The 144179-nt window shown below is 32.4% G+C and overlaps 1 protein-coding gene and 1 long non-coding RNA gene across 3 annotated transcripts; one reads left to right on the forward strand and one right to left on the reverse strand.

The window, feature by feature from the left end:
• The first annotated feature begins 2757 nt into the window (after positions 1–2757).
• LOC143254694 (uncharacterized) lies at positions 2758–28189 on the forward strand. Of its 2 annotated transcripts, none has more exons than XR_013030346.1 (6): positions 2758–3077; positions 8349–10475; positions 10950–11084; positions 25313–25492; positions 26681–27439; positions 27622–28189. It is a non-coding gene; the product is annotated as an uncharacterized LOC143254694 (long non-coding RNA). The 2 variants fall into 2 exon arrangements; XR_013030352.1 differs by lacking the exon at positions 8349–10475 and adding an exon at positions 8208–8296 and having other exon boundaries at positions 27622–28187.
• Positions 28190–30010: 1821 nt separating this feature from the next.
• On the reverse strand, positions 30011–76504 carry LOC143254710 (amino acid transporter heavy chain SLC3A1-like). The gene is made up of 5 exons (XM_076509796.1): positions 76299–76504; positions 69481–69583; positions 38768–39826; positions 32855–33469; positions 30011–31424 (listed from the first exon to the last, which is right to left on the reverse strand). The coding sequence occupies exons 3-4, from the start codon at positions 39824–39826 to the stop codon at positions 32894–32896; spliced, it is 1635 nt and encodes a 544-aa protein (XP_076365911.1). The 5' UTR covers positions 69481–69583; positions 76299–76504; the 3' UTR covers positions 30011–31424; positions 32855–32893.
• Positions 76505–144179: the final 67675 nt, after the last annotated feature.

A 144179-nucleotide genomic window follows, 5' to 3' on the forward strand; every position in this document is an offset into this window, starting at 1 on the left:
GAGGAAAGAAATAAAAAAAAATAATTTATTAATTAGTTCAATAGTTAGTTAATTAGTTTGTTTAAGTATTAATCAGTTAGTTTAATAATAGTTTATTTTAAATGGTTAGTTTAATAGTTTTACTTTGTAACTTCATTTTTTTAATATATCAAAATAAGACATCCCCCGAAAATAAGCCCTAGTGTCATATTTTGGAGTGAAAATTAATATAAGCCCTGTCTTATTTTCGGAGAAACACAGTAGTAAGAGGGCGTTAGAGCAAGTGAGGTGCAACAGTATCAACTTAGAATTAATTTGTTCGACGTGGAGTTGGATCATCCATCACATATATAGATTGGATATAAAACTTAATATTGTCTGTATGTTTGTACAATTGTTGTATATAAACCATGATTTGTAATAACAATTAGTAATGACCGTTATTATGAATAAAATTGTTGTTATGTTTTTGTATTAAAATATATTTATGTTTACAGAAAAGAAATTGTGTACATCAATCTTGTTGGCAAATAGCATAAATTTAATACATTCCAACATTTAATTAACTTCTAGGCTCAAATCCGAACTTCCAGTTAGTTGAGACACTAGTACGAAAAAAATATAATATGTCGGAGACTTATACGAAATAAAATTAAAATAAGTAACTGAAAACTATGGAATTGCTCTATTCTCTGATATATCTACGCTACATTCTCCTTTCATATATTGTTTCATTTCAAAACGTTCCTAAGGAATTGTCAACAGAAATGTTTTTGTGATGAAAAAGAACGGTTATTCGAAGCGTTGCCAAGTGATAGAAAGAGTAATACAATTTTTTAAAAATATAAAATAATATTTACATATTAATGAAGGTAATAATAAAAACATTTGAATGTCATAAGTTAAAGGTATTTTAAAATTCTTACAAAATCTAAACTTCTAGTTCAACAACCAACGCACGTGCAACGTGCGAGGCCTGGCATGACCAAGCGCGTAAGGCGTGCGACTCGTAATCTGAGGGTCGCGGGTTCGCGCCCGCGTCGCGCAAAACATGCTCGCCCTCCCAGCCGTGGGGGCGTATAATGTTACGGTTAATCCCACTATTCGTTGGTAAAAGAGTAGCCCAAGAGTTGGCGGTGGGTGGTGATGACTAGCTGCCTTCCCTCTAGTCTTACACTGCTAAATTAGGGACGGCTAGCACAGATAGCCCTCGAGTAGCTTTGTGCGAAATTCCAAAACAAACAAACAAACAAGCAACGTGCGATAACTGATAGTCTGAAAACTATTGTTAAACGTCACTGTATCATAGCAACGTAATGGAAATTCGGAAAAGAACACTAATTCGATTGGTGAGAAAAGTTTGAACTTCAAAAATTTTAGCACAAGAAATTATCGATATTAAATTAAGTGGAAGTAAACACAAAACAAACAAATCTTATTCAGAGCTCTTAATAAAAAAAAGGTAAAACAAACTGATTTATATTTCACATAATTCTTTAGCAGGAATTAGCCGGTAAAAATATACCTTAGATTTTGTAAGCAGTTGCTGACTTGAATTCGAGTAAAAAGCCCTAAAACAAAGTCAATAAATTAATGTAATGTAACCATCTCATCGTAATCTTCCCATAATATCGACAAACTTTTTACATTTTTCCATTAATTACAAAATGGTTGTTATTTAAAGAACGAATAATTAAAGGTCTAAGTTGTTATTTAAATAAGCCACGAACAAGAGACTCCCATTGAAAGAGTTTTTGCAATCCGATTTAATCCGATTGAATGCTTATGAATAAAAAAATACTTGTATCAAAATGACCCACTAAACATTCACTACTAGGATGTAGTCTTTTAACTCTTTTAACAAATGAAAATGAGACAAGAACAGTAAATTCATTAAATGTTAATGGATTACGAATAGGTATAAGGAACTTGGCTGTTTTATAACTGTGCATTCTGATTGCAGAAGGTATAGAGCGTAATGGTTTGTTTGTTTGTTTTGAATTTTGTACAGAGATACACGAAGGCTATCTGCTCTAGCCATCCATAATTTAGTAATTTAAGACTGGAGGGAAGGCAGCGAACCATCACTACCCACCGCCAACTCTTGGGCTACTCTTTTACCAACAAATTGTGGGAGTGACCGTCACATTGTAACGCCCCCACGGCTGGAAGTGCGAGCTTGTTTGGCACGACCGGGATGCGAACCCGCGACCCTCAGATTACGAGTCGCATGCCTTAACACGCTTGGCTATGCCGGGCCCAACCGAGATGAGCCAATAGGTCCATTGTTGTTTCTGAACATTATGTAATGCTGTTTTGTTTTTAACAGTACTGTACCATAATAAAAATGAAATTGTTTGTTTATTTTAAACAGCCTTCAGGAAATGATGGTGTTGCTCTTAACTACTGACATCCATCATATTACTGATATTCTTTAAATGCAAATTAATATATTTATAACAGAATCCAGATAAATTTCTGAACCGCGCTTCTGGTATTAAGTTCAGAAAGTGCTCTTAAAAGTTTAATTGTATTATCTTTCTTATAATGAAGCAGAATATGAAGGAAGTTTTGCTACTGTTTTGTATTTTGCGTTTTTTATCCATGACAAAACTGTTTGCCACTTTCCATAATTTTCAGCCAGAGTATAGATAGTCAGTCAGCAACAACCTACTTACTATCCATAATCAGTACGAACGACTGACTGTCAATCTTATAACGTTCCCAGAGCTTGAAAATTTTCCACTGGGTCAACTCGCGTCATTATCATGACGTAAAACAGATGTTGACAATAAGTACTTTTAAAATAGGGTTTGCTTTTAAAATACATGAAATAGTAATTCCAATACAACTGTAACACGAATATCAGATATTAATGCAGAAAAAAGCGATAGAAGCACAGACATCTGATTTTAAAATAATGAAAGTGAAATAGTAATATAATTCTAATAACATATGCTGATAACTGTTAAATTGAATTAGAGTAGCATATTAGCGTTTCGTGATAACATACATATATATCTCGACATAAGCCATCGAAAATTCTTTGCTGTCAGCTGGCGCATCCTTAACCCCTGACTTTATATTATTATACATAGGTACAGTACTAATAAGTTTATTATTTGTTTAATTGCTTTTTAGAGTGTTTTTCGTATGTTTTCTAAATTGTTCCTGAAGTATAATTAATTTCTACAAAACTTCATCATTTGACTCAAAGTTATATATTGTTACAGCATATAAAGTTGATTTTCTCTCAGTCATTATTTGTTTGTTTGTTTTTGAATTTCGCACAAAGCTACTTGAGGGCTATTTGTGCTAGCCGCCCCTAATTTAGCAGTGTAAGACTAGAGGGAAGAGCACTTAATGTTTGGGGAAAATATTGATGTAAAAGATATTTTAAGTTCTTAAATTGTAAGAGAAAGTTTGGGAAACCTAAAAATTGATAAATCCCCTGGACCACACAACTCTTATCCTAGAAGTTCAAAGAAACTAAAGTTAAAGTACTACTAGTTAACATTTGTTTATAGGTCATTGACTCATGGAAGAGTATTAGATAAGAATTTGGCTAACAGTAGTCCAATATTTAAAGGATGCGATGAACATTGTCCAGACAGTTATAGGCCATTTAATCTCACATCAGTAGTTGGAAAGGTTTTAAAAAATGTATGATTAAAGATGTATTACAGAATCAGTTAAAGTAATCTGATATAGTATCAAAGAGTCAGCATGATTTCAATGAGGGAAAATCTTTCATTATGATGAGAAATCTACTTGAAGAAAAATGTATTAAGATGGTTGATATGGGTGTTAAAACTAATTGAAATAAAGTGCAGATAATCTAAGAAGGGTGAAATGTTGTTCTGTACTTTATTTTAATTAAAGGGAAAGCCTTGTTTAACCAATCTTCTGATCTTTGAGGATGTTACTGTAAGAGTTGATAAAAGAAGAATTTTGAATTTAGTTTACCTTGATTTTCAGAAAACATTTGAGAAGGTACCTCAAAAGATTTATGACAAAAATTAAATCTGTGGGTGTGAGGGAAATGTTATTAAATTGGATAGAAAACTATTATGAGTGTAGAAAGCAGAGAATAGTAATAAACAGAGTTAGGTCTGACAGTGTGATAGTTACAAGTGATATGCTTCTAGGCTACGTGCTGGGTCCTCTGTTGTTTATGAGTGGTATTAATGATATTGATTCTGGAAAGACTAATAATTGTTTACAAATTATTAATATTTTTGGGTTGGCTACCTTTATGAAAGATGCTGCAGATTTAGATAATTTTATAAATTGAGTCAGTACATTACAGATAATGTTTAACTACTCAAAATTAAGGTGATACATGTAGATTTTCATAATTCAAATTTAAATACTGTGGTTGAAGAAAAAGATCTTGGTGTTGTGATCACAAAATCACTAAAGTCATTTAAATAGTGTATTATAGCTAGCAGTATGGCCAATAGGATTTTGGGTAACATCTATAGAAATATTGAATATATGACAAGAGATATTGTTATTTCACTGTATAAATCATTCATAAGGCCTAATTTAGAATAATGTGCAGAGTTTTGGGCTCCATTCCTCAACAAGGATATTGAATTGTTGGGGAAGGCTCAGAGAAGAGCTGTGAGGATAATATGTTGGCTGGGGTACTGTCTCAATATTTTTTGGATGTGACATTTGACGAAAGTGTTTAACATTATTAGGGGTAGGAGTTTAATATAAAATGTTGCTTCATCAATGTCAGTTAAGAATTATGGTAGTAAATGTGATGATCAGTGTTGTGAGATCTGGTAATTTGTCTAGTCATACTTTTAAAATAAGTTTCAAACAATAAAAATGGATTGAATTGTTAAATTGTTGTCTTCAAAGAGCTCTTTGTTTATCAGTATGGAGATTCAGTGTCAAAAAGTGGACATGTTCAGGTACACTCTGAGTATCACAAGGAGTTGAAAGACTGTTTCCACTACAAGAACATTTTCCACACAATTACACCACTTTTAATACATGCACTGCCAGAAAAACACATTCAAGACCAATATACCTTCATGTTTTTCATAATTTTATTCTAACATTAATATAAGACAGATAAAATGTTATACATCAGACCATGTTATCTGTTTTCAGTCATTCGTTGCACAGAATTGTGTTTTAAGCATGAATTTTTTATATTTTTTTAATTACATAAACAGTTTTTGATGGGCTGCTGTTTGTTGTAATGTCATTGGCATAGTATGGTTGGACAAAATGTTCTGGTTGTTGTTGACAATTTATCTGCTTCTTCATTTGTCTTTTCTTGCAGCCATTGGTGGAAATTTTTGTCTCTTTTTTTTCTACTCTGCATAAACTCAGATGATATGTTTTTGTGAAAACCCAGGGAAATAAATGGTTCCTGGGAATCATGCAATGTTGGGAGTCAAATAAGAAAGGTTCTTGTTGCTATCTGTTTTCTTCAATACTGACATTTATAGGGACAAGTAATTACCTGCAATTCACGTCTTTTTTACAGTTGTGGATAAATAGTGTTTCTTAAATGTATGTGTATATGTTTGTGGAGATCTTTATGAAGTGTGACTTGTATGTAAAGTTATCACAATTACATAAAATTAATATTTTCCAACACACTTGAACTATATATATTCTCCATTTTTAATGTATTTGTTAAAGAAGAATATACAAGATACTTAGAAGCTGATTAATAGCTGTCTTGATACTTTTTACCCTGAAACAAATTCGAATATGTATGTTGCTTTTGACATGTGACTGTTTTTATCACAGACTTAACTATTCATTTACTTTTTTGTTTTTCGTTTCCACATTTTTTTTCTTATTGAACTGAATCAACTTTAAATTTGTAATTATAGTGCTTATAACATTTAGAAGTTTCTCTAAATATTAAAATGAAATAAAGTTATGATTATAAAACCATCCTGGTCTTAACAGTGTACTTTTGTATTTAGAAACATGTGTCTTCAAAATTATAGCCATTTGTATGTTGATTTAAAGCTTCTAAAATTGTAAAAAAGGATTTTATTATACCTATTGTAATAGGTTGTCTTAGCATTTAGTTCTGTTGACAGGAATTCAAATGTATCATAATTTGGCTGTTATTAGTTCCATAGATTGGATCTGTGTCAAGATTTTAAAGTATATTCATGAATCAAATTATGTTTTCCAAACTAACATTAGATACATGACATTTGAAATGTGTACTACATGATTTAAAACTAGGCTTTTGGATAGTATGGCAAGTTTAAGATCAGTTACAAGTTAGTTTTGATACATGACTAAAGATACAGGTGTGTAGGAACATATGTAAGATGTATGTTCAAGTTTGTCTTTTAGCTGAGTTTCAGGATCAGTCAAATCTAAATAATGAAAGATTATGACTAAAATATTCATACTTAATACTTCAGATTAAGACAGTTTTTGTTTTCAATAGCAGTAGGAAACATATAGATGTATTGTAATCAGTTGAACCTCCAATTTTGCATGTGTTTTGAATATCTTTTTATCTTGTAAGGTGGTACCCCTGAGAGTACACCATAAATATTGTGAACAGTATTTGTCTTCAACATAGATGCAACTCTGAAGAAACAATTAGTGCCCTGGTGTTTTAGGTTTTTTGCAACATAGTACATTATTTTGGGACCAACTATTAAGTATATAGGAATCCATAGACCCACCATACTTCCAGTGCTTTATGGTCACTTGACACTGATGTATTTCAGTGCCTTTCTACATGTCCTTTGATATTTTTCTCTTCTCCCATTAGGTCATAAGAGAGTTCTAGCTCAAAAGCTATAATATAGAGCAATTCTTATATATATGATTAAAATTTTTATTACAAAATGAATTCAGATAAATTCTTACCTCTATCACAGTCTTCTCCTGTATGAAAGATTTGTACCACACTCCTTTTACACAGGAAATGTCTGTCATACTCTTCTCTCTTGGAACTCTGTTATCTCATACATTCTTTCTCGCTAGAGCTGAGTGATTGCAATTATTTGATAATTGATCAGTTGAGAGATACATTAATCAAATACATTAAAAACCAGTTGTCTTTGTTCTAGTAAGTAGTTGCACAGAAAAAAAGTTTTGGTTGTGGGATCTAGTCAGTTGTTCAAAATTAATGATATTGGCTGATGGCCTGAGTGGCTTTGACATAACAAAGAGTGAGCAAGTTTTGTGACAATAGTTTGTTTATCTGGATAGGTGAAATAATTGGAAATGGTAATTTTGATTAGTTTCCTGATAACTGATATAACTCAAATTTCTATTAATTGAGTGTTGGAATAATGAAAATACAGTAATAATTGGAAACACTAATTTTGAGTTTCACTTGCTAATCAGTGTAGGAACATGAGAGAAAGATCAACAAACACAAATAGGTCAGTAACTTTGTAATTCATCAGGAAACTAGTTAAAATGTTTTTGTATAAGACTATTTTCATATTTTGTTAACTTTATAAATTTTGTTGTAATTTGTTTTGTTAAATGTTAATTATTTATACATTTTTGAGAAAACAACCCTCAAATTTTATCATTATTCTCACTACATGAAAATGGAGACGTAAGATTGTTAGTAGAAATAGTTGCTCATTGACAGTTTAGTTATATATTGTTTTTATTGTGATTTCTATTAGGATAAAGTTTGACATCTGCCTATATTACTTTAGTTCTTAATGGCACATTTTAAATTAATTCATTCTATTAAAATGTTTGAAGTTATTTTTATCAGAATTATTTAACCTATTTTCGTACCTCTAGTGTCATAATAAATTATAAATTTAAATTAAGCACATAATATGAAGAAAGTAGTACATGAATGTGTAACATTTCAATTTTTACAGCTTGGATGTTCTGAACCTGTTAAGATTGCTTTGTCATAATACATTGCAAAACAGTTATTTTATCATTATTCTCACTACATGAAAATGGAGACGTAAGATTGTTAGTAGAAATAGTTGCTCATTGACAGTTTAGTTATATATTGTTTTTATTGTGATTTCTATTAGGATAAAGTTTGACATCTGCCTATATTACTTTAGTTCTTAATGGCACATTTTAAATTAATTCATTCTATTAAAATGTTTGAAGTTATTTTTATCAGAATTATTTAACCTATTTTCGTACCTCTAGTGTCATAATAAATTATAAATTTAAATTAAGCACATAATATGAAGAAAGTAGTACATGAATGTGTAACATTTCAATTTTTACAGCTTGGATGTTCTGAACCTGTTAAGATTGCTTTGTCATAATACATTGCAAAACAGTTATGTGGATGAAGCAGAAAAATCTTGGTTAACATGTATGTTAATTTTTTATATATCTGTGTATCAGTTGTGTGTTTTAATTTACAGTTGCTGAAGATCTGGAAAAGTTAGCTGCAGCATCTCCAACTCTATTAACATGTTAATAATTGTAGAGAAGAATCCCCTCACATTTTAGTCATGGAGAGACTGAGTAGTAAAGGCCAGGAATGTATGGAAACTGATGTTGGAGATATTATGAACCTGAATGTGATAGTGATGTCTTGTGATAATCAAAGTATTGTGGCTTTAGGCAGGTTGTTTAATTGGAAAACACTCTTGAGATATGGTTTAGAAATTATTCTTTGATTGTATATATATTGAAGTAACTCAGTAGTTTCAGTGCAGTTAGTTTTCCTGGAGAATCTCTCCTTTTTTTACTGATATTTCCTGAATTTTCATTATTAATCCTGTCCATCCCTGAATATCTTATATTTTAAAAATTTCTGTGATAATTAATCCAAAATTGCATATAAAATAAAATTATAAATGTCATTATATGGTTTCAGGTTTATTTGTCTGGATAGAATAACTCATAAAATTCCAAATTACTAACTGTAAGTTTTTATTTGGCTTCCTCCATCAAATTTGTAATATTTTATTATATTTCCTGCATTCACTGATACAATTTGTCAGTATACTAAAGAAAGCTACAAACCTGTAAACTATTATCTATTTATATTTGTATAATATCTACCTTTGACCTTGTATTAAGAAACCTGTAAACTTTGTTGCTTCTTTTTAGGTATTAACTCAAATAGTTCAAAAACTGTATTTTTAAAGTTCATTGCAAAAAAAGTGCAAAATTTTTTTTTGTCATTGATTTGTAATGAAGAGTTCTTTCTCCTTTATATGAAAAGTTTTAAAAATTTACTGCTGCATTTTGAGGTTTTGCAGGTTTAGTTCCTTGAAATAATGGAAGTTTTTAGTAGTTTTGTATAAGATGGAAAAAGTATATGGACTTCTCTGCATTATTATTTATTTTGTTAAAGTAATTGTTTTTGCAGTTTGTTTTGTATACAAGAACTCATTCTGTTGGTCCAGATCTTGATGGAGTGTATTCATGTTAAACACCATTTCATATTCATTTCCATAAATAAAGGAAGGGAGAGATAAGTTTTATTTATAAAATAAACTACTATTTATTTACATTTGTATAGTATCTACCTCTGACCTTGTATTTTAAAAGGTTTATAACTCATAAAAGTCAAAGTATTTAAAACAAATGCTTTATACATTAGATAATGATAGGGTGTACTGAAATATAAATTTCATTTCATTGGTCAGTTTATGATTTACATTACAATAATGACCACATTTAAATATGTTATTTTACTGAATGGGTCTTTTTTTTAACATAAATATGAAAGATAAATATTTAGGTGAAAAGTATCTAATGCTAGTAAACTTGTATGGAAATAATTTTTTATTTCTAGTTATATTGACTGATGCATATGGAGGCAATATATTTTGGCTTAATTTTCATGTACGTGTTAAAATTACATGATTGCTAATTTGCTCAGTGTTTTTATTTGGAATCATAACTGAAGCATTTTTAATCTCCAATGGTGAAAATGTGGAGATGAAAAGTTTCTGGTCATTTAATACTATGAACCAAATTTTTTTTCTTTGCACTTTGGGTCTGTTAGCTGTATACCTTTGGATAAACAAAAGTAAGATTTTATAATTTTTTTACATTATTAAACAATATTACTTTAGCATGCTTTTTAGTTTTTCAAATTTTAACAGCTAAGTCAAAACGCTTTGTTTGTCTGCTCTTGAAGCCCAAGGCTACAGAATGGGCTATTTGTGCTCTAACAACTATGGGTATCAAAATCTTATATTTGACACTGAGCCATCTGTGGGCATCAAGACAGTGATTGAGTGATATTTACTAGAGTAATGGTCATTTATCTTTTGGCTGTCACAGATTTTATAAAAATTGAGTGACAGGCAATAACATAAGCTACAACTTTATTTTTTCATATGTAAAAGTGAATTTGGTATATTGGAAATACAGTCCTAAGGTGCAGAAAAGTCTTAATAAATAAAATCAAAGAATGACTTCAATATTGTTTTAATATTTAATGTGCTTGTGGTCTTAAAACAACAATAATTTTTTGTTACAGAAAATAAACCTTCTTTTCACATTACATCCTGTACTGGGTAAATAGAAAGGTAAAATCTTTGTAAAATAATAAGTTACTGTATTTTAAAAACTCTGATGTTCTTTCCATAAAAGTAATAAAATATAGTTTCAATGTACAATATTCTTGTAGGTTTTGGATTATAGAAATATATATGAAAAACTTAGCAACACAATCTAATTTATCATGATTTCAAAGAACAAGCTTAAGTGAACAGTGTACTGTTAGGCACTCCTTATCATTCATATTAAAGTGCTATTACAGCTAAAATGTTTGTTTATGATACAATGTTTTCCAGTTTATGATGATTTTCATTCAAATTGCAGTTCATTAACATTGACAGGGTTCTGACATCTTTACGAATCATGGTTAACATTCCTTGAAATTATACATGAAACTAAGAAATGTTATCTAAAACATTGACAGGGTTCTGACATCTTTACGAATCATGTCTAATATTCCTTGAAATTATACATGAAACTAAGAAATGTTATCTAAAACCTAGATTACAGGAAAGAAAACAGAAGAAGATAAAACTTCATTCTTTCAAGATTAAGCCTTTTTTGACTATGAAGAACTCCCAAGAATTTGTGGAGGAATCTGGAAAAGATATTTTGGTTTACTTGACAAAAGATAACTGGTTGGTATCTAATCATATTTTTGTAATTCATGTGCATTATAAGTTGTATGCAAAGCATCATATCACAATTTTAAGATGCAAGTTTGATCAAAGGACTACAAATAATCATGATATAACAGTGAAATTACATGATTCATGCAACAAGTGTTTGTGAACAATATTTAATTTTTAGTGTTTATTAGTTTATTATGGTAGAGATATACAATGAGTTTCAAGCACTATCTACTGCAAGAAATGAAACCCCAGATTTTAGCATTACAAGTCAGTAAACATCACTAAGCAGTGGTGCAGTGTTAAATAAAGAAGTTGGGGAACATGTTTTAAAAGTGTTAATATTGTTTATATTTATCACATTTCGTATATATATTAGAACACAAATTTCAGAAATATTAGCTATAAATTGTAATGACAAGACATTGTATACATAATTGTCTGGTTTTTAGTTTTCATTTGTAGACTGTGAAGTTTAAAGAACATGAGATTTAACACATGGTTGATTAACAGCCTAGAATTTGTTTCCATTTTTTTGAGGTTCATGATGCTGAAGCCTTTCACATGCAAAAGACATCCATGTGATGATTTTTGAACAACCAGTTAAATGGTTCAGATCTGATGTAATATTGTGCCCAATGTTGTTCAAAAATTCTCTATATGCAGCAATTCAGTTTGAAAATGACAATCTGAAACATTTTCCAAGGAATTCTATGTCCTTTTCTTCAAAGCCTGGATTTTTCTCTGCTGACCACTCATTGAATTCTAATGTACTTATCTCAGAAATTATGTTTGGAATGGAATTAGAAATGCCTGACCTTCCAGTTGGTTCATGAAAAGAATCTGTGAAACACTGTTGTCTCATATTGTTTATAATACTAGTATGGTGCAGCAAATTAACTTGTCTACATAAACTGTAGTAATATTTTCTGTACATGGTTTTGGAAAGAAGAGGTAGTTGTAATACATTATACAAACACTGGTCAAATTTTGATCAGTCTTTATCAATGTTACTACTAATAGACTTGAAATGGTAACACTGAGACATTTAACATTTCTCAACAGCTGAAACAGTTATGAACTAACTTACCAGTCATTTAGTTCTCTACACATGTAGAGAACATTTAGTTCTCTTCATCCCATTTTTATATTACTGGAAACTAAATTTGTTACTGTGTAAGTATGGTAAAATAGGAAACACAATGGTCATAAGTTCTTACACACTTTGACATCTATACTGCTAAACCCCAACGAATCAGGGAGGATAAGTAACAAGTTTATTGAATCAGATCACACTTTCTATAGAGAAATGTCATGACTATTTTCTCCCATTTCTATATAATACTTTAGACAATCACTATATCACATTCAATATATTTGTTGTCTTCAGAGCTGGGAAAATAACTATCAATGACATCAAAGTAGGGTTACTAAACAGTTATGTCATCAGTGGCAATTCATTGTTTTATTTTTGGAAGGTTTCTACTTGAGCTGCTAACAGTAAAATAAACATAGGAAATAGGTGTGAAAAGATTAGAAGTGGAATATCTTGGGAGATTTACTGTGGAGTTTCATGGTCCATGATGAAAAAAAGTGCTGAGCATTCTCTTAAGTTTTCAACTCAGTTCCTTATAACATGATAACTACAGCAAATAAGTATGAAAAGTATAAACTCTATCCATAAGTTATTTGGAATTAATACTAACAGAACTACACAATTTTATTTTCCAGTCTTTCCTTTTACTCTATTTTAATAACTTAACTACAACTTGAATGAAAGGGTTAATGAATCATTCTTCTAAAGTTAGGCAGAATTTCATGAAGTTAGAAATTTCTAAGGTCTGATTTGTTCGAAATTGTGAGGGTTGCAAGGGAATGGCATTCTGCTTAAACAGAAATGTAGTGGAAAGCTGTTCCCTCACTATTACATCACTGCTGTTAACTTATGAAGAGAACAGTTTTTAATTTAAAGGTGGGGGACATTATTTAAATTTGGGGGTAGTATTTAAATTAAAGTAACGTTTTTGTTATTCAATAAACTTGAATATTACTTAATCTAATAAATTGTGGCATAAGCTAAACAAAGGTTTAATAATTAATAATTTGAAACTGATTAGTCACGTAAATTAGGACTTAATTTAGAAAAAAACAATACATTAGTGGATTGCAATCTTTCTGGCTACACTGTTTAGGCCTATCTGACTAGCCTGTTGCTTTAGGCCTCACATTATACTTGCAGCAGTGCTTCTTGAAATCAGTTACAAAACCAAAGTTTATTTATTACTTGTATAAGAAAGTTTTATAGACACAAGTGAAATAACACAAAATCACATTGATGATGAAAATGTATAGCACATCAAGGCAGTAAACTAAACCTGATTATTTTGTTGCTCTAAATTGACACTACAGTCTCTATTAGTTGGTGGGTCAGCTGAAAGCTTACAAACATACAACTTCAAAGTTTGGGATTCAGTTCTTCACAGTGGATGCAGTAAAATCAATGAACACATTTTATATTAATTTTACAGGGAGACAAAAATCAAAGGAATGAAACACCTAGTAAACCTGGCTAGAAAGACACACTACATATCCCTGTCTTTTGTTAAAAAATGACTTCAGTGAATAACTTTGTAAATTGGCTGACCTTGTTCTAAAGATGCTCCTACTAAAATCAGGAGAAATTATGCAGTTTCTTTAACGGAATTAAAAACCTTAAATAACATGGTGGCCAATATTCCCCTTAAAAACTTTGTGTCAGCCCTTCTAAAAGTCGGAATAGGGTAACTGTCAAAACTGAAAATGCATATCAGTTTACTTTTCCGTAATATTTTAAACTGTTAAAGTAAAACACAAGCTTACCTATTTAATATAATGGATAAGAAAACAAAACACAGAACCATAACAATAGTATACAACTTAGGGTAAATATTATTCCTTCCTTATCACAAAAGTCTTATATCAAAGATAAAAGCACAAAGCTTAAACTTAAAATGTAATTATATTAATAACTAATATTTCTTTTCATTAAATACAGGAAAATATCTATTTTTGTTGTTGTTCTTCCTGTTAACTTTCTATAGTACATTTGAAATTAAGTTGAACAAGGCCTAAAGAAAATATTCTCGTTACTTCTGTACACAAAGATATTTTAGGATATATTTATTTAGAAAGAAACTTCTGTTACCTTGAATAAGACTAGTTGAGTTCCATGTTCATGAAAAGTATATTAAATAAATGATTGGTCCATGTATGACAGAAACTGCAATAGTGCCATCCAGAGGATCACAGAACAATTTGTTCTGGAAACAATTTCTAAGATACCCATACAACAATTGGAGGAGAAGAACCAATTTGTCACAGATTTAGTGACAGCTAAGTTTATCAATGCTGCTAAATCAGAAGTCAAGTATTTGTATTTCTTCATTTGTATATTTGCAGCAGCAACATTTGTTTTCAACACACAGGAAATAAGACATCTTTTATGAGCTAAAAGAACTTCAACATGTAGAACTGATGCTGTAACTTGCTTTGTGGAACTTACAAACAAATGATTAAAACCACTTGCATATTGTTGATAAGTATAAGTTTAGAAAATATGAGCAGAACATGATAGAAGGTTTTTGTTATTTTGAATCCACTGTTGTTATTTGGGTAATGCACCACAAGTCAATATTCATCACAAATTAAGGTTGCATGTCCTGCAGCTGTAATCAGAATATTAAAATCATAGATAAATTATGTTTTTTTAAAAAATAAAACAGCAGTGGAGTTTATATATTACCACTGCTCAGAAATCACTATGATCGCACTATCGTGTATAAAAGCAATAAAAGTTTCAAAGCTCAAACATTTTCTATCTTGCATATTAAAGAATATTTGGTAGTGTTTTCAGATCTAGTGGCATAGTGATAAGTCTTGAAGGAGAAAACTAAGCTTCAATACATGTGGTGGCTGCAGCTATAGTATAGCTTCCTGCTTAATGTAAAATGGAAGCTATTTCTTTTTATTTCAAATAGACATGATTTTTATTAAAAAAAAAACATGAGGGCTATCAGCACGAGCTCTTCCCAGTTCAGTGCTAAAAGACTAGTGGGAAGGGAACTAGTCATCACAACCACCCCCACCAACTCTTGAGTTATTCTTTTTTGTAACAATATCATATAGAAGAAATGATTTTAAAATCATACACACTGTAAATAATGTTAAAGGAAATTAAATAAAATATTTAATAATACACCAAGGAAATTACTAATATATTTTATATTTATTCTTATGATAAATTCCAGAACCCTAATGTATCAAATGTTTTAAATCAGATGTCTTTATTTCAATATTCTTATTCCAATAAGACCACACTGCAGGATGAAACTTTTTACTGTCTTTTTAATTAAGATACTTTCCTATCTTTATGATATTGTATTTTGCATTTCAACTTCTGTTTATTGAACTCATTCAGTTAAAATACCAAAAATGAACAGTACCTGAATAAGGATCAAACATGAGGATTTGGAAGGTACATGTAGTGTGTTTTTACAAATTTTGATGGTTAATGATTATCACAACAAATGGTTCTTAAAAGTACTAATTATCAAAATTTTCAATCAGAGAACTGTAAAATTGGTTTTAATGTGTTGCAATAAATTAATAAAAATATAATATGTTAGAATAATTTAAATTCAATATGAAACTACTTTCTTAATGGTGACATACAGAAATTGAGAACACAAACCTGTGGTTTTGTTTGTTAACAGTGCTATTTCATGACATGAGTAAGAGTGTAATACAATCTAAATCACATTAAAATATCTACAAGGCCTAAAGTTTAAAAACAAAACAGTAACATGGAGTCCTCTGGAGCCCAGGTTATTATTAAACCAGTGTCAACCTTTATTTTCAGCAGTAAGAAAAATAAAAAAAAATTCGTGCTCGCTTATTGACAATGTTACAAAAGTTTTGTAGTAAATGGCATCACATTTGGTTATTGAACTAACGTTAACGGGTTTAATGTTGATCTAAAAGTAATGAGTATTTTATTTCAAAACTAAGCACCCTTTGTATTAAATGTATTTGGACTGTCTATGTTTTCTTAGTATTTTCAAATTAATGCACAAGGTTTCAGCTAAATCACTTAAATCTTTTATAAGTGCGAGACATTTGATAAAGAACAGGATATAAGGTAACAATTCAAATCACAAGATGCATAGCAACAACAAAAAACAAAACTCATCTAATACTTAAAAATAATGTTTCAAGGTCAAGAAACATAGCAAGCAATATTATAATTGTGATTTGTTATGCTAGAAAATAAAATCAACAACACAAATAAAGTAAGATAGATAAGAAAATGAAACTAGGTTATTTTAATAACATCTTTACAGTTAATGCATGAATTGATACAAATGGTTATAAGGGTAGGTTTAATTGTTACTACTGTAGTGCTAGATACAAAATAAATGATGACAATAGTAAGAGGAATGGACAATTTTGATGTAATGGTAATAACTTGCACATAGATTATGTTGATGACAGAAATGTCTTTAAAATACAGGTTAACAGGTTGTTGATAAAGTACAAAAGAAAAGTGGGTTTATTTGCCCTTTTAGTTGTGGGGGCATTATAATATGATGGTCAATCTCACTAGTTGTTTGTAAAAGAGTAGCCCAAGAGTTGGTGGTTGGTAGTGATGATTAGTGTTACATTGCTAAATTATGGATGGGTAGCACAGATAGCCTTAGTGTAGCTTTGCACAAATTCAAAATCAAACAAACATACTAAGTGAGCCCTGAGAATATGCACCTGAGTATTATTACTTATTCACACATGTGCATCTCTGTTTGTCAGGGAAATTAGGGTAAAAACACCTTGAAGAGAATATTTGACCACACAATCCGCAAAAGGTAAGAGCTTAGAAACCTGAAATTTTGTGTGCATACTAAGTGGGCCCTTAAAGATGTGCACCTGGATATTATTACTGATACACATGTGAGCGTATTATTATAATACGGCTAGCTAACTTAAAAACAAATAGAAAAAGTGTGACTGCTGTAGTTTGAAAGAGAAATAACTTCTAATACTAAAGGTGTAAACTGAGTATTACTTATCTTATCCACGTGCATGTGCATCTTCTTAATGAAGTCAGTTAGCGAAAACCACCATAAAGAAGAAATGGTTCCTGATACTACAAGTAAAAATCACAAGGAGAGAAAGAAACTTGTGTGCGCATGCGTGTCTGTTTATATTTTACTGCTATAGCTTCACGACAAAAGAATCTGTGAACTTGAAATTTTGCTTCCATACTAAGTGAACCCTAAGGGTTTGTATCAGTATATTATTACTTGTCTTCTTGAGTGTGCATATATTTTTGTTAAAAACTATATACACAAGAATTATGACCGTCATATCTCTTAGAGGAAAGAATCTAGAAACCTGAAAGTTTGCACTTATTCTAAGCAACCCCTGAGGGTCTGTATTTGAGTATTGTCATTTATCAACAAGAATTCACACATGCGTGTGCATAACTTTCTAATGATGCAAGCTTGTGAAAACGTACTTACAAAAGAAGTGATATTTTATATTAGAAATTATAGATATACATCACAGACAAATAGATGTGTGCACATCTTTTAAATAGTAAACTCTAGCAAAAATAAAGAAGCACATAGCAATGAAATAGTTCCTTACACAACAACTTCTAATATGTGAAAAAGTGAATCCATTTTGATAACAATGCATTCCAACATAATATTTATATTACACTGCTTAGCAATAATTTTATAATCTAATATTGTTATTAAGAGGTTCTGAAAGTATCAAATAAAATGTATGAACGAAAAAATGAGAAAAAATAAACTTGTTGATATCTAGGTCAGAAGCTCTGGTATGGGTAGAGAAAGCTTCACGTTGAGGATTAGAGAACATTTCAATCTTTTATGTCTTTGTGAACTTGACAATGACCGAAGAAGGTCGAAACGTTGTTCACTCCTGTACATAGAACTTTTTTTACCCATACTAGTCGTTTTTATGTATATACTTTTCTCTACAAGTGGGTTTTCTCATCATCACGTAAACTTCTTGATTTCTAAATCAGAGGCTCTGTTAATTGAATAAATTCGTTTTTATTATTTGAAATTAAAATTGGGAGACAAATATGTTGTTTTTTGAATTTTGCACGAAGCTACTCAAAGGCAATCTGTGATAGCCGACCCGAATTTTCCAGTGTATGATTAGAGAGAATGCAGCTAGTCATCACCACTCAATGCCAACTCTTTTACCAACAAATAGTAGGAGTGACTGCACATTATAATGCCACCTTGGCTGAAAGAGCGAGCATATTTGGTGTGACTGGGATTCAAACCCGCAACCCTTGGATTACAAGTTCAATGCCTCAACAATCTGGCTATGCCGGGCCATAAAGAAAACAGAAAAAAATTACTCGTTTTACAGAGACCATACCATCAGATGCTTATTTTAGGACATGCGCACAGGTGTTTATTTTCTAGAAGTGCAGGTGCGTAAATTTGCATATGTGTGCAGAAGTGCTCATTTTCATACATAGTACATGCACGTGCGTAAATTGTTACAATCGCGAGCAGGTGGTGATTTTGTAGTTGGACACACAAGTACTTATTCTCGTACATGCATGCACAGGTGCATAAATTGGTAAATACCCTCGCAGGTGCGTAAATTAGTACATATACACACTCAGGTGCATGTTTTCATACATGTGCATGCAAGTGTATCTTTCGTAGTTGTTCAAGCTGGTGCTCATTTTTGTACATGCACACATAGGTGAGAAAACTGATGTATGCTCTCGCAGGTGTTGATTTTATAGTTGATCACACAGGTGCTTATTTCCATACATGTGCACTGTACTACCTCTATGCTTATCCTGGGTACAGTAATCAATGTTCATCTGCACTATCACTGTATGCTATATCTGTATTACTGTATACAGTAATCAATGTTCATCTGTTTTTACCTCTGTATGATATAGCTTGGGTACAATAATAAAGGTTCATCTGTACTAACTCTGTATATTTTATACTGGGTTATGTAATCAATGTTCATATATACTCCTGTATGTCACATCCTGGGTACAGTAATGAATGTTTGTGTTTTCTCTATATATATTATATCCTGGGTAAAAAAATCAATGTTTATCTGTACTACCTCTTTATGTTATATCTTGGGTAAAATAATCAATAATCATATGTTTTGCCCCTGTGTTTTATTTCATGGGTCAATAATCAAATTTATCTGTTTTAAACTCTATTTTAAATCCAGGGTACAATAATCAGTATTCATCTGTACAATCTCTGTATGTTATATCCTGGGTACAGTATTCAATCTTTATCTGTTGAACCTCTGAATGTTTTATCCTGGGTACAATATTCTGTGTTTATTTACTTTACCTGTATGTCATATCCAGGGTACAGTAATCAATGTTCATCTGCTATACCTCTATATGTTATATCATTTGTACAAGAATCAATGTTTAACTGTTCTAACTATTTATGTTATATCCTGGGTATATTAATGAATATTCATCTGTTTTACCTCTGAAAATTATATCCTGAGTACAATGTTTTCTGTTTCAGATCAGTATTTTATATCCTGGGTACAATAATCAATGTTCATCTGCTTTACCTCTATATGTTACATCATTTGTACAAGAATCAATGTTTAACTGTTCTAACTATTTATGTTATATCCTGGGTATATTAATGAATATTCATCTGTTTTACCTCTGAAAATTATATCCTGAGTACAATGTTTTCTGTTTCAGATTAGTATTTTATAACTGTTCCTATTTATGTTACATCCTGGGTATATTAATGAATATTCATCTGTTTTACCTTTTATATCCTGAGTACAATGTTTTCTGTTTCAGATTAGTATTTTATATCCTGGGTACAATAATCAATGTTCATCTGCTTTACCCCTGTGTGTTATATCCAGGGTACAGCAATCAATGTTAAAAATGTTCTAACTCTGTTTGTTATATTGTGGGTAGAGGAATAAATGTTTATCTGTTTTAACTCTGTATGTTATATCACGAGAACAGTAATCAATGTTCATCTGCACTACTTCTGTATCTTATATCCTGGCTACAGCTATCAACAATCATCTGTTTTACCAGTGTATGTTATATCCAGGGTACCGAATTCAATTTTCATTTGTTCTACCTCTGTATGCTGTATCCTTGATAGAGAAATTAATGTTCATCTGTTTTACTTCTCTATGTTATAGCCTGGGTACATTAATTAATGTTCATCTGTTTTATCTCTGTGTGTTAGGTTCTGGGTACAATAATCAAGTTTCATTTGTTCTAGTTCTGTATGTTATATCCTAGGTAGAGTAATCAGTGTTCATCTGTTTTACATTTGTACGTTATATCCTTGATTCAGTAATCATTGTTCATCTGTTTCACCTATGTATGTCATATCCCGGGTAAGGAAATAAATGTCTGTCTGTTTTTCAACCTCTGTATGTTATATCCTGGGTAATCAATGCTCATCTGATCTACCTCTCTATGTTATATTCTGGGTGCAGTAATCAAGTTTCATCTGTTATACCTGTATATGTTATTTCCCCTGTACAATAATCAATGTTCATCTGCTCTACTTTTATGTGTTATATTCTGGGAACAGGAATCATTGTTTACCTGCTTTGTCTCTGTATATTATATCCTGGGTACAGTAATCAATGTTCATTTGTGCTAGCTGTGTATTGTTATATTTTGCATACAATAATCAATGTTCATCTGTTTCAGCTCTATGTTATATCCTGGGAAGAGGAATCAATGTTTATCTCTTTTAACTCTGTATGTTATATTCTGGGAACAGTATTTAATGTTCGTATGTACTACCTCTGTATCTTATATGCTGGGTAGAATAATCAGTATTCATCTGTTCCACCACTTTATGTTATATCCTGCGTACAGATATCAATGTTCATCTGTTTTAACTTTGTATGTTATATACTGGGTACAAAAATATGCATTCATCCATTCTACCTCTGTATGTTATATGCTGGGTAAAATAATCAGTGATCATCTGTATTCCTTCTGTATGTTACATCCTGGGTAAATATTTAATGTACAGTAGTAAGTGCTTATCTGTAAAACCTTTGTATTGTTATATCCTGGGTACAATAATCAAAGTTCATAGGTTCTACCTCTGTATGTTATATCCATGGTAGAGTAATCAATGCTCATCTGTACTACCTCTGTATGTTATATTTTGGGTATGATACTCACTGTTCACCTGTTCTACCTCGCTATGTTATTTCCTGGGTAAAATAATCAATGATCATCTGTAATCCTTCTGTATGTTATATCCTTGTTACAGTTATCAATGTTTATCTATTTTACCTCTGTATGTTATATCCTAGGTATGTTATATCTTGGGTATAATAATCAATATACAGTGGTACCTTGGTTCTCGAACTTAATCTGTTCCAGAAAACTGTTCAAAAACCAAATCAATTTTTCCCATAAGAAATACTGTAAATTAAATTAATCCATCACAGACATCCAAAAATTATGCATTATGAAGCATTTTAAGTAAAAATATTGCTTATTTATACCTGTATAACAATACTTACATGCCTAAAGTCAACCACAAAAAATATAAACACAATAAAAAAACAATAAATGAAAATTTAACTGCACTTTACCTGTGCTGAAGAGAGCTGATGGCATAAGTGAAAGGTGGTGAGGAACATGGAGAGTAGGAGAGTTATTATTGATTAGAAGGGGAGTCACCTTCCATAAAAACGTTAGGTAACTCTCCTTCTGGGGTTCTTTCTCTTTTCTGTCTCTTTGCACCGCTACAACCTGCTTGAGACTCACTGGACCTATTTCTCACAAAAAACTTGTCTAATGAGGTTTGTTTCTGCCTGCATTTTAAAATGTTTCTGAAGTAAGACATGGCATTGTCATTGAAAAGGTTTATGGTGCAGTTTGCTACAGCTTTGTCAGGGTGAAATTTTTCCATAAAACTTTGTAACTCTCCCCATTTTCCATACATTTCCTTGATTAGTGAACTAGGAACATCCTTCCTTCTCTCCTCCTCATCTGAAGACACTTCCTCAGTTGCTGCTCCTTCTGAAGGTCTTGGAGTTTTTCTGTGGTGAGCTCAGTGTTGTGGTCTTCCACCAACTCCTCCACATCATCACCACTCACATTTAAGCCCACACACTTGCCAAGTGAGACAATATCCTCGACAACAGGCTCAGCCTCAAAGCCTTTAAAGTCTCTATCTGCTACTGAGTCTGGCCACAATTTTTTTCAGGCTGAGTTCATGGTCCTCAAAGACACTTCCCTCCAGGCTTTGTCTATGATCCTCAAGCAATGGAAGATATTAAAGTGATTTTTTCAGAACTCTCTGAGGGTTAACTCTGTGTCAGAGGTCACTTCAAAGCACCTTTGAAACAGTGCTTTTGTGTCGAGTTTCTTAAAGTTCGATATGACCTGCTGGTCCATGGGCTGAATGAGAGGAGTTGTGTTAGGAGGCAAGAGCTTCAAAGTAATGAAACTGTACTCCTCTACCAACCCTGGTGGGTGAGCAGGTGCATTGTGCATCACAAGAAGGGCCTTGAGTGGCAACTGTTTTTCCGTGAGGTAATTCAACACTTGAGACAAACACTTCATGGACCTACTCCATAAAAAATTGCCTGGTTACCTACGCTTTACTCTCAGCGCTCCACATGACATTTAGTTTACTTTTTAGGATATTATTGTTCTTAAAAACCCTCAGGTTCTCAGAATGGTACACAAGCAAAGGCTTAAGTTTTATATCCCCACTTGCATTACTACATAACAATAGAGTTAGCTTGTTCTTCATTGGCTTTTGTCCTAGCAGTGACTTCTCCTCCTTGGTGATGTAGGTCCTCTTTGGCATTTTCTTCCAAAAGAGGCCTGTCTCATCACAGTTGAACACTTTTTGGGGAATAAAACCCTCAACTTCTACATAGCCCTTAAATTCCCTAACAAATTTATCAACAGCATTTTTGTTAGAATTGGCACTCTCCCCATGTCTCACCACACTATGTATGCCACTTCTCTTCCTAAATTTTTCAAACCACCTCTACTAGTCTTAAAGGCAACACTTGTATCAGCACTCGTTCCAGGGGTGTTTTTCAGGAGGTCAGCATGCAACTGCTCTGCTTTCTCACAAATGATGGTCTCAGAAATGCTATCACCAGCTAACTGTTTTTCGTTTACCCAAATCAACAACAGTTTTTCTACCTCTTCCATTGTTTGTGATCTTTGTTTCCTAAGCACTGTCACTCCTTTTCAACATCAGCTCCTTTGATGACCTCTTTATTTTTCAGTATGGTGCAGACTGTAGACTTCGCCATACCAAACTGTGTAACAAGGTCAGACACGTGAACACCACTCTCATACTTCACTATGAGGCCTTTTTCACCTCTATTGTAGCTCTAACAACTTTTCTTTTTGGTTTGCTGCTTTCATCATCCTTCTTTGATCCCATGGTGGCTTATTTAATCAGAATATTTAGAAAAACAACAACAACAAAACAACAACAACAAGAAAAACGAGAACGTTCACAGCAGATTTTAGTGGGGTTGTGGACTGAGCAACAGGTGCGGGTAAAATGTTTTGGGCAAGCTTGGCGTCGGCCTAAAAATGGTCAAAGAGTCGTTTGAGTCATCAGTCTGGTTATTTCGGGGGTTCGGGCCACGACAGCTTGGTTCGGGAACTGAGTTTATGTTCGATAACTGAGACATTTTTTCTCAAACAACATATTAGAAAACTGAATTGTTCGAGAAGGAAGTCGTTCGAGAACTGAGGTACCACTGTATTTGTAAAACTCGTCATTTAAATTTATCCATTCTTTCAAATGTCTTTACAATTCAAGTTACAAAAATTTATTACTTTGGAACGAGAACGTTATTGGTTTGTTTTCAATTTCGCGCCAAGGTACTCGTGGGCTATCTGTGCTCGAGAACGTATTATTTTGATATAACTACATTTCAGTATTATTTTTATTTCAATTTTAGCCATTTCTGATGCATATTGTTATACATCAGTATTCTTTATTTTTCACTAATAACTGTTTCTGTTGTATTATAAATGAATTTGGGAGAAATAAAATATGAAAGGAAATAAAACTCGAAAAATATTTTGTTAATAGTGACCTGCAAAAGACAAGTGGTAAAATTCTTCAGTGGAACAACTGTAATACTTTGGATGCACAATGCTAAAGTCAGAGTTCAACTTCTGTCGGTAGACAATGTGGCTTTACTACAAAAACACATATAAGTGGTAAAGACGCTAATAATGTGTGCTTATTTGTGAATTTCTTTTCCTGAATAAAATGTACATTTCATTTTCAGTAAAGAAAATATATAACCAAGCAATTTGTTTTACTACTCAGAGAAATATTTAGTTGTGTTTTGTTATACTAAAGACAGATCAGAATATCTGCTTTGTCTACCAAGTTGAATAGAGCCCCCTGATATTAACGTTGTGAATCAGACTTTCTGGTATCCCACCAGGGCACACTCAAATACGTTTTTGGCAAGTGAAGAGTGATGAGTCTACCATTTTTAATGTGAATTTGTTATTAACTGGCTATAGTACAATGATATTTTTATAAAAATGTTCCTAAGTAAATTAATAAAACAGGGATTTTTTTCAATTAGACTTTAAAGAAAAAAATCAGATATTCAAGCAAAAATAACAAAGCTTCAATTGTTCCGTAAATTGTTGATATTGTGATTTGCACTTGTCACGAGCCATTAATACTAGGCCTATTGCATTTTGAACACTACATTTTCTATGAAGCCCTTTAGGAACTTTCAAGAATAAGAATAGTTTATAATAATAGTATTTTGATTACACAATATTTGTTATATCCACTGTCGACGAAGTGTTCAGGCTATAAAAATTATTGTTGTAAAAATAGCTTATATAAATACTTCACTAATCATCACTGTGTCTTGTATTCTGGTTGGCTTGAAGACTTCTGGAATGAGTGAAACTCGTTGACAATTGACAGTGGTGACATAATGTAGTTGTAGCACAAATTTTCAACTTTCTAATTCTTAAAGATTTCTAAGGGACTTCATAAAAAGTACACCATTAAAATGCCTTATGATAAGAATAACCACCTATAATCATGCTTTGACACTTAAAAAGTCATTTACATCATAAGTTTTATGATTTGTTGTTACTTCTCTAATGACACTTGTTTTTTTTTTTTTTTTAGTTACAAGCAAAAGTTGCTTACCATGGTAACGGGAAAGTTTTAGGTTAATCTATCAATGAAATCCTGAACAAAAAAAAATATGTTGCAGTCTTGGTTACACTCAAAGTCAAAGCTTTCATCTAGTTACAACGTTTATCGTAAAAAGTGATCGTCGATTATAGCTATTCAACAAAAACATAGGTAAGTCTATATTTTTATTGTTTAAGTTTTGTCATATTTTAAAATGTGAATGATTTATTCCCAACAATTCAGCATGAAATATCTAGCTTGCAAAATAAAATTTGTCATCAATATTATTAAAGGAATAATAAAGAAGTAATCAGACATATTAGGCAGGAATTGGTTGTACTTTTGGAGCAAAGTTCAACTGTGAACACCCTATCTACCTCAAAGGAGACAAGAAACAAATAAGTGAAACCGTCTACAAGTTCATAGGTGTATGGATAGATGTTGCAGCGTATTTTATAGCTATAATTGCTCATCCCTGTTTTGTAATAATATATGGAAAGTAACCTCTTAGGGATATGATACTAAGAGCGGGTAAACATAAATTTCCAACAAAAGGAAAGTTGAAAATTACTCTTACTCTTGTAGGCTATTCTACATCTCATGATATGTAGGTAATTGACATCAAAGAATAGTTCACATTAGTAAATGACTTCATGTAGAGATGTAGATGCAGTATTAGGCTAAGTTCAGTTGGCTTTACAGTTAGTGACCAGGATACTCCTGTGACAACAAAGAGGGTGATTATTGTACCAGAATAAGTGAAATACTCATACCAGACGGTATTAGTAATAAATCAACATGTAGGGATTGGGGTGTAGTGGAAACAAATACACTGTTGTTGAAAAAGGCATTGTGTATCTGAAGAAAAGCAGTCATACATGATTTTATCCAAGAAAGACTTACATCAGCTTGTGATAAAATGAAAATTCACTATGTTTTTTGTACTGATGAGACTGGGTTGCATCTAAGTGACATGGTAAGGAAAGGACTGCATTTTGTATTGAAAATAACCCATTAATTTAATCAATTGATTAGCATGGAAATTCCATAAGTAACTGTTTTTATAAGTTAGTGTATGTAACATTAGATTTGCAGTAATTATAGCTTGTATCAGTGCGAATTTATCCCGTAATAAGTGTTATTGAATAAGTAAATGAATTCATTGTTTTAAATGGAATGGACTTGCCTTTATTTCTAACAAATATTCTACTAGAACCAGCCCAATGACGGAATATGTTACAACAGTTTTATTCAAGTACGTGCAGTTTTACAAAGCACATGGGTAATAAGTCATTAAGTTTTGCTTCAGATACCTTTTGTTCTGTCGTTAATCTAATAGATTTTTTTTTATTTCTTTAGGAAAGATTTCTGCAGAGTTGCATATAATATACATAAAAGTAGCCAGCAGTCTCTCCTACTGGCAGGATAGGTAACATCTCAAGGCTACTATCTCTCCTATGTTTCAACAGAAACACAGAATAACACTACATAACAAAATTTTCACTTTTTCTTGTTCCTGGGCAGAAAGTGTTATTTCCCAATTGCTTATGCCTGAAGTAAATGGAAAGGACCTAGTTTTCTCTTCAAACCTTGCTTTTGTGACCTGGGTAATGAAATTTTCAAATTTACTCATTTTCCAGAATATTCTAGGTAGATTCAGTGCTGAATAGCTGATAGAGAATTTTCTTGAACTTACAAGAACTTACAATAATTTTCTAAAGTGTTATAGAACTTACAATAATTTTCTAGAGTGTTGTAGAACTTGCAAGAATTTTCTAGAACTTTTCATAGTAATATATATACAGAGGCTCACCACTGACCTCTTCAGTTTAGTTCTAGCTGCCTAAGGGAACACCTAGACCAATCTGATTTTATCAGAGATGGCATCAAGACGCTGCAAGCATTATCCAGACGCATTCTGCTATGTATGTGTTCAATTTATCAAGAGAAGAGCGAAAAAGTACTCTGTGACAGCATCTGCTAAAATGTGTAAAGCCTACAAAATATATTTCGGCATGCCTGTTGGGGATCAAGACAAACCCTGGGCATCTCATTTTATCTGCAGCACTTCAAAAAAACTGTAGGAGATAAGACGGACAATTTTTCCTTGCTTGAATAGTAAGATTTTATATTACACAAATTTTAGACCTTTTAAAATTTAAATTTTTAAATTAATTTTTTTAAATTTCCAATAATATAGACACAATACCACATAAAATATTTTGCATGAACCTCTTACACATTAGTTGTGGATGAAATAAATTTATTCTTCACAATAATTTTATTTTGCTCTTTCGCAGGATGGTACAGAGGGGAAAAGAGAACCATGAAGTTCGCTATTCCAAGAATTTGGCGTGAGCCCAGTGACCAGCAATTGCTACTTGTGCATGGTGTATCCTTCCGAACGTCGGGCTAGCAAGAATGCATCTGCTATCATGTATCCGCACCTTCCATCATCCATCGCCTCAGTGTCATACTGCCCTGAGCTCCCTGTATCCACTCCGCCATAGAGAAAGCAGCCATCCTCAGAAGAGAGCAGCAAATCAGAAGAGTAAGTAGACGTTGAAGATCCAGAGTACAATTTCAGAGGTGCTGCTGGTGAGAGAAATCCATACTACTCCAACGAAAGTTGGACTGGTGTTTGCTTGTGTCTGTCTTGTGACTGTTCAGTTTTAGAACCATTTGGATATTTACTAGGAAACAGTAGATAACCTGTTTTGATCAAGGAACCTGTGTGTGCAGTTTTGTTTCTTTCGTAGCTCTTTTGTAATTAAAAAGTACAAGGAAATGTTTTACGCTTCATTTTCTTCTTACCCTTAAATTGACACAAACATTTGCATTTTGCTGTCTCTCCTGCCGTGCTCTCTCTCTCTCTCTCTATATATATATATATATATATATATATATGTATATCTTCTATATATTTCTCACAAATGCTACAAGTTTCCGAAGCCTTTTTAAAACAATGTAACATTTATATCGTGTTACTGATATACTCGAGAAGTTAACAAAATTATTATGATATTTTATTAAAATCTTATTAAGCTTATTTTTGTTTAGTTTTTTGTAGAATACGCTTCTTTATCTATTTATTTATTTCAGAAATTTGCTCAACTGTATACCAGGATTGTCTGCGCACAATGTCAGTTATATTGAATAGGTAAGACAGAAGGAAAACGTTTAATAAATAACGTATACAGCCAATTCTGAATAGAAGAGGTTAACCGTTAATCTTATAGGGCATACACAGGCCGAAAGTGTGCAACGAGAATTTACAACAATAGGATGCGAACCATAAACCTTCGGATTTACAGTCAGAGCATACTAACCCCTTCAGATGCCCAAGCCATTCGTAAAAGCCGATTCAACAATGATAATTTTCAATAAATTTACAAATTCGAGGGAGATAATTTTATGCATGATATTCATCCTTTTCAGCTACAATATCTTTTCCGACGGACAGGTTTTTGCTGTTTTTTCTCTGTTGAACCATGGAATAATTTTTAATTATCGGAGAACATTCATGAATATTTTCCTTTTATTTATTTGAAGTTGGTTCATTTTATCATTTACTTAACAAAACAGTTTGTTTGTTTTAAATTTCGCTCAAAACTACTCGAGGGCTATCTGTGCTAGCCGTCCATAATTTAGCAGTTGTAAAACTAGAAGGAAGGCAGCTAGTCATCACCACCCACTGCTAACTCTTGGGCTACTCTTTTACCAAAGAATAGTGGGATTGACCGTCACATTATAACGCCCACATGGCTGAGAGGGTAAGCATGTTTAGTGCGACGGGGATTCGAACCAGCGACCCTCAGATTATGTGTCGTGTGCATTAACCATCTGGCCATGCCGGGCACTATCTCTTATAAAACATTTTAAACACAAACTGTTGTCAAGATATAAAAGCCCATAAACGCTAAAAAAGATATTGCGAGTGCCACTAATTTTCATTATAAAAACATTTACTCAGTTGTCTGTGAAAATTCATATGCAAAGAAACTATATATGTCTCTAATTTTGAACTGATAAACTAGAAAGTAGTAAGTTTTCAGGACCATTTGCCAACCTTATGTATACGTGAACTAAATAGCCATCACTCTTTTTGAAACTAACCGGATGGAATGCAGTCACTTGGCAGTATCTGCTGACGTAAGAACTTTGTTTGGTTCTTTAAACTAAACAACTGGTTCAGTAGTCATTTTTATAACATGCTTATAGCTTAAGTTGTGGAACTGTATTCGGGAGTATCATACCTATAACTCTGGACATTAGAAGAGCAGTTTTCACTTGAGCCACCTTATTATTAAAAATATTTAAATGTTATACAGGGTGTTCGGAAAGTCTTTCTGCACTTATATATTTATTAATATACAAAACTGCACAGTGACTTTCTAAACACCCTGTATTATTTACAATGAGATATTGCAAAAAGTACTTGGACACGAGAACGGTAACTCAAGAAATTTCGAGCGCTCACCTCGTCCTTGTTTTCCCATATCCAGCTCAGTGACCGTAACTTTATTCTACTCTAAACAAAATAGTGTAAAAACAGTCTTCTATAAATTCAAGTCAATAGAAAAATATTTGTTTTTTTTTAACTTTTCAAGTTAGTATAAAACTTCAATTTAGGTTTAGGAATAATACACGAGGATCTATTCGGTTAAAATGTTTATTTACTGCTCTTTTTCCATATTATATGTTATTGGACTAAATTACATGTCTTAATAACCAAAATTTTTATCAGTAGCCATACACACTGATACAATTTGGATTACTTAAAAATGATACATGAATAGTTAGATTTACATGTATTTATTAATAGAAGAGATAAACAAAATGACGAATGAAAGACACACACACAAAAAACATCCACCTTATTGTTTCACAGTGGTATCTTAATGAATGTATCTGAATTTGGTGAATATAAAATAGCATACCAACGAAGGAACTGGATTGATGTTGAAAAAATGAATGATTACAAAAAGTGTTTATGTTTAACAGAATTAACACTAACAATGTAAAATTCCCAAGCAGTTGATGCCATAGATACAATTTCAAAATGTACTTACAATTGTTTAAAAACAAAATATAGCTACACCATTTTCCTCCAAGATAAAAAATAACGAATATATTCTTATTCAACAACAAGGAAGCTAACTGCCAAACTTAGAAGGACATTTCTTTCTATCTCATAGTGTAAGTTGCAATATCGTTTTTCGATCTCCGCGGGAAATACTAAATTTTCTTTTATGAAAATTCCAAACAAATAATACTTCAACTATAATAAAAATCAAAATATCAAGTATTAATTCATGCAACTTTTATAAAGAACTGAAAAAAGAAATACAAATTTATTTTTTCAAGAAACGAAAAATAGAGTTGGAAACGCAACACGTTTTTCTGTAATAATTTATGAAAAATGTTTGTGCGGAATGAAATTTACGAAAGGAAAGCTGACACCGAACTACACGTCATATGATTATGTATAAAATGGTTCAAAAGACTTGAATACCAATATATTTATTAAATTTTTATGTTTATGCCATATTTTAATGCAAATAGTGAACCTTATTAAAAGTTTAATTTTTCGATAGTAATGTTAAATCCTTCCTTGGTGTGTTTTTTTTCATTTAACAATTTCTCCAATAAGGACTGTACCTGGATATACTGACAATTTATCTAAATTAAAACTGTTCCTGGATGTCGAAAACAATACTTTTACATCAGGAAAGTAGCTCGAGACGTTTTGTGTCCTCCTACCTTCCCCAAATTCAGCGATAACTGCATACTTTTTATAATCTGAAAAGTGTCTTTCAAAAACGATCACGTTTTCGTCAATATAATGGAATATAAACGTCGACATTTGTTTTTCACTGCTGTAACTGTCGTTTGTATGAAACGCTTTCATCCATAAAGAGGGAGATGTTTGTTTGGCTAAGATTATATGACTCAACAAGGTAATATTCTCAGAGTGTTTTGCTACATTATTTACCAGATAATCGGGACGAATGGGTAACCATGGTAACGACTCGTTCCAAGTAAAGTTAGCTTCGAATGTTGGTTCCCACTGCATTGGACAAAGTTGTCCTTCACTATATGTCTATAAAAGTATTAGAAATAAGAGTTAGTGGTAAAAATACTTCTGTCTTAGGTGAAAAGATAAATATTTTTTATATACATTTTATTATTACTCAATATATAAAAAGCTATTTCTTGTATTTGCGTAAACAGGGATGCGAACCATTACGATTTTGGTGTATACATTATGACTATACGCTCATACAGACAAATATTATGACTTGTTGCAACTCCCAAATTATTGTATATTATATAGGCCTATAAAATAAAGTGATAAATTGTTACCCCAGGGCTTGAAAGAGGTGAAAAGAAAATTTTTAGTGAGATACAAATAAATTTTGATAATAAATAAAAGACAGGCCAAATGGCTACTTGCGATAATCGTGTTTGTGCTTGAAACAATAAAAAATTTGTATCTCCGACGTCTACCAATAGTTTGAGTGCGGTGCTTTTCCATGCTGGGTATGTGGGGGAATCCATAGATACGTCATCAGTGCTTGTCAGCCAATCAGCGCTCGCGTAGATGGGTATTTCTCGTTTTCTGAGCGGCATAGAAACACCAATGCGATCGTTCACAAGTTGGAAAAAAGAGGCCTCGTTCACCATATTGTCTTGTTTTTGGCAAATCTAAAAGGACTAAAACTGTGAAAGGGCTCTCTACAGTCATTACGCTCAGTCGTATGAAATAGTTGGCATCTCTGCGTAAGTAGTAACGATTTAAGTATTCGATATAATTAGTATTTTTTTAAATTAAAATATGCTGATATTTATCAGGTAGATATAGTTAATATTGCTCATAAGGAATGAAAAACAAAATAGAAAATCTTATATTATTCTAAAAATAATACTTCAATAAATAAAAATGAGCGCCTGAAACCATCCTGCTTTAATTCTCTCGCAAGATATGAACTAGTTACGAATAGTTAATTTTATAAGATTTTATTAATTATTTTGTTTACCAAAATTACTCAAATCGCGAATGATAAGTTTAACCATATAATTTTAATGTAAGAGTTTACAAGAATGTAATAAGACATTATATGTTCATGGCTCTGCATTCTATACATGTTCACGTAATATAATTTACTGTTTTATTCATCAGTTCACTACTTCTATAAATTCTATCTCATTTCTCTTCGTTAGAGTTTACAATAGTTTATATTCAACATGTTTTAAAAAAGCTAAATATTTTTCTTAATCATCTAACTCACATTTAGAATAATATTTGAATTTGTTTGAAATGTTCGATGTGACTGACTTATAAATACAAAATTCAAAATTACTATAAAATCAATATTTTGTTCTCATCTAATCATAAAAAGTGCAAAAAAGATAATAACTCCCAATGCACATTGTTTTAAATAAAACTCGAGCTAGTTAGAACTTCAAGAATAGCAGATAGCCCAATATGGCTTTGCTATAAGAAAAGAAACTTAAAAAAATATTTCTCACCTTCCCAGTCGTGACATCTATTGAGTCCTGCAGATTAATTTAGTCCCCATAAAACAGCGATATCGAGCCAGGCAACGTAAGTAAAAACACCATGGTACCAAGAGTATAGTCTGTATGTAGCCTTGATGCTAATCGCGACGTTGCTACACTGCCAATATGCCAATTCGTCCATGGTGATGTTGAAACATTACTCCATTCAACTATACTAAGAATCTGAGTCTTTACAGTTGATACATGGTTCAAGGAGAGATGCAACTGGACGTCTATAAGATCACACAGGTCAAAAATCAAGTCAAAGGTCGATGACTGTTCATCTTTTAGTTTCTTCACAAAACTCTCAGATATCATCATGATCTTTTTATTTTCATTAACACTATAAATATCCAATAAGTAACGCCATTTTTTCATCACCGAATACAGATCAGTTTGATTATCTCTACGAAAATGATTCAAGCCCTTCACGTAAAACCCATCTACGCCTTTCTGAAGCCAGAAATCTAGGACTTCTTCTATTTCTTTTTGAACTGCTGGGTGAGACCAGTTGAGAAAGAGTTGGCTGCCAAAGGGACGACTAGGGTTTTCTTTCTCATCTTCTTCGTATTCTGAGAAGTTAGCCTGTATAAATTTTCATGTTACTAAAACTTACAAAGGAAACAACTATTCAGGTGGAAACAACCAGGTTATATGCCACTTAATAAATCGCCTTTCTGGCGCAACCGAAAAGTAATTACAGAGAAACTTATTTATTACAAAGTACTGATCCATAAAGCAAATGTTTATTTGGAGACATGTCACACCAAAATCATGCTCCAGACCATACTGAAATGCATAACTCTTGCGTATTTAGTGGCATAGAAGTAAATCCCACCATCTTTTTTATGCATAGAAGGGGCTTGGGCTGATCATGTGGTACAGCTATAGATTTTGGAGTTAGTGAACCTGGCTCAAATTCGTACGGTACCACAAAATATTTCCCGCACTTTGATGTGAGTGCCTTATAAGGGATACAGTTAATCATTTAGCATGGATGGTGAGCGGTAGGGTGTTGTTTACTAGCTAGCTGTCTTTCTTCTGGTAAGTATTCAAAATTAGGGATATGGACATCAAAACAAAACCAAAGTACAAATTTTATATAGAAAATTATTCATTTATTTAGTTCTTGAAAAAAAGCTTGTTTGAAGTTAAGCACAAAGCTACGCAATGGACTATTCGCGCTCTGTCCACCACCATATAGAAACCCGGTTTCGAGCATTGTAAATCCACAGACATGCCGCTGTGCTACCGGGGGCCCTAAAATAAATTGGTAGGCTATAAGATGTTAAGAAACGGGAAATGCGGTGCGACGTTTCAACAAGCAAAGGCCTCATCAGATAGTCTTTAAATGAGACAGTTTGTTTCCTATATATATATATATATTTAACTTCTAAATTAATGTTATGTATCTCTCTAATTAATAACTCATAAATATAACTGAAACAATATATAAGATATACGAATTTTCTGTTCGGTTTCTAGATTCTTGCTTCTACCTGATAAGTATCATACTTTAAATTGTCTGAATGCAGTCGAATTATCGCAATATAAAGTCTACAAAATGCTTACCCTTTTTGCTTCTCTACATTCTCTCTGAACTTGAAAAACGTATGTGTATAAATATTGAACTTAAACATAAAACTACATAAAGTGCTATCGATGCTCTGTCTATGACAGGTTTCGAAACCAAATTTTTAACGTTGTAAGTCCGCCGACATACCATCGTGCTACTGGAGTACTACATGTGAATTAAAATACTGTGAAGAATCATTACATCACTTAATAAAATAAAATTAGGAAGTTTGAAGATTTATTTGACGAGTTGGAGAAATTGAATAGATGGAACCAGTCTTGAGTGACTTTACAAATCAGAAAAGTACTACGAAAATAGTGAATAGGGCGGCAAAAAGAACCAATCAGTCTATTTCAATAACGTTAATTCCCCATAAATTCCTCTATCGAGTTAATTGGTTGGTTTTAATAATTAAAAGTTAAATAAGAAAGCATTTGGAGGTATTCTAATTGTTCAAGATTTGAAATTACATAAAAGTACTTTTAAAAGAACTCAAAACTTTGTCATGTTTCTGTATGATCATTACGTATGTAATTTTATTTTAATTGTACAAATAGAAGTGTTATCTAGAAATTATTTCCATATGTATACAGAATTACTAAGCAACATTACTAAACAGGTTTCGAAAAGCGAAATTTAACGCTAGTTGTCGAACACTAACATGGTGAAGCAAAAAAGATACTCAAATATTAAAATTACTGAGAGCAGTTTTAATCATAAATAGTGACAACTGAGTAATAGTATTTGTCAGTGTAGTAGAGCGAATGAGCATCTTGTAACAGTCATGAAACTTTTAAATGATTGAGTTGCAATATTTGTGAAATATTGATGTGATTGATTAGTATTATGTCTCAAATATTGAAACAACTGAGATCGCATTCATTCAGCTTGGAAATGATTAGGCGGTAATGTTTGTAAATATTTTAAGTGTCTGATCAATAGTGTATAACTACGGATACTATTAGGACTTGTCACAGCCTGGTATTTAAGATGCCTCTCGCAAGCTAAAGGTTGTGGATTCAAACCTCCATCACCAAATATGCTCGTCCTTTCAGCTGTGGTGGCGTTATAAAGTGTAGGACAATCCCAAGCCAAAGCTAAATTAGGGGCAGCTAGCGCAGATAGCCATAGAGTAACTATGAACGAAATTCAAGTCAAATATAACTAATAATATCATCAAGCATTGAAGCGGTTGAACGAAAACTTATTTCAATAGTGATTCCTGTGATCACTACTACCTATAAAAATGAAACAATTGAACAGTAACATTTATCCTAGAGATACTAATGTGACTTAATAGTTAAATACTGATTTGATTCTACAGTAGTGCAAAGGGCGTTGAGTACGTGATATTGAAACGATTTTAAAGACTCATCTTATCGTTACAGTCTATGTTCTATCATACTAAATGGTATAAAGTACAGACTTTTAGCCTTACTTGGAGATTGTTTTTTAAGGATTTGATTTATTAATAGCTTGGGTAAGTTGAATTTATCTCGAATCCATGAATTAATTTAGAAAAAAAAATGTTTACATTGGTACTTGCGTCAGACATAACTATTTCACGAGTATCACTTGGATGCCCCCCCCCCCCCCACAATGGCTCAGCGGTATGTCTGCGAACTTAAAACACTAAAATCCGGGGCAGAGCACAGATAGTCCATTGTGCAACTTTGTGCTTAATTAAAAAAACAACAACAACATCACATGGATGGTGGAAAGGCGAGAGTGTGCGCTTTATTTGTGACACTAAACAAGTAGAAAAGGATTTTTCTAAATAGCTGCGAAACTTACAAATATAAGAAAATGAATGAAATAAGAGACTTCAGAATTTATTTGGTTAGGTTTTACCCAAGAACTCCTGAGAATTTCATATTTATGAGAGGTCGAAAAGCTGGAATATTTTTGTTATGGAGAAACAAACATATACCCAAACACAACCTGTTTTATAGTATTAATTCCAAAGTTTAACATAGTATTGTTTGAGTTTTTAAAAGCAGCTGTAGTGTATTTTATCTTATTGTATATATATATGTATATTTTAGAGAAAATTAATGGTGATAAAGTTCAGTAAACACAATCAAAAGGAAGGACTACGTTAAAAACAGCAAATACAAACCTCTGACTAATTATATTAATTTATTATAACCCAAAAACAAGCTGAAACAAAATAAATTAAAAATAATAAATAAAAATTCTGCACTAATTAAAAAGATCTCAGGGCACAAACTATAACGTGTGAAATAAAATGTACCCTATGTCTTGGAGGTGACTTAGGAAGTAGGACTCACATTGCGGTGGGGATACACTGTTTGTCAGTCTTAACCTATATTCACCAGTTTCACATAAAGAAATAAAATAAAGGAGTAGCAACAGACATAGAAAAAGAAATTATGAAAGGAAGATGTGGGTGCTCAAGCCCACAACATCCCACATCTATACACCCTTCACTGTCTGCAAACAGTTGTGGGAAGGTGACTGCTCTTCAAAGTAAAGAAGAAAAATAATTGAAAAATAAAAACAAGAATAACAGAAACAAGGTAATTAGCTCTCTAACTTCTATTTCCGTATGTATTGCTACTCGTTTATTTTCATTCTTTATATGTGACTGGCAAATGGAGGTTAAGACTGATAGATGGTGTATCCCCACCGTGATGTGGGTCCTACTTCCGCAGTCACCTCCAAAACTTAGGGTTCATTTTATATCCCACATTATAGCTTGTACTCTAGGATATTTTTAATTAGTGCAGTGTTTTTTGTTTATTATTTTTTAATTTATTTTTCATTCAGCTTTATTTTAGGTTATAACAAACTAATATAATTAGTCGGAGGTTTGGATTTGCTATTGTTAACCCAGTTTTTCCTATTAATTTTCTCTCTCTATAGAAAATATATGTAGTAGCTTATGTTTCAAATATTGATAGGAAGTAAATATTTTGAATTTAAACTAGAACCGATTACTGCTAACATACAGTGGAAGTGAATTTCATAACAATAAGAAAAAAAAATTAAGAAGAAACCTGATTTATCGCTCTATTTATTTTTGGACATTAAGTTGCAGTAAATAATTAAACCTCAACTGATACTTCAAGCTCAGGTTGGAATAAATTTAACACACCTGGCAGGCTTTTCATCAAGCATCCAGTGGCATAGCGAGATATATGCAGACTTACGCAAACTTGAAATAAACAAACTTTTAAATACAATTTTGTCATGTTTTTAATAATTTGGGCAAGATCAGAGTTTTACGACGAGAGACCTGTTCGCTGCTGCCCTAAACTATCGCTAATCACTAAAATGCAAGTTAAAAATACACCACGATTTACTTATAAATATTATTCAGTTTTTATTTGTTTGATTTCGTTAAATCCCACAAAGTGGCGATCTGTTGCCAGTGGTTGAAAAACGCTGGATTAACCTATCTTATAATGAGAAATCACGGATAAATAAATAAAGAATTACAAAGAAACAAAAAAATAATTAAATAGGTTAAATAAGCTAAACAGTATGGTAATTGGTACAGAGATAGTGTATGTATATATAGATTATATAGTGAAGAACATAAAAAATATGGTACATGTGAAACGTGAAATAATAACTTACTTTGGAATATCTAAATAAATTCTTTAGCTCTTTATTTGATAGAAAAGTTTTCGTTTAGATATTAATAATAGCTCTAAATTTCACGTCACAGGTGGAATTATAAAGAAAAAATAAAATTAAAGATGAAACCTAAGAGGAAAAATATACAAGTTTTATAAGTTTAGTAATTTAATGATGGCTGAAATATGTTATGAAATATTTTCTTTTGCTCACTTTCCTGTTGCATTGTCTGAGAACAGTGTTCATGTATATATATATATATATATATATATATATATGTACACTAACATATATGTCTGCTAAACTAAAACATCTTCTGGTAACTTCAGTTAATAACTTTATGAGACCGTATAACTTTTACAATACATACAATGTACCAGTAAGGCTATTGAAGCAAAATGTTGATACTAAGTTTTGCAGCTTATAATGGATATTTGTTCCGGCGTATCTTATAATGTGCAGTTTCTCTTTCAATTCTTGTATTTTGGTCGTTTGTTCCAATACAATTTATGACAAAACAAACGTTTCTAAATATAAATTAGAAATAAATAAAAAAATCTGTCTCTTATTGTTTTTTGTAAACGTCAAGATATACGACGAAATCCTTGTATACCAACTTTTTCATAACAAAGAGGATTCTACGACATAGCCTTAAGTCTGTTTCTTTTTACATATTACGAGAACAGAAAGGTTTTAAAACTTACCAACGATTCATTGTTGACATAGTAATATTTGAATATTCCACTTCTGTTCTGTAGCCAGTGGGCAGCCCAAGTATGCTGATCGCTAGTCAATGAAGGATTAATGTCCAGTATGAGACGCATATCTCGTGCGTGCAACTCCTCAACGAGTTGTTGGAAGTCCTCCATTCTACCAAGATGAGGGTCCACACTAAGAAAGTCGATGATATGACCATATTCTAGAGGATAATCTAACGCACTAAAAATTGAATTAAGCCTAACAGACGCAACATTGAGGCTTTGGACATAATCCAATCTTTGGATCAGACCTCTGAAATCTCCATAGCCGTCATTGTCTGAATCTTGAAAAGAAGCTGGGAAAATTTCATATGACACAGTACCCTGCCACCAACCTCTCCGTACTTCGTTGGTCCTGTTACCAGGAGTGACTAACCTAATAACTATACAAGAAATGCTAACGATAATAAACACGAGTATCACGAAACACCCCAGGCGGATAGCAGCCCAATTCCAACGCAGAAGAGATATGAACGGAGATTTGGTCATCATCATCCGTTCGATTCTTTCAGAGAAATTCTGATTTCGTCTACTAGCCCGATAAGCTTGACGAACAGTGTATGGTACGTTGCACGCAGTACTTAACAGGTGGGTAAGCAACCCAGGTTTAAAACTCGCCTGATTACTCGTGAAAGAATATTTAGGTATTAGGCATGTAGAGGGGTCGTCATCGGTGTCTGGTATTTTTTGCCCATTCTCGTTGATTATATAATTTGGATTTTCGCGTACTTCATTGTCAGAATTAGCATTAGGAGCTTCTGTCGTGCAATCACTGGCCATTTTCGCTTCATCAGAACCCAAGAAGCTAGTATCTTCTAGTTCAGAGGTGAAAGTTCCATTCAAGTCGGAATGACCAAAGTCCACTAGGATTTGTGAACATAATTCTGATTTTAATGATTGTTTCATGAATGGCCACATTGCAGAGATGCGATGATCATCAATCGAATTAGCACCATGTTGTGTAGAAAGTTTCCATGGTGATCGATTTATGCGTTCAGCGTCCATCTGTTTGATATGAGTAATAAAAAAAAAGAAAATTTAGGAACTGTAAAACTTTCAGCAATGTCACAAAATACATCTGTCTTTTTGCAGTTACAAAAGCGAATATCTTGCGTTTATTTCATATCAAATGACTTTCAGGTTGATTTATTTTGTGATAGTACATCTTAGACATGGTTTAGAACGATTAAGTGTATAAGTTCCCCGATTTTTTAAATATTGTACCTCATTCCTAGCAAAAATATGCAATTGTGAAAATTCTAAATGCCTTTGATTTAACTTAACACAGGCAGTAAAAAATAAAAAAATAACGTTCATATCGTTTTATCAGAGAGAAAACTCTCTTTTTGCCAACGTTTTCACATTTAGCAACAACTCCGAGACGGAAGATATTCATGTTAAATAAAGAATAATTTTAAACTGTTTATTATATTTTCTCACTTCTCTTATATTATGTTTTTATAAAGTTTATATTTGTTGAAAACTGTTGTTAACACGATTTTACAACATCAGAAGCAGTAAGTTTATTAAAGATGAACACACTTCAGAGGCTAGCGGGAAGTTTGACGTCTTGTAATGCTAACATTAAGGGTTTGATCACTGTAATAGGCTTAGTTAAAATAGCTCATTGTGCAATTTTATACTACACAGCAAATAAAAGATGTGAATCTTAAGATTTAAGCAGATGTGAAAATTGAAATATCAGGAGTTTTGTTTCCTCTTATCTTGAACCACCTTAATTGATACTTGATATATCTCCTTCTGTTGCATTTTTAATTTTTTTATATTTTTAAAGTAAAACTTTTTTGTTTACCTGCTTAATTTTGAAAGAACTGAAGCAGTGCCTGTGTACTAACGTAGTTTGGTTTTACTTGTATAGATGTGGATTGTCAAACGATTTTATATCTTAAAAATACTTTCATAAAACAAGTAAACGCTAAAGTAATTCAATGGTATCCATTTTAATACCATATGGACCTTCCACATGAGTTCTCTGAATTGTTCCTTGTTCTTTTTAAGGAAATCTCGAAACTCAAAGTTTGAAAGTAAGTTAGAATTGTTCTCCAATTCATTAGTTGTTGAATTCTTAGAATATTCGGCCCAGAAAACCCAAACAGAAGAGCCGTGAATATATATATTCTAATTTACAATTTTTACCTTTGTTTTAAGGAAGGAGAACAGTACCTTGAAATCAGTTTCATGTTATTGTTGCTTTATTGAAGTTATATAACATATATGCATTTAATGTCACTTACTTTAAAGGTGAATTTTTAACTAATTTAATAATTGCCTTAGAAATTGTACTTTGGTTAAGTATAATTCCTGTGTGGTTGCCATATTTTTAAACGCTTTAGTTTTTGAGTAAAAAATGAAACAAAGTATGCGGGTCCTCGAACTCAAGTTTTTTTTCGGTCGTTCGGCTGTTTCCGTGACGTTTAACAACTATGACGTAATAGTTGCCAAACACACTTCGTCGCGCTCCGACCAGTTTGTTTCTTTCAGTGCTGGTGTTTTATGTACATCTATCGGTTCTTTTTTCGGATTACATACTTTGTGAGACTATTTTTTGTTTTGATACTGCTACTTTATGTTTGTTTTATGATAACATGGTTTACTGTGTTGCTTATGGTTGTAAAAACGGTTCGGCATCGAACAAAAGCTTCTTTTCGTTTCCATGCAAGGAGAAGGAACCGGCAAGGTGGCGACAGTGGGTGCGGATGGTCAATAGGAAGAACTGGACTCCTTCACACCATGCGACAACAAACGCACTCTCTCCTGGTTGGCATCTGCTCGCATAAAACACACCTACACCTTGCACAAACATTCGGAATATGTCATATAAATTATACATTTATGGTAAATATTAAATTAACTATTCAGACTGCTACATCTAGTTTGATTTTATAGATAGAATTATGACGTATAATTGAAATTCATTTTGTTACGAGTCATAAATATCTGGTACAATGATTGTGGAAGGGCCGAGTATTAGTTACCATAGTCGACAAAGTATAAACAAATAAAACACAGTCTGTAATACCAATAATTTATAAACACCAGACAGGTTTCGAGATGTTTAAAATTGCACGTGAAATAATACAGACCATATTTGTTGTCATGACTTAGGCTTACCATTCTTCCACTGGAGGTACGACCGACTTGTAACCAGCCTGGGCACTGTCAGTATCACTCACAGTTCCGCTACTCTCGCTCGTGGAACTGTCCTCATCACTAGAACTTGTCAGATCTGTATCAAAAGTAACTGTTCTAGGTTCGTTCAGAGTAGGTTCGAATTGATATGGCGCTACTCGACACTGTTCAGAACACAAAGTCAAAACAGACTCCGCCTCTGTTTCTCCGTATGCACTGGCCATGTTTATTTACATTCAACGCGCTGGTGTTGGCGGTTTGTTTGGCAACTATTACGTTACAGTACTTTTCCTAGCGGCAAACGTAAAAACTAAAACGTTCGGATTGCCGCTCGAAAAGGACACTTTCTGCATCAAGTTCTAGGTTTCATTTATTAGCACATATTTTGTATAAAAAATGTGAACCTGCAAAATTAATCAGTATGAGTAGTTCTTTTGACTGCAAAGTTTTCTTTTTTCTGTAAAATTCACCTTTAAAGGATTTTATTTGAGAAAACCACATAAAAAGGAAAATTAATTAAAAGCTACTGACTACAAAATAAGAGCATATAATTTTATTTTATTGGGAAAAAAACGTTATTTGTAAAAATCATTTGGTTCATAGTGTGCGAACTTGTGCGTAAAATGTATAATCATTACCCTAACCTTGTTTATGTTCATGAATAATATTGAGTGAGAAATAATTATGTTAATTTTGTTTATATCTATGTGTATGGTGTTGACGTTTTTTATAAATTATAAAAAACAGAGATACATCTTTTAACAGACATTTGCCTTTGTGATTTTACAACTTTAAAACCATGCTGAAGCTCAGATATAAATCTGTTGAAAACTAAACTTCAAACTTATTGTATCTGTTGTTAAGGAAAACGTGATTTACAAATGTTTGTGTGACTTAATATCAGATAGTTCATATGATTTATAAGAATTAATACGCTTTAATTCTGGTAATGTGATGTGATTCCTAAATGTTATTTTACTTCACTCCAGAAGTAAAAATTGAACTGGAAAAAAGAAGAAACGTGTGCATTTTTAGTCTTCGGCGCTGTTTGTATTATCATTTTGTAAAACAAATATGCTTAATACAGATGAAAATTATTAATCATTTCCTCATTATATAACTATGTAAAAATCTAATTAAACAATTTCTCTTAAAAGCTCATACACTATGCGTATGAATTACACTAAATAAACATTTAAAGAATAAATAAAAGCTATACATCTTTAGCTAAGCCTAAACTCACTGTTACGAAATAATGTCAGTTGTCCCTTTGAGCCAATTACCATGCAAATATTGAACATTGTTTCAACCTACGCTCCTGAATGGCTATCTGATAGAGGCTACTTTACATTTTAAAACGTAATGACACTTACCTTCATTATGGAATATAAACATTACGAACAGTAAAGTGTTGCATGCTTCTTGACCAGAATTATGAGAGGTTTATTCCGTCTCTAGGGGATCTTTAATGTATGGAATAACTTGATAAAATGCGATGCGTCTCCCAAAAACGTCTTACATACATTGAATTGGGTCGAAGTCCGTTTCGTCAAATCCAGCTTTTTCAAGGAACATATCGATTAGTTTTACATGATGTCGAAAGTTCATCTTTTTCCATTAGGTCGAAGCCAATGCTACATTCATCAGCATATAGCAACAAAGTCACATGATGTACAACATTAATGGTACCATTTCTTAAAGCGTAGAAATATAGTATATTTTATTTCTTCTCACATCTTACAAACACTGTCAAAATGTCCATTAAGATCCTCTACAGAAATGATGCTGGAGCTGTTTTCAGATGCTTTCCAAGTGACTTTATGCTGATACCTCAATGAAGCATGAACTACTTGTTAAAATAACATTGCTCAACAGGTCGTTGGGTCAGTAATGTGATTTTACCATCATTGCTGGCAGGCTATTTTGCATCTTGTTATCCATAAAATGCACCTTATTTGGTGTGTGGCAAACAGACTAATCTCGTGATGTCTATTTTTAACATCTGTTAGCTTACGCTACGTCCGATTACGGCAGTAAACATTTGATTCAGTCTCGAAACAGGTATTCTACTATTGCATCAAGCCAAAATCAACAATTAGTAACTGCCATCTTGTGTTGTAAGAGATAACTGTCCTTGCTAAGATTTTCAAGTAACTATATCATTGGTTTTAAAGCATTTTCTAATTCTGCTAACAAGACCACGAAGCATTTGAAGTTAATTTAATAATAACAACAATATGTTATGATTGGTCAACTTCTATTTGTTTCATGGCTCTTCACGTGAGTGAAACATCAAGATGAATTCAATGATATTTAGGCATCGCCATAAGAAATTTAAAGCACTCTAATTCTGCGATACGCTTCAAACTGATTACTGAAACATACATTGAAAGCCCGATCATAATTCTGATTTCCGTAACAATGAAACGATGAACTAATTCACATTGTTTTATAGTCATAGTTGTAACTATAAATTCTTGTAATGCTTTTAATGCTTTATGCTATATAAAGTTTTCGAGTACCTTATAGGATTATTGTGTTACGGAATGAAACGCAAACAAACAGCCACTAAACCACGTTTGAAACATTAGAAACGAATATGTTAAATTTTGACCATCAAAGAAGTCAAAAATGAAACTAGCGAAAAATTAGAATACAAAATTTATATTTTCACAAATCATAGTTAGTACATATGTGCTTGGCCAGGACTTGATACCAACGTTAATGAACAATACAACAAATATATCAGGATTAATAATTATTCCAATAAATAAAGGAAAAGTGAACCAGACAAAGAAACACCAACTTTAAAATAACAATGTTCCATGCTTACAAAATCATTAACAACATCAATTAAAAAACAATAATAATACCTTTCAGCTATCATTCGTGTACTTAGTTGTTGAAGCTCATGACATGGCTTTTATTTAGTGTTTAGATCACAAAATTACATCTCATGCGTCCATAAATCTACATAATCTTTAGCAACTTTAACAGTTTCTTTATGTCACCGCTAGGGGAATTATTGTAAATATCATTATCAACTCGATTCTGCAAATTTACAGGAGTACCTCTTTTCTTTTAAAATGATTGAAATGCTTAGATAATATAACTTTTTTCTTTTAATATGATAAAAATACTTGAAATACAGGTCACATGTCTTTACCCAAAAATTAGAAGTTCTCCCTTAGAAAATGTTTTAGAAAAGAAAACTCAACATTGATGGTACATGGATAGATAGAGCTATAATTACTGAAAAAAAAAACATTTTCAACGTCGTTTAGGAGTTTCCTAAGTTTCTGGAGTGATGAAGTGAGAAGATGAGTTATATTAGCTGGTGACAAAAACATTTCGGTAAACAGTAAAGTTGATTTGTTACAGTTCGAACAAGAACATTTATTATCCTCTAAATACTTCCTGTTTCAGATCTTCTCAAGATACAGCAGACCGTGTAAGAATGTAAAATTACCAAGTAAAAACAACAGCTATAAAACAAAAAAATATATAAAAGACCAACACCTAGAGCGAACTAATATGCCTTATTTTTTTGTTTTTTTAATTTCGCGCAAAGCTACGCGAGGGCTGTCTGCTCCAGTCGTTCCTAACTTAGCAGTGTAGGACTAAAGAGAAGGCAACTACTCATCACCACCCACTGTTAAGTCTGAGGCTACTCTTTTATCAGCACATAGTGAACCGACCGTCACATTATAGCGCTCACACGGCTTAAAAGGCGAGCATGTTTAGTGCAACGGGGATTCAAAACCGCGACACTCAGATTAGGAGTCGAGTACCTTAACCATCTGGCCAATATCTCTTATAAAACATTTTAAACATAAATTGATGTCAAAGCCCATAAACGTTCAAAAAGATATTGCGAAACTCTATATGTCTCTAATTTTGAACTGATAAACTAGAAAGCAGTTAGTTTTCAGAACCCTTTGCCAACTTTTGATTACCTTAGTCAAACCAAGTAGTAGGATTTCACTGTCACTTTTACAGCATGCTTTTGGCCCACTAGGAGACAAACCATGAACTTGTGGATTTATAATACAAGTATTTTAAGCATTACTCTAAACCTAAAACCCCCTCCATCTTTGTAAACATATTCTTGATAGTATATTCTACCTTTCTCCATCTTTATCTCTTAGCGTTTCTTCCAAGAAAATACTTATATATCCAACCTTTCATGGATTGTTTAGTTTTTCAACCATTTAGCGAATTTCGTTCGCTAAAAAAACATTTCGTTTTTGTACACACATACACATCTACACAGTTTTTAACTTTTCTGGTATGAGTCAGTTGTGTTTATTCATCCATTCTTCTGTCTGTCATTATTTAAAACTTCCATAGGCCAAATAAAATTTATAAATTGCTTAATATTCATCTGCATCTTACATAAGTGGTGAATATTACATCGTAAGCGTTCTCTATGTTAGTATGTTAAATTAATTTCTAAGAATTTTGTGTTGATGTAAGTGTCCTTTCTTTTTGTTTAAAGGAATGATAGAGTCTTGTGCTAACACTAATGTCCATATATTGTGGTAGCAGGAATGTTTATGTTGACAATGATTTTTATGCCATGTAAAATAAGAATATACTCGTATGCCATAACAGACATACGCTTACCTTGTGTTGACAGAAATGTTTGTGTCCTGTGTTAAAACAAGTATTTGTATTTCTGTTTACGGGAATATTCGTGTCATGTGTTAGTAGAAATGCTCGAGTCCTATTTGGATAACAATATAGCTGTTCTCTGTTGACATAAATGTTTATATGCTGCGTTGTCAAAAAGGTTTATGTCGTTTGTGAACAGAAACGTTTGTATTATGTGTTGAAATAAATATTTGTTTTCAATGTTGACAAAAATTTGTGTTTTGCAATCCTGTATTGACATCTACGAGACATTCGAAGACAGAAACATCCATATCTTATCGTGTGTGAACAAGGATGTTAATATCCTTTTCCCACATGAATATTCGTGTTTTGCAATCTCTTGGATTTTTTGATAACCGAAGTGTTTGTATCCTACATCGACAAGAATGCTTATGTTCTGTGTTAACAGAAATGTTCGTGACTTAATATTTGGAGAATACTCATATCTTACGCTGACAAAATCACAGGTATTCTGTGTTTACGGAATACACACTTTTCTATTTTTGTAGAGTCATTAAGATAAAAGAACACATAAAAATTGGGTGTTTAGCCTTTTGTTTTATTTTTAATGAAAAATCTAACGTATTATGTAACATTTTGGAAAGATGTTTCTAAAATGTATAACATAATTCTCGTGATAAATTTTATGCAATAGTAAATTAAGACTTAAACGTCTTAATTCAGATAAAAAACAAGATTACAGTCATACAAGCATTTAATTTTCTAGTATGCTTAATTTCTCTGTTAGACTATGTGCTTAACATAGCTCTCTTTTAGAGAAAATATAGCTCCTCGTGGCCTTTTAATCACATTAAGACTCTTTTAACTCATACCTTCCCAAATGTATAATCAAAACGCCTAAAATTAATTTAATTGCAGAAACAATGCACATGCAAGCAAGTTAGTCTTATCAAAACGTGTTAAAAATCGGACTATTACATTAAATGTTGTATTTCCGAAGGTAGGGGAGAACTATTCTACGCTTTTTCTTGAAAAAAAGTTCCTGTAAGTATTTCAAGCATTAAAAGTAACTTACCATAAAATAAAACTGTATTTTTTGTTTTTTTAGCCTTGCGCATGATATGTGTACATGAAATGACAAACAAACTATTATCCTTCTGTTTGTTCAAAGAGATACACATATATCTCCCTCACTAATATTCAAACTTAATTTTTAGATGGTTAAACAAAATCTGAGAGCTTAAGTTGAAAAGTAGTTTATGCTTTTTGTGAGCCATGTTTCATGTTTACATATACAAACTTTCATGTTTGCAAATATCGAAAGAACTCTTATTTTTTGAATGATCAATTGTAACATTCTATTGTGTGCTGTTCAACTAAAAATAAATCATAAATAGTGATAGAGTATCCATTTCAATCCACTAACATTGTTTCTCTGACTGGGTTTTTAAATATGTATGCTTATATACATGTATATGAGGCGTGGAATTCTATCCGAAAAAGTATCAACAAATGTATTGATTTAAGTGATTGCATTATTTTAGTTTCCTCACTCTGTCCTTGCAAAAGCTGTTTTGTTTTTTTACATAGTGTATTGGCAGGGAATATGTAAACTATACTTATCATACTTTCTTAAAGCACATCATTATAAGGCCTAAAAACTGCCGTTAGTGGCAGCATGCTTTATCGGACGAAATAAATCTTGTAAGAAAGAGTTGATATTAACAACTTAAATGTTACTTAAGAAACTATAGGGTTAAGGGTAAACAACTGAGTCAGATATTTCTTTTAATCTCATTGTTGTACTCTATGTTTAACTAAGTCAACCTTTCACTTAGTTTAGTTCGAACAACCTTTCTTCCTTTCTGATATATTTAATAAAATGCATTGACTTAAAATTAGCAAGATTATATTTTCAAGAAAGAAATACCTAACATAATCCTTCATTATTTTCCAAAATATAATAATAAATATAAATGTTCAACATGATTTGAAATGATAAAGTTACTCGTGTATACAACAGTTGTAAAATTCTTCTTCCAACGAAGACATTGCTGAATTTTTGCAAAAAAACGTGCATTATGTATTAGAAAGTTATAGTATAGTTTGAAAATGAAAAAGTTGATTCAAGCTTAAGTTAAAGAACTTAAAAAATATAAAACTGAAATTTTATCTGCTCCTTCATTACTATAGGTTTTCGTCCTTATAGAATGTTAGATACCGTTTATTAATAAGTAAGGTGAAAGGATAAATACACATACTTTGTATTCCGTGTTATTTTATCTTAATAAACTTATAAACAGAACTTGGCTTTAGGTGAACGCAGTACATGAACACTTATATCAACAATGTGCATAAACATTTCTCTCAACCAGATACATTTTTGTTGAGGTAGCCACGAATATATTTGACTATACAGAATATGAATATTCATGCCAATTCAAAACGCATGTGTTTCTGTCATAGGACAGGGAAATTCCTGTTAACAAAGGAACACAAAGGTTTCTGTTAATACAGCCACAAACATTTTTGTAAACAAGGAACACAAACATCCCTATCAACAAGACACGGACATTGACAGAACTCTTGGTGTTTATTATAATATAACTTTAAAATGAAACAAGTAACGTGTGTAAACGCTAAAGTGAAATATTGAGTTGCGACGAGCGGTATCATTTGAAGCTCTTTACATTGTTTGGTGTTGGAAAGATTAATATAGATTGAAGTGTGGATAACACTAAAAAGAAACTAAAGGATAGACGGTTAAAAACTGTATAGGTATGTGGAAAGAAGAAAGAACAGTATGAAATGTTGGCTAAATGGCTGAAAAACTACTGGACGAACCACAGGAATGGATGTTTGAATGAATTTATGGAATAAAAACCGAGAATACGCGCCTTGCGCGATTGGTCAGGGTTGTATTGTAAAAGTATCGCCCTCTAGTTTTATAAGAAATTGAGAAAAAGTTGAATTATTATTACTGGGATTAATCTGATATTATTCAACTGTAGGCTGAAAAAATATACAATTAATGAAACAAACATTTTTTTTCAGGTCCGTACATCACACTTACCTTTCAGTTATTTTCTTTCAAGATTGCAAAGCAAAGTAAGCCACGAACTGTTAATACAAGGCTTAATTATTTTTTATTTTTTCATTAAGGTCTATGAAGAATTTCTGTTTTTCACCATCTGTTGGAAGACAAAGAGTTCGTTCCGTTAAAACACTTTGTTCATAAGTTAGGTCTTGCGTTCAAACGAAAATATACTGAAATCACGAGCTGTATAAGCCAGAACTGTAGAAGCTAAGAAGCAGGTGATCGAGGCCAGATAAAATGATTTCTTTCTCTTTCAAACTCTCTCTATCGCTGTGTTCTGGCGGTCTGTGTGCCAACAAACAGCGGAGACCCTTCTCTTGTGATCTATTCAGAAGTTATTTGTTCCACGTGGTTAACTTCATGGAACTGACGTTAAAGAGGTTAATTGAATGCCGTGAAGCGAGCTTCTAACAGCGTCCAAATTTATTTGTTTTAACAAGGAAAGGTTTTTCCCTTGGGTGTTTGTTGGGTTACGAAGTATAAGGTATTCAAAAACGTAATTTTTATATACATTATGCCTTGTTATAAGAAAATAAACAACACCTATAGATTTAAATGTAAAACTTTAAAAAGTATGTTATTATTAGCATTTGAAAATTTGGAAATTCGAAAGGTTTTCCTAGTTTAACAGTAATTTTAGTTGAATATTTGCTGTCCTACCTTACCTTAGTCTTACTAGTCAAACAGGTAGCATTTTAATAGCTGAAGCCCAATAGGTTATATTGCAGCCTAAAGTGGTAATAAACTATTCGAAAATTACCTTTTGCTGAATATTGTCAGAAAACAGGTACACTCTTTAGTGAATAATTAAAAAATAAACTTTAAATATTTTGTCTCTTTCGTCTCCCAATTTTTTAAAATGATTAACATGTTTGTAGTTTAAGATTATCAAAATTGAACTTCTTATGTGAAAAAGAACCATAAGGTACAATCTGTTATTGGTTACATATCACTGGCTTCTGAGAGAACCAACCCTCATCAACAACGTTGGAAAAAAACACTATGTGTACGTTAGTTGGTGAGTTTATTTGTAATTAAGCTACACAACGAGCCGTGTCCTACCCATGAAGGGTATCGAACCTGGATTCTAGTGTTATTTCTTCGCAAACATATCGCTGTGCCACTGGCATGAAAACACTATTTTAACAGAAAATAATCATTTAGTGAGAATCAGGAAACAGAGTGATATTTGGCAAATCTGAGAGTATATTTCTCACATGAAGGCCTAAAACATCAAGAAAAGTTTCATTAGAATCATATAGTGTCAAAGCAATAGTGTTAAAATTTTCAGAGTTCGTATGGAAACTGAATAAATCGATATATTTAATTTGGTTCCATATTTTCATTGTTTTAATAACAATTTGTCTTATTTGTTCGCTTATTTTATTTGTCTTATTTGGATGGCTGTATTAAAATAAGGTTTAGAAGTGACAAGCAGAATGAATGTTTTAAAAATAAAATAAAATTGAGAATAGGAGAACAAAAACAATACAAACTTTGGTCATTTCATTTATAGAATTAATCTGGTTTTAGAGATAGGTCTACAGAGCACGATGTTCACTATAATAGTAGGCAAGTTTTATATTTATTAGGCCAACATTCTTTTAAAATTATGTATACCTTATTTGAAAAGAGAAAAAGTAAAACTTGGGAAAGTGTAGCACAAATAATACAGATATAATTGTGTATGACATACATACGTTTGATCTAAAGATAGTAAAAACAACAAATATAGCGTAACAGAACAAAAACGACATGTAATTCACGAGTAGGGATGCGCAATTTAAGTGAAGTACACGCTTAATTGTTTCTATTTATAAGCAATAAAAACAAACTCTTATTTTATCAATATTGTATACGTATCTATGGTGAATCTAAGAGTTGTTGGAAGAGCTGGACTACTTTCAATATTTTACATGCTTTAACTTGAAAAGATGTGTAAAAGTCATATAACATGTTTTACCTTGAGCTTATTGCTTTTTGTATTTTTTTTTGAAATGAAAATATTTTTACATGTGCTGAAATGCTACAAGTTGTTGAAAAGTGGTAATATGTCGCAAAACCACGAGTAGTTAAAAGTTTCAGCAATTTGTGTATGTTTCTTTACTTTAAAGAATTTTGAGTTATACAATAGAAGTGCAGTTACGTGTTTTTTACTTGGTGTCGAATGATGAAGAGTGTTGCTGTGTTTTCCAAAAGGTGTATAGCTCTCAGTACTGAAGGTCACAAACAAAAAGTTCATCTGCTAAAAACTGTTTATGATATTATACTCCCAGAATACATTTCAAAAATGTTGGGTTCACAAAATAGATCGTTTTGATTATGAGAAGACAATATTTCCAGCATAATCCTAAAATCAATGATACATAATAAAAGAATCTGATATTATTAAGAAATCACATTTCTGTAACAGTAACATTCTTATAATTATACATTTATCTCTAATTAATGGTTTTATGATGACATACTCTTGACTGAGTAAGGCTCTTACAATAAAACATGTTTCGCAATGGTTTCAAAGATGAAACACTCCTGTCTATGCAATGTTCTTGTGATGATACATTTACGTCTGTTAATGGTCTTATAATGTCACAACTCTGTCTCTTGTGGTGATATAAGTCAGTCTGAGTAATGCTCTTAAAATGACACATTTCTGTCTCACTAACGTTCTTGTGCTAATATATCGTTGTAGAGTAGTGATTTTACAATGTCACACTCCTGTCTCTGTAACTCTCTTGTGATAATAATTTTCTAATGAAATACTCTTATATCTATAACAGTATTATGAATTTTATAAATTCGTTTTATTTCTCTGTAATGATTTGTAATGACGTATTTCTGTATCAGTAACATTTCACAAATTCAAACGCTCATCTCGCACATGTTCTTGTGACGACACAGATCTGGTTCAGTAACGGTTCTGTGACGATACTTTGTTTGTTTGTTTTGGAATTTCGCACAAAGCTAATCGAGGGCTATTTGTGCTAGCCTGAAGACAAATTTTTTTTCTATTCAAAATATCAAAACACCAGCAATAATATTCTGACTTGTATTTCTAAAATAAAAATTTTCTGGAACACAGATTTTCTAATTTTCCACAAGAAGAACAAACGTTCTATTCCTTTTGTAAGTTCAGGGGAGTACCACAGAACATCTTTATAAACTCAGTTGCATAATGTGACGTCAGTAATTATGATGCATCCAATAAAATTAAACAAACAAACAAACGGGCGTTACATTACTTTGCTATGCCACAAAAAAATACCTCGCAAAAGCAAATGTCAACCTATTCACCCTCCTAAACTTTGCTTAGAAAAAATGCTTACTTACCAGTAGAATCGACTTCCGAAAAGTTAAAGAAGGCATTCTATAAAACATTTTAATAAAAACTTACCATTTTTTCTAATGTATTTCAATTTTGCTGAAACAACGTGCTTTCTTTCGTCCTTGCTCGCTTCAAGTGACGTCTTTGCAGTGAATACAGATTTACTGTTTCGATCATGATAGAATGCGCCGCCTCAATGCTCACCAAATCTTCCTAGCCAATGAACTTCAAAAAATCAAGGAATCAGCGGGTGCATTCTCACTTAAGAAATGAGGTCTAGTTTCATGTCACACCACATTTATTTGTCGGATTCGGCTCTTCTCTGCTACGTCTGGATTGCGGTAAACTTACATACTTTTCGGAAAGCTGCGAATGTGGCACCTTCTTCAAACAAAGACTCAAGAAAAGCGTTGTTCTTCACTGAGTGACACTTATGAAACACTACAATATCTGCCCTTTAGAACTCAAGATTTTATACACATTTGGCATATAAAATGCAAAATGATGGTTTCTTTGTATTTTGTTCTAACTAGAGAACAAACAAACAAACCTTACCATATGTCAGAACAGGAAATTGACCCTAAATACATTAAAATAAAGCCTCTTTTCCTCAAGCGATTTGAAAATACGAATTTCAATTTCCCATTTCTTTCTCTTTTTTGTTCTTCTTTCATCTCTTCCATATTCTTAAGAAATCCTGACTAACAGAATATTTATATACAATATTCACTATTAACGTCAGGTTACAGATCCGTCCACACTTTATGGTGTTTCTTAACACTAGTCATATATTAAGCCCGATATTACATCTTTATTTTCCCGTTGGTCATTTACCACTATTAACACTTTTGTCTCACTTCTCTCCACGTTTCTTGTTTTATTTTCTATATTTTATTCAATTCAATTTCTAATTCCTTGTCATACTTTACTTTATTTTCTGTTTATTTATAGTTGTCGAGCGCAAAGCTGCACAATGGCTTAACTGTGCTGTGTGTTACTACACTTGCTGAGCCCCAGATTATTAGCATTATCAATTCACACGTTAAGTCTGAGACTCACGAAGCTTTAAATAAGCTCTTAGTTTCACGGGATCAACCTTTCCATTTCTGCCTCTTTGCTTTTCAAGAAATTTAAATTTCTCTTTCTCCTCACAGTTTTTGACTTAAGCATGTGTATTCTCTATTTATTTTTACTCTAAATCATCTGAACAGATAACATTGTTCAATACTGTTCACAATAGATATTAAAAAGACAATAACAATTCATAACTCTTGGATTTAAAATGAAAACGATCTTATCTTCCACCGTTCCTTACGCGTGTATGTGTTTTTTCTTATATCAAAACTCCATCGGGCTATCTGCTGTGTTCACTGACGGAAATCGAACCCTTGATTTTAGCATTGTAAATCCGTTCCATACGCATGTTATAAAACTCGTCATTACGCATCTTTATGTCTCGTCAAATAGTAACTCTCGTATATTACAAACGTAAAAGCTCTTTCAGAGGATGGTCATATGACCCCTCAAAATATTTTCAACAGGTAATATATTGCATTTTAAGAAAGAAACAAAAGTCAAGTTAAAATGATACGTATAATTCAGCAAAAAAGTTATTTCTTTTCAAATTAAATCATTATGTTACAAAGTGTTGTGTTTAGAGGCACCATAATAGGCCTGGCATGGCCTAGCGCGTTAAGGCGTGCGCTTCGTAATCTGAGGGTCGCGCGTTCGCGCCCGAGCCAAACATGCTCGCCCTCCCAGCCGTGGGGGCGTTATAATATGAGGGTCAATCCCACTATTCGTTGGTAAAAGAGTAGCCCAAGAGTTGTCGGTGGGTGGTGATGACTAGCTGCCTTCCCTCTAGTCTTACACTGCTAAATTAGGGACGGCTAGCACAGATAGCCCTCAAGTAGCTTTGTGCGAAATTTCAAAACAAACAAACAAGAGGCACCATAAAATAGTTTTTTTTTAAGATTCTTTTTCGATATCTTATTAAGAGCAATTGTATGTTTGAGAGTAATATATCTATCACATGATAGCTTCCTGGTAAGCTCAGATGTAGTATTTGTATAGGTATTGGAATTGTGTTCGATTTTTTCTAAATGGTCAGGTCGGGGTCAGAGCTTATAACTTATGTTCGACGTACGTTAACATACACTCAGAAATTTCTTTCATACAGGATACCCTAAAACACAATGGCTACTCACAACATTTATTAGTAAAAAATACCAATACCTTTCTAACTAAAAACTCTAAAGTTCATCTAGATTACCAACCGAATCCAAACGCATTATATACTCTTGTCTTTTATACAATGTTAAACAAAACTCAACTTTAAAAAAGTGAAATTAAACTCATACTTTATTGTTTGTACCGCCAAGTTTAATTTAGACTAGTTTTCATACTAAATCTATCTCAATTCGCCTTTGTTCATAGCTTGTATATCTTTATATATTAATATGAACAAACGACGTCTATTAGCTACAGCTAACGAACATATGAGAATTTTCATGAGAACATAAAAAAAGTTGAATAACGCGGAGTAACACCTATACAGGACAAGAACTAAACTTATTAACTTTATATATACTTTGAAATACCAACATTAATCTGCAATTACTGATTAATGAAATCTCAAACAGCATTCTCCAACTCTGGATAACAAAAGGTCTTCTTTTTAAACTGCGTATTCTTTAATATGTACAGTAGCTTTATTCTTACTCCTCTACTTTCTACGTATTTTAGTTTTGATTAAAGTATCGTTAATTTAGCAATGCCTTTTAATTACTTATTTAGAAATAACGTAATTCTTTATATTTTTTATTTAGATACTGAAGATAAAATCTGTAGAGTTCCAAACAGTTTATTTGCATTACTTTGTTATAAATAAAAATATTGTTCAACCTAATTATAATTATTCTTTATATTGTTTCCCTTCGAACATATCGATTATCAATGACACTTAAGATGCAGTTATAGTTTTCCCTATATTTGAAATACTGAGCAATAAAAAAAACAGAGAGTCAGTAGCAGCATCTGCCTTTAACTGGTTCTTTGAACTAAATAACGCACCCATAATATGAAGTGCCGAATATGTTGATAGATATCACGCCTCCAATCCAACATCTTACAATCAGTAGCCCGATTCACTAATCATTAGGCCTTGCCCGTTAAAATGCAGAACATTTATATAAAAAAATTAATTTTCTAGAAGTTGTTTTTGAGGGTTATAATTTAATTCCATGATAAGAAAAATAACATTAAATGACTATTGTATAAAACTACGTTATTTAAAAAAATATGCTAATCTTATGTTATGGGTGAAGGAAAGAATTTTAATTATTGCCAAGATTTTACTTAAGTTTTCAGTTGTTCATGATAGAGATGCTTTTGTTTTGTATGTGTCAAATAATATCTTTGATGTTTTTTCCTAACGCTTCTTGCGTTTAGAATAAGTCTAGGGCGATGAGTACCGTATTCTTAAGCTAATAATTTTATGCACTCAAAATCTAAAAAATCTAGTTTTTATTTCTTTTAAACAGGTGGTTAGGAGATTCGACTAGCAGTCTGAGGGTCGCAGATTCGAATCTACCTTACACCAAACATGCTCGCCCTTTTAGTCGTGGGGGTGTTATAACGTAACCCGACAATCCCACTATTCGTTGATAAAAGAGTAGCCCAAGGATTGACGGTGGGCGATGATGACTAACTGTATTTACTCTAGTTTTACACTGTTAAATTAGGGATGGATAGTGCGGATAGCCTTCGCGTAACTTTGCGCGAAATTCAAAACAAACAAAAGAACTTTTTTTCTAAAAAGCTACGGTAAAAAGTGTGAAGGAGTCTAGGGCTTGGTTAATAATGCCAATAACTTTGGTATGCTGAAGTTGCTAGTACTTTGTTGCAGATTCATCGTGATAGGAATATTTTGCCGAGTGAAAGAGTAAAAATGTACCTTTCACATACGAAACTAAATAGTTATTACTGCAAATATTTTCTTATATCATGCTGTTGTTGTTTTTAATTAAGCACAAAGCTACATATTGGGTCATCTGTGCTCTGCCCACCACGGATATCGAAACCCAGTTTTCAACGTTGTAAGTCCGCATTCATACCGCTGAGCCACTGGAGTGCTCGTATATAATATCTTGGCAAGAAAATTTAAGTGGCATTGTATTTGAAAGTGCATTTATTCGACATTATATTGGTCCGAAAGTTTGTTTGATAACAGTGACTGTGATGGCACACACAAGTAATTTCTCGCAAAGTAGCGGTTTGGGGCACATTGACATATAACACTTGGAGCAGATTGACAAGTGTGTCAACCAAGTCCACACTCCACAATGAGGAATTTGCATGTGTTTTTTATACTCTTCAAATAAAGATCTATACAATAAAAAACAAGTTAAATACATTTTGATTAATTTCAGTAAATGTTACATGATGAAAAACTTAAAATTAATTAAATGTTTTCAAATTTCCAATTGCTCTGCTCCCTTTTCATTATTTTATTGTAATTTTTTTCTAAACTTTGACTTTCAAAATGTTTCATAGACATTATGGTGAGCTATAGACAATGTGTTTTTATTTTATGTACAATACATATATTAATCTAAATAAAGTGTTTTTGATTTAATTTCATCGGTATTAATGTACTCCAGAGTGTATATACATTTGTCCATCCCTCAGGGTAGATTGGCACACAGCATACATTCTTCTATTATATTCATTTCTGAGATCATTAGCAAAGAGGTTAGCAATTTGTTTATGCTATGTAATAGAGGGAGGTATCTAGTTTATGTAGATATCAAAATTTCTTATTTTCAAGTTATAACAAGTGACTTTAATACAAAAATTTAAAAAAGCAAGCCAACCAATCAAGTCTCCCCTACACTGGACCAAGTATTTGATCAGTTTTTTTTTTTTTGTAGTAAATAATATACTTTATATATATTTATTTATTTTATATGTATTGTATATGTTGTTAATTTCCAATTTATTCTCATCGTTCTGGTTAAATAATTTCAAAATATATAGAAATGTAATGAAACTGTTGAGTTAGGTTTATTTATAGCAATATTAACTACTATTCATAACTTCCTAATTCTGAGAACAGAAAGAAAAAATTTGCTTCAGTTTAATGAACCATAGCTGCATTCTGTAAATATCTCACTCTGTAATGAAAAATAGGAAAAGAGGTTTCCAACTGACCTGAGTTCGCGCGATATTTCACTAATTATACAGTTGCATTGAAACAATAGAGTTGGGTTTAGTTGACATTTCACAAGGAATTCAAATCAAACGCCATTAGAAAATTCTCTTTTGATTCCAGTCTATTGATATCTGTTTTAAAGTTATTACTGCTTTAGCTATAAGCATATCAGAAGAAATAAACACGGCTAATTTCGAGGAAATAGCGACTGCTTCTTGTTCACATCACAGACAGTAATGGACTGTGGATTCTTATCGTTTGTTACACTGAGTAAGCGGGAGTTCATTATCTGAACGAACACTCGAGTTCAAGTCGTTACAACAGTTCCTCTATGCTGTTCCTGTGCACATCACTCTACACGTTTAATCGGCGTTTCTCGCCAATGCAGACAATCCTGTAGGTAGTAGTGATAACCTTAACTGGTTATAATTCATTTTCCGTTGATTTATTAAAGGGTGTTGAAAGCTCTGTTATATCAAATATCCAGAAAAGTAGCATCTCTTAAATGTGGCCAATGTCAGATTCTGACTTTGTTTTGATCTGATTAATTATGTACTATATCACTCTACCATAATAATTGAAGTTAATTACATGAATAAAATATTAAAAGATTGTACATGAGCTTTACTGCTTTACGAATTGTTAAGCTTCATCGTTATATTTTATTCATTCAAGAAATAAAATATTTATTCTTATTTTGAACAAAAATATTGTACTATTAAATATTTTGTAAATTAGAAATTCCTGAAAGTTTGGAGTCATTATTTACTTCATAGTTTTTGTAATACAACAGTACTGAGCGTGTAGTCTTTATTTATTCCATAAAGCCAATAACAATGATAGTCATTCAGAGTTATGAAACTCAACAACAGTGTAGATCTATTTTTTCTGTCCTATTTCCAATAATCAATGAGGGAGCATAATATGTATTGTAATTTTGCAATTTAAAAGTTTTGAAAGCAATTCAAAATATCATAATATTTATCACATAGATTTCAAAATTGCTGTAAACAACAACATATATACATAAGATCTATAGTATTAAATATTACTCTACGTTAGATAGATAAATCAGCGTGAAAAATAACCATGTAAACCGAAAATCTTATGTAGTTAAAAACTACATATTCACGTAATATGACATTTCTTAAGCCCCTAGTGGCACAGGAGCATGTCTGCGGACTCACACCGCTAGAAACCGGGTTTAGATACCCGTGGTGAGCAGAGCACTGTGTAGCTTTGTGCTTAATTCCAAACAAGCAAGACATTTTTTAAATAGTACCTTGAGCAATACAATAAAATATCGTATAACTCAATATCTAAAAACATTTAACTATCTTAGCAAACAAAAGTTAAATGAAAATTGAGTTTGTAAAGGGATTGTTTATTATATTTTCTGGTAATGATTTAATAGATCACTTGTATCCTAGCCAGTCCATAATTCTATAGCATTTTTAACTATCATAATCCGAAATTTGGCGAAAATACTTTTATGCTTCAAGACAAAAAAAGCACAATTTACTAAATTGTCATTTGATAGTTTCAAATTCAGTTTAAATATTTTTTTCTATTTTTAAGGAAGTGTTTACTTTGTATCACGGGTGTTCTGGATACATAAAAAACAACAGCTGTTTCCTATTTATACCTTAGAAAGTATTTATAAAATTTTCGTTTACTGCTCCAAATGTGGATTGTTCAGTTTGTCTATGATAATCATATGTTATGTGAAAGAACAATGAATCGAGCTTTCATTGTAATAACAAATCACTTCTACTTTGTTACTAAAGGCTGAGATAAGATATCAAATGCAAATAAAAATATCAAAGCATTGGGTAATTTATTGTTTATATATTAAGAACAAAATTAACAACCTATAAGATAGTTCTTAACCCTCAAAACTTTTATTTTCTAAAACAAATTCCGCATTTACAACGACAACAATTTCCACCTCTTCAGATGTTTATATGCACAAAATAAAATAAATAAAATAGAGAGTGTATTGGGAAAACTGTGATAAAAATTATTTTTTATCAATTTTACAAATATGATATTTCGATAGTTATATTGGAACGTCAGTATAACATGATTTACACGTTTAAAATATTAAATAGACATTGATCTCTTGAACAGGAAACAACATTTACGAATGAGTAACATTGAAGGAAACTGCTTTAAAGCAGAGATCTTTTGATGAATAATTCAAAAATGGAAAGATCTTGTTGAGCCAGTATATAACACAATAGTAACTTTTAAGTAGCAACAGCCAAAGCACTGTGCTATGTGAAACATTGCTGTAGTGATAAGGATGGATTTACATAGTATCTTCTCATTCATTTATACAAGTGTTGTATGCAATTAATATAAAATTATAGCCATTATATACTTCTGTAGTATATGAAAAATATAATATCAAGTTGTATAACATAATTCTATGGTTTGTAAATAATAGAATATCGTGTTGTGTAATATATTTCTCCAGTATCTAAATAAGAGAATGTCGTTTTTATAACATACTAATATTCAAAGGATAGAATATTGTGTTCTATATTTTGTTCTGTAGTGGGCAAAGAGAATATGGTTTCTATAACATACTTCTGTAACATGTAAAGAACAGGTTATCGAATTTAATTACACTGCTGTAAAATGTATATAACATCTTATTGTGTTCTAATTATACACAACTGTAGTATGTAAATTGCGTTATATACTGTTCTATTATATATTATTGAAGTTACTTTGGAGTACTGGGAAAGCCGTTTGATTTTTGCTATTGCATGGTTTTATAACACCATTCAAGTATAGTGGACATTATCTCGCATTATATCCCGTCTGCCTGAAAGAGGCAGCTAAGGAAGATGAGAATAAAAAGATTTGGGGGAAAATATATCTTTACTGAGTTGACGAAAACGTTTCATATTTGTGTCCAGAATAAGGCTATCACTTCAGAAAATCTTCAGCTGCACACTTGGTCGATATAACGAAATAGTTGTTTGGAAAGGTACATTGGAAATAGAAAAAAAATATACAAGACCTAAGATCAACGTCTTGTGACAAACGTAACTGTAATCATTCTTCACCGGTTTGTAGAAAACAAACACTCCATAATGGTGTTAATGGTGTATGTGGCTCATCTGAAACTGTTGTAAACACGTTATCGAGTATCAGTAAGGGGTTCGTTCTAAAATGTTTACTGTAAAGTTTGGGTGAAAGGCAGATATGAGGAAAAACTGAGACATCGCTATGTAAAACCGAAAAATCGCTACAGAATTTGCCAAGACTCTTGACTTTCACTCAAGGAAACCCGTTGAGACAGTATGGCTTACTGCCAATCTTTTTACTTTTATTTGCTAGTTTGTTAATTGGAATAACTCTTTGAGCATTCTAGAATATGTGAGTAATGTTTGTGTTGTTTGTTGCCTTAACTGGTTTTAATCTACGTTTATATTTAATTTTGTTTTTTTTTTCTTGAGCTACACATTATAACCGACATAGCTGTTATTAATTACGAACTTCAGATAAGAGATAAATGAACATGTAGGTAACACTCGCTGCCTAAAGCTATTCTTTATAGAATAGCGAGATTAACTATGTATCTACAGCTGAAAGAATGAAGCTTTTTGATAGACTGTGTCTTGAACCTAAGAAAATTGGATCCCCATACAGTTACGTCAAACACGTAAGTAGTTCCCTCTGCACTTGCTGCCAGAGGGTGCTACACGTATGTCAACCTCAGATTACAGGAAGGGGAATGAAGGGGTAGTGATAACGAAATCGTTAGAGAGGGTCCGTTGCTACACCACCATGGCAGAGACGATTACATAATGGTTTCACGACGTAGAATTGCGTATTGCTAGGATGGTGCTGGTGGTTTACCAAAACAGTTAACCATGACCCCATACGCATGAAGTTCATAAAGTAATCTATTTATTTATAATTAAAGAGTCAAACTAGTGAATGATATTTAAATAAGTGTTTTTTTTTTCAGGACGATTTACATATAAATAGCTCGGAAATGTAATTACGTATAGAACGAAATAACACTGCACAACAACTTTTTTGAAAAGTTTTGCTTCCTGAAAAGTTTTTGCTGATTGTGACAGGTACCTGGTGGGTATGCACAGATGGTGGGTATAGTTTTGGTTTTGCTTCATCACGTAAAAACTCTGAGAAATTTACAGATAACTGTTTACCGGCAATAACGTATTTAATTGCGTTTATGTTTCTAATACGCTATTAAGTATAACATAATTAAAAGTGTTTTCTTCCTGATTTTCGTTTGTATTCAATGGCCGGTGCATCACATTGCAGTGTTCAACAGTAGTCAGCAAGCATTGACGGATTCCAGTTGCCCTGATATCGTTTTTCCATTGTAGCAATGTCTTGGTGAAATCTTTCACCATGTTCGTCACTGACAGCACCGAGATTTGTGGGGAAGAAGTCCAAGTGTGAGTGGAAGAAATGAATCTTGAGTGACATGTTGCACATCATTGTTTTATATGCTTTGAGAAGTTTGTCTACCAGCTGAATGTAATGGAGCTCTGTAATTGCCAATTGTCAACAACGTCTTTGAAGGCTTTCCAGGCAAGCTTTTCCAGCCCAGCTAACAGATCTTCAAATCGCTTGTCACTCATAACATGTCTGATCTAAGGGCCAACAAAAATTCTCTCTTTGATCTTGGCCTCAGTTATTCTTGAGAACATCTGTCTTAAATAACGAAAACCTTCGCCTTCTTTGTTTATTGCCTTCACGAAATTCTTCATAAGTCTCAGTTTTATGTGAAGAAAATGCAAAACAAATCTTTGCCGGGTCGACAAGCGGTTCATGCGCCACATTTTTCTGTCCTGGAACTAACTTTTTATGGAGTGGCCAGCTCTGTCTAGAATAATGTGACTCTTTGGCGCGACTGTCCCATTCACAGATGAATGAACAGTACTTTGTACAGCCGAGCTGCAGTCCCAGTAACACAGCAACGACTTTCAGATCTCCACAGATATTCCAGTTATACTTCAGCAACATTCCCATGTTCTCGTAGGTTTCTTTCATGTGTGCTGCATTTCCAACAGGTATTGAAGGGTGAACGTTGTCATTGTGTAACAGAACAGCTTTGAGGCTTAACATTGATGAATCAACAAAGAGACGCCACTCTTGCGGGTCATGGTCACAACCCAAAGCAGAGAACAATCCTTCGATGCCAACACAGAAACAGAGACTGTCAACTTTGCAAAGAATTTGGTTATATCATCTTGACGGCTTCGAAAAACAGACATTTTTGTACCTGGTGACAGCAAACACCATTCCTGCAGTCTCGAACCCAGCAATTCGGCTTTTGCTTTTGACAGACCCAAATTTCTGACCAGGTTTTTTAATTCTGAGTTTGTTATGAGATGTGAATCACCTAAGGAGCACGGTTCAAAATCCGGATCAATGTCACCGCCAGTTCCCTGCATTGCAGTTTCTTCATCTGATTCGTCTAAGGTCCATTCCTCTGGTGGTTTTGGAATTGGAAGACTGTCGTCATGTGGCACGGGTTTCATTGCTGAAGACAGATTAGAGTATTTAATTGACTTCTTGTTCTTGGCAGAGAAACCAGACACATTAGTCAAACAGAAGTAACAGTCCGTCACATGGTCTTTCTGTTCTCGCCATATCATCGGGACAGCAAATGGCAATGTCTTTCGAGTGCCTTTGAGCCAAGCTCTCAGACAAACAGCACAAGTCGCACAACAAATGTGAGGTGCCCATTCCTGGTCTTGATCACCAATTTTACAGCCGAAGTACAGATGATATGCTTTCTTCACAAGAGCATTCATTGATAGTCTCTGATGAACAAATGTATACTCGCCACAAATACAGCAAAATGTATCACGGCTGTTTCGATATTGACGAGACATATTGACCGACACCAATCGTCCTGTAAAACGTCTATAACATCTAACTTACTTGTTACGGTGTTACTGAGCTAATGCTGTATTCTTAAACAATACGTTACACACAGTAAGGCCTGTATTAATCCAATGAGCAGCATCTGTGTATGCAAGCCACTTTTATAGCTTGCTGAGACAGTGTCAAATTGGCTCCGGCCTGCCCAGACATGCCCGGTCTGCATATTTCCACAGAACAGCTTCCAACCTGGCCTGATTTCATGTCTGGACATGCCCAGACTGCACAAAACATTGTTCATTGGTCTCTTACAGAAACGAAAATTTGTGTACACAAATATAAGAAAAAACATGACAAACCTGAAGATTTTGATGAAACGGTATGTGATTAGCAAATTTAAATGTGATTTTCGTGATCAGCAGCCAAAAATGTATAAGGAGCACCCAACAGTGTTTAAGAAGCAAAAACTTTGTTGTGCAGTGTAATTAGTGTTTTAAACCAATTATGTTAAATCTAGTCATGTTTTTTTTTTTATTTTGTATTTCGCGCAAAGCTACTCAAGGGATATCTGCGCTAGCAGTCACTCATTTTCCAGTGTAAGACTAGAGAGAAGGCAGCTAGTCATCACCACCCACCGCCAACTCTTGAGCTACTCTTTTACCAACGAATAGTGGGTTTGACCGTCACATTCTAACGCCCCCACGGCTGAAAGAGCGAGCATGTATGGTGCGAAGGGGATTTGAACCCGCAACCCTCAGATTACTAGTCGAACGCCTCAACCAACCTGGCCATGCCGGGCTCTAGTCATGTTGAGACATGTTGTGGACGTTATGGCCACTTGTTATGGTGATCTAGTAACGCCTTACTGAAACGTGACCTTTGGTTCAATTTCGTGGAATTGTTATGTAATCATCTCTGATATTATTTCTGCCTCTCATAGCGACCTAACAACGCACCCCCTCAGACAACATCATTGTCTCTACCTCTCTCCCGATTGCCTGAGGTCGACACACGGGTAGCACCCTCTGGCGGCAGACAACTTTCACCTATCAGTTATTAACTTTCCTTGATATTTCAGTGGTGGCTACATGTCTATTTAAGAAGAAGAGTATTTGCCCAGTACCTCATAACAAGTTGCCGATCTTTCAATAAGTCATATTACAGATGAAGACAAATTTTATTTCATGACAGATGATTGTATATTTCACCCGTCTTTCTTGTGTATCTTTTAAGTTATCTTTATTTTCGAAAGTATACATACAATTTATTACGCATACAATCGGTTGTGACGAGCTCAAATTCTCATTTGCCATGGCTCTCAGCCAGACTAGTAAACAGAAATTTCATCTCTTGAAGAAATTGTACCTTATACATTAAGTGTATGCTCAGAAACTCCTTTAAAACACCCATTTCATTGTTTAAAGTCAGTCATGAAACGATGATTTAATTTAATTATGTAACGGTGATTCAATTTAATTATGAAACGGCGATTCAATTTTTTTTAACAGCTAACGAATGAGAGTAAGGTCTTGAAATTATATTTTATGGATTAGAATGAGAAGATGAAGAAAGAATTTAACAAACTAAACTCAATTAGGAAAGTGTTAACTAAATGTCATTCACACTTGCTAAAATATTCGTTTTATTTTTACAGTGAAACTCAACTCTTCTACCGAAAGAAATACACATGAATGGAGTTGTCAGTTTCGAGAAAATGTAGACTATTATACAGATAACACCATGTTCAAAGCTACGAGTAGCGAATGATGGTAACGCTTTTCACAATTATAATTAGAACTTGTTAATTTCTACATTTATAGTGATACTCTCTAAGGAAACCTTTATACAGAGAGAGAAAACTTTGCAAGGTTGGAGGACTGCCCATAGAAAAGTTCCAAATGAATTTTATGAAAGGTAGGTTTTGAAAAAAAAAAACATTCAAGTTAAATGAAGAAGTCAAAATTAATGATCGCCAAAATGAACTATACCTTGTGAATCACTGAGATAAAGTTCCGGATCATTTAGAAAATTGCTCAATTTAAGGTAGGATGTCTAGCATTGTTTTTATTTTTGGGCATGGAATTGTTAGAAAGTACGTGGTTTACTTAACGTTCTGACTGAGGTGATAAGCCACGATTAATGCTGCGTAAACCTTGTATCTTGTCAGTATAAGTACAGGAATGTTCCGAACAGGAGAAATGTGCTAAAACGACAATCTAGTTAGACACTTTGAACTCGTGGTTTGGCTTCACAAATTCATTAGTGGTACATGAGTTAAATGATACAAACAAAACATGAGACTAATAAGTGACTATCCTTCAAATGTCTTGTATTGAGGTCGTGTCATACACATTTTTTTTTGTAACAACTTTTCAAAAAATGTGCCACACCATGCACTTGATATAACGATAGTAATAACGCTACTGATAAGTAGTGGTGAAGTAGTGATGACTTAGAGGAGAGCACGTGTGCCATATTATGCAGTTGACATAAAGGTAGTACTAACACTAATTATGAAGAGTAGTAAAGCACTAATGTAAACAGCAGTAAAGTAGTAATGTTTTAGAGGGAAGTAGTTAAGCTTTAAGACGTGTCCCGAACTATGCACTTAATGTAACTGTAGTAACAACGCTAATGATGAAAAGTAGTAAAGCATTATTACGAAATACTGACAAAAGTCTTGTCATTTCAATACAGGGTATCGTTCAGTTAGATTAAATTTGTAGACTAAAGTGATTCTATTAGGATATTTTTGTCAAGCGTTTAGTGACAGAAGGGTATGTCTATAATATATTAAGATTTGCAAACTCTAAAGCTTATTTTGAATATTCAACTTACTCAAAGGCTGCAAGCTATTAATAACATTAAACAAGAAATCAATATTCTATAAATATTAAAGCGCAATTATTAAAACTGACATAGCCCATATCTTTAATATGATGCTCACTGACACCAGTTATTCTTAATGGGATATTAATCGAAATAACCGCCATTTCTACAACGACACTCGTTGACGTAACTGATATGACCGCTAAAATGCTAAGTGACAAAACAGATATCCTTACTTTGATATCACGAAATCATTACACACAATGGTACTGAGTCACCTAACTGACAACTCTTTTATGTTGCTACTAAATAAAATAACCGATATCTTTATAATGATACTAAATGAAGTAACCGACAATTCTGTCATGATACTACAGACATAACCTTTATCTCTACAGTGATGCTAAGTGACTTAACTGATAACTTTATTATGATACTAGTAATTTACGTAATCAATGTCCATATTATGATAGATCTAGCTGAAACATCCGATGTTCCAGCTGTAGTACTAATTGACATAATTGATATTTCTACAATTTTATCTGGTTTGTGAGTTTGCATGAATAATTTGAACTTATAGCAAAATTTTAAATATTCCAAGTTACTTTACCTACACAGTAGCTATTTATTTAATTTGGTACAATGTTTAATTTATGAATACGTTTCTGCGTTCTAATTATAAAGAGCTTTTTGTAAGCGATAACTCAGAGAAAATAAACTCTCATCATTTAAACGAACTATAAATCGTGGCATCGTAATAATAAATAATACGTAATCTCCTTTACTTGGCTGTTGCTAACTCGGTAGTTTTGATTCTCATCTTGCAATCTCAGGTTCGTGGATTCGAATCCTTGTTACTCAACAAGCTTGCCCTTTCAGCCGTGGGGAGTTGCAATGTAACAGTGGATACCACTATTCGTTGGTAAGATTACTCCAAAGGTTGGTGGTGGGTGATGTTGACTAACTGTTTTCCCTCTGACATATCACTGTTAAATTAGTGACAACAAGCGCAGATAGTCCTCGTGTAGCTTTTCACGAAATTCAAAACAAACAAAATATTTGTAGCTATCACTTATCGTAAGTTAGGAAAAAAGGTTCGTCAAATAATAGTTTTAATATAGTATTTTATTAATACAAAGTTCCTAGAAGTTCTGATCTGGTTTTTGATATATCTTTCTTCTGTCTTTTTTTTTTTTTTCGCTATATGTAAAGTGTTATCAGTCGTAAATGAATATATTATGCTTTTGATAATTATAAAGAAATACACGTTTTAAACATTTATCTTATTATACAATAATTTATACGTATTGCACCTTTTTATGATAACAAGATAGGAAAGCAAGCGTGGCTTGATATTGAAGTTTGTTTTAGAACAAAGCCACGTTAAGCTATTTGTTGTGCTCACCTAGAGGAACCAAACTCCGCATTTTAGAGTTGTTACTCAGTAAACTTAGCGCTGATCTATTAGTGGGCCAAACGTTAAAGAAACAACAAATTAAGCATACTTAGCCTCTACATTGGTAAAAGCGTTTGATAATGTATTCGTTTGTTTGTTTAGAGATTTCACTAAGAGCAATAAAAGGGCTTTGTGCGCATATCCATCTCTGGTTCTGAATTTGTAAGCAATAGAGGAGGCATCGAATCTACTATACTATTCGTCAATGTTTGTGCTATTTTTATCTGATCGAATTGTAGGACTTATTCCTTGTTGTCTGGTGCATGGGTTTCTCGCAGAATTATGCTACTTGGAAATATTAAGGCGTCACGAGTATTCATATTTGGGCTTTACTAATAGGACTCTAGGATTTTGGAGCTAAATGTAGTGCTATTTTGTTAAATCTGGAAAAAAAGCAAATCCAGTTATAAAATGACTAAAAATGAACAAATTATCCATAACTACAACTTTTGCAGACAGTGAAGTTGTTGGGTATATTTTTGACAGTTATTATAGCACAATTAATTGATGTTACGACATCTAACTAGATATTAAACTGTTTTCTTAAGTTTCCTTTATTGTTTAGGATAGAAATGTGATAAAGGTGCTGAAACATTGTTTTTTTTTTAAATAGAAAATAACCTCGCGGAGTGCATTTTATGATGCATATTTTCCTTTATTCATGATTGAATATGACCTTTACTTTATGAACTGACACTTCGCTACTTCTTGGCATTCGGACTTTCTCTTTTGTAATTGTTTAGAATATACCAGCACTAACACTTTAGTAAATGAATTACACTGTACTCCGGTTGTTGGTAAGAAGGGAGTTGAAGTTGTGCCTTCAAAGCTCCTGTAAGAATGTGACAGTAATAACTCCCTGTAGACAAACTGATGCAGAGGCATTTGTAGAATTTTTTCTTCAAATTTTACTTAAGAAAAATGAGGTTTTGTTGTAACAGTAGGCAACAAGCACTGTCGAAATCTCCAAACGTTAAATTTAACCTACATTTCTATAACGTACGCATTGTTCCAAAGTGCTAAGCAAATTTTTGAAGCAATTTCACGCGAAAAATAAACTCTTAGATTCGCAGCTCCAGGCAAACTAGTCACTTACCTGGATTCAAAACTGTCTACTCCAGCCATGCTCTTCCATGTTTTAATGCTGTTTTATACATTTGGGCGAGGGATGTTTGTTTTTAGTTCTTCAGGAATTCGACCTTCACAAATAAATGCATCACATTAATAATAAATTGTAAATTACTTGAACTAAAAACATATTACAAAAAATGGAATAGTAAAATATCAAAGATAAATTTCTGTGTAAATGAAAAATTAATGCAAAATAAACATCAAATTAACAAATAAAAATATAAAAAAGTAAAACTATAAATAGCAAAATTACATTTAAAACACAGAAACACAAGGTTGCAATAACTAGTAAGATTAATAGTACAATAATGTTTAAACCGCTACTCGCGACATTAATTTTGGTCTTAGCTGATTTTAGCTTTGTAAATATGTTTGCTGAAACCGGTTTCACCACCCATTGTACTTCGAACTACAAACAAACACAACTTATCCCATTGAACATGATAAAACTGCGAACTCTCAATTAAGATCAATATTCTATGGTATGTTTGGGTTAGGCGTTAACTAGTATATGAATGTTGTAGTGTAATAATTGACTAGAGTATCATGACGTGTTAGTATCACAATATTATGTCAGCAATAAGATACTACTGTCGACTGTTAAATCAGTGTTACAGTTTAAGAGTTGAATAAAATATCATTGTGTAAACAACACACAGAAAAATGTGATTTTAGTATTTGCAAATAATGTATGGGAAGACAATGCATTAGATATTCTTATTACTTGTCCTCTCAATGGACCAAAAAACGTTTAGTTTAAACAGACAAAGACAGAAAATCGGACAGTTCCAACGTATATCTTCTTACAATGATCTTTTTGCTTTTTTAGTTTCTGTATGAAAGTCAATAGGGTGAGCGAACGAGGCCTGACCTCAATTTTTTTATCAGACGAAAAGAATGCCAACTTGTGGTGAAAAAATGAAAGAAAATAATTCTTGGATTTGGTTGATTGTATAGAATTTATTGTATTTACCGTTGTTTTTTCGTTACTTATTTCTTTATTCTTTTATTATTAATTTACTGTCGGTTCAAACTATAGACAAATATGGCACTTTTCTAGAAGTATATCACTTGATGGAAGCTTTATAGCTAAGAATGTAACACTAAGAGATGTGAAACTAGTCACGCCATTTCTTCTAGTCGCTGATTATTAACTTTACTTTGCTGCAAAAAAATTACCACGATTCTCAATGTAAATATTTCAGATTTTACGAAAAGGTGTTGAAGAAAATAAAAACATTTGAAGATTAAATTATTATATGTTGGAAAATAAATATCAATATACGTTTCTTGACGTTGTAGAAATTTTGAAAAAATGCCTGTTATTTTTGTAGTTCAGTAGAGTATTCGCTTCGATACTTTTCTCATGTTATTTTGTACTAGAAAAAATATACATTACTACATGACATGCAGGGAAAACGTATTTTATAATACATAGCGTTAATTCCACGAAATGTGTATTCATACCACTAGAAAAGATGCACATGACAAACCGACTTGAAGATATAACTTGTTTTATAATACACAACATTGTATGAACATGTAATGCACAAAGATGCAAGATACTGAATCACCACTATGTTATTTTAGGTCATCTTTAGAGCTGATATTGATTAAGAAACGTTAATAACACATCCCTCTGAGGCACAACACGCAATTCCCACCTGAAACAACAGACAACGTGTTTACATGTTGATGTTTTCCTCTTTCTTTACTTGAAATTAAAATATAACTACGACTTGTGAAAAGAAGAACAACTTTAAAGACAATCTATAATACATGTATAATTTATTACTGTTCAGATATATAATTTTTTCAAAGCTCCTCTAAACTTTAGTTGCTTTCTAAAACAAGAAAGCATAATAAAATATATCAGGGTCATAATTTCAAAAAAGCTTATTTTCTGAGAAGCTATAAATACGTTGTTGTCCTAAAGAGTTTAATGAAAAATAATCCTTTGATAATTTTCCCCCTTACGACTGATGAGTGTAAAGTTTTGTCAAAAATTTCCCACTCTGGCAGGAATGAGTTCCAGAGTTGCTTACAGTTCTGTTTCTGTTGGTAGTTAATATTAAACAGCAAGAAATACGTAAATGTTAAAACAATTTTAATCCGTATTTATAAGGCCCATATAATGTTACTCCTGACACCACTCTAGTGTATAACGACAGAACAGAAACACCAGACTAAAGGAAGTCATTTCCTTTAAAGTAGGTATATTCACCATGCGTACTGAGTTTTTATGGATTTCTTCTGCCCTTTTTAATTACTTATAGACGACATTTTGGGATTCATACTGGTTTCTTTATGAAAGCTTTATTCATAAATCTTGATTACTTGAGTGTGTATAGTGGTATAATTTATATAAAACAAGAAGTACAAACAGTGGTATATAATACGGAAGCGTATGTAAATATTGTGAGTGCATACTATAGCATTCCACAGAAACTTGTTAATGTTGCACAATAATGTACTGCGCTTGCCATATCTCCTAATCACACACATACACAGTAAGAGGTGAGAAAAGCTGTCTAAGTAAGATCTAGTCCAGTCAGTCCAGCTTAGCTCTAACCTAGAACTATTTTTTTAATATAAGTGAGACTTGTGTACATTGTGTCAATTTAAATGTCTATTATTACACGTCAAAGTCTTAAGAATTTCAAACAGAGCAATGTGTCGTTTTTGGGAAAATGTTTTTTGACGAAAAATCACAGAGCTAAAAACCCTCTTAATTTTTCAACAAATGGTTAGATGTTAGCAAATTAAACTTTATGGTATTTTTTACTGATGCATTGTGCAACATATGCAAAAGTTACAAAAATGTAGGACATGAGACGTCTTTATATTTGGGCTGAAACCTTTTCCATAGAAAATTGTAAATAATACGTGATAACTGCTTTTTAATTTCAGTTTGTGATAAAATTTGATGTTATACATGAAAATATTTTACATTTAAATTAATGGTTATTAACAGTAGTATAAAAACGACCAACGAGTACCATTAATAACTAGAAACTAACCGATAATGGTTATAATTACACTATACTCCCATATAAGTAATGTAATAATAGTACTTACAACACACTTAGAGGTAGTTCAAAATTAGGGAATGCAATTCCTGTGTTCTGGTTGTTTTACATTTGGCATTTTAGCCCACGAGTACTTAAGTGATGCTGGTTAGATTGAATATTTTACTGCAGTACCTTACTCTCTTGGTGGATTTCTTTTACTAGGTTACTTTTTGTGTTCCTTACCTGTTGTTCAATAACGTATTTTTAACTTTGTTTTAATAAAACTACCAGTGAGTATTCTGATTCACGAGAAAAGAAAATATTTTTGGCATTACCTTAGAAGAAGCGCTTTTCACTAGAAAAGTTATAAGTAACATGTTCAATCTTTAAACAGTGGTAATGTTGTAGGTAGCAGCATCAATTCATGATGGACGTCGTTTGAGGGTTAACAGAGAGGTTAAGATAGATGATAATAACATTTTCCATCTCGTCATTTTGTGATATTTTCGCTACTAGCTTGTCCAAATTGAACAAAAGCTTAAATCTGGTATAGATGAATTCATTTTTTATCTATCTATATGGTAGATATTTACACTAAGTTTAGCCACCTTTCTTCAATAGGCTATTACACTAATGTTACGGTAACATTAGACTACACTGCGTCTTACTGAACATGATCTTTCTCTCTTCTTCAGCAGCTCTGTGTATTAAATTTGGTGTAATACAATATATACTATACACACCCTACTTCTGCGAATCCAAAGCAAAAACGACAAAACAAACAAACCTTTATTGAATAACCTCGTGTTGAGAGAAAGATTTCTACCGCTTATAATCCCAATATGAACAGACTGTTTGCCAGATTTCACCAGTACTGAAAGATTTAAATGTTCATCCCTGAGAGGTTAGGAATAGCGTTTCTAAAATAATTCTAAACGTGACTTCTGAGGAGAAGGACAACTCGCAAAAACATTAAGTACTAAAATCTGAAGACGGTTTGCTCTGTTAAGAATCTGAGAGAACAAAACGTATGTAAATATTAAAGTTTTAAGCATCACAATCAATTCTTACAACAGGAAAGTCACAAGTCACGGAACTTTTGCCGAAATAGAATAGCTACAGCTGTGAACATATCTCTTCTGAAGATGTTTTATTGTTTTCATCCAGGAATTAGTTCAATTTGGACAGAATAACTTACAAGTTACACTAAGACAATTGTTATTTCAACTATAATGTTATTCCTAGGATGTATTCAAGGACGGTTAACCCGAAGATGACCTAAGGAGGTCGAAACGTTGTTCTCTGCTTTATTAGTAAAAGTGTTAATACCCATACCAGCCATCCTGAGATACATTTTTACTTCAAGTGGGTTTGTCATCATCACAGATTATTCCTAGAATATTATTAGAATTCTTCGTTATTACATTTTTACAATTTGGAATCACAAGTTAAGGGAAAAAAGTTCAAAAGTCAAATAAACGTGATTCAGAATAACCTCTGGGTCAGTTTAGAAAGGTATAATCCATTTAAAAAGTATTAAATAGGTAACTTTATCAGAAGCTTGGAAAATAAAATAAAAACAAATTCTAGCTCTCATTTTTCCGAATTATTCTTAAGAGCCATATTAGCGACCTTATGGTTCATGTATTGCTATCCCAATTTAAAACTGCTGACCAATAGGAGTGAAGCCAGTCAGCAAACATCCGTCGCTAACATGGGTGCTCTTAGTTGAAAAGTGGGATTAACTATTACATTTAAAACACCGCCATAGATGAAAATACAGAACAGAGGTATATTCACGTCACAAAACCTTGAACGTCTCGACTAGCACCCCTACGCACTAACCACTAGAACACACGTAGCTCATATTGTCTTTCAACGTAAATACGCACAGTCGTAATGTTCACTAGAAACTGAATTAGCTGACAGTTTGTTTTTGAATTTCGCACAAAGCTGCACGAGGGCTATCTGTGCTAGCCATCCCTAATTTAGCAGTGTAACACTAGAGGGAAGGCAGCTAATCATCACCAACTCTTGGGCTACTCTTTTACCAACGAATAGTGGGATTGACCGTCACATTATAACGCCCTGACGGCTGAAAGGGCAAGCATGTTTGGCGCGACGGAGATGCGAACCCACGGCACTCAGATTACGAGTCGCACGCCTTAACGCGCTTGGCCATGCCGGATCTTAACTAACAGAACACGAGTATCTTAGTTCTACCTCCAAGACATAATAGAAACTACATCAATAAACTGGAACTGATTAGGACATGTGCAGCTTAGTATCATATGAAATAATACTTTTAAAGCAGGATTAACTAATCTTTGAAACTTGAAACAGTTTACAAAAATTAAGGTACAGCTTGAAATTTTGCGCTCGAGACCAAAAAAAATTATGTTCTTATTTTCAATTTTCTGAATTAGTGTGTTTTAATTATGTTGTTACTGTTTATTTTTATTTCACAAATTGAATATTTATATGATTAGACAAATGTGTTAAAGTTACAGCAAAAATAATGTTTGATATTTGTTAAAATAAATTCATAATAATTTATTTATCTGTTTTAGCACACAGTTACACAATAGACTATCTGTATCAGTCTATCACGGAAAATCAAAACACCCACTTAAGCGTTGTAAGTTACCACTGTCACACTGGGATGACTTTATAATAACAATTCACATAGTTAATATTTCGTTTTTCTTCAGTTAGATATCGCTGTAGTAAAAGTTAGTATAAAACTACTATAATTTAAGTCAATTTAGAGCTTCTTACTCTAGTCCTTTTGAAAACAAACTAAGGTTTATTCTCAAATAACACGTATTTATATGTTTTAACATGCTTTAGTTGATTAGTACGTCACTGAGGAATGACTTATTTAATCTATAAGTTACTACAGGATGACCATAAAGGAAACTTCATATTCAAATATCCTAGAGGAACTAAGTTTCAGCAAGAAAATCTTGACACGGTAAAGGTTATTTCAAAATTTGTCAAAGTATGTGTTCAAAAATATTTCATACATTTTCAATCAGCATACCAAATCTGTTTTTATGTGATGTTATTACTACTAGCATTATATGTTCTGGACAAATCTGTTATGATTTGTAGATCTTTCAAGTTTCGCAGATTATATCAGTTAGCATTTCTTTAAAAAAAATCCAGAATATTTTGGTGAAATGCTTATGGTCTCACTGCTCACTTCTGTCTAAATGAATGATTTTGTCTTTGCTGAAAGTGTCAGTTAGAAGTTATTCACAGGACGACAGACTGGAAGGAGCTGCCCAATTTTGTGGGAAGGTGACGTTTACAATCGATTTGGGCGTACAATATAATGTTATTTGAGACTCGCTGTACTATGTCCAAACTTTTCCGAATAAACTTTAAGGTACTCAACGTGTTTTTCGGGAAATGTTGTTCTCGTAAGGTAGTTAAATATGAACATTTTCTTATGATCGCTCGTAGTTTTAACTTGCATATCATTACGCATACTTTGCTTAACGAAATCAATTGTTAATAGCAAATCATGAAAAGGTCAGAAAGGGAACGTTTCTCTCAATACGATGTGCGCAACTACAGCGAAACTTTACAAGACAAATTGTGTGTGTAGACGGATGTTTTTTTTTAGTTCTCAGTAAAGCGTTGTTGATAAAACGTTTCAATAAGGTATTTTATTCTAATCGCGCTAAGAAAAATTCTGAAGAAACTGTTTAAAATAAGCAGCCTCTCACAGCTGAATGATGCTATTTTTACATACTAATGTACTTACAGTAAGCAGAGTTGTATAAACAAATGTTCTTGAACTCCTGTATTATAAAATTGAATTAATTAGATTCCTTTTCATACTCCGGATCATTACTATTTACTCCTAACTCACATGAATCCTTTTCTACATCATAAGTTACTGAAATAAAGTAAAAAAAAATCTACTAGTTGTATGATTTACTTTCTGTAATTATTTTTTTCAGAAGAAGAATTAATCAAGACGCATAAACAGCAGCAAAAGAAACAACAGGCCCTTTTATTATGTTCTCTTGTGAAGGTAAATAGCGCCCCCTGCCAGTACAGTGGTAAGTCTACGTATTTACAACGCAAAAATGAGGGGGTGCGATTCCCCTCAATGTGCTCAACAGATAGCCCGATATGGCTTTGCTATAAGAAAAACACGCACACACACTTAAGGTAAATAGTATGTGAGAAATAATAATAACGATTCTTGATTTTATATGAAAGGAAACAGAATAAAATAAATGAATACATGTACTCATTCTTGATAATAAGAAAAAAGCTCTTGAATTATTATTTTATTTTAAGCTATAATTTATAATATGGTATTAAGTAACTTTGAAATAATGTGCAGTTATACTAAGAAAAGCCCCCCAGTGGTTCAGTGGTATATCTGCGGACTAACAACGCTAAAAACCGGGTTTCGATACCTGTGGTGGGCAGAGCACAGATAGCCCATTGTGTAGCTTTGTGCTTATTTCAAAAACAATAACAACTACTTAGAAAAATAAATCATGAAAAGTTGAATAAAAAATGTCTTTGTATTTGTCTCTTTATACTGATGTGATTTGATAAAAATTAATGATAATATAAAAATAATTAATATGAAACTATTTTAATACGTTTTCGGTTGGAAACAAATTGTTTTCATTAAAGCTAATTCATGTAAATGTACAAATGAGAAACAATGACTAAAACAACAATCATAATTTAAATAAAAATATAATTAATACGTACATATGAGGCAAGTTTGAAATTCTAATAATTTTTACATTTCTCAACTTTCTCACATAAATCCAGGTAGAATGTTAAGATACTCTGGAAAGTTAAATTTAGCCTTTTTCGTACTCAAAGGATGCGGTTGAAATGCTTCTTGAAGGCACAAGCTAACATCAGCTTAAGATTCCGACATGATACTTTCAGCTGGATTTTATAATAAAGTACAGAAGTTTGGAATTAGCGATACAGAGATTAGAACTTTTTGCTAGTCGCTTCAAACTAACTATTTTGTTAAGATCCGAGTGCTCCCCAGCTCAAAAAGTTCTTCATGGAACTCCTTCATTTTATAACCTTATGTCAATTAATATTCATAACAGCCAATCAACATAAGCCACCAGTTTATCACCTGAGATTTTTTGTAAGATGTGTTACCTGTTCCAATTGTAGAAAATAATTAGTGTGTATTAAATTTGCACTCGTTTAACTGGGAATTATAGAGTACCGCTTTTCCACGCGAAATTAAAACTAGTATTTAGGCTGAAACCAAGTTAAAAACATTGAAAATAAAACTAAACATTAAATAATGTGCTTAAAAAACTCTTTGAAACCTAATTTTCCTTTTTTTGAGCCTCTGAGTCACTTTTCTACACACACAACCTTGAAAACGAGTTCATTGTTCCAGGCTTCTTTGTTAACCTAAGTTAAATGAACAAAAATAAAAGTTAGCTTCCCAGTACGTTATCGGAATAGTAACGTAAGAGGTATATGCTAATGAAAACATAAGAACATACATATTTATGCGTTTTCGATATGAGCAACGTTTCTGCTTTTTTGTTATTTACATTATTCACAATCCGCTTTGCAAGAGATTATGTAAATGACTGAATTTTTTTCTATTTTCTCTAGCTAAACATTATGAGAAACTAGACCATCTAGTTTTGAAGAACTTATAGGGTTCAGAAGTTCAAAATCTTGACCACAGCTACTATAGAGCATCAAAATTATTTTATGGTTACTTCTTAGACGGATAGCCGGTGTAAAATGATTTCTGTCAGTCTTTCATTATTTATTAGTATATTCTGAGTCACTTCACTCATTTTAGAAATTAATTAAGCCACTCATACACAGTTTCTTGTCCTATCATATAAAGCAGGATGCTATAATGTAAGGCAAATGCTATAAAAAGTAAATAAGCATACTGGATTAAAACATCGACTCGAATGACTGTTTGGGAAAGTATTTTTATATTTTTGGTGAATTAGAACACGATGTTCACTTCATCAGATTTTCCAGTTATTAATAAAATTGTAATTTTGAATAGGTGTATGTTACTTTGGTGATATAATTCAGTTTTACTACTCATTTATTAGTGCAAAAATAAATAGTGGAATATCTTCAATGTTCATCGTGGGAATCGAACTTTGAATTTAACAGTTATAAGCTCTCAAGCTTGACAATTGACAGATAAAATACAATAGTAATACTGAACCAAATACAGTATTATAGAGAGAATAATATAATAAAGAGTTTAGAAATAACTACTAGAAAGATAGAAGTAGCATGAAAAATTACTACTAAGTAACAGATATACTCTCATACATTCATTTTAACACTACGCTTGTTTCAGTATAATTATCCTTTATTGTGTTTTCTTATAGTAAAGCCACACCGGGCTATCTGTTAAGTCCACCGAACGGAACCGAACACTTGATTTTAGCGTTGTAAATCTGTAGATTTACCACTGTACTAATAAGGGACGCTATAATAAATCGGAGACTCATTCGAAATAAAGTATAACATGTAAATATATATATATATTTTGCTAGGTTACGTCAGTTTGCTTTGTTTGTTTGTTTGTTTTTTCTTATAGCAAAGCCACATCGGGCTATTTGCTCAAACCACCGAGGAGAATCGAACGCCTGATTTTAGCGTCGTAAATCCGGAGACATATCGCTGTACTAGCGGGGGGCAGATTAGGTCAGTTTATGTGAGATTATATCAAGTTAGATTAAGTAGTAAATGATTAAGTGTTTATTTAAATAAATATTGTTTAAAATTAAAATTTTCTTTAAAAAATAATTTTTTTCACTTTTCCTTTAAAAATCAATTTTCCAAATTTTAATTTACATTTCTGGAATTTGCAGCAAATTGAAATATTTGGAATGTGGTTGAGAGATGTAACAAGAGAGATTGTGGAACCAGTCGTAACATGATTGACTTGTATCTCCGACAGTTAGTCGGTATAAAAATGATTAAGGTTTGGGTTTTTGTTTGGTATTAATCACAAAACTATACAATGGAATGTCGAAATCCGGTTTCTAGCGGTGCGAGTCCGTAGACATACTGCTGTGCCAGTGGGGGATACATATCCGAAATTCCATATTGAGTTTGTTACGTTGTCACTTAGAAACGTTTGTTGCTTTAATGTTTTATAGTTTTTCAAATACATAGGTATATATGCAGAGCTAAAAATACTTACTTTGTTTCGTAAACAGAATAGAAAACAACATTTCGTTTCTCCAAAATTTAATTTAGATTTCTGTAATCAGGATTAAAAGCTACATTCAATAACACCATGTAACACAAATGTTGTTCCTGGATAGTATGTGTTATTTCTTAATTACTTATGTTGTAAACTTACAGAAAATGGCCATTATTCCCTTCAAACTTTACTTTTGTGACCTGGATAATGAAATTTAGAAATTAACCTATTTTATATGTAAAAACTGGCAAATTTGCATATTTCCATTTACATAAGGTCTAAATAAAATAACATATGAATCAGGATTTACATGTATTTTTACTAAAGTTATACAAAAATGTTTGGAAGCAAGTAGTTTTTCGAAATTTGCGACTGTAATGTAAATCATTTTCACGTATCAGCTTCCAAATATAGACTCCCATCATGTTTTCGTTACACGCCTCTTGATAGCGGTGTTCAAAGTCAAGTATATCTTGGTAGAAACACTCACCTTGCTCCTCTGTGTATACTTTTATGTTCTCCTTGAATTTATCAAGATGAGCGTCAAGGACATGGACTTTCAGGGACATCTTGCAGCCTATTTTGCCGTAATTCTTCACCAGAACCTCAACCAGTTCCACGCAATTTTTAGACTTGTGATTGATCAAGGATCTCCGAACCACTGCGACAAAACTGCCCCAAGTTTTTATCTTCCTAACGAGCTACTTGGGGAATTCTGTGCACTCTAGGATCTTTTTTATTTGTGGTCTAACAAAGACACCAGCTTCAACATTTGCTTCAGACAGCTTAGGGAAGAAGTCTTGAAGGTACTTGAAGGCTGCAGACTCCTTATCAAGAACTGTAACAAATTGTTTCATAGGACCCACTTTTATGTGCAATGGTGGGAACAACACATTCTAAAGGTCCACTTGACATTGTGCCTCCCCACAGAGAACTTGGTTCGTTGGGGCCAGTGCTTCCTGTTGTAGTGGTTGCGGTGTCCCTGCTGTCCCAAAGGCAAAGATAATAAAGAAACTTGGTAAAGCCTCTTTGGATAGGTCTATGTGTTCACTTAGGCAGCTAGAACTAAGTTGAAGTGGTGAGTGGTGAGCCCCTGTACATATATTACTATGAAAATTCTAGAACATTATAAAAGGTTCTTGAAAATTTTCATAAGTTTTACAACATTCTAGAAAGTTCTTGAAAATTCTTGTAAGTTCGAGAAAATTCTCTATTAGGTACTCAGCACTGAATCTACCTGGAATGTTTTGGAAAATAGGTAAATTTGAAAATTTCATTACCCAGGTCACAAAGCAAAGTTTGAAGAGAAAAAATAGATCTTTTCCATTTACTTTAGGCATAAGCAATTGGGAAATTACAGTTTGTGCCAAGGAACAAGAAAAATAAAAATTTTGTAATATAGTGTGATTTATTTTTCTATGTTTGAAAGTGGTGTGTGAAGCAAAAAATATCCAAATAATGCAATAGTCGCCTTATAAAGACGATTTATTGTTGCACACCTGACAAGTAGAGTGGTAATAACTTACTAATATTGAAGTTTCGCGGTAGGCGAACACTAAGTCTATGGATATGCAACACAATAAATCAGATGGACACAGCAGATAACACGAAGTTGCTTTACTTTACTTTACACATAAAATATACATAAACACCAATATTGAAAATTTGTACATATAACTTACTTTGTAAATACCGTTAGGAATAACAAAGAACAAACAAACAAAAACGACAAAGGATTATGCAACATGCAAAAGGGAATCCTCAATAGCTAAGGCACTTTAAGTTATTTTAAACTGGATTAAAGTAAATTAAACTACGAGACCTTCTCTCCCGACAAACAAATGCCAGTGTCTAAATCTGTATTGCAGTATTATAAAATATAACTACAAGAAGAATGATAAACTTTTTTACGAAAAACAAGAAATAAAATAAGTTTCATTTTTTTCTGTATAATTAAAACAGGAAACATAAAGAAATAAAAAATATATACCTTAAAATAACCAAGAACAACATTAATAAAATCACACCAGCAATACATTTATTGTATTACTGCGAAGTCACTTTTTAAATAAGCAGTAACATCTGCAATGTTTAAAAAAAACATTATACACACACACACACATACACGTGTGTGTGTTTCATAACTGACTGCATTACATAACTACTTCAATCTACAGAAAACACTGAACGGGAAATTGACGTTGACTTTGACCTACTATCAACCTCAAGAATTTACCGAGTTGGAAACTGGCCTCGATTCCGATATATGCTCAATATTCACTAAAAAACGAATAGAAAAGAAAAAAATGTTTTTCATATCCATATATATATATAAACAAACATTCCAAATTAATTATTCAGTTCTGCATAACCTTGATGAGATGGTTATGTTAAAGCACAACATAGATCTACGCACCAACAAATATATGAATGCGTCAGCAAAACAATACAAAATTGTACCATGGTATAATGGTAAAAATATTAAATATTTAAATATCAAAAGCATTGGTGATATTCCGTCTATCATTTATAACAGATATAACACTAGATTTAATAATGGATTAAAGCCCACAACCTCTCAAATCCCACTGTCACGTCTATAGCTGGTTAAGGGTATGATAGTTTACCCTAAAGACTAAAATAAAAATCTGAAATCACCAACCACCCTTTGTTTCTATCAAAGAACATCACCCAGCCTCCAACCTTAGCTAATTACTATCCGATATCAATATATTATATTATATTAAGATCTGTGTAATCCGAGTCGTGTCTTTTGTTAGAGCTATCTCTCGACATTTTCTGCCTTTTGCTGATATCTTTGCTATAGTTTTTCCAAATGTGGCTGGATTAATGCTGTTTACGGGGTGTTTCAGATTTTAATTTGTATTGCCTATCTGGCCCATTACTACAATAAGTATTATGATAAGCATGGTTTAATTGCTGCTATTTTGTTAATTACTAACTATTTTGTATTCTACAATCGACTACTAATCTTTCACTTACTTCTGGACTGTTTCTGTGGTAATAGTGGCCACGTTCACGGGGATGTTGTAAAAAGAGGCTTTTAATCTCCATTGAGTCTTTAGGGGTTTGGTGTATATTAGCTGCAGACGTATTGCGTTTTAACTTTTGAATACTGGTCTAACTTTACACTACTTACCTATGTGTATTATATGTGCTTATATGTGTATAAAGACACCTTTTATATAGGGAAGTATGATCTATGTCTATGATTTTCTTTCTACATATTTTTAAGATTTATATTCTTAAATTTCTTCTTTGCTGAGCAGCTATTTGATAATTAGACTTAGGTGATCGTACATACTAATAATTATGAAAACGAATACAACTACTGGTCTGTTTCGTTTAGATTTTTTATAGAAAATTTGCGCAAAACCAAACAAGGGCTATCTCATGATAGCATACCCTAATTTTTAGTTCATGACTAAAGTGAAGACAGCAGTTTAATGACGCCCAACGCCAGTTCTTCAACTGATGTTGTCCGACCGACCCGTGTTACTTGAAACAGAAATTCTAAAGCACTAGTCCTACGTGTTTAGGAAGGGTATGACAATAATTTATCTTCAACTACTTAACGTAGAGTGCTCATGGCCTGAGATTACAAGAACTGGACAACACCCACGAACTCTCGGATTTACATTCTAAGTACACTAACTATTAGACTAAACAATATTGCATATCCAAGTTTGTAAACTAAAATAAAATAGAGGGCATGTTAGAAATCAAGTATTAATAATATTTTTATTAGCAAATAAAGAAATATTGACAACACTGAAATCCAGATGTTTAACATTTATAAAAGTAATGTGGGTGACTTTGCTAAGCTCAATTCTCATCCACATATAGCAAAAACAAGAACAATATCAGTTTGTTAGAACTTGAAATGAATTCTTACTGGAATGTCGTGTATGTCATGGTTGAAAGACAAGGAGTTTGAAGAGCTAGTATTACCCTTATGTTTGTTTCACAGTACAAATATATTGACTCCGTAAATCACGGACTTGATATATTTCTCATAATAATAAAAATACCTGCATGTAACTGAAGTAACAATGATCAACCGCATAGTAAATTAACCTAGAGTACATATTTTAAAGATAAGTTTTTCCATCATCTGAAATTTAGCTATCAGAAATGATATCAAGGTAACTAACACTATGATATCTATATGGTGTGACAGCTGTATTATTACGTACTTACAACACGATATAGATCTAATCTGCTATCTTGCATTGATCATTTATTGAAAATTCAATATATATCTCATAGGATTATGTTCGCATGTCATCTTATGGGCAAGACGTATGGATATAGTCTGCATTAAAACTGAAAGTTAAATCAAATATTTTGTGAGTTGGAAGGCTTATTCTGCAATGCAAGCCGTCATATATACATATGTATATTACATCAAAATTGTAGCGCTACTTAGAAAAGGAGAACCCAATTTCATATTCTCGTGTATCATCTGGACATAGGTATGGTACATCCCATTACTTTATAACCTTTTTCAATTTTCTAATGTCGATTATCATTTCTCCTGTTCCACGATTCCCAGGCATATGTCAAGGGAATGCGTGCACACTTTGAATAATAGTATAGGTCTCGGTGAATTATTTAAATTTCTTGGCTTTTGCACATCTTTAGTTTAAGTTTCTGTTTCCAGTCCAGTAACACGGTACCAGTGGTTAAAACTGACCATGCTCAAGATGTATATCACAAAAGAAAAGTTAAAGAAAAAGTTTAGTTCATGATAATGTTGCCAGTGATGATTGAAATGCAACATTTTCTGGATTTATTAAGTCAATTAATTGGTATACAAAGGAAAAAAGTATCGTTACTCGTTTATGTATTACTGTATTAACAAGACATATCAGGAAAAATAAGAAGAGAATGAAGAGTGGATGTGGTTGTTGAAGTTTACAACATTTCAAGTTTAAAGCTATCACTCACTGTTTGTATCCAAGTGTTTGTTTGTTACTTGAATTTCGCGCAAAGCTACACGAGGGCTATTTGCGCTAGCTATCCCTAATTTAGCAGTGTAAGACTAGAGGGAAGGCAGCTAGTCATCATCACTTACCGCCAACTCTTGGGTTACTCTTTCGTTAACGATTAGCTGGATTGTTCGTAACATTATAACGCCTCCACTGCTGAAAGGGCGAAAGTGTCTGGCGCGACAGCGATTCGAACTCACGACCGTCACATTACGAGTTGAGCGCCCTAACCATCTCGGCCATGCCATGCCGGATCCTGTCCGAGTGGGGAAAGGTCATTGCTCCTTTTAAAGCATAATTATAAAGATAAAACAATATTGCAACTGAACCAGAGGGGATGTGATGTAATTATATATCTCCTGAAGTGGGCATTTCATCCCACAGTATGCTCACACAAACAACTCTATGAAGAACACAATAAAATGTAAGAGTTCCAGCAATATGTTATTAAACGAACGAAAACTTAAATTACTACTACAAATACCAAAAATGAAGTAACCTCATGTCTGACTATCAAGACACTCTTGTATGTATGTGTTTGTTCACAAAAATCTATTGTTTTAGATACTTGAATTAATGGATCAGTTACTTACTATCTTATCTGAAATATACAGAAATGTGCGACATTAACATCGCAAGAACCTTAAACAGCAATTTTCAAAAATTTGAAGTACATGAATCATAAGCTGTGACAAGGTGTTGTTAATTTGAACATGATTTAATGTTACTGTTATGCAGGGATAGGCAAAGAAACAAATGGATCTTGCATTCAATCTTTTACTCTACAATACTTATAAATAGTGCTAAAGCTGAGCTGTAGTCTTTTATGAACACTGTCGAGAACTTCACAGATTGTGAGACTCCCTGTATCATTGAAAAGTTTTGGTAAAGTGTGCACCTTTCCTTTTTGCCAACGCTAACTAAAAATGTGTGAAGCTTTCGCAATGGCTTTCTTACAAAAATCTGACGTTCCTTTAAAAATCGTAAGAACAAGATGAGAAAGGAATTACCTGCCAATAATATATGGATGAACATTAGATGACTGCGTAACATATAGAAATTCAATGCTTTGTAAAATGATGTAGGGATATCAGTACGAAAAAAAAATACAATCATGAATTTAGAAATGATCCAACTATACATTTTTATATGTTTTTTCAGAACTGTATATTTCTCAACATTAAGTCTCAAAAGGTCAAGATTATGACTAGTGATGATTAATAATGTAGTGTAGCCAATTATGTAGTATAATATCAATATCTGAAGTAATTCTACAAGTGTAATAAAGAAACCGACAACACCGATGTGATATTAATAATACATACCACCTTAGAAATGTAAAAATAAAATAGATGTTCACGTATTAATCTAGTCCAATGAAAGTGTTTTGCAAAAGAAAGAAAGAAGAGGGGAAACAAGTATTAAAAATGCAAAAATTAAGTATGTTGTCGGTATGGCAATACTAAAAAGTACAAAAGCAAGTAGGGAAGAATACACAAAACCATATTAAAATCACTACATACGTAGATAGATTTTTCCAAGAGTAACTTTTAACTACAATTAAATGTTGAATTTCTTTCAGTTGCATGAATTCAGGTTTGGAAAAAAGTATATAAGCTGAATAGTGCTGTAGAGTTTTACAGTGACTAGTCACTTTAAGTTTGTAAGACTGACTCAGTACTTACTAACTACTTATATAGGGATTTTTGTATGGCTTTACTTATTCATATTTACTCTATATATCACTTAATTTGGCATTTATTTTATTACTTGCATCCTGATACCCATTGGAAGATATTCCTCGATGTTTCTTTCATTGTTAAAGAAAATAAATGACACACATCTCAAAGAACTTCAATACAGCTTTGCAGCTGAACTTAGCATTTACTGAAAGAAAACAGTGGTTCATGGACTCGATTATAATGAAAAAACATTGAATATATTGTTAAAGATATGACGTTTAACATTTGCATACATTTCTTATTATTTCCTAGTGCACTCTTTTATCCCGGGGCGTTTCTTTTAATCTATCCGTTAAATATTCTAAAGAATTAAATCTTTTGTCGCAGTTTTCTGTTTCCTTCTAAAATAACATTTTCCAAGAGAAATATAAGTTACTAGACCTTGAGGATAAAAACAGTCGCTTTAACGATTTATTCTAAGAAAACAACTTTTTCCTAATACAGTTACGTTATTATATACATCCTTCCAGGCTTCACTTATGTCGTCTCGGTGAAAAAGTCCTTTGCATATTTAAAACGATGTCTTGGTTTAACATCACATCTCTTTGTTCCTTACCTCGCTCATAGAATCAATGATTACATTCTGCAGTAAGATATACTTTAAGTATTGATCTGAAAGACGCGGGATTAGCGGTTCACATGATGCAGATCAGGTGTAATCAAACGCTGATAAGTTTTAACGGTGTTTAAGATAGAGTGTTTCTTTTTCACTTTAAAATAACAGAATATTGTTCAATACGTAAAATTTTGAACACATTTACTTTTCTGCAGTTAAGTTTCCTTAATAATAGTGAAACTGAATCGGACATTATAATTATTTTTTTGTTTAAAGCAATATTATATTTTTATCAGTCCCCGAAATAGTGTACATTTGAACGTTTCTATGTGTTTTAACCTGAATTACGTGAATTATATCTCAAAATCAATCCAAATATAGGTGAATAATAATATCTAATAAATCTCTGACAGAAACCATTCGTATTAGAGCAATGTCAAAGCCAGAATGTGATCTATATCTTCAGAATGAGAGTAATTATTAACAGCAGAAATATTCTTTTGAAAGCTTGTAGCTTTAAGAATTAAAATCATATGTACAAAACATTCTTTTAAACTCCATAAACCTGAAAGAGTAAACAAGGTCCAGTATGCATATTTTTGTTTTATAAACTCCACAATAAATCCTGGTGGTACGACACTTAATTTTCATCCTGCCTGTCTATTTTTGGCATTTTTAGGTGAATTGTTTGTTTGTTTTTGGAATTTCGCACAAAGCTACTCGAGGGCTATCTGTGCTAGCCGTCCCTAATTTAGCAGTGTAAGACTAGAGGGAAGGCAGCTAGTCATCACCACCCACCGCCAACTCTTGGGCTACTCTTTTAGTGGGATTGACCGTCACATTATAACACCCCACGGCTGGAAGGGCGAGCATGTTTGGTGCGAGTCGCGAACCTCGGATTACGAGTCGCACGCCTTACACGTTAGGCCATGCCAGGCCTTTTTAGGTGAAGACCAAGTTCTTAACAAGTATTAGACAGATAAAACTCAAATAACAACAGGGTCTAGCAAGAAATAATGGGAGTGTTCCGTAATTAATTACTTGATGAATTTTATGTTACGTGAGAAATGGAGATTATACACATTTAAATGACCGTAAAACAATATCTAATTTGACACTTCACAAAAACAGTGTGTGTATTTGTAAAGGATCTACTGGAACATTGAAAAATAACTCACCAGCTTTCGTATCTCGAGATGAATCTCTCCTGAACTAATGACTATGAAAGCCAAATCGAAGTGAATAAATAAAGTGTTTTTGAATTTCCAGTGACCAACGTCACACCGTGATCTCTTTTCTTTGAGAGAATTGGTCAGTTATCATTTTTAGTTGACGATATAATTTGGCCAGCTATTGATATTACGGTTATCAATAATTTTAATCCAGCTTCAAAATATAGTGACATATCTTTGTGGTCTGAAACCTTCATATACCAGAAGGACAAACGGTTGAAGTGACGAGAAAAAAATAATATTAGACAACTTGGACCACTTGTTACCGCCATGATATTGTGGACACAAAACAATCAACAATGTGAAATTTGGACTATGTGGGGGACTATGATATGTCATGTATAGGTTTCCGATCTATTAAACTAAATGTGTAGATGATATGAAGTGCTGTATTTCTCTCTTCTTCGCCAGTGTTCCAGTTCTCTTTCTCTCTATGCATCTACACATTGCTGTTGTTCTATATCTTTCTCTCTGCGCCCACTCATTTCCAGCAATCTCTCTATCTTTCTATGCATCAATTTATCTCCATTGTTCTATCTCCCCTATGTAATCACTCTTTACCAATGTTCTATGTCTCTCTCTTTATATAGCCACTCAACACCAATGTTCTATGTCTCTCTCTTTATATAGCCACTTAACACCAATGTTCTGTCTTTCTCTCTATGTATCCACTCATCACCAATGTTCTGTCTTTCTTTATATATTGCCATTCAACAACAATGTTCTATGTCTTTCTCTCTATGTATCCAGGCCCGGCATGGTCAGGTGGGTTAAGGTGTTCGACTCGTAATCTGAGGGTCGCGGGTTCGAATCCCGGTCGCACCAAACATGCTCGGCCTTTCAGCCACGGGGGCGTTATAATGTTGCGGTTAATCCCACTATTCGTTGGTATAAGAGTAGCTCAAGAGTTGACGTTGGATGATGATGACTAGCTGCCTTCCCTCTAGTCTTACATCGCTAAATTAGAGACGGTTACCGCAGATAGCACTTGAGTAGATTTGCCCGAAATTCAAAAGAAACAAACTGTATGCATCCATTCATCACCAATGTTCTATGTCTCTCTCTCTCTATGTTACCACGCAACACCACTGTTCTATCTCTACAACAACTCTTCAAGGAAACTCTACCTCTCTCAGCTAGCTGTTATCAGTGTTTTAACCTCATACATCTATTCGTTAGTTTTTGTTTTTTTCTACTACTACCCATTGCTAATATTCTACATCTCAAAATGTTCGCAAAAAATGTTTTAGCGCATTACATCCTATCATCGCTACTGACGTTTCTTTCTTTATTCATTCTTAAATAATGTCCCTCCTTTTTAAATTTATCCCTCAAAATCTTTTTACTTTCTAACATCATTTATGACCAAAGTTTTATTTTTCAACATCTTCTCAAATATTGTTCTTTTATTCTGATTATTTATACTTGTTATAAAACATTAATATTAGAGTTATTATTTTTAACGTCACATTTTTTTCAGACTTTCAGAGTTTTATAATGTATAATAGTATTTCAACCACATGGCTAAAAAGACTCGTTTCACTTCATACCAAGCTTGTTGTGCTGGTTGTGACACAATAAATGAATCATACCATATCAGTATTAATCCCAATTCATTTTTTTATTTTACTTTTAACGTTTACCTCTAACATGATATATTTTTTTAGGAAAACACAACAAATATTCTACACACTTATAAATTGAAAGTATTTTCTCTAAGGAAGTAACAGTTGTAAAGTATTTGTTTGTATGTGTCTTTTCTTATAGTAAAGCCATATCGGGCTATCTGTTGTATTTACTAAAGGAAATCGAGCCTCTGATTTTAGCTTTGTAACTACGTAGAGTTACCACTGCTCCAGCAGGGGGCCAGTTGTAAAAAATAAATGTCACTATATTCACCATTTTTCAGTGTAAAAGGTTTATCTAGTCGTTGTTTTGAAAGTTCAAGAAAAAGCTACTTAATTAGTATCTACTCATAGCTCTCGATGTTTGAAAGAGCTCAGACCTTTGTCAAAGAAAATAAACTCACAATCCCAAAGTGTGAATCTTATTTTATTTGCAGCGAAAATACACCTATTATCTGATTGTAAAGAAATAGGTCTGACATGTAGGCATTCGTAATCTGAGGGTCACGGCTTCGAATTCGGCTCGCTTTGTCATATTATTTTAAAAACGGCTGAAAGGGCAAAGAGTTAGTGTTTAAATCAGAACTTAAACAAAAGGTCATTAAGAAGATACACCTATTATCTGATTGTAAAAAAAGATGTAATGTCAAATCGGGATATTATTTTAAAAAAGAACAAAAGTTAGTGTTTAAATCAGAACTTGGTCATTAAGAGGGTTATCAGCTTCTCATTTGCTCACAATATGCCAATAGGACGCTCATCTGATCGAAAACAGTATTGCTAAACTAGTTGTTAACTTTTTAACTCGTACCTCCACTCCTAGATGTTTATATTAATAAAGATTTCGTAAATTAATCGTAATAACTTCATTTCTTTGCCAATTTTGTATTTTTCTTATTAACCTTCGACATCAGTATTCATAGTTATTGTTTACTTTATTATTTTAAACTATATCAGTTGAAACATAAGTATAGTTAAACAAATAAGTAATAGTTACACTTGCAGATATCAAAGGGAGATTTATTAGTTTTGAATGTTATAAAATGTTTAGAAGACCTTGTATTCTTTTAATGCTATATCTGTTTAGTGAGAGTTCAAGATGGTAAATTATTATTTGAGTGTGTGTGTTTTGATCTAGCAAACCACCTCGGGCTATCTACTGAGTCCACCGAGGGGAACTGAACCCCTGATTTTAGCGTTGTAAATCCATAAACTTACCGCTGTACTGTGTGTGTGTGTGTGATTTTCGTATAGTAAAGCTACCGAGGGGAATCGAACCCCTGATTTTAGCGTTGTAAATCCGGAGACATACCGTTGTACTAGCGGGGGGCTACCGGTGTACTAGCAGGGGACATTAATTTTTGAATTAGTATTAGCTGCGCGAAATAAGAACCTGTAGATCGATGGCCTTTCATTGTCTGGAGAATCTTTTGTTCAGAATGATGTACTGTCAGGAGTGTTTTGTCTGTTTTCTGAAGGCACGGAATCACTAAGACTTCCCACGTGAAACAAATTTATACTAAATTCAAAATTACTTTATCGTTATCTAAGTTGTTTACATTTAACCACTTATCGATGAAAGAAACTGTGATAAAATTCATAAGATCAATTATGTAAATAATACTGGTACTGTTTTTATCATCCCGTGAAATTAATCTTAATCGTTGATGTTAAAGTTTCTTAAACGATATAATTATATAATGTTTATATATCCTGCAATCTAAAGAGATTCAACATAAAGTTTTAAGATGTTGGTCTGCAGTAAAGGTCTGTATGCTGTTAAGCACAGAACTATACAGTGGAATATTTGTAATCTGGCCATGCGGGTATCGAAACCCTTTTTACAGCGTTATAAGACCTCAGAGGCACTGCTTACCCAACGGGATACGGGCGAAATAAAATGTCACATTTCCTATACCGATTTATTAAGGTGAGTGTCTACTGCAGATGAAAACTTGTCTGATATAGAATATTTTAACACCTATTCTGTTGTTGATAATTACAAAACACACCTTGGTATAACAGAACCATAAAAGGGTTTTGTTTTCGGATCAATAAAAGCAATCCTTCATTCCGTGGAGACGACTCTAAAACATCCGGCAATCTGGATCTCGTACGTTTTCATTGTAAAGCTTAATTTTATGAAAACCAAACTGAATGGGAACTTGAACAGTGGAATGAGAAGTTTAAACCGGCCTAGGTTGAGGTTAAAATGAAGAAAACAGTTGAAGATGTATAAAGTATATTTATTTGTTGTGGAGTAGAAACGGCTTTAAGATAGAAAACACTTCACTAACAAGAGTTAAAAACTTAAAAGCCTGTTACTGAAAGTCAAAAGAAATAGTAAATTACCGAACTGAGAGTACAATTTTCACATAAACCTAACATAAAACTTTCTTTAAAAGTCTATCTATATATCTATCTGTATAGTTTCATACAGTTGATTGATACATATCCTTTAAATGGTGTAAGTAATTAATATATTGCACCACAACCATTTCTACAAGTTATTAGTCAACTCGGGAGAAACGCTAGATTCTTCCTATTTAAAACCTCTGACTTGGGTTATTAAGGTTACAAACATGTGACATGGAATAAAAAGATATCGAGTTCCTCAGAAATTTGCGAAGAACGAAATACATTATTACTGTAGCTAGAAAACCAACAAAAAGTAACGAAGAGATAGGTCTAATTTCAGCTGTATGTCTTTTCAATGGCAAAAATATATTTGTATACTATGGATGAGTTAAGTCATTTTATCACTAATGTGGTTTTGTATTAAAACAGTAAAGAAAAAGTTTATTTGTTGTAGGCCACTCTTGCTACAAATTTACTAAAGCTGCTTCACTTTCCTTTCAACGTTATTAAGTTTGCACTTGTTTCTGCTAGGAACTGACTTATACCTATTCATACAAAATAGCACGAAAGTTCGGAACTATATTTTAACTTTTGCTACTGTATATTTCTTCCTTCGCCTTCCCCAGCTTGTTCGTTTGCTCTCACATATTCCAATTTTTTTTCTCTCTATTAATACACGACTTCTGTGTCCCCTTTTTGAAAATCATCATGAGCTCAACTATTTCTTTTATATCATATTACAATGTCTCATAATTTTGAGAGACTCGATAAGCTTTACATCAACTGAAGAAAAAAAGGCGGCTGATCCTTCCACTAATTTTCTAATAACATAATGCTGTAATCTTCTAATCCCCAACCAATGTTCCTTGCACCTCACTTCACAAGATTATGTTAACTGAAATAACTCTGGAAAGTTAATATTCTTGATATCCTAGAGGTTCGGCATGGCCAAACGTGTTAAGGCGATCGACTCGTAATCCCAGGCGCACCAATCATGTTCGCACTTTCAATCGTAAGCACATTATAATGTGATGGTCAATCCCACTATTCGTTGGTAAATGAGTAGCCCAAGAGTTGGCGGTGGGTGGTGATGACTAGCTGTCTTCCCTCTAGTCTTACACTACTAAATTAGGGACCGCTAGCACAGATAGCCCTCGAGTAGCTTTGTGCGAAATTCAAAACAAACAAAATCTATCCTAGAAATTTATATTAAAAAATTGTAATTTAAAGTGGAATTTTGAGTTTGTTCAGCATTTCTTTTTCATGTAAACTAATCGGCAAAGCCAAAGACCCTATACTTTAGGTACAGTTATTCTTAATTTTGAGCTGCTGACCAGATGAAGGGCATGCAGCCAGAACCACTTATCTCCAAGGGGTTTCGTTCGGCTTTTCGAACAGTATTGGCTGTCACTTTTATACAAAAGATACTTAAGATGGAAAAATAGAGAAAATATTCATCTAGAAATATATTCGCACTTATCAAAAGACCACATGGTAGTGATTTAGTATAAAATACTCTTCATATATTATATAAAAATATTCAAAGACGACTCAACGATATTATACAGAATAGGAAAAATACTCGAAATATAGACATGTAAATTACAGAGCCAAAATAGACTTTGATTAATAAAACGCTTAAATTTTAGATAAATTAAGGGCCTATACAAGAACACGTAGATTACTGAGTGTTAAGAAAGGTATCCTGAGAATAATAAAGATATTAACTATACAGATAGTATATAAATACGTTTCAGTTTCAATCAGAAGAAGAGTATTAAAACAATAAAGAAGTCAGAGTCTTCTTTCAGCAGAAGAAAGTCTGGCTTACAGACGAACCATAAAGTAAGTTTTGTAAACAACAAAAAGTACTTTTAGTACTGAAGCAAGAGGAAAATGATGAGCTCTGAACCAAAAGTCGAGATGAAAACGCGGATCACTAAGTTTTGAATTTCGTGCAACGCTACAGGAGGGCTGTCTGCGCTAGCCGTCCCTAATTTAACAGTGTATGACTAGAATAAAAGGAGCTAGTCATCACCACCAACTCTTGGACTACTCTTTTACCAACGCATAGTGGGATTGACGGCCACATAATAACGCCTCTACGGCTGAAAGGGCGAGCATGTTTAGTATGATGGGGCTTTGAACTCGCATCCCTTGGATTACGAGTTGTGTGCCTCAGCCACATAGCCATAGCGGGGTAGGATTACTAAGTAAAACGAAACAAAACTTTAATCAGTACAACAAAAGATAAATTACAGATAGCTGAAAAAAGGCCTTCCGTGGTTCGAATACGTTTTAGGATAAAAATAAGAACTTTAAATTAGCAGTAGAAGCGCCAGAAGATATGAACTTAAAGAAATTATAAGAGAAAATTATCCTATTTATCTAGCATAAAAAAGTTTGAATTAGAGTTAGCAGGATAATATCATTAATTTAACTATGCAACTAGTGAATAAATTATATAATAAATAATGAAACCATTTTTGCAAGCAGATAAAGGCGGTATTTACAGATACTGTAAATAAGAAGGGGAGAAAATCTTTTATTACTAACAATAAGTATAATCTTAGCTATAGTGAAGTGGTAATTCATTCAGTGAGAAGAACTGAAGGAGATTAATACAGTTATTCAACAAAACAGGTAAACATAGTAAAGAAAAATAAAATTTTTCAGTAAAAAATTGTTGAAGAGAAAATAAATTTGTTCATAAATAATCGTGTTTGATTGGAAAGAATACCTCACCAGCAATAAATGACGGGATTAGATATCCTTAGAAATATAACGCTCCTCCCATCTAGTGCTAAGAATAATTACTATAAAACAAAACATAGTGAAGATAAAATCAAGTTACTTTAAAAACACTTACAAAACTCTCTACGTAATTTGTAAATCATGAGTGTTGCTTTGAGAATACATTTTGTCTTGTTTGATGTTTATACTACTTTTTCTTACTATTAAGTACCGTAATAATAGCACAGGCCTGCGAATGTAAACTCCATATAGTGTTTAGTTTTAATAACGGATTTTCCATAATTCTACTACGCAGATTTCGAAAATAATATTCAATATTTTTCTATCACATAATTTGTTTGTTTGTTTTTTGTATTTCGCGCAAAGCTACTCGAGAGATTTTCGACACAAACAGTGCAAATATTTGTGAAACCCGTGATTTGTCTTGGTCTTCTACGTTTGATTTTAAAATAAGTATAATATGTGTTGTTTTTTTACAAATTTTGGAATTTTTTTCTTTACGACAAATTGATCACAAATATAACAGAATATGCTTGTGTCATTTACACACCCTCTTGTTGCCAGAGTCACAAATAAATAATATTGAAAAGAAAAATAATGTCAAACTGCACGCACAAACAAATATTCCCCATTAATGATGTAATGCGGCCTGTTAACTGTTTATATTCTAGCGGTATGTTTCTTGTGGGCTCTAGAACGATCAATAAGATTCTGGTCGCGATTGGTTTAGAGAAATCTGTATCCAGTGGTTGTCAACATTTTAAGCATAACAAAATGTGATACGATTTCAACGAAAATGATTCACTTATGTAAAAGTACATGTAATATTTTGTGAAACATCTGCACGTGATGGAGAAAAATGGATATCATTTGGGGATTCAGCGTACAGGAAGTACTGTAAAACATAAACAAGTTTTAACAAAATAAAGCCATCGCAGGCTTGTGTAATTTGTTTACTTACGACTTTTTCTATTTTAAGTAATATCAATATATCTATATTTTATCTGTGATAACAGTTTAAATCCTGCACGACTTCTAATAATAGTCGGGAAAACAATTTAATTTTCATTGAATATTTAAAGACACGTTGTGAAGCAAGATGGGTTTTGTAAACCTACTGTTGTGTAACGACAAATTTATACCCTTGTGTAATATATATATAAGGAGCAAAGCTTCTCGTTAATTTTTAAACGTTAGTCACTGAAAAAAAACATTGTTAAACAGTAAAATATAAATGGAATATTGCCATAAATCATGCATATTTTATAATTCTGCAGTTTTTGATATAACGTACGCTATTATAAGCTAAAAGTGCAACAACTGTCTCTTGTTGCTAATAAAGAAGTCTGCTTGTTGAATTTCATCAAAGTTACTGTACTGTAATAAAAGAAAGTAAAAACTACTCAACACTATTCATCGCCAACGATTAGGCTACAGCTACTAAACGGTGGGAGTGTCTGTCACATTATAATGTTCTCACTACAGGAAGGAAAAGCATATTTAATGATGAAATTCGAGCTCATCACCCACAGATTGCGAGTCAAGCGTACTAACTATTAGGCCAAGCCACGTCTGATCTAATAAAAAATAGCAAACCTAATTTACTTCACAAACCGTTTAAGATTCACCAAATTAGCACTTGGCAAAATCATAGAATATTTTATTCTGATTTAAATGTAGATAATTTTCAATTTGACCGTGAGAAAAATACACCTATTTAACTGTTAGAAAAGAACATCTATTTAACTGTTTCATACAGTTGATTATAATGACGCATGAAAGTAAAATTGAGCCAAATAAAAACTATCACTAAACTAATTGTTCAATAAAACTCAAATTACTTACACGAGAGTAGTGCAATAAAATATTATATTTCAGTGGTGTTTTAATAAGATCTTTAGTTATTACTAGAGGTCGCTAGCAGCACACTCTATGTTACAATCCCGTAACATTAAGTAGAGAATGTGTTATTGCGTTAAAACTCAATTAAGCAAGTCGATACAAGTAACACTATCGTGTGGAATAATTTCATTACTTTCGAATTAGTTTGTGGGAAGAACTTTTGATCAGTTATACAGTTTTTGAATCTTTGTTTTAAAAACACAGTGATGTAACTAACTTAGTGATATATATTAGTCCAAATCATCATGCTAGATTAGACATTTGAGAAAAGAAAACAGGATTCAGTATAATTTGAAATTGTAAAAACAGAACTAAACAACTTTGTTTATTTGTAGAGTTAAATGTGTTAGTATAGCAATATTATTTGGGTAATTGAAAAATATTATTATAACGATAATATTTATTTAATTAAAAACTGTCAGTTCTACGGTGTTAGAAAACTAAAAAAGTATAGACATAACAGTTGCAGTTGCTTCAATGTATTAGTATAACACTATTAAGTCAGTGGTTCTTAACCTGGGTTCAATCGAACCCCAGGCGTTCGGTGAGTCAGTCTCAGGGGTTTGGCGGAGGTCAAGGCACACACACACACTGTGTGTGTGTCCGTTCCGTTCACCCCACTCGTATGATTCGTGACGTCATGTTCCACTTGGCCATCATTAGCTGCGGCTGATCACGTGACATCACATCATATCTGTGCTGCAGGGAACTTCGTGCGCTTAGCAGTCGACTTGTGACTGTAGTAATCGTGCGTCATTTGTAATTTTTCCTAATCTTTCAATCCCTTCATACTAACTATGTCGAGCAAAAACAGAAAGTGGTCGGACGAATACGTACAATATGGATTCACGTGTATAACGGAACATGATTCGAGTAAGCGTCCTCAATGCATGATTTACAATGCCAAGTTGAGCAATTCTAGTCTAGCACCGGCAAAACTAAGAGAACACTCCCTAAAGCAGCATGGAGATGGAAAATACAAGAACACAACACTTGATGAATTTAAGGTAAAGAGAGCCAGGTTCGATGAAAAGGCTACTTTGCCTGTTCTCGGCATTGTACCCATCGACAAACCGATCCTCACAGTATCGTACAAAGTTGCGTACTTGATCGCAAAGCAGGGCAAACCACACACCATTGGTGAAGTACTCGTAAAACCAGCTGCGTTGAAGATGGCGAATATCATGTTGGGAAAAGCTGCTGAAAATAAGTTATCCCAAATTCCTCTCTCAGATGACACCATCAGCAGCAGAATAGCTGACATGAGCGATGACATCTTGGCTCAAGTACTTACAGATCTGATTTCTTGCCCAGCAAAATTCAGCCTTCAACTCGACGAGACCATCGACGTTTCCAATCTAAGCCAGCTTGTTGTATTCGTGCGCTATGCGAAGAACGACGAGATAAAAGATTTTTTTTTTATTTTGTAAGCCTCTTACAACAAAAACTAAGACAGCCGACGTAAAGAAACTTGTGGATGACATCTTCAGAGACAACGATCTTTCGTGGAAAATGGTTTCTGCAGTTTGTTCGGACGTAGCTCCAGTCATGTTGGGACGAAACCTGGTTTTGGTGCGCTGGTGAAAGCCGATGCATCACACATCATTGTAACGCACTGTGTTCTGCACAGGCATGCGTTGGCAACAAAAACCTTGCCTTCAAAACTGGCAAAAGTATTAAAAATTGTAGTGGAATGTGTGAACTTTGTGCGAAATAGTGCCCTGAAGCACCGCATCTTCAAAGAGCTGTGTAATGAAATGGGCTTTGAATTCGAGGTACTTCTGTACGATTCTAACGTTTGATGGTTATCCCGGGGAAAGTTGCTGAATCGTGTTTTTCCCATGCGTGTGGAATTAGCCCTGTTTTTGCAAGAGCACCAACATTGTCATGTAGATTGCTTCGAAAAATCTGAGTTCATTCTCATTTTGACGTACATGGCCGATATCTTCAATGCTCTCAATCATCTCACACAACAGATGCAGGGCGGTGGAGTCAACATCATCAAAGCGGAAGAAAACTTGAAGGTTTTTAAAAAAAGCTACCGTTATGGAAACGACGAACAGAGAATGATAACTTCACAAACTTTCCCTGCTGGACGACTGTGTAAATAAGATGTGCCTGAAATTGGACACATTTCTGTACCCGGGGAACTGAAGCAAGCAATTGCCATGTACTTAGATGAGCTCGCAAAGTCTCTCGACGGATACTTCCCCACCAGAGTCATATCCAGCATGGGTGAGACAGCCATTCACGTTTAGTGTTGCGACAGCAGATGTCAATGATGAATACCTCGACGAAATCATTGAACTTCAGCAGAGCCAAGTTCAACAGCAACTTTTCAGAACAACAACTCTCTCAACGTTTTGGTGTCACCAAATGTTAGCGTACGCTTCTATTGCTAAAAAAGCCCTTGAGATACTCATACCATTTGTTACAACGTATCTTTGCGAGCAGTTCTTTTCGAGGATGATAGACATAAAAACGAAGAAAAGGAACAGACTTTGTTGCGAAAATGATATGAGAGTGGCACTTATCAAGGTGAAGCCACGCATTTCTGAACTTGTCTCTGAAAGGCAACAGCAAAAGTCACATTAATTTGCAGTAAATATTCATTGAGTTATGTTTTTGTGTGATTTTCATGTTTTGTTGGTTTTGTTCTTTGAACACAATTATATTATGTGCAACTGATGCATGGTTCATTTTGTGCACTAATAAAATATCTATTTATGTTTTGAATTTGAAAAAAAATCATATTTTATTTTTCCAATTACGAAGGGTTCAGTGAATGCAAGTACGAAACTTCCGGAGTTCAGTACCTCCAACAAGGTTAAGAACCACTGTATTAAGTAGACAAAAGCTACAGAATTGGTATAACAGTAGCAGCTAGATAGCTGTAAAATAAATATCAGTACAAAAGTAGTCAGTCAAAAGAGCATCACTATAACGTTAATATGTAGTCAATTGAAAGTATAGAAGTAGATAGTATCCAGTCAGTTAAAGAAGTATTAGTATGATGTTAGTATGCACTAAATTAAAGATATAAAAGTAGAAAATAATATCCATGCAGTTAAAGTAGTATTAGTATAACAGTAGTATGCTGTCAATTGAAATATTATTAATATAAAAGTATAACGGTAGTAATCAGAAAGTTATATATGTGTGTGTGTATGTGTGTGCGTGGTGAAGTGTTACAAAGTTTTAAGTTGACATTGGTCTGTAGTTGTATGTGATACTCTGTTGTGGAAAGCTGGTTACGAGTTTGTATGTTTCGCAGTTATACTTTTGTTAATTTTTATTTTACTGTTAAAATGTCGAGATACTGTTTGTTTGTTTAGATTTAAGTACAAAGCACACAATAGGCTATCTGTGCTCTATCCACCCCGACTATGCCCGCTGTGCCACTGGTATGTTCGAGAGACTGATGAATAAGAGAATTCGAAGAATGCCGTTATTTGCATTGTACGTAGTATTCTATACATTTAATTCTATCATCGCGTAAAAAAATGATTTGTTATGTATAATTTTCATATATGTTTGAGTGTAAGTCCCTAAACTTTTATGCCTGAAGCTCCTTCGTATTTTTAGACAGATAATATTGTTATAAATATCTCCTAAACAAATTTAATATCCTTTTTCATTAGTTATCAAGTCCAATCAATCGTAGTAACACTGCTGAGTATCACTAGATGAAACTCTGCACGGCCCCTGAAAGTGTTTTGTTTGAAGAGTAAATTAAACCAAAATTAAGAGTGATAAATATTTTTGTTTCTTTTAGCCGTCTACAGAATACATAATTACTTTTGTAATTCATGACATGCGTATATTTTACTGACGTCACAACAGCACAAATTTCAACGTTAAACGCCACTTATGTGACTTAGTTTAGTGTCTGCTGACTGACAGACTACCTCCTACTGTATTGTAGTGCAAGTTGTTGAAACAGGTGACCTCTCCAGGCGGCCTTCGATATCCTTTCGCAGAAATAAAAAGACGGTATGTCTTTGGACTTGCAGAACTAGAAACCGGCTTTCGATACTCGTTGTAAGCGGAGCACAGATAGTCCATAGCGTAACTTTGTGTTTAATTACAAACAAACAATCAAATATGTTGTGGCCTAGTTATGACTAAACTCATCATCAGAAGTCTAATTTATATGTACTCTAAAGACAGCTGGTATGGGTATTAAAGCTTTAATCAAAATAAAGTATAAAACAAGGTTTCAACCTTCGTAGGTCATCCTCAGGTTAACAAAGAGAGTTTGCAACTGATTCGTCACCAAAACCTTATTTACGTTTCGCTATATTGCTCCGATATTCGTTTCAGTACATATATTTACTTGTTATACCTTACAACTCATTTCATCATTTCTAAAAAGTAAAACAAGTAAAAGATTCTTAGACTTTCCCATCGAGTGTTTGCTCGGTTTATTGATTTATTTGTTTAGCTTTGCGAATGGATGTGTCACCGTAAATAATTTGTCAAATGACAAACAAACATGTTTGTGTTCTTCTTTTAGCAGTATTAGTGTTGGATGTATCATTTGGAAGCAGGATTATTAAATTATAATTATGTTACGAGTCTCTATCCTCCATTACAGTTAACAATCTATTAAAGTAAGTGATTAGAGACATCCGAATGTTCCTCACTGAATCTCAAGCTAATGTGAGAGTTGTTCAGTTACTTAAAGACATCAAGGGACTGAGCAATAGCCAAACCACACCCTAATGCCCCATAGTTGACTGTTTGATGGAAATTAATGGCCAAAACGTTACTCATAAATTAAGTTTTTCCTGTTTCAGATAACAATACATTCATTTTGTTATTTTATTTTATTTAAATGTTGAAGCATTTGTTTTCAGATAACACTATGTAACACAAATTTTGTTCCTGGATAGTGTGTGTTATTTCTTAATTGCTTATGTTGTAAAAGTACAGAAAATGGCCATTATTCCCTTCAAACTTTGCTTTTGTGACCTGGATAATAAAATTTATAAATTAACCTATTTTCTATGTAAAAACGGGCAAATTTGCACATTTTCATTTACATAAGGTCTGGATAAAACAACATATGAATCAGGATTTACATGTATTTATACTAAAGTTATACAAAAATGAACAAAAATGTTTAGAAGTGAGTAGTTTTTCGAGATTTGCAACTGTAATGTAAATCACTTTCACGTATCAGCCCCCAAATATAGTCTCGATATTCGACTTTGTTAGACCAAGATCTCTGATCACATCACTGAGGATTCTTTGGTTCGGGTAGTATGATTCTCTGTCACCAGCTGCACCTCTCAAATTGTAATCTGGATCTTCAACGTTTACCTCCTCTTCTGATTTGCTACTCTCTTCTGAGGATGGCTGCTTTCTCTCTGGCGAAGTGTGTACAGGAAGCTCAGGGCAGTGTGGCACTGAGGCGATAGATGATGGAAGGTCCGGATACATGACAGCAGATGCATTCTTGCCAGCCCGACGTGTGGAAGGGTCCACCATGCAAAAGTAGTAATAGCGAACTTCATGGCTCTCTTTTCCCCTCTGTATTATTCCTGCAAAAGAGCAAAATGGGCCCGGCATGGCCAGGTGGTTAAGGCGCTCAAATCGTAATCTGAGGGTCGCGGGTTCGAGTCCCCGTCACACCAAACATGCCTTTTCTTACAGCTGTGGGGGTGTTATAAAGTGTTGGTCAATCCCACTATTCGTTGGTAAAAGAGTAGTCCAAAAGGTGGCGGTGAGTGATGATGATTACCTGCCTTTCCTCTAGTCTTACACTGCTAAATTAGGGACGGTTAGCGCAGGGACGGTTTGTGTAGCTTTGCACAAAATTCAAAAACAAAGAAACAAGTCTTCTCGTTAACGAATGCACAAGGATAAAGTTACAGGTATTTTTCATTTGACTGTCAAAATCACGTGTTTCCTAGTCAAGTCAAAATAAGACTATTTTGCCTTGGATATCGACCTACTATCTGCATTACCTGGACATACCATAATTAACTTGCATCATAAATGTTTTGTATCCAGAAAAGGTTAACAGTAATCATTACCATGACGCGGTTTTATCTTCTTTGCATATTCGCTTGTTGGTAAGCGCTAGATGATCGATCTAGTGCCTTCAAGCATTCGAAATTTCACAACAAAAAATAAAAGTATACATTTCGTACAAAATTTTTCTGCTCAGTTTTATAAAAATTAACATCAAGAGCTCTCATTAGTTCTTTCAGTTGTGCTCTAAGATATACGCAAATATCTTCGAATATGTTTTTTTGAGTTTGATGTATCGGGTATAGTAATCCTCAGAGAGATTTTAAAAAATGTTCTTTCATTCCTAAAATAATTTTAAGTTTCTCAATTGATTGAGTACTTGTATCCTACTCAAGTAACTTGGATAGTTTCTTTCTTATCATAAAAATGAAAAGAAAACAAGTCGATTAAACGCTCTCTAGTGGTTTCATTAGTTGTAGTATTAAGAAAGTGCTTCATAGGGATAGTTATAAACACACTTGTTTCCTTTAGAAATCTTAACTTTCAACTTGTATTTTTGTGCAGTAATTGTTTTGTTTTTTTCATTCTTGTAATCAGAGTATTACTTAAAATATGTACATGAAAAATGTTATTTATCTTTCAGTTTAAACTCAGTGGCGATTAAGGTCATATAAATGTTGATATAAACAAAAAGTCTGTGTGTATTTTCTTATAGCAAAGCCCCATCAGGCTATCTGCTGTGTCAATCGAGGGGAATTAAATTCCTGATTTTAGTGTTGTAAATCCGAAGACTTACACTGTCCCAGCAGGGGATCGTAAACAAAGACAAACGGTTGAATTTAATAATTAGACTTGCTGAATGCGTTACATAGGAACATGTATGATCATATAAATACGAATTTCTCCAGTGAAACGAAAAATAGTGGCTTACCAGAAGATACACGACTGAGTTTTCGTAAATTAAGTTTTAGCACAAGTTAAATTCTATGTAAATTATTGTGATCAAAAATAAAAGAATGTATTAACTCCGATTTCTCCCGATCTTTGATCTTATTATAATTATTTTACTATTGAATCAATATTCTGAAGATGACATTTGTTATTTGATATGGAAAAGAAAAAGCAATAAAGTTGAGCTCCTCAAAAGAAACATTCCTAGTTCGACTAATGCAAAGATTAGGGCTTAGAAACATCTGTTAGTTATTGCATAAAAGTACTTTATTGTCACAGTACTTTCGGTTTTTTTTTAATCTAAAAACTTAAAAAATTAAGCATGTATAAGCTACATCAATGCTTACATGTTTTTCTATATTCAAACTTATACTTTTTTTAAATAAATACAACAAGAAAGGAGATAATACGTTGTTTTAAACCTGTGTAGAATGTAGCACTATCTTTTAGCTTATTCTTGAAATATTTACAAATTAACTAACTCAGAAAAGCTTTAATTTATATTAAAATAACTTACTTATAAGAAAAAAATTATATGATATTCGGAACTTTATTCTTCAAACTTATTATTCGATATTTAGGAAGATAAATTAGATTTTATTATGATAAATGTTACCAAAATGAATGCTTTCAACTCAATGTTACTTACTTATTTTAAATATGAAACTTTGCTCTTCAACGAAAAGCAAAATTATAATATTATTCGTTTCCATACGCCCAACAACTTTCGTGAAAAATGTTCTCTACAGCCATCTAGGGTAAAAAGATAAGAGTATTGTTACTTTCAAATTTTTTTAAATGTCGAACTGTTTATTTTGGGTTACCTGATATAACGTAACACTGTGAAAGGAATGAAATGTGTTATTTTAAAACTGGTTAATTCATACAAAATATAAAATTATTACTAACTTATAGAACCTATTACCCTTGCCATCGGTCAGGATATTTGTTGCAGTCCATCATGTGTGCGAACGATATAGCTAGAAAATTATTTATCTGTTTTTAATCAAACTTTAGACAAAGTTTGAATTTCTCCAAACGACCAATTGATTAGCATTTGTGGTTTAGAAACGTTCAAGCACCAGTTGCATTTTTTTTCAAATCAAGTTTTTGGATGATAAATAATCCAAAGAAACGTTTACAGAGTGAAAGATGACACAAGCTGTCTTCAGGTTCAGACTTCTCACCGAGCGTTCAATTACATTATGTAACAGAATTTTCATTTTTCTTGTTCCTGGGCAGAAAGTGTTATTTCCCAATTGCTTATACCTAAAGTAAATGGGAAAGACCTATTTTTTTCTTCAAACTTTGCACCAAACATGCTCGCCTTTTAAGCCGTGGGGGCGTTATAATGTGACAGTCAGTCCCACTATTCATTATTAAAAGAGTAGCCCAAGAGTTGGCGGTAGGTGGTGATGACTAACTGCCTTCCCTCTAATCTTACACTGCTAAATTAGGGACGGCTAGCGCAGATAGCCCTAGAGTAGCTTTGCTACTTGTGACGGATCCGATAAAAATCTAAAAATATTTAACTTTTTATATCTCTTTACTTAAAAAAAGAAAAAAGAGTAGATTGAGTTTATGAATCAATATTCACATACAAAACAATGAGAACAAAAGGAAATGCAATTTATTCTTTCATTGTTGAAATGGTACAAAATACTAATTTTTGTTCATTCCGAAAACCGGATTACACAAAAAAGAAATTAATTTTTCGTTACGAAACCACGTATTAATATCATTATTCATTATTAGAAAAATCTTCTTTTATAAAACAAAATATTTTTCTTTCAATTTCTATGCCACTTTCTTAGGCAAACATACTATCTAGTTATTATATTGTCTGTATATTTTATGAATTATGACTTGTTAGTCTATCAGTTTTTTGTACTACTTATCAATGAGATAGTTAATCTGAAGTTCATTTGACAATGAGTTATTAGCTTGCATGTGTTTTGTCAGTGCTTACTATAGATAATTTCTATAACCCAAGATTTTGTTTTAATGAGAACTGACCAGATATTTTTATACGTCTCTATATTACTCTAGGTAGGACTTTAGCAGTATTTACTAAAGAAAAATGCCAGTTTATTTAAAAGTTTATCGCCTTCACATAAAATATTTTTAAGCACTGTCTGCCAGGATAAACACATATATTTTATTAAAATCAAAACCTAATTACTTTATTAGAAACAATTATAGAGTTTAAAGAAACAAACACACTATTTTTGCCAAAACTTCATTATTTGCAACGGGAAGCATCCAAATATTTTTTTTTTTTACAGAACAAACAATTGTTTTTATCCAAACTTTATCTTCTTAGTGGAAAAGAATTTGAAGCAATAATTGTTAGGATTAATGTGCTACTTTTATTTAAACTTCATTGTCTATAAAGGGAAGAAGTTAAAGCAGTGTTTATCGGACAAACAAGTTAATTTTATCCAGTTTTCACTGTGTCCATAGTTAAGAATTTGAATCAACATTTATAATGATAAATAAACCTATTTATCTTTAAGCTTCCTTGTCTGCGTAGAGAAAGAAGACTTGATAGAAGTGTTTATAAGGACAAATAAAAATTTGTTTTCTTTAACCAAAGTGTATCATTTCTATAATAAATAATTTGAAGCATTATTTACCAGAATAAAGAATAAATTTTACCCAAAATTCATTATTTCTAAAGAGAAGAATATGAAGCGTTGCTTGTTATGAAAAGCAAATCATTTTGGTCTAGTTCTATCAACTCTATAGAGAAGTAATATCTGAAGTGTTAGTGTATGTTAGCACAAAGAACTTAAAAATAAATTTAAAAGAAAAATTCGTCGCTTTGTGAGGAAGAATTTGAAGCAACAGTTGATAAGAAAAGCAGGATATTTTATTAAACTTTTACCTTCTCTACTGGAAAATATATACCTCTTTATTGAGAAGCTGATATAATATGTTTTTTTTTATTGGAATCATATACCGGTTTATTCGGTATTTGATATACTGTGTTTAAAAATTGTATATATTTAAAATTTTTCTAACTAATTCAATATCTTCTGCATGGTTCAGCGTTGCTAAACTTAGAAAATGTTCGAGTGATTTGATAATAGATCAGATACCGAAGTATTTGACTGATTTTTAATTATACATAAAAAAACTTCAGAAGATATTCGTTTTTATATATGATAATTTCTTCAAAATAGGATTTAAAATGTTGCTATTTTATGGTTCTTACGTAATTTCTGTTTTATCTTTTAAAAAATTCATTTTTATGATATTAACGCTGTAAGTTTTATGTAAATAATAACATACACTTAATTTATAATGTTGACGGTTACATGTTCAACACGAGCCCACTCACGTATAATGCTGTCGATTACATTTTCTTTGTAAACATGTGTCATCAGTTGTTAAAACTTAAAGTAACTAGTCCAACACTTTTTTAAACACTAACTTTTACACTATCTTGTCTTTGGAACAACAACTGGAAAACTTCACTCTTTCAAAGTTAGGAAAACTTAATATTTCAAGTTGCATTTTTATTTAAATTTCAAGCTCTGGTAATTCTATATTATTGACTTTACATCCCCAGAGTAGATTTCAAAATTTATACGTTCAAGGAAAACAGTTGTAGTAGACTTCAATACATTTTGCTTAATGGCTTTTTACGCGTTCATAATAACTAGATCAAAAACCATACACAAAACTGATCGAGTAATCTGTGCTTTATATATGCTGTTTTAATACGGAAACAGACAGCGTATTCTGTTTTGTAGGTTGTTTTGGTAGAGAAATCGACCTTGTACTCTGTGTTTTATATATGTTGTTTTCATAAGGAAACAGATGGTATACATTATGTTTTATATATGATGTTTTCGTAAGGAAATAAGTCGCGTACACTATATTTTGTACACGTTGTGTTGCGTATTACGACTTATCACCTATCTCGGACGAGCCTCCAATTTATTATGTTACGTATTACAATTTGAAATAGACTTAAACTGAGTTAAGTGATAATATGAATTTAAAAATTTACTAAAGATCGGTGTGTATCAAATTTATGATATTTTTGAACAAGATTGATACACACAGTTTTCTTTTTTAATAGAAATTATATTTTAATGTACAAACAAACTTATAATTTGTAATAATGGTTATTAGAAATATTGATTTATATACAAAAGTTTTTCAAACTTACAAACAATATTGAGTCGCCTATCTGATCCGGAACTTCTTTGATATTTAATGGAGGGTTCACGATGAGTGAATTTTAATTTTATATAGATACAATTCGTTCCCCGCTGGTACAGTGGTAAGTCTACGGAATTACAACTCTAAAATCAGGCGTTTGATTCCCCTCGGTTGACTCAGCTGATAGCCTAAAGTAGCTTTGCTATAAGAAAACACACACACGTAAGTACAATTTACTTAACTGGGAACTAGCTGGCTCTTCATAATTTTCATAGGGAAACCGACCGAGTATTCTGTATGTAATACATGCAGTTTTGATAGAGAAACCGACTGCATACTCTATTCTTCGTGTACGCTGTTTTCATAAAAAAACTAACCGTGCACTCTGTTTCATATACACTGTCTACATAAAGAAACTGATCGCATACTTATGTCTTATATACACTGTTTTTATTGGGAAACAGATGGCGTACCTTATGTTTTATATAGGCGTTTTCACTGAGAAACCAACTGCGTACTCTATACTTCATATATGCTATTTTTATAAGGAAACTGGCCATGCACTCTCTTTTATACGTACTTACTTATTCTTCAACTAGAGATTGATCTTGTGAACAGGTAAATATCTTCTATTAATAATTAAACATATTTAAAAGTTCAACTAGTAAGAAACAATTATAATACACTAATGAACAAAGTAGTTTTTTTTCGTTTTGTTTTAAGCACAAGCCTTCAAAATGAACTATCTGTCCTGTTCCTACCGCGGGTGACTGATTCTAATGTTTTAGCGTTATAAGCTCTCAGACTTGCAGCTGAACTACTGGGAGGCACAACTAGTCCATTATAAAGCAATAACATCTTTTCACCAATTTGTATTTTACGTTTATAAGAAAATTGCTGTAGAAATCCATGTGAACCAGAAAACTGAGTTCCTTACGACGAAAAATTTGTTCATTATAAACATAAGATCTGTAGAATCTCTTTTGTTTGTCTTGGAATTTCTTGCAGAAATTTCCTTCAAGTTTCAACATTTTGTTCTTTGTATTTAATTTACTCTACTTGTTTGTTCTTACTTCACTTATTTCAACATCTGAAATCACAGAAAATATTAAACGAAACGGTATGACACACGCTATTTTACCCTAATTAGATTTTCTGTCATAAAGTTAACTTTATAGATGACAAACATTAGATTCAAATAACATGACTATTATAAAAAAGGGTGAGTCACCTTATTTTACGATTACAAAATATCTTCCATAAATAACTGAGTTTTTCAGTAATTAATTCATTATATGTTAGTAAAAATACAAAAACGTTTAAATGCAAAACTTGAAAGCTGTTAAATTAGAACATGAAATATCAAAATGCAACTAAAAATGGTTTAGATAAACTCTTCCATTTGCAAACTTTTTGTTTTAATTAGTTTTTACACTCGCTTTATATAATTTGTTTTCTTGTTATAAGTGTTTTCAGTTGCTCAACCCAGAAAGAGTTAAGACAATGAATAATACATATGAACACAAGTGCAAACAAGGCTTACATTAGTTTACAGCCTTTTGTTAAAGTAATTATACTTAATTATTGTTTGTATAATGTACATAAACTACCTATTTTGGTTTACAAATTTTAAACTATTTAACAATAGATATATCACATTACAAGTACTGTAACACATTAAAAAATAATGTTCACGCATGTGCCCTACTTAATAAGTAATAATTTAGCATTTCGTAGCATTGTCACAGAATAATAAATTTTATTTTATCAGTGCAATAGAGTCAGCAATTGAGTAACAAAATTATTAAACCACTTGGAATATGCCTCTATCATTGCAAACTAGGCAATAAAAACTCGTTAGAAAAAAAAAGAATAAAAGAGATGAACTATTAGTTCTTTACAATATGCAAGCATATTGTTATAATTCCTTTATGCCATCTTAACCCACTAAAAATGGAGGATCTTCATTCTCAGTTCACTTCCTCTGTTATACTTGGTTAGGCTGGACCTGGAAAGATCTGGTGGTTAGAGTGTTCGACTTTCCACCTGCGGGTCGCGAAGTCGAAATCCGTCGCTGAACATGCTCACCCCTTTTAGTTGTGAGAGCATTATAATGTGTTGTCAAACCCACCAACCCGCAATCCGTAAAAGAGTAGCCCAAGAGTTGGCGGTGCGTGGTATTGAGTAGCTGCTCTCTCTCTAGTCTTACACTGCTAAATTAGGGAGGGCTAGCGCAGATAGCCCTCGTGTAGTTTGGCGCGACATTCACACACACAAAAAACACTTGGTAAGGTGCCAGTGAGTTTCCAAAATACAAGATAGCTTTTACCTTTTCTCACAAATACGAGGTCTGTTCAAAAAATACGCGGACTTTTTGAATTGCGCGGCTCCAGTTGGTTCCAGGGGAATCCGCTTGGTGTCGCTAGGTTTGCACAGATCAGCTGATTACGACGTCATTTCTTGATTGCAGATATCTTCATTTGTGTATTAGCTACGCGGTTTTAAGTGAAGTGCGATTTTTTCGTTTGGCGGATTTCAGAATGAATGACCTGAAGGAGCAACGACTTGTTTGAAATTTTGTGTTAAACTTGGAAAATCTGCGACTGAAACTTTTGCTATGCTTAACACGGCTTACGGTGATGTTGCTATGAAGCGTACGGCATGTTTCAAGTGGCATGAACGTTTTAAGGATGGTCGACAGTCCATTGAAGATGATGAGCGTCCTGAACGTCCTTCCACGTCAACTGACGACCCACACGTCGACAAAATCAACACCCTGGTGCGGGCAAATCGACGTCTGACTGTCAGAGAGCTTGCTGAAGAGTGTGGGATATCAGTTGGATCTTGTTACGAGATTTTGACCGAAAAATTGAAGATGCACCGCGTTGCTGCGAAATTCAGCCCTCAGAACTCTTGAGTTTTTGGCCAAACACTCGATCACTGTTCTTTCCCACTACCCCTACTCACCTGACCTTGCTCCTTGCGATTTTTTCTTGTTCCCCAAAATCAAAAGACCCTTTAAAGGAAGAAGATTTGAGACGATTCCCGAGATTAAGGCAAATGCGACGAAGGAGCTGAAGGACATTACAAAAGAAGCGTGCCAGGACTGTTTCAACAAGTGGAAACACCGTTGGGATAAGTGTGTGCGTTGGGGAGGAGAGTACTTTGAAGGGGTCCCAGACCTGTAACTTCTAAATAAAGTACATTTTGTTTTATGACGTCAGTCTGCGTATTTTTTTAACAGCCCTCGTACTCTATTTTCATGTGTGTGGACAATTATTTGTTTGCTTCATTGAATTTTGCATTAAGTCGCTCAACGGTTATTTGTACTAGCAGTCTCTAATTTGGAAGCGAAAGATTTGTTTATTTTTGAATTTCGCGCCAAACTACATGAGGGTAATCTGCGCTGGCCGTCCCTAATTTAGCAGTGTAAGACTAGAGGGAAGGCAGCTAGTTTTCACCACCCACCGCCAACTCTTGGGCTACTCTTTTTCCAACGAATAGTGGGATTGACCTTCACATTACAACGCCTCTACGGCTGAAAAGGCGAGCATGTCTAGTACGACGGGTATTCGAACCCGCGACCCTCAGATTACGAGTCGAACGCCTTAACCCACCTGGCCATGCCGGGCCATAGGAAGCAAAAAAATAGAGACAAGGCAGCTATTGAACAGCATAACCGCCAACTATTTGGATTACTTTAATTGAATGGAGGAATGTGACAGTCACTCTTATAACACACCTACACCACATTGTTCGAAGAGAAGATTTTACGGCAACGAAACGCGTATCCTGGACCCTCAGTTTACAGTCCGGCAGGCTAACTACTAAGCCACGCCTAACACCAGTTTTATGATTTTTTTTTTTTTTGCGTGGTAATAGCTTTTCACTCAGTTACGTTTTTCGTAACTCATTGTTCTCTCTGTTGTATGAGTAGAGACTCTGGAATTTCTACATGATCGAACTTTACAGACCATCACAAAAAATCTGTTCTAATAAACACGACTTTTTGTAACACTATGAACGAGCTTCCAGGTTAAGGTTTGGATCTCTCATGAACACGACTATTGGCAGCACTATGAACAAACTGCCAGGGACAGATTTTCGTCGCCTCTGATATATTCGTGTTTAAATATGAGTATACGTTTCATATATAATACGTACATTCCTCTGGTTGCTTAGCGGTAAGCTTTGTGGTTTATAACTTAAAATCAGAGCTAGACACTCTCGGTGGAACTATCACAGATAGCTAGTCATAAAGCTTTTGTGCTTATACGCAAACAAATACAGGGTGGCCCGTAAGTCCCTACCCATCCATATATCTTATGTATCCAGTGTATCTGTGTGGTGTCACCAGTATTATTGCGCTCATGTACCCACGTACTTGTCACAATACACTTTTCAAGTGTAAATGGGCTTACATCGGACATATTTCTCTGAAGAAAAGAAACGAATTTATAATACATGTGTAATTGAATATAACATGATAACATATGGATGGGTAGGGACTTACGGACCACCCTGTAGTACTACATATCTATGTGAAAATATAACATGTTCTCTTGGCTAACTTTATGTTCTTTTTCAAAATTTTCCTTTGTTTATAACTGATATTAGATAATTTATACACGTTAATAACGTTTATATTAATATGTTTCTTGACAAAATTCTTTAAATGAACTGTGAATAACTTACGTATATATAAAATAATTTTATGAAGTTTAAAATGTAAATTATATGCTTATCAACAAAAGGCGAAGTAACTACTTTGATACTGAATATATATACAGTTTAAAAGTAGCCGTTATTTCAGTTAGGAGGACATCTTAATTTATACATAATTAAGACGCCTTCCTACCTCAAATAACGGATACTTTTAAACTGTAATTTAGTAGACAGTGGAAAATCATGAAGGGAAATTTCTAAGTTTAGTAACACACAAATCAGCAATAAAAAAGTCTTCTAATTGATTTCAATACTTTATATAAATTTAGCTAAGAAAATTATACAAGAAATATAAATCTCATAAAGTTGAAGATTTGTAAAATGGTACAGTATACTACATTCCAGTCACGTGCCAAGTACTGATGTGTAATGCAATTGAGTAATGTGTGCTGCTCATATCAGCCCATGCTAGCTAGAACGTAGTTGTTGAACGGTTAAGTGTGATTTATTATCCTGATATTAGTGCACAAAATATTTGTCAAATCCTCCTGGAAATTGTTGAGTACTGTTTAAGTTTATAACAATACCATTATGTCTCGTCTACCCAATTTTTAACTGATAGCAGTGAAAATAATCTTTTTGCATACGTTAAAAAAACTTATATATATATATTATTCTAATCTGTAAAATCACAAGATTGAGATATAAGTAACATAACGAACAACTTATTTACTGCAGAATATATTTGTTCCTCAGCTGCAAGTCAAAGGAAAACAAATGTTAAAAAAGTCTAAATGTGCTGTTTGACAATAGTTTTTGAATTAAAATTAGAATAGTATTTCTCAAATCATGGGTTCACTGTTAGGACACTGGTAAGTCTTCGGATTTACAAGGGGTTAGACATAACAATCTGTCCAATGTGGCTTTGCTGGAAATAAACACATGCACTCAAATCATGGTGGAATTCCGCAATTATGTACGTGCAAATGTACGTATGGTCACAATTGAAAAGTGACTGTTCTCCGAAATTAGTAGTTGGAAAGTGTCTGAGTCAATTATGATAATTAATTCATCAAGTTTTTAGTCGCATCAATTTTTGAGGTTTGTGAGCAAGGAGGAATGCCTGTTACATTTCACTTTCTACGGTAAGTGTGATGCAACAATGAAAACCGGTACTAAATAATTCGTCCAAAACGTTTTACGAAGAAAGTTAATATTTTGACCAAGCGTTTTTTGTCAGATCTAAAAACAAAACTATTGTTAAAATATTACATGTATGTTGGTAATTGTTCTAAGAGTTACAGAGCAACGTTCAACATTGTTATAATACCGTGATAAATATATAACAAGAATACTATGTTGATAAATTGAACAAAGGTAGAAAATACTTTAAAAAGTTTAGAAGAATGGTTTGAGAAAAACACATAAGGGTTGTTTATCGTTTGGTGTTTTATTTATCTTTAATCAGTAATTTTATATGCTTTAGCTGTATTGTTCTTTCAGAACTTCATAACTATCAACTATTTATTTCGAAACTTAATTGTCATAAAAAATAAGAAACTTGAAGGACATCACTAAAATAAACATTATTTTGAAATATTTTTATTCTTAACATTTGTCAAATATTAAACAATTTGATTGAAATGTAAGGACTTTTCTCGTTTGTGAGATAAATATTTGACAAATGAACTAAAATCAAAACCTAATGTGCTTATCTGTTGTATGATTAGTTGAATATAATTAAATTTGCTTAACTTATTAAGTGTGATTCTAATACTAGACTCATTCAGTAAATTAGTTTGATAACAAGCGACAGTAAAGGTACAGCTATCTAGACGAATTTCTTGTTCATATCACATGTCTTCATAATCTATGTCAAATTCGAGCAAACTGAAATTTTGAAGTATTTTATTTTATCTCGTTTACTCAGCAATTATTCTGTGGACGTTGAATGTCAAATCACAAATCGTGTTTTGATGCCCACCATAAGCAGAGCACGTATAGCCATTATGTAGTTTTCCACTTGACAACAAACCAACACTGTCCCACCACAACACTGACAAAGTGCGGGAAGTAACAGTTTAAACAACTGGAAATGTCTCATACTATTAACAATACAAGTTAGTTTCCGGTACTTTCTCACCAAAGACTTTCCATAACAACGAAAATTACTATTTGCGATAAAAACACGTTAGACTGTAGACTTGTTTGTAATTCTTCTTGATTAGTCCTTTATGAATTTTAAGTCAGAGGCACATGAAGTAAAATGACGAATATTATCACTAAGCCTAACAAATGGTGAAAATGAGTTGTTGGAAACGCAGTAGATTTACTATCGAATTGGAAAAGACCGTGAAGAACTAGACTTTTTTAGGTTTCTTACCAAAAAAAAAAAAAAGGAGGAGAAAAGAAACATTGCAGGTAAGTTAATGAATTAAGTATCGCCTTATAGTAAATCCATCATACCCCTGGTACTACTAATGTTAAATTCAACGTAAAATTGCTCACACAGGCCAAAGCCTAGATTAATTTGTTTTGTTTTAAATTTCGCGCAAAGCTGCACAACGGTTATCTGCACAAGCTATCCCTAAAGCAGCAGAGTTAAACTGGAGAAAAGTCAGCTAATTAACACCATATTTACAACTCTTAGACTATTCTTTTACTACATTATTAACGCCCCTACGGCTGAAAGGGTGAGCATATTCGATAACTGGGATTAAAATCCTCTGCCTCAAATTGATAGTCGAGCGCCTTAACAATCATACCAGGCAAGACCCATATAGATTAACAATTGCCGACACTAACTTCGTTTTGTTTCTTTTATATTGTATTTAGCTGAAGTGTACAACAGTGACTTAATTGTCTTAATTTTAATGCATTAATGAATGAACAAAACACATTTAACCTTTTCAACGTACAAATTCTAATAAAGTAATACTGAAGTTAGCTTTAAATTTTTATTTTTTCCTTTACAATTTTACCTTTATTGACAATAATATCTTTGAATTTTTTCAAATATACTGTTTACTGAAACACCAAGGAAAATTTCAAGCTTATTTCTCTAATTGTACATCCTTTTTAAAAATAAAATTGACACTCTTAAGCTTGTATGAATTATTACAGCAGTCTGTGCACTAAATAAAATATTGAGTTACTATACAGTGGCACTCACCATCAAGTAATTAGAAACAACAAAATGTCAATAGAGTTGTATCATGACACTAATTTACATTTTTAAAACACTGGCTTTAAGTCATTTAAAACTTCATTTTAAAAATTTGTGTCACCTCATTATTTGAATCGTATTGATTTACGGCACATAAACTATAAATAACTCGTAGAAAGAAACAGCTGCATTTCAAACTAGATAAACAAATAAGATCTTTAGGCATACTAGGGAAATGACATGTTTTATTTTCCTATCTCTGCTAAAATGAAAGCCTTTTTATTTGCTAAAAATTCCAAACATATCAATACTTAATGATGTAATGGGATTTATCCAAACTTTGTCGGAAGAAAGGAAGATAAACGCTTCCGGAAAAATTAATAATTGTTTTCGACTACAGCTATATGTTACAGTGTATATGCTGAAGATGACATCTTGAAGGGCTGTCTCAAGTTTTCTGTCATGCTAGTAAGTCGATGTACAAAGTTGCTCATTGTTTAAGAAATGTTTGAAGCATTGTTTAATTGAAATACAGTATTTTTCAGTGAGTGAAATGTGTTATAATTTCGAAATACTATTTAAAAATAACATTAAGTAATGATCTTATTCCAATAACAAGTATTATTTGAACTAACTTAAAATTTGCATTATTTAAGTAAAAAATAATTATGATAACATATAAGTTTCAAATTTCACTTGATCTTGTAAGCGAGTGCTTTTTTACGGCTCTCTGAAGTTTGAGCGGAAAATGTGCAGGCTCATAACACTAAAAAAATCAGGTGTGGGCAAAGTACAGCGGCCCAGTTTGTAGCTTTGTTTTTCATAACCAACAAACATATGTATTTTTAGATGACAGTATCAGTTTACTTAGGATAGTAATCCCAGGGTCGCGTGTTTGAATCCCCGTCACACCAAACATGCGTGTCCTTTAAGCTACTCGAGGGCTATCTGTGCTAGCCGTCCCTAATTGAGCAGTGTAAGACTAGAGGGAAGGCAGCTAGTAATCACCACCCACCGTCAACTCTTGGGCTACTCTTTTACCAACGAACAGTGGGATTGACCGTCACATTGTAACGCCCCCACGACTGAAAGGGCGATCATGTTTGGTGCGACCAGGATTCGAACCAGCTACCCTCGGATTACGAGTCGAACGCCTTAACACGCTTGGCCATACCGGGCCATTATTTCCAGCATTAGGGAGAGTGTTTGCACACCTAACCTAGGTTAAACCAGTGTTGTTGTTTTCAGACTTTATAGTTTTTCTCTATCTTATTATAATATTTTTAACATATATAAAAGCTTGCAGAAATAAGTATACTATATATATATTTATTTATTAGCATACCGATCTGAATAATGTATTAATTCGAAAAAAAATCGATCTTTAAGTTTGGACCAATCGTTTGTGATACGTTAGATGGAAACCTTGCCCATTCGGAGTATGTCTGAGGGATACAAATAGGTTTCTAAGATCTAAGAAGTAAAGTATCACTTATCAAAAACAACTCAATACAATTGTGACAAGAATAGTAATCGGACTTATTAATCCTAGTGCCAAAACAATAAGTTCCAGCTTAAATGTGTACATTTTACTCATATGTCATGCATTCTAAATACGTTCTTATAAATAAGAATTCCAATATTATTAGTGTTAATTTAATCCCTAATTTCAATTGTTAACACATTTTCTATTCTGTTTAACCTTTAATCAATATTTAAGAGAATTCCTTGACGTCATCGCTGTTGGATTTGAGTTTTTCATTAACCATTTTATTGTTGCATAAACAAGTTTTCCTGATGAAATAGTACAGGAGATTCTTTTATAACTATCAAAATCTGAAATTAATATGCAAGAAAAACACATTGTTAATATCCATAAAAACTAGAATCTTTTAAAATTGCATTTTAACATCAGGCGTGAACTTCAAAACGCATTTAACAATCTACACTGAGTCTGTCAAACTTAGGATAAAAGAAGTATTCTTTATATTGTTTTTAATGACATTAGCTTTCGAAATTTAAAAATCAATGCGTCTTTTTATGTTAAAACTTTGTTTTCCTTCCACTTAAAATTTCCAAAGAAACGCACTTAGAGCTTACACTTAGCACTGACTAGAAATGCTTCTTTTTTTTTTTATCTTATGAATTTCATTTAACTTATATTTCTTCTTTAATTTCAATCCTACTGTGTTTTACTATTTCTGCACTATACAGTGGTCTTTGAATCTTTTTTTTATTATACATTTCCCACTAAATGCTTTTCACTGCGTCTCTATTTTTTTGTTACTATCATCACCAGAGAGCTTTTGAGTACGTCGTTTCTTTAGGCTAATTTATAATCATGACACACCCTTTTACATCACTAACATTACCACCGTTGTGTGTTTCTTTTTTTTCAGTCCCAGACTTTATCATTTTCACATTCTAGTACTTCACAGATATCTCTCTATTACCTGACAGATTTCACTTTCCAATCTTCTCTTTTTATTTAGTATTTATTGAAATATTTTGAGATTTATCATCCAACGAAAGTGAGATTTTGGGCTAGACGGTTTTCTTCCTAAATCACATTGTAGGTCTAATATTAAGCTACGACAGAACTTACTCAAGTTACTTTTAACAAATATTTTGTTCAAAATATAAAAGCAGTAAATGTCTGTGCTAGTTTCATATATTATATTATAATTTGAAAATGTTACTGTGTGCTCAGAGACTTAATTTTGGGCAATCAGGTATTCCGCGGTTTATTAAAATAATATATTTCCCAGCAGTTTTAACATAAAATAGACAAAATTTAACGATAGACTTTATAAATGTCTTAACTCTGCAATATCAATTTTGCCAATATTATAAATTGTTCAAAATAATTGAAAAAAGAAAATTACTTTGATTACACTTTTCTTAGATGAAGGAGAACGAAACCGAAATTTCTTATAGATATTCCGAAATAGCATTGTGTTAATTTTACTTTTTTTATTGGTTGGTTCTTTAAAATTATCTGATGAAAATACTTTAACGTCCAGTCTAATTAACGATAACAAATTACCTTAGTTTTTCTTTAACACTTCTACAAGTTTAAACATTATAGTAACTTGTAACTCACGCTTACAGCCACGTTAAATGCACACATTAACAAAAAATAAACTTATTTGTGCAACTTCACATATGATTGATCCAGTAAATAAATAAAGGAAAAGACTTGTTTGTTTGTTATTTGAATTTCGCACAAAGCTACTCGAGGGCTATCTGTGCTAGCCGTCCCTAATTTAGCAGTGTAAGGCTAAAGGGAAGGCAGCTAATCATCACCACCCACCGCCAACTCTTGGGCTACTCTTTTACTAACGAATAGTGGGATGGACCATAACATTATAACGCCCCCACGGCTGAAAGGGCGACCATGTTTAGCGCGACGGGGATGCGAACCCGCGACTCTTAGATTACGAGTCGCACGCCTTAACACGCTTGGCCATGCCGAGCCAAGGAAAAGACACTGGCTGATTCACCGCTAGATGAAACAAAAAAGTCTCTGACTGTTAACGCTATTGGCTAGAAACAACTCTATATTTTTTATGCTTCACTTAACCTGGTATTTTTAATCTACTCCTCGAGTTTACTAAAAAATCTTACGTTAACATTTTTAATACTTTATAAGTCTCTATTAGTAAATCTTTCGACTTTAACTTCTTGCGCCCTCTAGTAAATGTCTGAATTAGCTTATAACAATATCATACTTTACTGCAACATTTAACAAAATCAGCTTTTAAATGTTTCTAAATTGAAATAATTAAAATAATTTCAACTTCAATACATTTTGTTCTGCTAAAGATATAACAAGATAGGGATATATATATTTAGTAAATTAAGCAATATACAAAAGTCTTTTCGTTTTTGTCTCTTTCAAATCTTGACATTTATTATTAATATAAAATACAAAATACCATTACGAAATTATACACCAAGAATCACATACCATTAAATGAATATATTAATCAAAGTTAATATATACATGTTAGTTGCCATATCTTTGGGTTAGCTGGGACAGTAGCTAAAGTTCATGCCGGGCTTAGTTGATCGAAAATTCAATTAAAGTGTCACTAACATGTGGAAAACAGGAAAGATCAAAATTTATAAAAAAAACGTTGGTATAAGAAAGACATGTGGTGATGTAACAAACGTACAATCCCATTGAATTATTATTTTCTAATCTTAAGTTAATTGTATTCATTTTATTCTTATTATCAGTTTGTTTGTTTTTTTAATCAAAAAAGTAATTATTATAATGATACAACTTAAATGAATCCATTCACATAATGTAATTAGCCAAAACTTTTTTCAGTGATTTTTATTAATCCCCTGAGTACATTTGTTACACACTTATCATTTGTAAAGCTATCACATTGTATAGATTATATTGATTTAGAAAATATCTTATAGAATTTATTTATTTTGTCTGAACACATATACTTAAATGATATTTCCAGATTATATTTTATATAATCCCAAGTTTAAAATGAATTTTCTTTAATTACACTGTTATACATTTTATTGCAATAATAACTAAATGTTTACACCGATCAGCTAAACGAATAAGGTACAATGTCTGTAGAAATAAATAAATATTTTGTGCGTAAATCTACACAACGACTTTACAAGCTGCGATAGGTAGCTATACCTAATTTTCACCAGGTAAGCCAAACTACTAAACAGCAAAAAATGCTACCAAGATTTAACCAACGCATCCCTAACCCTTCTATGGCGTTAGAGTGTGTTTTGCAGTAACAGATCGAAAGTTTAAAAAATAAACTAGATTTCTTAATTAAATTATTATGTGTAATAAACTTTTAGAAATCACTTGAAATTATTTTTTGTAAGTTTTGTAAATTTCATGATTAATTTTTTGAAAAAAAAAGTATATTGATTAACTAAAATATCGTTTACATTTCGAAAAAGAAAATACTTTATGATCATTTATTAATCAATTAAATATTCTGTGAAAAGAATGGTAAAATAGAAATTGGCAAATAGTTGCTATGATTATCAACACCACCAGATTTGAAAACTAGCACAGCTTTCAAACAACGTGTAAGTAAAATACCCGTGAATTATACGATAAAAATGTGTTAAATTGTGTTATTGATTTTGTATAAAACTACTTCACGGCTATCTGCGCTGGCCTTCTCTAATTTTCAAACAACACACGAAAGGAAGGCAGCTACTCCATAACATCCACCATAAACTTATGGGCTACTTTAATCGAATAGTGGGTTTTGAAAGTCACTCTTATAACGTACCCATAGACAAAACGTGTAGAATGCATTTTTGTGTGTTGGTAATAATCAGGCGCGAAATACATGAACATTTTTACACTAACAACTTAAGATGTGTGTGTGTGTATTTTCGTATAGCAAAGCCATATCGTGTGTCCACCAAGAGGAATCAAACCCTGATTTTAGCGTTGTAAATCGTAAGACTTACTGCTGTCATCGCTGGGAATAACTCAAGAATAAAAATAATATTTATTTCAAAGGGTGCAAACCTTTATAACCAATAGATACTTTCAAATTTATAGTTGTTAACAAATTAAATTATCCTCAACAGAATCTAACAAGATGAAAAACAAACTTTGGCAATTTTGAACAGCATTAATATATGTGCGTATAAGCCAAACTACCATATAAGTTGTTCTTTTGAATGTAAGGTCTGATCTAACTTGATAGAATTAAAAGAAAAGGTCATTAAATTCACGAGTCATTTTATTAATTATCTAATTGCACCTGCCTTGTCGTTATTCATTTTTAAATGGTTTTAATTTTTAAAACCTATTTTTTAATAATTCATTAAGAATATTCAAAATGTATTTTACCACCTCATTACTCTTTCATTCTGAAATACATTCTCATAAATACTCCTCTTTAAATTCCATGTTAAACGTATTAGAATATTCTCAGTGAAGTTCTATAAAATTGTTTTTGTGAGGGTGACATATCGGATGGCGAAAAGATTTTTGAAATTTAGTGAAAGAGATTAAAATATACAACTTCTAGTTGTTTTTAATTATCACCGTGAATTATAGTATAACATAGATTATTATTGTTGAGAAAGACACGGAACTTTATGACTTTGAATTGTTGTTGCCGATTTGACCTAATAAAATAAGAACAATATGCATATTTGTTTTAACAATAAATATACTTTTATTGTTACGCTCATAAAGTTACATTATGAAACAAAAATCGTCAGAAATGGCTATTGTGCTACTGGAGACGAACTTATAAATAAATGTGTTCTAATTCACACAAGTAACGCAGCTCCAAATTAAATTAAAGTATACTCTTTCAATCACTTGACTTTAAAACATACGTCTATTCTTTGTGATGTAGCTGTATCTATTGCCTGTAGTTGAATCTTCTCTGTTAACTTGTGTCTATTATATTTATCGATTTTAACATTTCATTCGAAGCTTGTTTAACTATTTTATGATTAGAAAATTGTGTTTGCTTTTAGGTTCAACTTGGTGCAAAGCTACTCGAGAACTACTTAAGTTAGTAGTTCTCAACCTAGAAGTCATAGACCATCCACTGCAAACTCTTGGGTTAAGCTTAATCAACGAAAAGTGGAATTATCGTTACATAATGACGCCCTCATGGTTGAAAGGGAGAGAACGTTCCGTAACAGGATTCGAACAGCTTATAACATAGTTTTCTTTCTTAAAATGGTTTTTTAATCTTTTTGTTTGGAAAAGAACATGACGTAGCGGTTCACGTGACGTTCCGCGAATCCATGGATTTCTTGTTTACATCCCTTTATACTAAAATCGCGCTCCACAGTTTAGGCCCTTTCGTAGGTTATGACACTCAAATCCGACAATAAGATCAAAGTAGCACAAGAGTTTATAGCAGGTGTTCTTGACTTGCTACCTTTCATCTAATCTGTGAGTTCAAAATTAGGGACAGATATGCGCATATAGCCCTTGTGTAGCTCTGCATGAATATTCGACAAAAAAAATTGCCCGGTATTTTATTTGTTTTCAAACTGAAATTATAAATAAATACCAGCTAGAACATTTACTTTTAGTCATAACGTCTTAGAGGGTAAATATTAACACTTGTTTAATGTTTACGTCCGTAAACGTTTATAATTCTTATATAATTTTGTGTGAACGTTAAAAAAGAACAAAGAAAATGAAGAAACCTTTTATTGAACCTTAGTTTTCTGAATAATTAGATGTTTAAAATGTTCGCTAAAATACATAAGTTTCTGGAATCTTTCATTTGGATAAATTAGACATTTTACACCCCCTTTTTGTTATGTTTGTAAAATTTCAAGATTTAAAGCCGTATATTGGTATTTCACAATTTCGAAAACAATGTTTAATAAAGTATAAAAATAAATGAACTATCAACCAATAGTAACTGTGAGAATCATGCCTGAAGTAAGCGGTCATGAGTATATATTTTCCTCTACATTCATTGCTGGACATTTAGTAAAAAATTAACGTAAGACAGTTAAAAATTTCTAAATTGTCAAACTAAATCTAGTATTTTATATACGTATCGAAGTAAGAAACAAACTTGTTTCGCACATGTTGTACCTTGGTAAGTTAAAAAAAAATGTCTTTAGGTTACTTTTCTGAAGTTAAAAGCTAAATATAGCCTTAAATGTAATGTATTAAACTCAAAATGTTTTCAAGGACTTGTTCTCATAATGTTGTTCACATAACATTTCACATTTATGTATCATAATAAATATATGCTACAAAATAAACCAATAAAATATTTAATTGTCGAATGGTACATATGTCAAAATTCAAGGTGTTGGCATAACACGGTTTTCTAAGTCATTTTTATTGCATGTTCTAAAAAAGAAACAGTATAAAAATTGCGGACTACTTAAGCAAAATAAAATGTATTTTTTTTCAGCCATTCCTTGAAAAATAAAGCTCTTGCTTACCCTTTTTTCATCTGGTCTCAGTCGATATGACATGGGTTTTATCAAGTAATATTATGACAGTTATAAAACAATATTTTTGTATAGTATTATCTACTAGGATGATTGTTTTAAACATGAGTAACTTTGTTGAGATGTAAGTAGGATTTAGAATGTTTCGATTTATTTAACATATTCCCAACTGAAATAAAAGTGTAATGTAGCACATTACAAATACTGCAATCGAAATACTTCAGTCATAAGTAACTAAGAACTTTCTAGGTTGATTAAGGAAATAAAATGGTTAAAACAAACTGTATATGAAGTTAGAAGAATTAGTAGTGGACGTATTGTCAGACTTCAACAAATTAAAGCTATGTATGTGGCTTCTTTTGTAATGTTAGAAGTGTCTAATTTCAAATTATTTCAAGTTGGTTCTATAGCTATTATCAATAGTCTGTAAAGTCTGTAGTCTATATTATCAATGATCCGTGTAATCAACAGTATATGTAGTTAGTAATTTATAGTTTTTATTAATTATCTATATTATAAACAGTCTATATAGATAATGGCCTATATAGTTAAGTGTTATTGCTATTATAGATAGTAATGGCTGTTTTAGTTTCAGACTTCTTCTGGTTTAAGTTGTTACTATGGCTCTGATCATTTGAACAGTACTACTATCAGATTCCTAGTGGTACAAAGTTGTTATTGGAAACTAACATTTGATTGTTTATTAAGAAATACTAGTAGTAGTTTAGCCTGAGAATAAGAAAAGTGATGCGTAACGCATGATGCATAAATAGCTAAAAGGTGTAATATTGTGTTACGCTAAGTCTGATAATAATAATTTTAATTGTTTCACAATATAGTTGTTCTAGCCCAGTCTGTATTAGAAGCTCTGGTGGTGAGGGTATAGCTCGTCGTCAGTGAGAAGTAATATGGAAATCACAATGAACTACTTAATACAATAGTGGAATGCTAACTTTAAGTTTAGTTTTCACCTTACACATAAAGTAGATAAGTAGGAACTTGAAGGTAAAAACAGACATGGACAAAAAAACAATGGAAATAACTGGACTGGTGGTCTAACAATGAAAATATGTCTTGGCTTTTAAAAAAATCGTAGTTTGTAACTGCTAAAGAATAATTTTGTGCGAAAGATATTCTATTTCATCAGTTAGATTAACACATAAAAACAGTATATACATCTATAATAATCTTTTATAAAGCAATTCACTACTCTTCGTGTGAGGCGCTGTAAAAAAAAAGGACAGTTTTAAGTTCCTCTGTACCTACATAGAAAAGGTTAGAATAGTGTTGGAATCGAAATAAAAATACAAATACAGTAAACGAAAAGGAAGAAATACAAATAAAATGGGAGAAGCTTGTGATAACCAAAATTAGAAAAAGAAGAGAAGACGGAAATACACAATAACGAATAAGTTTTTTTTACGAAAAATGGCACATATAGAATGGGAAACCTAGGCTCTTTTCAGGCATTCATTGTATTTCTGTGTCGTAGGAAATTTAAATGAGATAACACATTAGAAGTAGGAAAGGCTTAAAGAAGATCATTCTCAAGTAAAAATAAAGAAACCAGATCCAGCAGAAGAGAAATGAAAACTTAAAAGCATACTAAGGAAGAAGAAGCTGCAAAAGGTAGAAGAGAAAACAAGAGCTGAAGAAAAGAAGTAAAGGAAGTAAATATGTTTAATAAGGAACAAAGAACATAAAAATGAAAATAAAGATGAAAAATAAAGTGAAAAATTCGAAGAGAAGACGAGCGGATGAAGTTTTTGAAACAGATATTAGAAGAATTGCATAGGAGAACTAAGTATTTTAATTTGATTCTTAAATGAGTAAAAGCAGAGGCAAAAGAGACTTGAAAGATAACAAAAATACACCTAAAATGATTGAAGAGAAGAAGTGATTGCCGCTGGTAGGAACAGTAAAAGCACATAGAGTTGTCGTGAAAGGAGATAAGTTGTAAAATTCGAAAAAATGATGTGGACAGAGAGAAAACGAAACGTGAAAAAGTTGATAGGTTAAAAGAAATTAGGAAAATAATGTGACTTGATAAGTTAATTTAGGGATGACAAAATTTTCAGTGGAATAAAACCAAATTGAATATGTTTTTAAGACAGAAGGGTCTCCGCCAGAAAAACAACAACAAAATACAACAGAAGGACGTAAAAAAATGGAATTGAGAGAAAATAAGAGTGGTCTAAGTGATAGAAAAAAAAGAGAAAACAACAAGCAATCAAATAAATAATAATGAGAAGGATTGAAACAAAAAGAAAGACTAGAGAGAGAAATGAAGATTGAGAATGTGTAAAGGTTTCAAGATAAATGGTTAATGGTAACATAGTTCTAAGAGAAATATAGAAACAATGGAAAAATATGAACAGGCAAGTATCTAAAGAGTTTAAATAGAAGAACTACCCAACATAAAAATAAACGAAAAGAAAGCCTCTCAGGAAAAGCATCTTGGGAATTATGAAAAAAATGGAAATACCCAAAGAAAGAAGATGGATAGAAGACTAATGAAGTCAACAATGAAAGTGGAAGATGGGGATGGGTGGTAAAAAATGAAACTTGACGATAGTTTACAATGACTATGAAACTCGAAAAATGGATAAAAATACGTTGGAATATATAAGAGTGTATTCATAAACAGGATTTTAACGATGGAAGAATAATAAATATAAAGATGGAAAATTAAGAGAAGAAGTAAATAAAAGAAAACAAAGAAAATTAAAGGAAAAAGTGTTCACAGTAAAAGGAAGGAAATGTTTGAAGCGGGCAGATAGAAATTCACTTGAAATCTTTAATAACGAAAAGAGACTAAATACGAAGAAGGATAGTATATTTTCACTGGTGAAAAAGGAAATACAGCTGTAAATTTTTGTAATGTTAGTGGATTATTGAGTCAAATAATGACATTTGGAGAAGAAGATAGAATTGAATTGGATCATTACAATAAAGATGTTTAAAGAGAATGAAGCAAAAGAGAAAATTAGACTTTTTAGAGAGGAATGATGAAGATTTTTGGAAATAAACAGCAAACAAAAGAAAAGTAGGAAAAGGAAGTAAAACATATGTGGACAAAAATAAAACGAAAAATACAGCAATTGTTACAATAAAAAAGACGTATTAACGTACTGAAGAAGAAAAAAGAAAAATAAAGATAAATTGAGAATGAAAAATATAAGAAAGTGAAAGAAAGATTTACACAAAGACAGATGAGAAAAGGAAAGAATATGGAAGTAAAATTAGATGGATAAACTTAGATATGAGAGTGTATCTACGGAAGAAAAGGGGTAATGATGACAAAAGATGGCAATGTAGCAGTGGGAGTGATAATTTACTGGATTCTTGAAAGGGGAGTTAAAGAAGAGTAGTGGAGTATTGAGAAGAGAACGGGAAATAGAAATAACTGTAGAACAGGAGGAGAAAATATGGATCAAAGTAAAGAAAATTAATACTGTAAGCTGAAAAAAGTATTAGGCTTTAAATGAAATTAAAATAAATTTTAGAAAAATGCATAAGAAAGATTTGTTGAAGAATTAACGAAAATAATAAATAAAAGTTGGAAAGGAAAAACACTTCTATTAGAAATTGGGAGAAGTAGTAGTTTGTCCAACGTATAAAGCAAGGGATTGGGGACAGAAACGAAATTACAGAAAAAGTCACTTTAAGCACCTAGATATATAAAATTATATTAAGAAAATATTAAGTAGCTAGCTGAAAATAACTATAATTTTCAGGGAAATACAATTGACAATATATATAATAATACTAATGTAAAAAAAAGCTGAAGCAAAAAAAAGAAAATATACGCATTTTATGTATATCTGAACGGTAAATTAGATTCATTAAATTGAGACAAACAGTTTAAACTGTAACATAGAATAACAATAGGGGTTAGAATTATGAGAGTGATACAAGTAGACAAACAACGTAGTGTTTGTTTGTTTGTTTTGAATTTCGCGCAAAGCTACTCGAGGGCTAATTTAGCAGTGTAAGACAAGAGGAAAGGCAGCTAGTCATCACTACCAACCGCCAACTCTTGGGCTACTCTTTTACCAATGAATTGTGGGATTGACCGTCACATTATAACGTTCCACGGCTGAAATGGCGAGCATGTTTGATCCGACCGGGATTCGAACCCACGACACACATGGCCATGCCGAGCCAACAACGTAGTAAAAACAGAAAATAAGCAAACCGAAATAACGTTGATTGTTACAGGATTAAGACAAAACTAGCCAAAAAGGCTGTTAATCGTTTTATTTAAACATGGAAATGACATTTGAAGAACAAATAAACTAGAAGATTTGTAATTAGAAAACAGAAAATATATTTGGTAGGATATGGAGATTATATAGTTATGTTGGCTAAATAATTGAAAAGGGTTTAAATCTATGATCAAAATCCTAAGAAATATCCGGAGAGTAAACAACTTAAATTTCAATTTAAGAAAGTCAGATATAAAATTTTTCAAAAAGAAGAGAAAGAAACTACAACGACATAAAATAGATAATGTAAAAAGGTAAATTCAAATATTTGGGTTATATTTTTCAATGAAATAGCAATGGGACAACATTACATGTAAATTATCTGCGTGAAAAAATCCGATATGGAATTAGAAAAAGAAAATTCCTAACATGCTGGAGACTCAGAAAGATGTTTCAAGCATGTATATACAATGATTCTGATGCATGGAGCAAAAGTTATGTATGTGTGGAGGGGTTATTATAATGGAAAAATATCAAGAAATTCTTACGAAATATATTCAATGAATTATGTTTGTGTTGGGAATAAATAAAAATAGTTAAATAATAAAGAAGTGGTGATCCACAGAGTTTAGTATGAGACAATAATATAAACTGCTATTGGATATAAATAAAAGGTTATATGAAACAGAAGAAACGTCGGTTCTATAATGTTGAGGACAGTACAAATAAGACAAAACAAAAGAGAAAAACAAGGGAAAATAAAAATTTAAAACAAAATATATAAATTGAGACTCTAAGATCAGGAGATAAAGTACTTGGGCCACACATATATTATTAGAGGAAAAGATAAACTGTGTATTTTAAGAAGAAAAGTAAAGTTATATCGAAGAGTCAAAATAAAAAAGGTGATCGAAGAAAGTGAAAAAAGAAGGAAAGTTTGAAAAACATTTGTAGATAATAAATATTAAAATAGGTTTGTTTGTTGGCAATTAAGCACAAAGCTACACAATAAGCTATCTTTGTTCTACTAATCACGGTTATCGAAAGCTATTTGTAGCGTTGTTAGTCTGCAAACATACCGCTGTCCGTTGTAGTCAAGGGAGAAAAGATTAGGAAGAATTACTTGTGAAAACTTTTTAAGGGAGGGTAAGCTATGGGAAACACCATAAGAAAAGGAAAGTGGATATGCAAGAAAAAGATGAAACACTGGAACTTGCAGAAACAAAATTTATTAAAAGAAATGTGAATAGATACTAAATTTTTAAAGCACATTATTGTTTACATTCCATTTGCCAACCACTTCATTGTTTATATTAACCTTGTCAACCACTTCATTGTTTATATTAACCTTGTCAACCACTTCATTGTTTATATTAACCTTGTCAACCACTTCATTGTTTATATTAACCTTGTCAACCACTTTATTGTTTATATTAACCTTGTCAAGCACTTTATTGTTTATATTAACATGTTAAATCCACTATTGTTTATATTAAACTTCTGAAGTAGGTTATTGTTGATACTAAACTTGTCAGCCACTTTATTTTTATTTTCGGCACAAAAGAAACGTCAGATTGACATTGTTAAAACTACTTATTTCCTTGCAGGTTGAATTTAGGTATTCAGGGAATAGAGAGAAAGTTTGCCACGTAATCTGTACTCAGTTAAGAACTTTCAAACAAGTAGAAAACTCAGACAGAATGTACTGTGATGCACCCGGTGACTGACTTGGTTGAGATACTTGTTTCTTTTAGAACCTTTTTTTATTTCCACATAGTTAGATGTCTGGAAATTGTTTGGTTTGAATTAAAACTACGGTAGAAGAAAACCATTCGCATACAGCAGTGTTTTAAAACTATATCAGGAGAAAAACAAATCAGAAGAGTTTCAAACTGTTACATGAAAAATCAGTCATATACAGTAAATGTTGAAAACTATAGTATGGATACACTGGTCCCCTGCAACATTTTTTCTAAATACAAAAGCAGACAAAACTAGCACAAACAACAGTGCTCTAAAACTATTGAGGCAAAAAATATAACTACAGAAAAGTAGCATATGACAGTGTTAAAAGTAAATAGCAGGGTAAACGAGCCATTTGAAGCAGTGTTTTAAACCTCTAGTTGGGAAAAATCAGCCATATACAATAGAGTTATAAAAGCATATCTTGGTACATACAACAATTTTAAAATTATTGCAGGGGAAATCAGACGCGTACTGCAAACTTTATAAACTATAGCAGGAATACACCAGCTACGTACAGCATTTTTTTAAAAAGGCAGATTGAAACCAGTTGCGTTTTAAAATTACTGTTTAATGAATGGCGAGAAGAACCAGTCTCATGCAGCAGTTTTAAAACTGTAGTGGGAAACCAGTCTCGTACATCAATATTTTCAAACTGTTTGGAGGAAAAAAACAGACCCTTATTGCAGGATTTTAAAACTGTAGCAGAGAAAAACAGAACAAACACATCAAGGTTTTAAAACTAAAACAGAGGGAAAAAAAACAGTCACGTATGTAGTATTTTAAAACTGTAATCCAGAAAACTCAGCCACGTACAGCAGTATTTAAAGCTATAAAGTGAAAAACAACTAAATAGACCAATGTTTTAAAATTACAGGAAGAAAGAACTATTAATGTACAATAATGTTTTAAAACTGTAGCTTGAGAATACCATTTATGCGTATTGTGACACTTTATTGAGTAAAACCAGCAGTTTAGTTTTACTGGTTTCGAACATTTGCTAGTTGTTTCTAATTTTGAGCTGAAAAATAAGTGAAGACAACAGTTAGTCAACAGCACTAACAAACAACCCTTGGGATACTCTAATCAAAAAGTGAATTTTGACCATATTTTTCTAACGCATCCATGGTCTTAAAGATGATTTGTGGCAACAGGACGCGAACCACGGATTTTTTGTTTAGATTAACACTGGATAGAAATAGAACTAACGTGATATTCATACATTATTAATAATGCATGTGTTGTTCTTCAAACTTTTTGTAATGTTCATAACCAACCTCGATGAGAAAATAAAAATTATTTGAAATATTTAACAATACATTTTCCAATTTATGAATGATTTTCATACGTCAAGTTCAATGCTATTTTTATATAATTATTATTTTTACGTTTGTATACATTCTGTTACAATGATTAAACAGCTGTTGTTAATATGCGATTAAGATTAATATTGTTAGTATATACAAAGTATTTGGATTTTTTAAAGGCTATACGTTTTGAACGAAGACAAGAGAAACTCAAAAACAATACAAATCCACAAGACAACATAAATCGTTGTTCTTTTAGTTGTATCCCTCTTTCTTTCTCTTATACTCAAAGAGAGTAAGAATTATAAAAATCATATACATATAGGCATTTTTGTATACCATCCTTATGGTGTTTGCATCTCTGAGCTTAAAACTTAACACAAGAATAAAGGTTTTTTAAGTGGACGCACGTTATCTTACTGAACAGCTATGCATTATGCATGAGAGTTTCTAAGGTGTGAAATGTGTTCAAAAGTAACAGCTGTTAATATAATGCAAGATATGATAAATAAGAGTGGTTCTGCTTTTTAACACACATATCTAGCGTGTACAAATAATCTCACGCGTAACGTAATCCTTTTAGACCTTTAATCTAAGTTTATTAGTGTTTTACTAAATTATTTTACACTGATTGCCTGAAACAAAGCTGGAAACATGTGGCATATATGTTTTATATATATTTTTAGTGAACATATTTTTTAATAAAAATTTTTATTTTAAAAATAATTTTTCATATTTATTTCACCCAAATTGACGGAATAAATTGTTTTTTCAGAGAATAAATACGACCTTTCCCTTGAATAACTTTGTAGATTTCAACAAATTTAATATGTGGACTCCAACGAATTCAAACATCTATTTTTCGGTGAAAAAGTAAATCATGTAATGTTAAAGTAATATAAAAATGTTTCGGACTCACACCGCTATAAAACGCTATTTTAATGAGATTATATAACTTTTTGCTTAATTCTAAACAAACAAACCTTCTGGATTTAAGGCCACATGACAAAGAAATCTTTCCACCAGTATATGCCTCAGTTATTACTTCTTATGTTGTTGTTGTTTTTTTGTCGTTGTGAGCATAAATTTACTGTGCGTCGTTAATCCAATAAAATTAAAATTACAGAAACCAAAAATGTTATGTGTCGCTATGGATCGTAAGTGAATTTTGTCGTAAAAAACATTAGGTTCAATAGAGCATTTAACTAGTTTAGATAAAATTTTGTTGTACATGTTGTACAAACATGTTTAAAAGCGCTTTTTCTGGTGACACATTTTGTCGCTTTATTATTAACTTACCCACTTTTTGACAATATTAATCATATTGCACGACAAGACGTTGATAAAGAAGAATCAGGCATTAATGAAGTAGTCTGAGAGAGTAATCAGAATTAAACAATATTAGTTACCCTTTCCCTTTATTGTCCTAAGATACTGCCTCAATAATCTCATGCGTAACGTAATCTTAAGGATACTATCTGAATAGCAGTAACCAACTAATTTATCAAATTCATTGATGAAGTAGTCTTAGAGAGTAATCAGAATTAAACAATATTAGTTACCCTTTCCCTTTATTGTTCTAAGATACTGCCTCAATAATCTCATGCGTAACGTAATCTTAAGGATACTATCTGAATAGCAGTAACCAACTAATTTATCAAATTCATTGATGAAGTAGTCTTAGAGAGTAATCAGAATTAAACAATATTAGTTGCTCTCTCCTTTTAATGTCTTAACGATAATGCCTCCATAGCGATAACCAAGTAATTTCTTAAATTTATCTCCAACAGACACGTTCCTAGGCCGCCATGATAGGTGGCCATGACGTCATAGTTCCACGAAGTGGAACATTGCATAAACCTGATCAGCATGCTAAGGTTGCGTTCGCTAATTGTTAATTACAGGTTTTACTTATATGTCTTTATGGTATAAATGTATACTGTATTGTTGTTGAGCTTAGGATTCTTTTTAAGGATATATGAACAGCACACACTCTACATGTTTACAAAATTACGAATTACTGAGCTGTATATTGCTAGCTTATTCTTTTACAAGAAATTACATTTTAGGATTACGTTCAAATCTTCATTTATATTTGATATAGAAATCTAATTTCATCATAACCGGACGTAACATCATTAATATACGTAAGTATACATCAAATGTTTAACAAGCATCCTGAAACAGTTTTGAAAAAAACCTTAATATGCTATTCAAGAAAACATCGTAATAATATACATATAGTTGGAATAAGTTAAATGTGCGTAAATCAAATTGTTTACAATATAGAGATTATACGGATATCATAAACACCATATGGTTCTGTTCTTGTCAAAAGTCCACTTAAGCCCATTCAATTACTTTAGAATTTCAGATGACAAATTGAACTACCTTTCCCTATTTCTACCGCACTATAATATTGTGTATGATTCACTTACAATGTGATTTTTCTCAAACTGCATTCATGTCGATTTAGTTGCTTTAAAATCACGTTTTCACGGAATTAGATATTCTTCTTATGTTCTTTTATACTGTTGGTCTTATTCTAACATATTGAAAATTAGCCCTATGTTAATTGTTAGTCCCTATCACTCCGCGTCCCGGCATGGCCAGGTGATTAGTGTGCTGGACTAGTAAACTGACGGTCGAGGGTTCGAATCTCTGTCACACCAAACATGCTCGCCCTTTCAACCGTGGGAGCTTTATAATGTGACAGTAAATCCCACTATTCATAGGTAAAAGAGTTGCCCAAGAGTTGGCGGTGGGTGATGATGACTAGCTCCCTTTCCTCTAGTCTTATACTGCTAAATTAGGGATGGCTAACGCAGGTAGCTCTAGAGTAGCTTTGAGAGAAATTAAAAAATAAAGAAACCTATCACTCCACGCCGAACTTTTCCTTGGCAGTGTGACCTTACTCTCTTCTGCTATGTCTGTGTGCTGTTTCTCACTCAACTCGTACTGTTTATGTGTTTATTACTAAATTATCTCTTTTTAACTCTCTTATAATAAAACTAAACAAGAATAAAACATTCATTCAGAAAATAAACTGAATAATAATAATTACCCAAGTGTTTTTTATATTACGACAAAGGGTAGACAGTATACTTTCACATATGATTATGTCTTCAGTGTCCATGCTAAAACCGTTATTTTAGTGGCAGTCTTATTGTACATAATATTTTAACAAATCTGCTGTTATCCATTATTTAAAACATACCTTAATTTTACTTCATAATAAATATATTTAATCATTATTATACAATAAGAACACTTATCATTTTTATCTGTAATTATTTTAAGACTAAACTATCTTGGACACTTGCCGACAACGGTAATAAGGATATTATATACAACATTGTCCACTCTCTCACACATATACACAGAAGAATATGGTCCTTGTAGCAATTTTTTGTTGTACGTTTACGTTAGGCAATTCTTCTTTATGATTTTCTTATGTTGAGGTTATGTAGGAGCAGTCCTAATGGGTTAGAATGTTTTCTTTACTCATTTCTACCAATAAATAAATACAGACCCAGTGGATACCAGATTTATGATTCGTATCCAGATTAACGATGTACAGTTGTTTTTCTGTATGGTCAGGTCGCTAGCTGATCAGTAATAACAAATATATAAAAACGGATGACAGTCATAATCATACAAGATCTTTTAGTTATAAATAATGCTATTATTCTTCAACTATTTCCAAACAGATATTTCCTCACATGTATTTTGAAATTATTACGATATCACGAATTAACTTTCATTTACACTTTATAGATACATCACCAGTTATAAAACAATCGTCAGTTACAAATCAATGTTATGTAATTTTGTTATATGAAATTCACTTCTCATCATAAACTAATATACTTTCCTTATCATATGTAAGTAGAATATCAGGCTTAACTATCACACATATTGAAACATTTGTTAACAAAATTTCAAGAAATATATATTTCTTCAATATATATATATATATTTCAAGACAAAATACTATTCACGAAAATGTCTTAGATTATAAAATACTGATTTACAGTCCAATGTAATAAAATCTACAGTAATTATCTGTTTTAGCACGTTATTAGTAACCATAAATGAATCATTAAGGGAATTTTCCAAAGTTATCAAAGTTTGTTTATTTTAGAAACTATACAAAACATATCATTAACTCGAAATCCGTAGCTAAATTGATTTTAAAATATGTGAAAAAAAAACTGAATTAACATGAAACATCGTGCTAAAGATATATCATTATATAATATGATCCAGTGCAAACTAATCATGCACGATTTTAGTTTATCGACCATTTCAAAGCAGATATTTCTACACATACATTTTGAAACTCTTACGGTAGCATAGCTTATATTTTCACATAAAATTATACAGATCTATGCTCTGTAAATTTCTGTTATAAAAACCGTTGTCATGATATATTATTTATTGTGTATATAAGTAAACTATCAGTATTAAGTATAACATATACTGAAAAAATTCCTTGATAAAACTTCACGATATACTAATATACTATTTATGAAAAATCTCAGTATATAAATTACTGAGCTATATATGGCTTTCTTAGTCTTTTACGTGAAACTACATTGGAAGGTCCTTGTTATTGCAGCATAATTAAATGCTTTAAGATAAGATTTCACTAACTTTATACATAATAATTACGGGAAGAACCCTGATATATAAGAGGAACTTTTACAATGAACTGATCAGTAATTGTCTTGACATTACTTAGAAAGATGTATGTGATACTTACAGCTGTTTCAGTACATAGATGTGTCCGACACTATGATATAACCTAAAATAAGACCTAAAGAGTTTCAGCCGTTAATGGACTTCATACGAAAAATAAGAAGATATCTTAAGAAGGAATAGACAGTAAACTATGACTTGGTGGTGGCAAAAAAATCGATTTTGTTTTTATATACACGTTAAATACATGTCGAAAAAGCTTTCAATTCCCATATTGGAGCAGTTTTCGAAATAACGGTAACATAATAAGAACAGAGTTTAAAAATAATGTAGCAAATACATGTGAACATCGTGTTTATACAATGAAATACATATAAATCATACGTAATTAACAACGAAGTACAACATAATATATAAGATTAAAACACTTCAGAAACGTCTATAACAACTTTTAAAACAATTATGTAAACGGGAAATAGATTGATTTGGAAGAAAAGAGTTGAAAGCTGCACGAGAAAATTTTATCTTAAATCTAAAAACCTGATGAAGCTATCGTCAATTTACCCGAAATTAATTGGTATTAAAAGTTCACTATTTGGCAATACAATGTTCAATATTACTGAGGGACCCACTGATACTACGAACTAAAGAAATGACGGTTTGCTTGTTTTTTTAATTTCGCGCAATGCTACACGAAGGATATCTGCGCCTTTGCAGTGTAAGACTGCAGCTAGTCATCCGCCAACTCTTGGGCTACTCTTTTTTCAACGAATGTGGGATTGGCCGTAACTTTATAACGCTCCCACGGCTGAAAAAGCAAGCAAGTTGGGTGTGACGGGGAAGTGAACCCCGATCCTCGGATTAGGAGTCGAGTGCCTTAACCACCTGGCCATGCCGGGCCTGAAAAATTACACTATCCATCTTCAACTAGGCCATTCCTCATTGTTCTTAGCTGTTTGAGAAGACAAGCAAAAGTTTTGTGTAATAGTAACTGTAGCCATTATCGGAATATAATTTTTGTTTTTAATTCCCTTATACGTTTGTTAGGGATGGGCGTGGTCTAGGGTTAACGTTCCCGAATCTTGAATTAAGAGCTCATGTTTTGCAGCACGTTGTTGCAAAAATGCTGTCCGTAAAAGGGAACTTTTGACGACAGATTGAAATGTCTTTGCATCTACGTCTTTCTTGAAAAATATAACCACTGAAAAACCTTTGTGTCAAAACTGTAGCACTCGGGCTATGTTCTGTAATAGCTTTCCACCTTAATGAAGATGATTGCTATTTTTCATGTGTTCTACTTTACCAGATTATATTGGACCGAGAATAAAACAGCAAAAAGCAGACAAATTGTAAGAAGGTTTTGATGTATGCTGACTTTTATCGTATAAAATAGTTACTTTGTATTAAACTACTTAATCTTTTATTATAATGTGACATTATACTAAGAAGTGTAAAACATATATAAAGAGTTAAATTAAAATGGTGATCTCCATTATACGCATTTTCCCATGTCCCCAATTACCTAGTTTTATAAATACACCCCTAATTATCGCTCACAGATATAGTTTTGTAATTTATTGGTCATATACACTTAAAACTCACACCATTTGAATGTCGGTTATACAGTTAAAGAGATATACACCTGTTATCCAATTTTACTTTCAAGGACTTTTCTTGCAAGAAAATGAGTTAATTTTTTAAATGTAACAAATACATTTTATATCCACCCTACCCTAATTCTCTGCACATGGTGGAAATTAAATATGGTAGGAAAAAGTATTATTTACTCTATATATTCCCCTCTGAAGCAAAGCTGAAAAAAAGGAGAAACGTAAAGAAACTTCATGTTCAGTATACTTTTATGGGAAGATACAATTTACTTGAACACTTTCAGTTACTGATAACAACAAATGTCTTGGCTGTTGTGTATAGCGATGTAACAAAGTGACATAATTTCAGTATGTACTCTAGATATATGTGTAAAGAAGATTACGTGCTTAAAAAATAATTTGATTACAAGCTCTATATGGATACAGCCAAAGTATTTCTAAACCTCAGTTTAGAGTATGATCAAATCAAATTATATACTTTCCGGATCGTACTTACACTGTAATTATTTTGTAATTATTGTTTGCAAAGCAAACAACTGTAAAAGAGAACACATACTTACAGCGACATGTTTGTGTTTGGATATTTTTATGTGTGAAAAAGTAATGGGACAATCAACTAATAAATTTTCAAAATATAAATATTTACTATTAAACTCAATAGACTTGAGTCATGCTTACAATTTTTGTGTCTGTATTATTGTTTTAGAATGAAATTTTCTGCTGGCGACATGCTAGTTTTAACACTTTACCATCATTTATTTCCTTGGTTTGCTGGAAAAACATAACTTGAATTTAATTTGTTAGATATGCTTGGAAAACTGTTCATTGTCTATCATTTACAAATTACTATATGCTTGTGCAAGGCACGTTCTCAGAAAAAATTTACACCAGAATTCTGGCGAGATCAAATTAGACATTAAAAATGCTTGTACAAGGAACCTCAGTTGGGGTTTAAGCTAGGTTAAACCCTAAGGAATTAGAAGATTAAATCACTCTAAAGTAGTTGAGGAATTATTAGACGGAACAATCATCTTTTTAATTCTACAAGAACCTTGATGATTGTGAAATGTATGTTCCTAATTATGGAAAACAGATGACAGGTCTTAAATAAAAAAAGACTTAACGTGGTTTTTGAGAAAGGAATTTAAAATAACGATGTTTAGCAGAAGGGAGAAAACCAAGAGATGTAAGACAGGCTAAGTAAGCAAGTAGAGAGGTGAAGAAGGAAAAACAATACTGCCAGTAACAAACAAAACCTAGTTTTAAATCTATACATAAGTTACTCTGTATAGTTTCAACCAGTAATTTGTTATGTATATTGGTATGAGACAATTTCTGATAGAAACAGTACGACTTTAATACTTGAAAGACAAGCGAAGTGCGAGTACAGAAGGATTGTAACAAAGTTGTATCAGAAGTATTCTATAACAAAGTTGTATCAGAAGTAGTCTGTAAGAAGTTTGTTTTCTTACAGCAAAGCCACATCGGGCTATCTGCTGCGTCCAATGACTATAACAAAGCGGTATCAGAAGTAGTGAATAACAAAGTTGTATCGAAAGCAGTCTATGACAAAGTTTTATCAGAAGTAGTCTATAACAATGTATTGTCAGAGTAGTCTACGAAAAAGTAATATCAAAGCAGTCTGCAACAGAATAGTGTCAAAGCGGTCAAAAGCAGGCCATAACAAAATGGTATGAGAAGCATTCTGCAATAACGTAGTGTCGAAGTGGTATACGACAAATTGGTATCAAAACGATCAACAACAAGTGGTGACACATCAGAAGCAGTGTACAACAAAGTAGTGTCAAAGCAGACTATAATAAAGTAGTGTCAAAGCAGACTATAACAAAGAAATGTTAAACTACAATATAATAGTAGCGTCAGAAGCTGTCTACAACAAAGTAGTGCAAAGCGATATTCATCAAAATGGTGTCAAAGCAGACTATAAGGAAATGATGTTAAATCGGTCTACAACAAAGTGGCGTAAAAAGTAGTATATAAAAAAATAGTGTCTAAAGCCACCTATAGCAAAATAATGTTAAAAGAGTCAACAGCAAAGTGACGTTAGAAGCAGTCTACAACAAAGTGTTCTACAGTACCTTGGGGTATACACCTGATTGCTCCTATCGGGCTCCATTTAATTCGGTTCGAGTATTTTCTCACCAAAACTTGTAACACCAGACAGACAAATGGACACCCTTCAAAGTGTATATATTGGTATGTAGCCCGTCAAAAATGGCAGGTGTTGAGAAAACTCTGTAAAGTTTGCTATAAATTAACTAAAAACAATTATATTACATTAAGTAATTTAATTTTATTTCATAATATTTCTTTATACAAAATACCGTCAATGATAATATCATCAGTAATTTTCAGTTTTCTTTGGAACTGTGGATGAATAATTTGAAACTTCATTTTTTTCTTTGGACAAGGAAGGCCACGTAAAGTTGACTAAATACCGTCATCTTTATTCTCGTGTTTCTTTCATTTGAATATTTATTAATTAACATTTATTCTCAATTTAACAGTTTTTAAACATAGCTTTTCGATTTTCATAGGGTTATATGGTATAACATTATGTATGTGTAGAAATTAATAGCTGCCAATTTAGTTAACACGCTGCAGTTAATGGTATTTTCATTAATATAATCAATATATTTTTAAGTATGCGTTCAAAATTTAACTTATTTATAACGCATATTTTAAACATAAGTATATATTAATTTAATTGTTTTACAATAGTAAAATTATTTTGCATTTTAAGAGCTAATTTTAAGAATGCGAATGAATTTCAACTAACCCATTGATTACACTGTTGAACATTTAACGAAATTATAAAGAGAATTAATCGTATATTATAATTCAAAACATAATTTAAACAGTTTAGTTTTATTGAAGAGAGACAAATGCATTTCGTAATTTAACTAAAATGAATGGAAACGATATGAATTTAAAAACGTAAGTAACATTATTTAATGACGTTCCACTGTTAACACTTTTAAACAGATTTCTAAATTAAAGTTTAGTTTGTATTTTAACTAATATTCTTCTCTCTACCTCCGACTTGTTAACTACCCTTAATTTTCGAACTTCCCACAAAAGGCGCTGTTATCAGTATGACACGAAGAGAGTTGTTTTGAATGAATCACAAAGCTACACGATGGGCTATCTGTGCTCTGCTCACGACGAATATCGAAACCCAATTTTTAGCATTGTAAGTCCACAGGCATTCCGCTGTACCACTGAGAGGCAAAAAGAGGACAGAAACTGCTTTATATATGTGTGTGTGTGTGTGTGTGTTTCTACGTAGTAATGTTAATAATAAATAATAATACTGTAGCAGCTAGACGTAAATCTTATTGTTTATAACATAGAACTTAATACCTGGCCAGACTTTATAAGCTAAATAAACCTAGTCAGAATCCTTAACATAATTAATATGATTGATTCTCAATGAATATTCCTGAACTACAGAAAAGTTATTCAGTATTTTGGAACGCTCGTAATTGATCTAGAAATCTATAAAGTGCCGAAACTTTCTGAAATACAGATTAGAAGGTCAGCGAAAGTATTAGGATATAACTTTCTAGGTAGGATGTGATGAGTTTACGTGCAGAACTTTTTACAGTCTAGAATTTTCTAGAGTTCTAAGATAGTGTATAAATGCTGCTAAGGATGATGCGAGGATAGTACCTTCTACACAGATCTAACCGATTCTTAAAAGTCATCACGCTCGAGCGTTTAGAAAACTGGGAATTGTGGATGACGAATAAAAAAAGAAAAGGAAAAACTAGAGTTGTATTTGTGGGTGAAATTGAACTTTTAAATATTGTTACTGTGAAATTATTCTTATTTTGGTTTAATAAGTTTGTGAATAATAATTATTTTACACTGACTCTGTCTTGTTTCCTGGTTTCACGATCGTTAATTTCTAACGTAACAATGTTTGGTGTATGCTATAAAGTGGTAGGTATTTCTCTGTATCAAATGAAAAGTGTATGTATATTTTCACAACATAATAGCGGTGTATCTTTGCATATGTGTGTTTTCTTATAGCAAAGATACATCGGATTATTTGCTGAGCTCATCGAGGGGAATCAAACCCCTGATTTTAGCGTTGTAAATCCGCAGACTTACGACTGTACTAGTGGCTGGCTTCTTTGCACTTATCACCAAAATAAATGTTTTGTATATTTAAGAATATTAACTTTCCATAAATGTTGTTTGTAAAAGTTAGATAATGTAAAATTTTATAGATGTCGTGTATTCAGTTATTCTGTACCAATACACCAATGGACAGGCTTCAGAGCAGAGGGCTTCAAACTTTATTTTTACTTCTACTACTAATATCATCAATATTCAATAAAATAATGGAAGTTCTATTACCTCTATAAAGATAGTAATATATAATGGTTATGTTTTAATGTTACGATTCAGAAGGTGTATTATTTTATCGGCACCTTGTTACTGTTATTCCCACAATGACTAAATGGTAAGATCGAGTGATTATAACACTAAAGTATAAAATATATCACTGAAGTAGGTAGACAATAGATAATCCATTGTGAAGTTTCTGTTTTGTTTATTTCATATTAGCGAGTGTCCAGTTTTATTTCTGTTGTTTAAATACATAAACTTAATGTAATTTTTGAGGTATGTTTCAGTAGAGGATTAACTTTTTGAAAAATTTAAGAGTATTGTTGATATTGTTATAGTGGTAAAAAGCTGAACAATAGGCTACATACACTTTTATTCACCAGAATTAATTCTTTTATCTATTAAACGAAGAGAAAGATCTAGCGAAGTATTAAAATTCCTTAACAATTAGCGTATAATCATCTTGTTTTCGAAAAACTGATGTAAAAATAACATATATTGTTACTTGAACTTAATATGAATGTCAAGATTCACTAATACTTTTTTATAATTGGCTATATGAATTTACAATCTAATATGTTATAAAAATAATTACATGTAGTATAACATTTAATATATGTTACAGAAACAATTACATGTAAGTCTGGAATTTAATAGTATCTTAAAATATTTAGGTATGCACAATGCTACATAATAGGCTATCTATATTATGCTCATCACCGGTATCGAAACTCGGTTTCTAGCGCTGTAAGTCTGCAGACACACCACTTGTTCTACAGCAGAATAATTAAACAATACGTTATTACAACATTAATATTTATGTTATTTTACAATACTAGTATCGTAATAATTAAATGTATCAATATATTTAAGTGTCTTATAAAATAATCACGTCCGTGTGCGTAAATACGCTCGGACGAATTATATAAAACCTAATACTCTTTGAAGGAACAGCCTCAAGCAAGTATATACAAGGAATGACATTATCACAATCTACGCATAGTTAGAATATGTTATGCGTAAAACAAAAAGTGTAACACTGGCATTTTTAAGAAAGATTACTTAAACAAAATACTTCAGAAATGCTTCTGATACCTTGCTTTGAAAGTATAAATAATGATTATTCCTTGGCTTGTTTTACAAGAATAAGTATTTATTTTCATTCAGTACAATGAGATATTGAAGAAAACAGCAGCTTCCTATCAGAGGCCTCATGTAAATTCAACATGTATGTAAAAGGTTTAGAGTTGTTATAGTTATTACTTGCAAACAGACAACTTAAATGTAAAAAGTACTGATTGACAGGAAAAAAATGCATATTTTTGTGTGCGATTGTTAAGGATACAAAGTTGACGCAAAAGGCAATGCACGTGAACTCTTATAATTTTTTTGTTCCGGTGGATTTTGATTTTTAAAAAATAAGGTTTTCTTTGCTGTCCTTCAAAACGTTTAGCCATAAAATGAAATGAACTTCAAAGTTGTTGTTGTTGTTTTATGGAGTTGACATGAATTAAAATTGTAAATGTGTTTTCTTATTCAGGTCGGCATAGCGTATTGGTTATCGTGCCTGCACTATAGATACAAGATTCGCAGTTGATGTTACTTACTAACCTCTTCCCTTTAATCTACTAGTTTAAAATTGGTGGTGATTTTGTACAGTGTTACACAAAAATTATATAAAACTAACATTTTTCTTTCATTGCTTTAGAAAGCATGCATACGATTAATCTTTAGACTGTACAGTAAATAAATAAAATGTTTGTTATATTCACTATTGAATAATACTTGCTTTTTAAAAGTTTCTAATTTCTCATCTCAATATTCACAACTTCACCTAAGGGATTTGCTGGACAAGCAGCAGTCTATACTAGATAAACAACTAAGCGCTAGGTTTGATTTTGTGTGCGCAATAAAAGCAAATACACACATATCTTTCAGTTTTTCGTTACTTATCGAAAAATCTAGAACTGGTAAACTTTGAGAGGTTCAAAGGCTTACTACCCATTGAATGTTATAGTACAAAATAAAAAAAATATGTTAACTGATTTTTTTACTAACGATTTTTTAATCTATTGGTATATTTTGGAACATTTGATGAGTTTTATACTGTGGAAACTTTATAGTTGCTATCAGTGAATTGATTTTATTTTTTGGGGAGATTTTTACAGGTAGTTGAGTATATGATGTTGAAACTATGTTGAATAAGCAAATCAACAAGTCACAAAAGAACCATAGTCGATATGAAATTGTGGTGGAAAGGCATATATTAAACCTACATTTTCACATTTTGTTGCATTTTTATGCAATATGATGCCACCGAAAATGGATCGCTTTTGGGAAATGAATGTAAAAAATATTTATACTTTGTGATCATAAAACTGTTTGATCAAGGATTTCAAGTACCTAGGATTGGCATATCTAAT

The sequence above is a fragment of the Tachypleus tridentatus genome, chromosome 1 (genome assembly GCF_004210375.1).
Source record: "Tachypleus tridentatus isolate NWPU-2018 chromosome 1, ASM421037v1, whole genome shotgun sequence".
NCBI classification, from domain to species: domain Eukaryota; kingdom Metazoa; phylum Arthropoda; class Merostomata; order Xiphosura; family Limulidae; genus Tachypleus; species Tachypleus tridentatus.

Bases quoted from the DNA above. Each gene is read 5' to 3' on its own strand.
- LOC143254710 (XM_076509796.1), bottom strand. From the start codon at position 39,826: ATGGACGCTGAACGCATAAATCGATCACCATGGAAACTTTCTACACAA. The intron at 33,470-38,767 runs GTAAGTTTTAAA...AAATTTATACAG, and splicing joins ATGTCAACAATGAATCGTTG to GCTAACTTCTCAGAATACGA.